This window comes from Diplotaxodon limnothrissa, linkage group LG1 (genome assembly GCF_057381915.1).
Source record: "Diplotaxodon limnothrissa isolate DT_005_m linkage group LG1, D_limnothrissa_male_GT1.1, whole genome shotgun sequence".
NCBI classification, from domain to species: Eukaryota; Metazoa; Chordata; class Actinopteri; order Cichliformes; family Cichlidae; genus Diplotaxodon; species Diplotaxodon limnothrissa.
In genome coordinates this window covers 23,899,283-24,040,790 of record NC_140596.1, presented here as the reverse complement: position 1 = coordinate 24,040,790, position 141,508 = coordinate 23,899,283, and the positions used below count along the sequence as shown (strand labels likewise).

Genomic DNA, 141,508 nt, shown 5'->3' with positions numbered 1-141,508 from the left:
TTTTGTGGCATGCTGTTGTTTTTCAAAAAACAACGAGAAGTTGCTTAAGATTCTGCGCAGAGTAAACTTCTCCCTGTTACTATTATCCTCGCTCTGCAAGCCTCTACTAAAACCCTCCCTCAGGAAAAAAAGTGTTCTCTAAACACATGTCTAAGCTTTATATATGATTTTCGGTCTACAATGACTTAGTATCAACTTATTATCCAAACTTCAAAGGCAATACACAGCTGAGTCATGACAACTGGTTGTACTCTGGGCAGGAAGGCGTGACAGTCCTGGCATTTGCATGGCATTTAATACCCATTAGGTCCATCATCCCTCCCCATTGTGTCAGAACCTGAGAAGGCACAGCTGCAGAGGACTCAGAGTATTTCAGTTCCTCTCTAAACCACACAGTATTTTAAAGAAGAACATACTGGTTCCCGTCAAGAAGTAGAGTGTAAGTAAAAACAAAAATAACGGTGTGATGTGAAAGACTTTAGGCACCAGTGATTTGCATGGAGCCTTAAATACTTTTGTCTGGCCTAACCTATCTCTCTAACTTGAGCTCAAGCAGGCCTGTGGTTACAGCAGTTGCCCAATGATTTCTTCTTTTTCGCCCCTTGCACTGATAGTTGATGTTGCGTCTTTAATATTGGGCCACAGTCTTGCGCAAAGATGCTTTATCATGTGCAAGGGCCAGAAATCAAACTGCCAACCCTGCAAACAGTGAACAAATCACTTTACCCTTACATAACATTACTTTAGAGTGTTTTTCTTTATTTTACTATCATTAGTAGCAGTTTTTCAAAGATAACTGTATTTTTTAGCCTGTTTCCTAAATGCTTTTACATGAGAGCAATCCATATGTCACCAGTGACATAATGCCTGGACTGTTGATATTATTTAATAATTTGTTTATTTTATGATTTAAAAATGTTAGCTGTATGACCTTTAACCTATGGTACATTGTTATCTGGATTATTACATTCAAAATGGCATATGTTTAAACATAAATACATACAAGCATGAATAAATGTCACAATATTTGACTACAGTACCTGAGTGAAAATATGTAGTTACTTTCCTCCACTCAATAGAGGCATCATCAACGCATTAAAAAAGGGGCTACCCATGGTAATTTGATCTCTATAGCACAATTAAAAGCAACAAGGTTGACTACAAAGCAATAGAGTTTTAAGACAGAGTTTAAAAGACTGTAGAGACTTTTCAGTATGAATATTGAGCGGAAGGTTGTTCCACAGTCTCGTGGCTGTAACTGCAAAAGCCGGATCCCCTCCGCGCTTAATTTGAGACCTCAGCTCTATTAAGAGATTCAGGCTAGATGACATCACTCCAGCACTAAAATATCTATTTGATGAATTCAGTCGAGGTGTCAGTAAAGCATGATAATTATCACGTATAAGAATATATGTAAAAACTGAATACAGACATGGATACTCTTTAATGGATTTTAATGATTCTGAAAAAAAGAGAAATCAGGAGGATAGATACTGGCATTTCAGCACAAAGACTGGTTTATATTTTAATCTTACAGTTGTTTTGATGGCTGACTCTATTATTTCCTGATAAAATCTGAAGGGAAGTGTCCAAGCAAGCACGTCTACCACGAATAAGGCTATCTATGATTAACAAATGACAGGAAAAAAAATCCTGCTCTATTATTGCCTTATCGAAAAACGTGCAGTGCAGTGAATATGGCAATGGTCAGTGAAGCCTAAAAGGATTCTGTTTCCCAGTTACCCACGACAACAGAGTACACAAACCAGCAGCTGAGTACACAACGCACTTCTAACTGACTGACTGACTTAGAAAATAGCTTTATTTTGCAGAACTGGTGTCACAAAGACCCATTCGTTCCCATGAAGATTAAATTTACAGAGTAAATTTGCCTTGAAACTGAGTTCCTGTTTGTTGTGACAAATAAGCAGGACGGGAACTACAGGAACAGGGCTGTGTTGGGAAGTCTGAATAAAGAGCTTGAATAAAAATGACTAGACGACAACAATAATGACTTTCTGTCAAGATGAACCCATATGAGTTCAGGACCTGCTAAAACTTTGAACTGAATTTTACGTGTGACACCTCTTTTCGTTTGGCCTCATGCCCCACAGTTCATCAGATGTGACATATAAACCTCCAAAATCTTGTCTCATCTTTAAAAGTTTGGTGTTTTTACAGAACTTGGGTAACAAATATTCAGTAAAGTGGCAGTTGAGAGCAGTGAATATTTTAACATGAATGATAGTCTACTTCTGCTGTAGATGCAGTTAAAAAAACTGAATTCAGTTTAAGAACTAATGCATATGATTGTATAAACTAAACAAAAATGTAAGTATGCATTTAAAAAAAATGTCCATGTTAATTCTACAGCTGTGACCTATGCTGGTGCTTTCAGGGGTGATGGAGTCAGACAGAGCACTCCCTGACACTGGTAGAGAGTAATGGTGTTTGACAGGGATATTAATATTTTAACAGCCATGGAGAAGAACTCCTTGCACTCTGCTGCAGATCAGATTAAAAAAAAAGTACTTTTTAACTCTCTGGATTTTTATTTCAGCTAAAAAAAGGTCAAAGCATTAAATGATTTTGCGCACACTTCAGCGAGCAGCTTAAGGGGTAGAACTTCTTTTTCTATTGTTCCTGCCCAGGACTGTCAGCATGCCAGACAAGTGAGCTGTTATAAGATCGTGAAGTGATTTACAGACGTGGAATTAGTATAAAAACAGTCAGACCACCAAAGAAAGGACTGTAAATTCATGTTTTCTTCTCTTAATCGTGAGCTTTCAAGGGAAAGTCCTGGCCATGGGAAGCTCCTTACATTTGTGGTACGATGAATGGTAGGTGTCAGTAATAAGGATAAATATCTTTGATGTCTCGTTTCAGGGGCAGTATGTTGGTACAGTGAGGCAGTTTGGTTTAAACCTCCTATCACCTGCAGTCTTTTAGAGCAGAGGTACCAAAGAGTTTGAGTTCTCTCCTGGTACCACGTCTTCACCTCCTACAGAATCAGAATCAGAATCAGAAAGGGGTTTATTGCCAAATGTTGAGCAGGTTTACAACATTAGGAAATTGCTGCGGTGCTTCAGTGCAAACATAGTGTCATAAATAGCACTTAAATAGACATGAAAAAATAAAAGTAGGGATAAGAATTAAAAGTGCTACGTGGAAAGATATGTGCATGAGATATACATGAGATATATACATGAGAATAAGAATTAAGAGTGCTACGTTGAAAGATATATACATGAGTGCAGGTGGTGATCAGTGCCAAACATGGAATGATGCAGTGACACAGCGTAGGGTCATGTGTTAGTGGCGGGTACAGTCATATGGTTATTGTTCATGTGTCCAACAGCAGAGGGGAAGAAACTGTTCTTATGGCGAGAGGTTCTGGTGCGAATGGACCGGAGCCTCCTGCCTGAGGGGAGCAGGTCAAACAGACTGTGTCCAGGGTAGAGATGGACCGATCCGATATTACGTATCGGTATCGGTCCGATACTGACCTAAATTACTGGATCGGATATCGGAGAAAAATAAAAAATGTAATCCGATCCATTAAATATCACGAAAGCACCTCACAAAACTTGCAACACGCCGTAACTCACCTCAGAACGTTAGCACGTCGGAGCAGTATGCATCACGTGATAGAGCGGCTGTGGCATGCGGGACCTGTCGGTGGTCTGGATAGCATTTGGAGCTTCGCTAGCAACCCGGCATTTCATCTCCGACAAAGTTATCCCGAGAGAAGTAAAGCAAGTGTGTAAGTCCATCTCTGAATGTTTGTAAAGCATTCCTGCGTTAAGCTTAACAAGCGACTGCCTCTCCTGCTGCTACTTCAATCATGAAACTGCTTAACGATCAGCTGATCGGCTTTTCTGTCGTGAGTCCGTGTCTCTAGTTTGCTTTTGGCCCACTTTGCACCAGAAAGAGGAAACCAGCGGCTGAACAACAGCAGCACGTTTAAGCTTGATAAGCTGTTGTTAGAATTTATTTAATATTACTTTCTACTCGAGGATCTTTTTCTACGTAGCTGACGCTGGTAACTGTGCAGGGGCGGATCTAGCAAAGTTTAGCCAGGGGGGCCGATAGGGCATTAACAGGGAAAAGGGGGCACAAAGACATACTTTTCTTTCTTATTCTCATTTAAAATGTCTAGCTTTTAATGAATAATTATCTGACACCCAAAGTTTTAATTTGATGTAAAATGAATAGAAGTCAATTACTGTATATAGTAACTATTAAGTCTAATATATATATACCCTAGTAAGCTATAGTACTTTTTCCTTTGGGAAGGTACCATCTGTGCAGTCTGCAATTTTGTTGAAGAAAGATGTTGAATCTATTTAATATTTCTTGAAAAATAATTGATTTCTGTGCATTTTTTGTCACACTGCATCAAATTAAGGTTGATTACGTCGATTAAGCATCATGAGGTGGAGCGTGAGGGGTGGTTCCCTATTTTTTATTTATTTATTTTTGTTGTTGCTGGGAGTTGGAACCCTATTAGTTAGGTTGCTTAATATTTATGCTAAGTACTCTTTAAAATACCAGAATAGGGAGGATGGTGTAAGTTTAAGTTTATTAGATTGATCAGTATTGCTGAACTATGAAATATTTTTTTTGCATACAGGTATAACAGAATAGCTTTAGTGTAGTTGTTGTTTTAAACTTGAGTATGAACTTATACAAAATGCAGCAAGATATTTAAAAAACAGTTTTGTTGATTAAAAAACACTATATCGGATTCATATCGGTATCGGCAGATATCCAAATTTATGATATCGGTATCGGTATCGGACATAAAAAAGTGGTATCGTGCCATCTCTAGTCCAGGGTGAGAAGGGTCAGCTGAGATCCGAGCTGCACGCCGCAATGTCCTGGAGGTGTACAGGTCCTGCAAAGATGGGAGTCTGCAGCCAATCACCTTCTCAGCAGAGCGCACAACACGCTGCAGTCTCTGTTTGTCCCTGATAGTGGCTCCAGCGTACCACACGGTGATGGAGGAGGTGAGGATGGACTCGATGATTGCAGTGTAGAACTGCATCATCGTCCGTGTTGGCAGGTTGAATTTCTTCAGCTGCCTCAGGAAGTACATCCTCTGCTGGGCTTTCTTGATGACGGAGGTGATGGTGGGCTCCCACTTCAGGTCCTGGGTGATGGTGGTACCCAGGAAGCGGAATGAGTCCACAGAGGTGATGGGGGTGTCAGTCAGGATGATGGGGGGGAGTGGGGCTGTGTGCTTCCTGAAGTCCACAATAATCTCCACTGTCTTCTGGGCATTCAGCACCAGGTTGTTGTGGCTGCACCAGGACACCAGACGTTCAACCTCCCTCCTGTAGGCAGACTCGTCCCCGTCCGAGATGAGTCCAATAACGGTGGTGTCATCTGCAAACTTGATTAGCTTGACAGACTGGTGGGTGGAGGTGCAGCAGTTGGTGTACAGGGAGAAGAGCAGAGGAGAAAGAACACAGCCCTGAGGGGAGCCGGTGCTGATGGTCCGGGAGTCCGAGACATTCTTTCCCAGCCTCACATGCTGCTTCCTGTCCGTCAGGAAGTCAGTGATCCACCGGCAGATGGGATCAGGCACATTCATCTGGGAAAGCTTGCCTCGGAGATGGTCTGGAAGGATGGTGTTGAAGGCAGAGCTGAAGTCCACAAACAGGATCCTGGCGTAGGTTCCTGGGGAGTCCAGATGCTGCAGGATGAAGTGTAGGGCCATGTTGATGGCGTCGTCTACAGACCTGTTGGCTCTGTATGCAAACTGCAGGGGGTCCAGGAGGGGGGCCGTGAGGGTCCTGAGATGGGAGAGAACTAGGCGCTCAAAAGACTTCATGACCACAGATGTCAGAGCCACGGGTCTGTAGTCATTTAGTCCAGTGATCCTAGGTTTCTTGGGGACAGGGATTATGGTGGAGGACTTGAAGCAGGCAGGCACATGACATGCCTGCAGTGAGGAGTTGAAAATGCCAGAAAACACTGGGGCCAGCTCGTTTGCACAGTGTCTGAGGGTGGCAGGAGACACACCGTCTGGGCCGGGAGCTTTCCGAGCATTCAGGTTCTTAAACTGCTTCCTCACATCTGCTTCATGAATATGAAGAGTTGTGGTGGGAGGAGGTGGTGTGAAATCCTCTTTTGTGTGGGGTGAGGAGGGGGGTGTTGTAGGTGAACGGTTTGAAGGTGGTGATGGCTCTATGGAGGGGGGAGAGGTGGGGGAATTAGTGTCCAAAGTGCCTCTATTGTTGGGGCCGTTGGAGGTGTGAAGGCTGCCTGATGGCTCGTCAAAACGGCAGTAGAAGTCGTTAAGGGTGTTGGCTAAGAGCAAGTCATCAGTGGAGTGGGGGGTTTTAGGCTTGTAGTTTGTGATATTCCTAAAACCTTTCCACACAGAGGCCGAGTCATTCTCTGAGATCTGCTGCTGCATCTTCTCAGAGTGCTGATGTTTAGCAACGTCCACTTCTTTAGTGAATCTGTACTTGGCCTCTCTGTAGCAGTCCCTGTCTCCGCTCCGATGAATGAAGCAAACTCCCGCGGAGAATAAAACGGTTTGCAGTGGATAAAAAGATATTCCAGAGAGGAAGAGCAGTGCTGAGCAATCACTGTCACATCTGTGCACCCAAAACATAAGAGTTAGTTTAGTTGTTGCTTTGATTTCAAACTGTTTAGACATCAAAGTGTTCAGCAGAAAAGGCCCCAAATGGATTTGTTAAATGAAAACGCATAGCTTGATGGGGAACTCAACAAAAAACAGAAGCAAACAGAGGGCTTAAAAACATGGGAGGATATAAGGGCAGTGTGGCAACACATGTATGTATTGGTATATTAGATGACAGGCTATCAAAATAAAACAGGAAGTAACAAACAAGGTAAAAAAAACATGGAGATTAGACTGACTTTTGCATCACTTCACGCTTCCTGGATGCCTCTATTGGAAATGTTGGAGAGAATATGATTTTTGACTGTCTTGGGTTGATTTATAAGTTTTTCTTTTCTTTTTTTTCCTGGTAAAATCCTGCTCTCCTCCTTTTTTAAGATAAAGTAACTAAAGAAAATCACCATAATTAGAAATGCATGGAGGAAGAAATGAGAAGAAGGAAGAGAATCACAGTATTTCATTTCTTGAGCAATTTTATAAAAGCCAGCAGCAGTTTCCATCGTGGAGGCTGGGGACTATGGCAAGCAGATGAAATGACTCACTTATATATTTGAGATGATAGTAATAAAGACCATCAGTCTCATTATGCCTGTCTCCTTGACCTAAACTTGTTTGTCTTTACAATACAATGAAAAAGATTCCAAGGTATAAAATCAATCATCTCTCCTCCACACTTTGATTTTTCCTTCTGTTTTATCTTTGCTATCACATTGAATCAACTAGACAGGCGGCTGTCGTCATATCACTGTTCAGGGCATTTGTTGTTGAGACAGTTCGTGATTTGTGGCAGAGTGAACACACCTGCCAGACAAAAATATCTTTGAAGTCTTGCTGCTCTAGGTGAAAGAAAAAAAATGTGGAGGCAACACTTAAAGTCCTCAAATTCTGAATTGGGTTATTTTCTTTTGATTTATTGTTAACTTTTGCTTTCACGCTGATGACTGCACATGATGAAATGTAGTCTCAACCTTTGAAGCTCTTAAGTCTCTTTTCAGAATGGGCAACAGGGAAACTTCACGTCTGCGCAGAGCAGTTCCTCATGAGGACACATTATTAATCTGACACCTGTATCAGCAATGATGTCTCACATCATTGTGTTTAAGGAAAGTAGACAAAATAAAATTCAGTTTTTGAAAGTCAGTAAAAGATGATACGGAGCATTCTGAATACAACATAATTTTTCTTTCATAAATTATGGCCCTTTTAGAAACATCAAGGAGGACAATAAAAGGTTATTGGTTTCACAAACAAATCTGACCCATGCTCATAATTTCTTTTTTTAAGAAGCTGAGATGGATCAGCAGGACTTGGTGGCTACATCCATATTTGCATAGTCACTGGTCCAAAGGTTGTGCACCCATTTGTCCTTTTACATCATTTCATAACTAGTTGATATTGGCAACATCTATTCACCACATAACCAGCCAAAAGTCTCAGACTGACAGCTTAGCTAAAAGGAAGCAGTTTTACCATTTTAGAGCTGTAATAGCAGCAGCATTCTCTTCCTTGACAGAACTCCTCACCAGTGTTGTGGAGTTGTGTTTCGCTTGCAAGTGTTAGTTCAAAATGTAAAATTGAGCCAAATGGGAACCTCCAAGGCTAAAAAATTATGCCAATGCCAATGTTTCTCAAATGGCCACTTGCAGCTCCAAAAGTAGGTCAGCCTTCTTTAAACTACCCACAGCCAGCTACAATATGCATGTGTATCAGTGGATGTATGGCCATTAATTAGAGTTACTGAGTAACTTGTGCTTTTGGAGGACTTAATATGATTAGCCTTCTAGTAGTATTGGTTATTGCCAAATACAAGAAATCCCATTTAAGAATAAGTTTATGCTTACATTTTGATGAGTGAAGGTCTAGAGTCTCTTTCTTAACACTAACTAGCCAATAACTGAGCACAACACTCATCCAAATATGGTCCCAAAATAAAGAGTCAGATAGCAGTAGGTAATATTAATGTCACATCTTTATTATACCGTCTTTGAGTAGAGCTCCATAGCAGCTGATGGATTTCTGTTATAACCTTGGCACAACATAACGTGAACACTTCCATAATTTGATAACTGAGCTGTTGTATTTTATTAGACCTCACATCATCAGAGCTTTCTTTGTTAATGTATTAAATGAATTATTAACAATTTTTTCAAATTTTACATCGCACATGTTGGACAAAGTGGTTAGCAAGATGAAACTCCTTTGTTTACGATGCTATATCACTGAAGCTTGTTTACTTGCTAATGGTCATTGTGTTTCCATATGAAGCAGCAATCATAACTGATCCCAGAGCAGTAAAAGCTGAGACACTGGCAGCTTGCTTTGTATACTGGTCTTTCCTTAGTTAACGGTGAAATACTAGTGCTTTATCCACAAGGAACATGTGCAAACCACCAGAAAAAAAATCTGCTAGCATTTTAGCTTTAGCTCGAGTCTTAACGGGAGATAAACACACTGGTTTGACAGAGAAAGGTGCCGTTTCCTATGAGCATGAAACAAGCGCAACTTTCAGCGAGTTGCAAGAAGGCAGTATGTAAATGATGGATACACATATTAATTGACAGTTGAGATGATGATGATGATGAGATAGCCTTTATTTGAGGAGCTTTATGACATCACTGTCCAAGATGAAAGGAGAGAGATTGCTTTTACTGTGGTACATTTTAATGTCTGTTCCTTCTTCTTCTTTTAAAAAAAAAAATTCAGTGTATTTTTCCCTCTCTTCACAGATTTAAATGATACAAAACAACAGGTGTTACTTCACAAGCACTTTAAAAAAAAAAACAAATCACAGATTAAACACCTCCTCAACACTTAAAGGACAGCCGAATTACTACTGCCTTTTGTACATCGCAGACATCGCTTCAAAGCGCACAGCAGTTGATGTGTCTGTATCTCCTCTCATAATGCTGTGGATCCAGGGCAAATACGAGGAAAGCTTCATATACACTGCATGCTTGTACCTAGTGCAGGATTTATCATAGGAAAGGATCCCTGCAGCATATATGTCCCCAGTTTCAGGATCTGTGACAGCCAGAGCGCCACCTGCATCCCCAAAACAGACATTCTCCTGATATTCTGTGGCAGCAGTGCAGATCATGTCATCATCTACAGTTGGCGTGAGTGCAAGACTTTCATATTCAGCCCTACACTCAGAGTGATTGGCCAGTGGGACTACGATGTGTTTGAGAAAGAGAGAAGGGGTGAGAAGGGGTCCCCAGCCCCATCCAGTGATAATTCCTGACCCACGCACGGCCTTGGCCAGGTCCTGGCCTCTCTCTGGTAATGGGATGGGGGTCACTTTATCATTTATAACGACAGGCTGCTTCAGCTGGATCAGAGCCAGGTCGTTGTTCCAGTCAGACTGATTCTGAAAGCCTGGATGGAGAACAACCTGCAGGAGGGAAATGCAAAAGTTTGTTCTTAAGTTTGATGTTGCATTTAGCTTTGTATTTTTTTTTCACTTTCAAGCAGTGCTTCCTAACACAGAATAAACGTGTAATGAAGTATGAAGTAAGAGCCATTAAAATGATGACAAATTTCCCGTTGATAATAAATTTTAAGGTCTAAAGACACGTAAGTATGCCAGATTTCAAAGAAGTTCATAAAAAGTGATATATTTTCACATGAATCATTTGGTCTCATTCAGTAGAATTCACATCACTCACCCTGAAGGTTTGAACAAATTTCTTTAAGCTCAGAAATGCTAGCAACTATGTGGTGTTAAAAAGCAATCCTTTCATGACTTAACTTTGACTTTAATGAAAAAGATATCCACATACTTGATTATTTTATAAACTTGTGGAACCTTAAAAACATGGTGTGTATAGAAATGACAGAACAAGAAAACAAAAGAAAAACAAACATATAGTAAAATAATATAATTCTTGACTCTACAACAGTTTCCTTTCCTCACCTTCTCAACAGCAACCTCATTGGAAGATTTAGCATCATCCTTTTTTGTAATTCCCAGGTACACTTTAGGGATGACAGGCTCCTGTCCCTGAATGTCCTCCCGACTCTTCCTAACAAAAAGGTTTCTTCCAGCCGTCAACACCCAGCGGTCAGAGATGAGAGCACCGCCTGCATAACCTCCATCCAGCATGCTCTCAGCAATGTAGACCATGGCCTGCCAGGGCACATGAGGAGCCAGTTTCCCACCAACCATTCGCCTGGAGCGGACAGATGCTGTCCTGGAGGCTGGGAAGTTAACGCAGACATTCTTATTTATAATCCTGTCGATCCTGTCAAATATTGTCTTGGCCTACAGTTCAAGTTTACACAACACAATTTAGTTCATCACAAAAAAGCTTCGCCATCCACATTTTACAAAAACTATTGACCTCTGGAGACCATTTATCCACATACTGGGACATTAGACGTTATACTCGACCGGCACCTCATACTTTAATTCTGCTCAGTAAAGTGTTTAAACTCATTATCAACCTCTTTAAAATACTTTGTGTTAAAAAAGGATACATTTTTTACCTGTGATGTCCGACTATAAGGCACTCTCAAAAATCGACAGTGCACCTTATAATCCCGTGTGCCTTATGTATGAATTCTGGTTGTGCTTACTGACCTCAAACCGATTTTATGTGGTACACGGCGCTCAGCAATCTGTCAAATGTTTTAGTACGACTTTGCTAAGCTACGAACCCGCAATGCTTGATGGACTGTTGGAGCATTACGGCTACCGTAGTCAGGAGCCTCCCGGAGTGATACGTACTGTGCTTCAACATAATATTACTGTATTGTGTGTGTATAAGGACCCCAAAATGGCACCTGTTAAGAGACATGCGTATTAAGCGGATTTTAAACTCAAGGCGTCACGCAGTACAACTTGGGAACAGAGCAGCTGCGAGAAAATTCAGCATTAATGAGTCAATGGTGCAGAAGTGGAGGAAGCAAGAAGAATGAGTTGAATAAAGTTAGACTTATCTGACTGCTTTATTTTTGCTTAATGCGCCTTATAATCCCGTGCACCTTATGATCTGAAAAATACGTATTTGACTTATTTATTTGGCACACTGCAGTTTCATGTTGCAAAGCACCTCTTTTTAACTTTTGTGGATATTATACATGGTTATGCTCAGGATATGTCCATATATTCCACTGCAAATGCCTTTTGGTTAAACTGTCAGCAAGGCATTTGCACTGTTACATTTTTATATAGCTTTAATGCACATAAAAAACTGCTGCTTGTTTAAGTGAAAATACATTGATGGAGGGTTTTTGCACTGTAAACTATTTTGTCTCGCATCAGTTACATCGTCAGTTATATCGTCATCGCAAATTTTCAAATATATCCATCCATTCAAATTGGTTGAAATTAAACATTTAAAGTAAACTACTGTGCTTTGCTGCAACTCTTAGCCCTACATAATTTGCACAAAAAACAACATTTATGCCCATAATGCTGACTTTAAGTAATGTGATCACATGTACATTTTCCATGTAATTTTGTCACATAAACACAATGTAAACCATTCAATTCAATGGCATCTGGTCAAATGCAAGTACAGAGTATAGATTTGTTGTCCTGTAGTATCTTTGTTTTCATTCATTTTATAGTATAAAGTGCTTTGAGATGACTTTTATTGTCATCTTAATTATTATCTTTTTTAATGAAGCACAAATTTTTTGGTATTCCCATAAATTCTAATTCATTTGTTGTTGTTGTTGTTGTTGTTTTAAAAAACAGCTTGCAATTTTTTCATTGCCTGAAACTGTCACAAATGTTATGTTTGACTCGCTCATCTTGTTTTGCTGCTTTCTAATTTGTTCTCTCTCTGTCTTAATGAGACCTCCTGCATAAACGGATATTTAGAACATGTTTGTTTTAGGCGTAGACCTTAAGGACACTTTGTCAGTTTGAGCATTTCTGCTTTGTTAACAGCACTTTTGCTCTTTCCCATTTTCCCTCAAGTAGAACTTAAACCTAATTAATAAAACATGACCTGCTTGATGTCAGGCTTGTCACGTTTTACTTTGTGCCCTTCAGTCATTAAAGAATATTGTTATCTCTTCCTGCTTTTTCAGCAGAGCTTTTCCATCTGAATACGACACTTTCTTGCTCTAAAAAGCCTTTTCAAAAACAACAGACTTTAAATAATGTATCATGGAGCAAAATATGGAATCTGTTCTCTGTGCTTTTCATCCACTAGTCTTTTGTGTGGCTGAGATAATCATGAAGACCGCTTTGACTAATGTATTGATAGCTCCGTACAGCACTGAAAGACTATCATCAATTTTCTTCTAATTTTACATCCTTCTGGCAGAATTAATATACCAAGAATGAGTTCCAATATTTTGTTCATTTATTGTATTAAGTACAGCACATAATGTATTACAAGAAATGAACAACTTATTATTTTAACACATCACAGCAACAATGAATGGATTTAGTATCTGTGCTACATTTCTTGTTTTCTTTGTCTCATTATGTTAATATTTTTAGTAAACAATAGCATCCTTTGTCTTATTAAAAATGTCTTTCATCACGTCTCCAGTGGGTTCAGTTATCTTTCACTAAAAACTGATTGTTTGGATTATTGTAAAGTTTTTATCAGCTGTTTGGGGAGAAGCAGGGAAGCAGAAGATTTCCCTTTCAAAGGCAGTAGCCTCAGAGCCAAATGAAGGGAAAAAAAGTCACCAGTCCTCAGATCCCTCAGGAAAGCACGTGTCATTTAATGCAGGAGTTATCTGTCTGAACAGCAGCTGCAGAGGAGGTTTCGTTATAACCCAAGGGTGTCAAAGTCATTTTAGTTCAAGGAATACATGAAGCCCAATTTCATCTCAAGTGGGTTTGACCACTAAACTCATATTTAATAACCTGATATTTATAAATTCTTCCCTTTTAGTTTAAAGAAGTATAAGAGCTTTATTGCAGTAATCAAATTGAATGGTATACCCATTTACAGAACTGATGAACAGCCTGCATTTAAAAAAAGCAACTTTGGCAGCTCTCACACCACACTGTGGTATGCAAATGTGTTAGGTTGCAAAAATAGACCAACAATATAGGAAAAAAGTCTAAAAACAACAAACAATTTTTTGCAGCTGTTACTGTAATTTGCAAGCCCCCCCAACTGGCATAATTTGGAGCCCTTTCACAGCCCACTTCTACGTTTGACACAGCTGGTGAAAACTGTTTTTTTCACAGCTTTGAACTTTGTGGGTGGTTGAAGTGAAAAAGCGGCTGCTGCTGCTGATACTGAAGGAAGTGCAGTGGTAAATGTCACAGTAATCTGAGAGTATGGCAGTAAGTCAAAATACGGTTTGTTCCACACTCATTTATCGGAACAAAGCTGGAATGGATTACCATAAAATTTCATGTACACAACAATATCACAGGGGTATTCCCTGTATATTGTCATTTTGTTTTAGTTACGTTTCCGAATTTACAAAATCAGTTCAGTTAGTTACAGTTAATTATTTTTAAAAGTCATGTTTATATGTAATTAACAAAAATGTCTTTTGACATATAGTTGTAGTTTTTAGTTTAGTTTTGGTTAAACTTTACTGAACTTTACTGAGACCCATATTTAAACTGCAAGCGTTTTGATTTTGATTTTTTTAACTTGTGGTTTTTAGAAGCGATGAAATGCTTCTCCAACTGAAAACGCAACATTGAGATAAGAGAATCAGCTTTCAGGGTAACTTGATGATGCTTGAATACTTTTAACTATCCTTGTTTGAATTATTTGACTTTATGCTGTTATTTCTTATTTCGAGGCCAACTGAGCCTACTATACTGGCTGACTGATCTTTAGCTGTGATAACCTCTGATTATTCTGCTGACATTCAAAACAAGTTACTACAATCTGCAAAATGAATGACTTCTTTTTGTAGTAAGTGCTAATTAATGTCAATTGTTAGAATGCTTACATGGATATTTACATCACTGGCTTACTTATAAAGCAAGATATGACATGATAAACATATCTGTTAAATATCAGCTGTCACGGTGAGCCAGTTAGCGTGCTGACGTCTCAGTTTGACTCAAAGCAGCATTGCTTTTTAAGGCTGCTTTTTAAATGCTTGGCTGGTCAAATACTATACCATGCAGAAACCTTTTTGTTACATGAAATATTGAAGTAAAAAGCTTATTTCGAATTAAGAGTATGTGTTACCTAACACAGAGGCTTTCATCCTTTCTTCAGCATGAGCCACATCTGCCAGGCAGGCCCACGCAGCCAGGACGACCACAGTCAGAGAAAACCTTCACACGACAACAAGAGAGAGAAATGATGAATAAAAATTAAATGCCTCTGCTTCTGTGGGTCGGTGGAGCTGGGAGCAGATAAAAAAATAGAATGAGAAACTGTAAGGAGTCAGTTATTTAATTACTGAGATCGATATATCAGCATTGGATTTACAGCATGTAGGAAATGATAGATGACGAATGGAAAACCTTTCATGGTAAAACAATGCTTTGATTTATGGATTGTAATTATTAAGAGATTTGATGAAAACCAAAAAATAATCCAACTTACGCCATTCTGTGGATCATATTCATCTTCTTCAACAATGCTAAGTCTCTTCTGTCGAGTGTGTTGTGCATTTTTCTGCTGGGAGTATTTATATCTGCTCAGAGGCAACACCTCTGCTCTGGAAATTTCTGTTTAGAACAAAAACATCGATTCCTGAAATCTAAAATAAATAATTGTGCAATCTGACTTTTATTCCTCTATTCAGACGCTCTCTAAAGACTAGAGTCAGGGTGCATACAATCTGGGGCATATCCATCTTTTGTTAATATATATGATATATTTTGTTGTATAATAAACTGAATTAAATTAAGTATAGAAATGCACAATGGCAAAATACCACAGCACAGTGGTAAAACGTGTTAATTTCTGCTGGTTTAGTCTATTTTTTTATTTTTTGTATTTTAACACTTTAGCTCAGCAGTGGATCTAACGAACTGCAGGTTTTGTAATTCTGTGTTTTTTAATTTTGCAAAGTATAACAGTTTGTACTTTGGTCATAGATTTACTTCATAGTTTACTAAAGATAAACAGTGCTGACGGATTCTGACACACTGCTATCACTTGTGGATGAGAAGTATTTTGCAACACTGTGTTCTGTTTATTTTGTTATTACACAAAACAAGGTTCAGATGAATGGGTTTGTCTGTAGGGAACAAAAACGCAGCATTTCATCAGATTCATGGAAGTAAATAGTTACCTTGTGCTGGAATAATTTAGATGTGTTTCATGGTGGGAAGTCCAGAATTGAGGCTTTGGGCATTTATTTAACAGAGGCTGTGTAGAGGTTACTCAGACGTGCGATTAAAACACGTCTGTGTTCACTACAATGTTCTTATTAGTGATTATAACTTTATTTCGCATTGGGAGTGGTCTAACCAAGGTTGAAACTATCAAGAGGAAGAATCATACAGCCTTAATGCCTAAAATGTTGCGATGCGGTGTAAAATGAAATCAGAGTTTTTCAGAAGTAAAGATGGGCAAAGGGCCCAATAAGATAAAAAGACTCTGAGAGAAATCTCTCTGCACAAGAGACAAGGCCGAAAATCGATACTGAACGCCTATGATCTCTGGGCCCTCAGGCAGCACGGCATTATAAATAGTCATGGTTCTGTCATGGAAATCATTGCATGTGCTCAGGAACACAGTTAACTATGCTAGCCACAGACGCAGGTTAAAGCTCTATGACACAAGGAATAAGACATATGTGAACATATGTTTTAATTGCCACGATCTTCACTGGGCCAAAGCGCATCCCTGCAGCATATATGTCCCCAGTTTCAGGATCTGTGACAGCCAGAGCGCCACCTGCATCCCCAAAACAGACATTCTCCTGATATTCTGTGGCAGCAGTGCAGATCATGTCATCATCTACAGTTGGCGTGAGTGCAAGACTTTCATATTCAGCCCTACACTCAGAGTGATTGGCCAGTGGGACTACGATGTGTTTGAGAAAGGGAGAAGGGGTGAGAAGGGGTCCCCAGCCCCATCCAGTGATAATTCCTGACCCACGCACGGCCTTGGCCAGGTCCTGGCCTCTCTCTGGTAATGGGATGGGGGTCACTTTATCATTTATAACGACAGGCTGCTTCAGCTGGATCAGAGCCAGGTCGTTGTTCCAGTCAGACTGATTCTGAAAGCCTGGATGGAGAACAACCTGCAGGAGGGAAATGCAAAAGTTTGTTCTTAAGTTTGATGTTGCATTTAGCTTTGTATTTTTTTTTCACTTTCAAGCAGTGCTTCCTAACACAGAATAAACGTGTAATGAAGTATGAAGTAAGAGCCATTAAAATGATGACAAATTTCCCGTTGATAATAAATTTTAAGGTCTAAAGACACGTAAGTATGCCAGATTTCAAAGAAGTTCATAAAAAGTGATATATTTTCACATGAATCATTTGGTCTCATTCAGTAGAATTCACATCACTCACCCTGAAGGTTTGAACAAATTTCTTTAAGCTCAGAAATGCTAGCAACTATGTGGTGTTAAAAAGCAATCCTTTCATGACTTAACTTTGACTTTAATGAAAAAGATATCCACATACTTGATTATTTTATAAACTTGTGGAACCTTAAAAACATGGTGTGTATAGAAATGACAGAACAAGAAAACAAAAGAAAAACAAACATATAGTAAAATAATATAATTCTTGACTCTACAACAGTTTCCTTTCCTCACCTTCTCAACAGCAACCTCATTGGAAGATTTAGCATCATCCTTTTTTCTAATTCCCAGGTACACTTTAGGGATGACAGGCTCCTGTCCCTGAATGTCCTCCCGACTCTTCCTAACAAAAAGGTTTCTTCCAGCCGTCAACACCCAGCGGTCAGAGATGAGAGCACCGCCTGCATATTTTGTTGTATAATAAACTGAATTAAATTAAGTATAGAAATGCACAATGGCAAAATACCATAGCACAGTGGTAAAACGTGTTAATTTCTGCTGGTTTAGTCTATTTTTTTATTTTTTGTATTTTAACACTTTAGCTCAGCAGTGGATCTAACGAACTGCAGGTTTTGTAATTCTGTGTTTTTTAATTTTGCAAAGTATAACAGTTTGTACTTTGGTCATAGATTTACTTCATAGTTTACTAAAGATAAACAGTGCTGACGGATTCTGACACACCGCTATCACTTGTGGATGAGAAGTATTTTGCAACACTGTGTTCTGTTTATTTTGTTATTACACAAAACAAGGTTCAGATGAATGGGTTTGTCTGTAGGGAACAAAAACGCAGCATTTCATCAGATTCATGGAAGTAAATAGTTACCTTGTGCTGGAATAATTTAGATGTGTTTCATGGTGGGAAGTCCAGAATTGAGGCTTTGGGCATTTATTTAACAGAGGCTGTGTAGAGGTTACTCAGACGTGCGATTAAAACACGTCTGTGTTCACTACAATGTTCTTATTAGTGATTATAACTTTATTTCGCATTGGGAGTGGTCTAACCAAGGTTGAAACTATCAAGAGGAAGAATCATACAGCCTTAATGCCTAAAATGTTGCGATGCGGTGTAAAATGAAATCAGAGTTTTTCAGAAGTAAAGATGGGCAAAGGGCCCAATAAGATAAAAAGACTCTGAGAGAAATCTCTCTGCACAAGAGACAAGGCCGAAAATCGATACTGAACGCCTATGATCTCTGGGCCCTCAGGCAGCACGGCATTATAAATAGTCATGGTTCTGTCATGGAAATCATTGCATGTGCTCAGGAACACAGTTAACTATGCTAGCCACAGACGCAGGTTAAAGCTCTATGACACAAGGAATAAGACATATGTGAACATATGTTTTAATTGCCACGATCTTCACTGGGCCAAAGCGCATCTAAAATGGACTGAATTGAAGTGGAAAAGTGTTCAGTGGTCAGATAAAACAAAATTCGTATTTATTTTTGGAAAACATGGAAGATGTGACCCTCTAAAGGGACTAACAGTGCTAGGTTCAAAAGCCTGCATCACTGATGGTATGGGGCTGTATTAGTTTGGAATTGGCAGTATTGGCACATGTGAAAAAGGCACCATCAGTATTGAAATGTATATACAGGTTTTACAGCAACATATGCTCTCACTATTTATTTTTAAGGGAAAGCATTGCATATTTCAGCAAGACAATGGTAAACCACATACTGCATCTATTACAACAGCATGACCTGCGTGCAGTCCAGACCTTTCACCAGCTGAAAACAATTTGGAGCATCATCAAACAAAAATATGGCAAAGAAGGCCCAGGACTAGAATCCTATATCAGACGAGGCTGTCCTCAATTTCCTGACATTTATGGGCTGCTGTTAAAAGAAGAGGGAATGCTGCACAGTGGTAAACAGGCCCGGTCCCAAGTTTTTTGAGACATGTCAATGACATCAAATTCAAATTAGACTCAATATTTTCCTTAAAATGACACTTTTTTAAAAAAAAAATGTTTGATATGTAAATAAAATATGAGATTTGCATTGGATTCCGCTTTTATTTACATGCCACACAGAATTAGTCTTGTATGTTATAGTGTTTGCAACACGTATTGAGGATTTTTGGACCACTGCGATAGATCATCAAAAGACCAACTGAGGGAACTGCTTATGGACAAATCGTATTCTTCCCTCCAGTAAAGTTCAGACTTGCAGAATCAATGCCAAACTGAAGGGAAGCTGTTTTGGCAGCTTGTGCTGGCCTGACACATTTTATTTTGTGTTCATTTTTTTATGAGTACTGACAGAAAATGTGTGGAGGCCATTATGCTCTCATTCTCAGTCATGCATTAAAAACTATCAGTAACTGACTAGATAGATTTAATATTCATGCTCTGTACTTAAAATATAGTCTAATTGGGTGTGAAGATTTGACTTCTAGGGAGCCCTGAGAAACATTTCCTAAGGGTAATCAGTTTAAGAACATAACTTGGTAGCAAAACCCTAAAACTCTAACACTAATGTCAGGGTAAGTCACTTTATGGCGGCGGTGCTAAGGAGATGACACTCAGGCGAGTGCACTTTTAATTGGGTCAGACACAGAGCTGTTCATTTAGGAAGCCCTTCTGTTCTCTGAAAGTCCACATTTCAACCTCATCACCGTGTCAGTGGGTGCAAACTACTCAGATCATGCAAATATTTTTCTGGGACAGAAAATGTCACAAATGTTTGTTCTTTACCCAGCTTTGTTAGCGGTATTGCTCTGGACGGCAAGGTTGAGTAAAGTTGCTATGAATCAATCCAGTATGTGGGAATGGCAGGAAAAATGTACACAGACAGAAGTTAAACCTGCATTCTTTATGATGACCAACAGAGGGCGACTCCTCTGATTGTGGAAACAAAGTAAAAAAGAAGGAAAGGAAGGGTTGACAAATCACTAACACATGTGTTGTCCCTGATCTTATAGGAACTTCATTCAGGTTAATACTGCATGTTTTATGTTGGATTATTCACAGTGTGACTCCCACCAGAGCTTGAGCCATTCAGTTTGTCTGCAGGCTTCACACAGCAATAGATACAGTATGTATAGCTGACAGTGCTGTACCATCAAAAGACCTGTCACTCAGGTTGGTAGGCCTCCAAATGTAATCAACCAGAACAGAAACCAGGCTATAGCTCCCTGACTATAACATGGGATATGTCCTATTTATTTGGCAGATTTACAAACCCCTTGAGGATTAAGTTACATAAAGCTGCTCAGCACGTACACTGTTGTTTATTCCTCAGGCCTCATCAACATTTCTTCAGCCGAATGCTTCAATTTCCATTTCAATCTCAGTGCATTTGCTGTTGAATGACTTCAGCCCGTCTCGTGGAGATTTTGTTAAGGCAAGAACAAATCAGTGCTGTGTACTTAAACCTGATGTTCAGTGTTTCCAATCATATTTGAAGGTAGGAGGTCTCACTTGAAAGCTGTAGTCTTTTCTCCCTGAGGAAAACAACAGAGGATGGATGTGACCCTCAAGCTAGACAAGCTTTGCACATGGGCCCAGACCACTAGGGGCAAACGATGGGTGCCATTGAAATGGAGCTAGAGATGATTTTCAGCAGCACAGGCACGTGAAAAGTTCAAAAGTGAAAGCATGTAAGAAAGCTACAATAAGCTTGAGGACAAAGAGTCTATGCAGATAATGAGGCGTGGACTGAAAGTGAGAATTCAACAGCAACAGAAGCTCTGAGACACAACAGCATGACAGATGTTCAGAGCACCGAGGACCAAAGAGAGAAGATGAGAGAGGGTGGGGGGAGACACATGAGAGGCCAAACATGGGAGGGAAACAAAAAGAGAAAGGGAGCAAAGTGCTGCTGTGGACTTTACCTTGAAGCTCTGGGAAAGACCGTGTGCATGTGATAAGCTGTAGAGAGGGGAAACAGTGAAGTAGTGGGGACTGGAGATTAAGCGCTCAATGCAAGGAGAGAGAGTGGGAGGAAGGAGAGGGGAGAGGCTGAATCACATGGACAGAGAGCCGGAGTGTGTGAGAGGCTTTGTGCTTAATGTGTGCTTCTCGGGAGAATGAATGATGAGGACTACAGCTCCACTTTCTTCTCCACTGGACGGTGTTTAACAGGAATTTATTTCCACTAAGTCAGCATCTAAATACTGGATTTTGTTCCTGCTCTCAACCTCTGTCTTGCCAAGTGCTCTGAGGAAATGCCGGTAAGATTGTCTCATTAGATTTCTTGTAAATTGTGTTTTGATTAAATGACAGCAGCTCTTTTATTTTGACACAATTTCTTGATAATATAAGGCTAAATCCCCACGCTGTATGCATTTAGCTCTGAATATTAACTCATAATTACTCACTTAACAGAATTAAATTGTAATGTGTAACATTCAGAAAAATACTATAATTATTTGAAGCATAAGACTTATATTTTCACTTTAAGTTTACCAAAATATTTATATTTTAAATAGTCCCATTGCATTTTTCTTTGCTGGTTGTTATTGGACACAAACATTGAGTAGTCTCTGCGGCCACACAGATACGTGTCTCGTTCAATTTCAATGATATTTTTCACAACAGTTGTTTTTAGTGTTTTTATTTTCTTCTGTTTTATTAAACAAGAAAATTTCTTCAGTTGGAAGCTTTTTAAGAAATCTTAATCAGTGTAAGCTAGCAGTGTCAGCCTAATCAAACCTTCAGTGCTTTGTATTGGGGAAAACGCTTCATACTAACCTGCTAATCTGTCAGGTGTATCATGCTTGGTGTCTGACCATTCAGGCATGCAGCAGCTGTTGGCTGAGTCCAGAGGTGGGTGTGATGTCTGTTAGCTGTGCATAATTTCGATAGGGACAGACAGGATGTAAAGACATATAAGGACAAGTCCAGAAACACATGCTCTGATGTAAAAAGTTCATCATCTTGTGGGTGAATGGGACTTTTCAAATGTATTTAGTTCATTATTAAATACCATTACTGGGAAACAAGGCAATAGCAATCCTTGAGAACCATGATATCACTGACAGAAACAGCTTTTAGAAATTGTAGTGTAATTTTAAAGAAACATAGGTTTTAATTTATAAATTATTGATTTCTATTTTTTTCTCCCGGGAAACAAACCTGAGAAGAAGGGTGTAAATGTAAAAGCGTAAACTGGACATTTGTCAAATGTTTGATATGTTTTTACAGTTAAATACCAGAATGTCAAGTCTGTGATGCACAGTTTCTTTTATTCAGTTTGTTTGGGATCATTTAAAAATCCTATTAAACTATTTTTGTTCTTCTTGTTGTTCTTGTACTCTCTAAGTATTCATTTGTTACCCTAAATGCACAGCAAAGACCACACACAGAAAAAGAAAAACCTAATTTAAGTGGTTTAAAAAGGGTTGAGGGACTTCCAGAGTATTTCCAGATGTTGCAGTCCATAAAAAAGGGGGGTACACCCTGAATGTCTTATATGATCTCTCCATATAGGGTATCTTTATATGTTAAAAAGGGGCTTTTTCAGTGTTCAGATCATCATTTTAAGTGTAATGTTAAGACATTTTAAGCAATGGAATAAAAAGAAGAAAAGCTAGAATGAGAAACTACTGAAGTGACAACAAACACTGCCAGAGATTTGTTTTTTCAGACAGAACAAGAGCAAAAATATTCCCAATGATGTCAAAAACACACGAACAAAGGCAAAAATGTGAACTCATTTAAAAAAAAATTCAATGCTTTATAAACTGCATACAACTATATAACTGAACTGCAGTGATTTGATCATTCAGACTCTAAAGTTAAATGAAAATAGTACAAGGATAATTGTTTTATTTTGTTTTTTGAACACTTGCTTTCATTTATTATGAAAGCAACATGTTTAAAAATGTTGGGACACGACCATGTTTACCACACGTTTCATCACCTCCTTGTTTTTCAATTTGGGAACTGAGGATACTGACTGCTGTAACTCTAGAGATAAACACCTTTCCTTTTATTAGTTGATATTTTAGTTACTAAACAATCCAGGGCTTCCTTTCTCACATTTTTTCATCATTTCATAATGTGCAATTTTAAGTTGGGGACGGCTCTGGACTGAAGGCAGACTCTTTGTGATGAGCCATGGTGCTGTAATACATGCAGAAGGCGATTTGGCATTGTGTGTGTGAAATTAGGAGTCCTTCCCTGAAAGATTTTGTAAAATGGCATCATGCATTACTCCAAAGTCTGCAACATCATTTAGCAATAATGGTGCCTACACAGATGAGCCCATGCACTGCAGAAGCTCAGACCATCCCAGGTGTGGATGGGAAATTAGATGCTTACAGCTTAAATAGATTAGTCTGAGGACAGCAGCTCATACTCTGGCAAAAGGATATGAGATGGATCTTTGTCAATTTTATAAATGAATCACTTTTTTTTTTTCATATTTTGACTGGAGAGACTGGCACTGGTTTCCTAGAATGGTCAGGAGGGTGGTCAGCTCAACCAGGTGAGCCACAGCAGTGCCTTCACCTGGTGTTCTTTAAATGCTCTTTAAATCCTTTGAACCCTAACCCTGTGATGTTCCTGTCCATCCAATTTTTGGACGTTGCTGGCATCATATTCAACAAAACTTCTGCGTTCAAACATTAGAAATGTTAGTCTTGTACTATTTTAAATAAAGTAAAACCTTTAATAAGGTTCTCACATTTTATAGTGTCCCCACTTCTTTTTTTATAACCCTGTTTTTGTGAACAGGGTTATAAAACAACCCTTTTTAAATGTGTGCCTGTATGTGTTTGCTGTACACAGTGAAACAAACACAGACAGAATGACAGGCCAAGATGTGAAGACAAAATTGTATTTCTGCTCATGTGCTGTGGCAGTCGGCCTCAGGCGACTCTGACCCACTTATTACTGCAGATGACCCCTGTGTGCGTTAGGCGACCTGGCTCGAGAGCCCTGACCGGGCCCCCACGGTCTTCCTACATTATCTGTCACTCAGAGACACAGCCCTGTCAAAGAAGGTTCACTGCATGCAAGAACAACAACCTAAATGCAGCTATTCCACCACAAAGGACTCCATATAGCACAGCATTGTTACTGGAGCTTCTTTCGGGTAGTTTTATCTGTGCATGTGTTTAGAAACCAATAATGAACACTTAATCGAATAAATAATTAGAAATGACTTATTAAGTCAGAGTTATTTAGTCAGAAAAAAGTTTTTCCAGAAAAAACTAAAGACGTTAGATGTAGCAAAAACTATCCAATTAATACTCACACATGCAAACGCAAACTTTTTTTTAATCTGTCGGAAATGTCAATAAATTAAAAAATTAGAGTGTCTGGCAATTATTTCATGGTTCAGGCTTTACAGGGTTCAGAGGCATCTTTATTTCCAAAATTATTTATTCTAATGGCCATCATCTTCACTGTTATTCCTCATATCGGTTTGCACTGTTGTCAACACTACATTCCTGTAGAAAAAGACCTGATAACAAGTCTTGTAAATGGCTGTTAACTCAACAATTTATTTCTTGAGTAAAAAAATAAATAAATAAAATCGGGGAAGATCTGAAGACCAAAAGAGGTGAGAAACAGGAGAATTTCACTCGAATACACACAAAGAACTGATACTGTAGCTTATATATTTACTACTTTCATACCTCAGAAACATGACGCACATTGAATTTTTTGAAAATATTTTTTTAAAACATACTACACAGTAGACAGCCCTGCAAAGTCTATATCAATTAAAGAAGTGTTGACAGAGACTGAGCATGACTAATCGTCATTATGTGAAGACTTATTTGTTATTTGCTATGTGCTAAAATGTGGACATGGCAGAGTGCCTATCAGCCACTGCAACTACTTTTGCAGTTAATATGATGTAATTAATGATAAGATTCATTAAAACTGGAGATGAAATAAACATATATCTATGTAACGAATCACAACCAACATAGTATTAGCAAAAGAAACAAACCAAAAGACAGTGACGCCGTTCTCATTCACAAAAACCTGAGAAAACTGTTCAAAATACAGTCACCTGCTCAACTGATCATTACAGTTTTTCTCAGTCGATTTGGCAGTTACTGAATTTTACATAGTACCTGAGTCAGCTGCAACAATCAAAACCCCATTCACATTTTTCAAAACTTGAATAGTTCACCACTCTTTAAAGTCTGAGTCATCAAAACCTTCCTGACTAAAGAGTTCTGCAAACAATGTAGAGTAAGAAATGTTCAGAAGCAAAAATGAAATGTGAAGGATTTTTTTATATAAAATGGAGAAAAGTAAAAACATACTCGTGAAATTGTGTGCATCAGAAAACAGACAAAGAAAATAGATCTGAGAACAAAGCACCAACTACTCTATGAAGTAGAGTCACACTACATACACTCAGCAACCACTTTATTAAGTATGCCTGCTCCACTGCTCAATAAAGTAATCCAAATATCTAATCAGCTTTTCACATCAGCAGCAGCTCCATGCATTTACGTATGTAGACATGAACAAGACAGCCTGCTAAAGTTTAAACCGAGCATCAGAATAGATGAAACATGGCCGAATGTGGCATGGTTGTTCGTGTTAAATGGGCTGTTCTGAGTATTTCCGACATTGTTGATGTACTGAAATACACAACCATCTCCAGGGTTTATGGGGAATCGTCTGAATCAGGTTGAGGTCAGAGGAGAATGGCTAGACTACTTTGAGTTTATAGGAAGGCAAGAATAACTCAAATGGTTGATTGTCTCAGACGGGCTGGTTTGTGTATTTCAGAAACGACTGATCTCCTGGGATTTTCTCTGCACACTTATCTCTAACAGAGAATGGTCTGAAAAAGAAAATATCGAGTTCTTTGAGTGAAAATGGCTTGTAGATGCCAGAGGTTAGAGGAGAATGACCAGACTGCTCCAAAATGATAGGAAGGCATCAGTAACTCAAATAACCACTTGTTGCAACCAAGGTATGCAGAAAGGCATCTCTGAATGCTTGATAGGTCAAATATTGAAGCAGATGACCTTCAGCAGCACACCGGCTGCCTTTCCTGTCTGCTGAAAACAGTAAACTAAGAGTAAAGTTTCCATGGGTCAACCAAAATTGGACAACAGAAGATAGAAAAATGTTGTCTGAGAAGTCTCAACTTCTGCTGCAAACCAGGTAGTAGGGTGAGAAGTGACAGGCTGGTATTGTAATGGTGTGGGGGTATTCTCTTGCCACTCTTTGGGCCCCTTGGTAACAACTAAGCATTATTGTATATTGAGCAACTGTGTGATGCTATCTTGTCAATATGAACCAAAATCACTGAGCAAGGTTTCCAGCACCTTGTTGAATCTGTGCCATGACAAGACAGGGAACAGAGGAACTTCAGGAACGATTCTAACTCCCCCCTAAAGACTGCTATAGATACCTGAATCATAAAGAAAAAGATTAATAAAACTCCTAACAGCATAGAAGAATACTTTATTAATATTATGGAAAAACATCTCCCAGCTAAGAAACATGTTTCTCATATTTACAAAAGGATTATAAAGGAGTCATGCCAAAACACAGGCTATATTAAGGAGAGATGGGAACTAGAATTAAATGTTATAATCACAGATAATATATGAGAAGAGTTGTGCAAAACCTGTCAAGAGGGAATAAGAAGTCAATTGTAGAGAGAATTTGATTGGAAATTTAAAATCAGACTTTTCAGTACACCTCTTGTTATCTCCTCAAACTATAAAGAACCTAATATAGAACTATGTTGGAGAAAATGTGGGGAAATAGCAGCAAAGTGCACCTAATAAAGTATCCAGTAAATCTGTGGTGGGTAACAGAAAAGGTGTACAAAGCCTCTCTCGATGGCGGCCATCTTTGAGCTGTAAACATCCACACCAATCCCATGCAGGAATCTGCACACTCTAATTATTACACTCTTACTCAGATTTAAGACACAGCAATGGAGGGCTTTTTATAAAAGGAAAGAAAAGCACATCAGTCGCACAAGACGACAAAAACAGCAGTCGTAACGCCCACAAACAAATGCGCAGGGTAACTGTTGATAGTTAAGCAGTTTAGATGTTGGATCTTTGGTCCAGAACTGATTTCTACTGAGACATAAAAAATAAATGACCTTTGTCTTGAGGACTTGAAATTTCAAGTTGTGAAAAAGCTCGTATGTAAATCATCATGCAGCCTATTTTGTTGTGTGTGTGTGTGCGTGCGTGCGTGCGTGCGTGCGTGCGTGCGTGTGTGTGTGTGTGTGTGTGCGGTCTTTGCTGTCAGCTGCTTGTCTCACTGTGCCTGAGGTCTTGCCACAGGGAAGGCTTCCACTTGTCATCTTCACTCAAGGTAAGGGCAAAAAGCCCCTTAATGAGGTTCATCTCCCATCCTCCCTTAAATAATTTTCCTTTTGTTTTACCACCAGCACCATCAGGAAATTTAAAGTAAAATAATTACTCTGACTTGAAAGCAGTTGTCTAATCCTGTTGATTTTAAGAGCATATAATTTAGACTAGAATCAGTTTTTTTAAACACCCCTATGACACTGTATCTTTCACAGACAAAAGAATGCACTCATAAAAAGACGAAACACAGTCAAAGGCTGAACTATGCTTGACGTCATAATTCCTCACCATTCGCTGCTACCCATTTTAAGAATTTTAGATTTTCAAGAGCTGCTTTCATAAATTGTAAAATGAAAACAGTCTTCTTTAAACACTCTCTTGGCCTTGTTCAGGCTGAGTTATCATTGTGCCTGCAGCTCAGTGTTACCGACACAGAGGGGGAGCAAATATCAAGCTTTAGAGAAAATCAAAAGGGCAGATGGATTTTCTCACAATCTGAATTTTGCTGAACTGAATAACAGATAACGATTCTTCGAAGCTCAGAATTGATTTTCAACATATCTGGCTAATAAAATGAATGCCTTTGGCCACTGCAGCACTGAAATGACAGGGATATTAAGTTTTTGGTCTGAGACTTATAAACTATAATCTAGTATAATCTGTAAAAGAGGAAAAATCTGTTTAAGAAAAGAACAAAACATAGAAATATTCTGGCCGCTGATAAAGTCATAAAAATACAGAAAAATAATTGTTTATAGCTTTAAATGTCATATTTTGTGTTAAATAAAACTAATTTACAAGGGTGGAAGCAATGAAATGAGATCTTTCTTTTGGCACGATACAGCATAGACTACAGAGCACTGTGAAAACGTCTCAAGTTTCTTTATACGTGGCTTGGAAAATGAGTTAGTACATTTTTAACAAGCTTGAAAATCAGTATTTATTCTACAACACTTCCCTGGGTAAGTGTTCTTGTAATTTCTTGAAGTAGTCTTCAGGAATAGTTCTCCAGGCTTCTTGAAGAACATTCAAAGCCCTTCCTTGGATGTTGGCTGCCTTGTTCTGTTTTGGTTCAATAATACTGAGGTCCAGGCTCTTAGGAGGCCAATCTGATCATCCTAAATGATGTGTTTTTCTGCCCAAGCATATTTTTCCTGCACTAGCAGTGTGTTTTTGATCGTAGTCAATCAGATGCTTTCCAGATAGTATTGCATGTTGGATACAAATCCAACAATACGTTCCATCAATTTTGACAAGATCTCCAACACCACTGCCTGAAGTGCAGCCTCAAACCGTGACAGAGCCTCCACTGTGTTTACAGATGGCTCACTGTAACACTCACAGTTTTACCTCTCTGAGCTCCTCTGCATATATTAATGACACTGTGAACAAAAGTTTAAAATTAACAAAGTGCATAAAGACACAATTTAAAATAGGTTCAGTTGTCTGTTTTGTGTAAACACAACACTGGTTCATCACTTGAGTAAGGTGCCTTTTTTATTTGAATGATCGATACTGTAGCTCAGTGTTAAGTGTGCAAAACAACAACAACAAAAAGCAGAAAAATGATAAAAGCATCCATCGACTGCTTATTTCTGCTCTAAAGTGTAATCTTATCATGGCAGGTCTGGGAGGACTGACTTCCTTTAAGGAGCTGCAGTTAATGACACTTCTCCATTGTCCTAATTTTAAAACCCTGGAAGTTGCCCCTTGGTTTTTGCTGTGAACCGCAGCTGAAAGAGACTTGACTCCAACTAAATGACAGTTTGGGTTTCACTGACGACAACTTTCCATTGTTAGCTTTCAGATGCACCACAGTGGGGCTTGTGAGACGGCGAGGATGTAAAATTCATTTTAACAGAACTCCACAGAGAGCCACAGCTGTGCATTTTCCTAAGCATGCTTGAGCAGCAGAGGGGTCTTTGGGAAACTCAGGAACATGATACCAAAAAACAAACATTACAGATATGCACTGGATGTGTCTGCTGTTATTTATGTGCAGCTAATTTGTAACAACAATAATGTTTTCATGGAGGCATATGGGGCCAACCAGATTATGTTTCTGTTAGGATAAAGACAAACAATGTTAATATTGAAGTATTCAACATACTTTTAAGCTTGTGTTGAGACACTGTCAGCACACATCAGACTGCACTCTAGTTTTATGGTAAATGGTAAATGGCCTGTATTTATATAGCGCTTTACTAGTCCCTAAGGACCCCCAAAGCGCTTTACATATCCAGTCATCCACCCATTCACGCACACATTCATACACTGGTGATGGCAAGCTACATTGTAGCCACAGCCACCCTGGGGCGCACTGACAGAGGCGAGGCTGCCGGACACTGGCGCCACCGGGCCCTCTGACCACCACCAGTAGGCAACGGGTGAAGTGTCTTGCCCAAGGACACAACGACCGAGACTGTCCAAGCCGGGGCTCGAACCGGCAACCTTCCGATTACAAGGCGACCTCCCAACTCTTGAGCCACGACCGCCCCACATGCAGTTTCAAGATTTATGCAGAAAGAGACTGAACAATACAACAATACCACCCTGACCGAGTTGGTATTGTTGCCCAAAATTAATCACAGACAGGAGTGTGCTCGCTCTTCACACTTTGGACTCACATGTCTATCCTTTGCATTCATATGACTGCTGCTGTGGCCAGGACGTATAAATGTAGAACATCGTTTGCTCTGAAAAAATGTCTCTAAACAATCCAAGCAGCAATTGCATTTCTCAGCACAACATAACCATGAAAACGAAAGATTCGTAATTGTCTTTTGAGGCAGGGTTGACATGAAAGAGATGAGCTCAGAGGAAGAAATATCAGAAGTGACGAGAGCTTGACAGGAAAGCCTTGCTTTGAAAGTACAAGAAGACAAATAAAGCTCTTTCTCTTTATTTTACAATGCGAAAAGGTGAGAAAACCACGAAAGCTCATTTGTACCTATGAGGAACAGCATGCCCCGTTGTTTCATAAGCATACGCAAACGATGGGTAAACATGAAAAGTAATCACATACTTAGGATTTCTAGTATTTTGAAAAGCAAATGAGATAAAGCAGCCAATACAGAACATAACAAATTAAAATTAAGGCGTTAGGAGTGATCCAAAATCTTTTTGTCACATGAAAAACAGAAATGTCATACAACCAAATGTCATTTTTTCGTTTCGAGATAACCAGGGATGGAAAACCTCCAATAATGAGAACACTGTTTATAATTTACTCAGATGATAAGTGTGAACACACCACTGACATCTAGACATTTGCAATCTGACAGGCCTTATCAACATTAGCAGGAAGTAAAAGTGTTTCCAGCAAGTAAACGATTGACCCACACATGCTGGAGACTGAATCAGAATCAGAATCAGAATCAGAAAGGGGTTTATTGCCAAATGTTGAGCAGGTTTACAACATTAGGAAATTGCTGCGGTGCTTCAGTGCAAACATAGTGTCATAAATAGCACTTAAATAGACATGAAAAAATAAAAGTAGGGATAAGAATTAAAAGTGCTACGTAGAAAGATATGTGCATGAGATATACATGAGATATATACATGAGAATAAGAATTAAGAGTGCTACGTTGAAAGATATATACATGAGTGCAGGTGGTGATCAGTGCCAAACATGGAATGATGCAGTGAACACAGCGTAGGGTCATGTGTTAGTGGCGGGAACAGTCATATGGTTATTGTTCATGTGTCCAACAGCAGAGGGGAAGAAACTGTTCTTATGGCGAGAGGTTCTGGTGCGAATGGACCGGAGCCTCCTGCCTGAGGGGAGCAGGTCAAACAGACTGTGTCCAGGGTGAGAAGGGTCAGCTGAGATCCGAGCTGCACGCCGCAATGTCCTGGAGGTGTACAGGTCCTGCAAAGATGGGAGTCTGCAGCCAATCACCTTCTCAGCAGAGCGCACAACACGCTGCAGTCTCTGTTTGTCCCTGATAGTGGCTCCAGCGTACCACACGGTGATGGAGGAGGTGAGGATGGACTCGATGATTGCAGTGTAGAACTGCATCATCGTCCGTGTTGGCAGGTTGAATTTCTTCAGCTGCCTCAGGAAGTACATCCTCTGCTGGGCTTTCTTGATGACGGAGGTGATGGTGGGCTCCCACTTCAGGTCCTGGGTGATGGTGGTACCCAGGAAGCGGAATGAGTCCACAGAGGTGATGGGGGTGTCAGTCAGGATGATGGGGGGGAGTGGGGCTGTGTGCTTCCTGAAGTCCACAATAATCTCCACTGTCTTCTGGGCATTCAGCACCAGGTTGTTGTGGCTGCACCAGGACACCAGACGTTCAACCACTTGTACCAAAGTCACTTGTACCAAAGGTGCATCTGTGTAATCTAATTTATTGTTTGTAAAATCTTACATCTCAGTAAGAGTCACTTAATTAAAACAAATAACAAAGTGACCAAAATTTCAAAATGATGAAATTTCTTATCAGCTTTATAAATATAAATGTATTTTTCTGTTCATAAAGCTACGTTCAGCTGATCCCTTATTCACGAAGGGTCACCACGTGTTTCGTTTAGCAGATATTTAGCGTGATATCGTTTCCGTGATATCATATAATTTTTTTTGTCTCCGCCCAGGATCAAACCCACTTCACTAAATTGCTAATAACAAGTAAAACGTCAGGTTGTTTTATATCTGGCCCTTGTTTCCAGACAAGCTTTGAGGGTCTTTCATATCTGATCTTAATTCAACCCTGAACCATGAGCCAGTCACAGAAAAAATACACAAGTGTTTCCCTTGCTTCTCAAGAACCTCTAATTCCCTGCTGATATTAGTGAAAGGACTTCAGCCACAGCTGTGATGTTTTGTTGACCATGTTTCTGCACACAAAGCAGCACAGCAAATGCAGGCTTTGATTTGGTTTTGCTCTGGTCTGAATATGTCCACTCCTGTTACCTTTTGTTTCGTCCTCTGTGCGTACCTTCCTGCTCTCTGGCCCAGTGAACAGCATAAATGATTGAAGGACTCGTGTATTTAGTTGTCAGCTGAGACAGACATTTGGTACTGAACTCAGAGTTTCAGCATGGGAACTGACAGCATCGAGGTGCTTCCAACAGTGTTAGGGCACAGAAACAGCACGTAGCTGGTACACACAAGTAATAAATTCAGTGCCAATACTCTCCAGCTGGAGAAAAAGAAGACTACCTATGATTTGTAAGGCTATTTTTTATTCAGCCTTTAGTGTAACATATCTGTACTGCAACATAAGCACAACCTCTCTACCCTACACATGTCATATACTACAGACTTTTAGCACTTCAAACCCTTTGAGTCAAGCATATTATTGGATTACATGCTTCAATTTATATTAAAAGCTATGTTTGTAAGAACTGTTTTAATGCCACTGTTTGAATGGCAGCAAAGATATAGAGTATACACACTTATGTCTTATGGTGGCTTTCAGAGGTTAAAATCAAACATCCCTAAATTTGCAGATGATACATATATATTAAAAGGTTTGCTACTGACTGCAGTAACCGATTCAAAGCTTTAAATGATGTGATTTTGAGTGCTGCAAAAGTGCTATTGTGTCTGGTATGAACGACCTAAAATTATCTGACATTTGTTAAAAAATAAAATTTCTATTGAAATCATGAGAAATAACAAATTTAATGCGATTTTTAACAACTGCATTTAGAAAATCTTTTTAGAAATAGAGAATTAGAAAAAAAAACATTGGTTCAATTCGGCCATCAAAAAGAGAAATACCATGACTGTTAACTGTTGGACATAATGTGCTTATTATGTGATATAAGGTTTTCAATGCTTACCTATTTTTTTCCCATTAGGAGAGTTTCCCAGTCCAGGACATGGTCTCCTGAGTGGTCCCGCCACCACTGCATCACAAGCCTTAAAACCAGTCTAACCTGGGACATGACTGCTCTGCTTCCCAACGTCAGTGTTCCTGGGAGTACGGCAGCTTTGCTGGTGACCACTGACTGTCCGTTTAACCTGACTGCAGCTGCTCAGGCAGGACTGGGGTCAGGCCATTCACTGGCCCCACTATGTACCGTGTGTTGCTGTGGGGTTCTCAATCGCACCTTGGCAGTGGCATTCATGGTCAGCCTAGCATTTGCCATCGTGGTTGGGAACGTGGTCACACTTACAGTGTTTGTGCAGACCAGACAGTCGAGAACACCACAGGGATACCTGAAAGGTAAATGTTGTGAACTGTGTGTTAAGACAACTTTTGTTGTAATTTTGTGCTATATAAATAACATTTATTGAATTGAATTAAAAAATAATAATTGAACTGCTTTATCACCACATCTTAACATGTACATCTAGAGTGTAAATCAAGTTTCATGGATTGATTCCAGTAGAGCCCGACCAACATCAGATATTTACCGATATTTGATATGAAATCTGATATCAGCTGATATATTTTTTTCTTTCAGGCACAGGAAACATAAACAGATTTACCTGACATTGGTCATGTGCAGTTATTTATAACTCCTTACTAATATAATATAACGATTCTGTTCATATTGCTACATTAAGTCATAGATCACTGGTTTACATTTCTTGTATCTGCTGGCTGTTGTGTTTGTGTGGTTCCAAACACATGCAGGAACGTTGTAGAGTGCCCTCTGGTGGACAAACTATGCAACCTTAATACTAACAACAAGATTATAAGAGTTTGTTCCACCTCTTCTTTCCTTTTGTATTTTAATTTATCCTCTGGTATATCACATAGATATTACTGGGCAATATATCGTCCCTCAACATTATATTGGTAGGGCTCTAATTTCAAGAAACGCAAAAAACAATTCCTTAGTAAAATTTAATTTCCTGTTTGTAAAATGCAGTAATATTAAAGAAGACTTTTTTTTTCAGTCTAGAGAGATATAAGAGAATCTTTAATTTTAAGCAATAAATATATTGTAAATTGTATTATATGTATAATGTATAAGTATTGCATTCCTTTCACAAGGTGGCAGTGACCAGAAGGGATTATAAAGTATTATAAATCAACTTCAAATTCAAATTCAAATTTTATTTGTCACGTACACAGTCGTACACAGTCATACACAGTACGATATGTAGTGAAATGCTTAGACAACTGCTCGTGACCTAAAAAAAAAAAAAAAAAAAGGCTATGAATAAGATAGGAAATAAATATGAAAAATTAAAAAGGGTAAATTTAACTAGGAAGGAATAAAATATAAATTAAGGTTAAAAATGAAATAACTGTACAACACAATTTAGAATGAAGGGTAAATTTAACTGGGAAAGAATAAGATAAAATATATAAATTAAAGTTGAAAATAAAATAACTGTACAACAAAATACACAATACACAGTATAGAACTATATAAGAATGTATGAAGAAATATAAATAAATAAATAAATAAATATATACACAATAACAGCAGCTGTACAAGTATTAACTGGAAATGAAGAATATAGTGACCAGTGTTGTGCAATCCACATTATGTCTTATATTAAATTAGTTTCATTCAGCACAACCGATTCATTTAAATTTATGGAAAACCTAAATCAGAAAGGTTGTTTTTTAAATTCTGCAAATAAAGCAGTTCTTGTGATTAATGGTAAAATGCTAAGTAAATGATAATAAGGAAAACTAAATACAGCTATCCAACATGACATCTTCCTCTTCTTTCTTCTCTGTGACAGTGTCTCTGGCCATAGCAGATATGATGGTCGGTGTCCTCGTGGTTCCTTTTTCCATCTACACTGAAATCTCTCTGATGGTAACCACCACGCCCCCTGTTTGGTATCAGGGTACTTCTACTTCCCCTGCCAACTCCTCTTCTCGTGGTGGACTAGTAAGCCCATGGCAGCCCTGCATGCTGATTGGTCCAGTGTTTGCTGGATGCACATTTGTTTCCATCAGCACCATTTTCCTAATGACTTTGGAGCGCAGTGTGGCCATCCTGTGGCCACTCCAAAAGGACGCCTTGGTGACCCGAAGACGAACTCTGTTCCTCATCCTGTTCTCCTGGGCTTCCAGCTTTCTGCTGGCTTTAGCGCCTCTCATCTTCAGCAGAAACTTCACTTTGGAGTACAATGAGTGCAGTCGCATGTGTAACTACACCCCACTCATGCTTGGAGGCCATCTCCCGCCTGATGCCAACATCTTGTTGTTATTCCCAGCGTTCGATTTCACACTGCTCGGTGGCACATTGGCTGTTAATATCGTGTCTTTCACTAGCATTCGGCGGTACTCCCAAAAACGCAAACTACTCTCAGAGGGGAGTCTGAGCGATGGAGGAGGAGGAGGTGGAGGATGCCCTCACAGGCCCTCTTTTTCAGACATCAAAGCAGCCAAAACAATTGGCATATTAACATTTGCCTTTACAGCATCCTTCACGCCCATTGCAGTGTTTGTGCTCGGGAACGTGGTGGGATACACCTGGTGTAATTTCTCCTTTTTTGCCTTCTGGATTCTGACAGGAAACAGTTGCTGTAATGTTATTATTTACAGCGTCAGGGACCACCGCTTCAGGAAGGGTGTGACCCTGCTGTTTCAACGAGATCAATCCCCCCCGCATGGCGAGAAGAACTAAGAGACGCGTAAATCTGTGTTGTGGCTGTGACCCAAAGTATGACTTGGAATAGTTTAAAAAGTAGAGAAAGGTGAAGAATGGGTTTATTCGCTTACTCTGTGAAAAGATTGTCATCCCTTTCCTGTTTTCAAAGAGAGGAAAAAAGGAACCCTGCCTATTTCAACTTGTGGTCCTTAATATGCCATCAATAATCTCTCTTGCTAAAGCATTATGTTAAAAACATATGAATTTCATCCATTAAAAAAGCAGCAACGTTATTCCATATTATGACCTATAAAGGCTGTGATTATTTTACATGTGCAATGCACTCTGGATTGATGATGGAAACGAGTTCGACTCATTACATCAGTCTCACAACCAAGTACATAATGTATGAACGCTACGAAATGTCTAAAGGAAACAAGAAAAGAGATATTAATCTACACAGTTTTCTCATCCATAGCAAGAGAAAGGGAAATGATCGGGCACATGCGGATGAAGACAACTTCCAAAAGACCCCGAGCTGTGTTCTTGACACTTCTGTACTAACACATTTGATTAATTTAGAGCTCACAAACACTTTTTGTTGTTGTTGGTGAGAAGCAGAAGCTAAGACCAAAAGCTGCACCTATAATTTGTCTCCCCAAAAATGCAGACAGCAAGTGAAAGTGAAAATAACTTTAAGATAGCCTGGGAACAGAAAGTATTAAATGTAAAGATGCTCTGCAGGCAGCAAAATATAACTTATGGCAGGTGCTGCCTTTGAAAGTGCACCAAAGTGTGTTTAAGAGTCTATAAACATAAAGTGTCTTGAGGAGAGATTGACTACATTGAAAAGGTGGATGGTAGGCTGAAATTACAGGTTAGGAAAGACATTTTATCATAACCTGATACACTCCCCTTTCACACCTCTCAAGTGGCTGCACAGAAAAGGATTTTGTCCCATGCTTGCTTCTTCAGCTCTGTGATCGTCTTCATTGTTGGGGTTTTTTAGTGAAGAGGAAACAGAAAGCAGGAAGAGAGAGTGGTGGAAGACACTCCACAAAGGGCCACGGTTCAAAGTCAAATCTGGTTAAATGCATTTAGCCTTTCAGCACATGGTTGCCTGCTCAACCTGGGAGAAGGTCATCCTCGTTTTTTGTTTTTTAATTCTGAGTTATGCCAACAGTCTTTTCATGTTCAGTTATGTCATTCTCAGATTTTAGTTGAATGGGATGTGCTATCTAGCCCAGCGGTTCCCAACCCCTGGGCCTCGGACCGGTACCGGTCCGTGAGTCGTTTGGTACCGGGCCGCGAGAGTTGAGGCTCAGGTGTGAAATGTATAGTTTTCAGGGTTTTTATCGGTTTTCAGCGTTATTTTGTTATCGTTTTTATCGTTTACTCGGTTTTCCTGGGTCTTTTCACGTGTGTTATGAATAAATCTTCTTTTTTTCGCTACCGGTACTAGTTTTATTTTGTTGTATTTATCTGCGACACCTTAAAGGCCGGTCCATGAAAATATTGTCGGGCATAAACCGGTCCGTGGCGCAAAAAGGGTTGGGGACCGCTGATCTAGCCTACCTGCACCATAAATAACAATGGTGGCCTATTATTTTTTTTATTAAAAAAAACTAAATATCTACATTACATCATGTTTAAGTTGTTGTGGTGTTGTGGGCATAATAAGTCATGTCTTTGTAGTCGCTTTTTTTTTACAGGTAGTAAACATATTTATTTCTGCTAAGATGTTGACCATTTTACCACTGACTTGCTTTTTAAATCAGCCTCAAGTGGTCATTTGAAGAACTGCAGTTTTTGGCATTAAGCATTACCTTCATTATTAAGCCCCATATGTTGTCTCTTGGACTGGGTTTATACAAACATGATCAAATCTGCCTATAAACACATAGAAAGTTTCCTTACCTTTCTTTTTTTTTTTTATGTGAGTTTCTGTGGTTCATGTCCAGGGTAAAAAATAAATCAACAAATAAACAGTTGCCAAGTAACCACTCTAGACGATTATTGGTGTCAACAAAGAAACAATTTAGTAACACCTTTGTGAGGTTTAGAGGTGCTGGTAGGCGGAGAGTTTTGTTTTTGTATCCAGTTTTTAGACCAAGCCATTTCCTGGTTTAAGCTAATTTGAGGTGTTTTCATCACCTAACACGTTTCCAAAAAAGCCGAGGCTCAAGAGTTCCCATAAGTCAAATGTAAATGCCATTCAAATGGAAACACATAAAACTTTAAATGAAAAAGTTCTGAAAAAGTTAAAAAACGCTTTCAGGTTTGTCCACATATTATGGATCGTGACTGAAAAGGTCATTAACTGCACAACAGCAAGTCCTTGCAGTGAGTCTACTGCCACAACAAATCCATATCCTCTCCCCGGGTGTCCTTGTTTCCTCTCTCCAAATCTAAACCTTGCTTTCAAAGGGCTTTAATGAGCCTTTCACAAATTTCAGAGAAAAAAGTATGTCAAGGAGCCACAACAGCCACAACTGCATAATGAGTAGTTTATTTGTAACTTTTTTTTAATCTTTTGTTTGTTTTTGTGTTGTTTTTTAATGACAGCAGTGTTTTTGTCACCTGTTAATTTATAATGGGGTTTGTTTGTAATTAGAAATCATGTTACAGCCTCCTCATAGGAAACAGTTAAGGTTACTTTTAAAATCCATTAATTCAGTTTATTTTGATAACAGTCTGCCTCAAGTATCAGAAATGCACTTTATCAGTTGCTATATGAGCCATTTCCATTGTGCCAGGTGTCGGACACAAATATTATTTTGGACAGATTTTTATTTTTAGCTTTGTATTTTGTCTGCATATTAAAGAATGATCTGTGTATTTATTAACCCTTGTGTGGTGTTTGTATTTTTGTTACTCAGCCAGTGTTCATGGGTCTGGTGGACCCGCTAGAGTTTTGGCTTTCCAAATTAACACTATCAAACAATTTTATGTTAAATTACTCAACAGATGTTTACTTCATCCCAATTACAAGACATATGAACAGCAAACATGGTTAATTTTTTCCCTTTACCTTTGTTAGATCACATTTATGAATTAATGTGCTTCTCGTTTTTCTTTTATATAAAATGTTATAAATAAATCAGTTATAATCAAGTGGAGTGAGTGGAAAGACACAACACATTTACACGTGAAAAAATAATTAATTGTTTAATTTTTCTTTTGAAAAAAACTGAACACGGGTCTCACAGACCCGAACACCATACAAGGGTTAAATCAGTACTGACTAAATGAATGGGACTCCAGCCACTTGAGATGTAGAATAAAAACATTATGATATATAGCGGACCCTCGGTCTATCTTTTCAGGGTATAACATACAATGTATAACATGAAATAATGTGTTTCTTGTGTACTTATTTTAATTCTGTATTGTACGAATTAATTATATTTATAAATAATGAGAATTTTGAAGTATAAAATGTCATTAATTTATTTCTTGACAGAATAGCTTAATTTGAGCTATTCTGTCACAACTGAGATCCCTTTGAATGCAGGGAGGAGGTTATTCTTGCCATTGCTGCTGTAAGCAGTTTACAGATTATTCTGTGAATCCATAAACAGCAACCCAACAGTTCGATTGACATAAGAGTGAAAACATTTTTTGTAACTTACCATGAAGTGATTGTTTGACATTTGGAAAGTACATTTATTAGCTCACTGGTCACCTTTACCACAGCAACGAAATTTAAAAGAAATTGGTATTCCACACACAAGTACCTTGGTTTTTAATGTCAAATATGCTGACATATGGTACATGGAAGTTTGTTTTTGGCAATATTAAGAAACATTTGATTGATGCTAATGTGTTTTAAATGGACACTCGCATTGTAATGGCTGATAGGCAAGTTAGATTTTAGAGGTAAGTCTGAAAACAAGTTCTAAAATACACTACATAATAAATCAGCCTCCCAAATCAGGGAACTGGAGGAATCTGTGGAGCTTGTGATTGCATATTTGGATAAAAGATTTAAAACTGCAAAAAAGACAAAAGGATAAGCCAATCATGTAGCTGGGAAAATATTAGAAAACGACGACGTAAGATAAAATAAGAATTTACCTGCCAGCAAATATAAAGCTCACAATTAATATGTTTTATTTATTTAACCCTTTCACGCATAGTGGTCGCTACAGTGAGCAGCTATTCAAAGACTGTTTTCTTGTATTTGTGTCAGTGTTGATGGTATACTTGCACATAGACCACTACGTTGGACACTGATGTGTCACTCCATACCCTGCCACCCTCTGGTCGTTTAATGTTACTATAGATGTATGCCGTGTTTCATTGTAAATATTGTTATTTAACCCTGTCATGGATGAATTATGACAACCTCAATCAGGATTTTTTCTTACGTATTTTTATTCATCTTTTCATGCCTAAAGATGAATAAAAACACTTAAAAAAAAGTCCTGATTGAGGTTGTCATAATTCATGCATGACAGGGTTAAACCATAAAAAATGAAATCAAAGACACTTTATTTTTATTTATTTACACCAAACACCATTAAACACCATAGACATGCAATTGTATATATTATAAAACATTTACAGTCGCACAAATTTTAAAAACTTGCCCAAAATTTGTACATAATTTTTAGGATGAGCTTTATTGGGGCTGGAAGGATTGTGTTACCTTTGGACAGACCAGTTTAGCAGTTTGCCCCGCCGTCCAGTGTTTGTGTTAAACCAAATTGCGGGATTTTTACCTTTCTCAGTTCTCAGTAAGAAGATTAATAATGTACTTACCAAACTGTCAAACTAACCATCCATCCAGCCATCCATCCATCCCTCTCGCCCTAAGACAGCTGGGATAGGCTCCAGCACCCCCCGCAACCCTGAAAAGGATAAGCGGAATGGATGGATGGATGCAAACTGTCAAACTACTCATTTAAATCATAGATCTCACAGAATGGATGAATGAATGAAAAACATTTTCCAGGAAAAACTATCATTATCTTCTAGTTTAAAAATTTGTCACAGCAAGGTTTCAAATCAAAAGCATTTCAATCATCTTGGGCTCAGTGTAAAGGTCAAATTGTCTACTACTACTGCACTACTGAGACTATAAACTTGTATGAGTAGTGCATAATTCCTCAGTGGTGACTGCGTCAGATTTGGTAACAATAAATGTGTTTGTGAACACATCATTTGTGACTTTAATAGGTTTCAGTGTGACAGTAATGCACTCAGTTTACTGCGATGATATTCACAACCTCCACAGTTACTCTTGAGTATTGAAGGGCTGTCACATTATGTAATGTGAAGAAGAAGGAGTGGCAGTGACGCTATGGGACACCTGGATACTTAGCATGGAGGACTCTTTGACTGTGTACAGGAGAGAAAGCAGAATTAGGTAGACCGAGTTCGCATCTTTACATCTAGAGAAGAGGATCCTAAAACCGAGTGACCTAAATTGTATTTTGCGTGTGTGTGCATTTGGGTAGATGGGGACAGAGTTTATATTTTACATTTACACGGTTAAAGCGCAATCTTGTAATGTGGGAAGACATTTGGGTGGAGACGGAAGTGTAGAGCAGTAGACTTCTATCAGTAGTGACATGATAGAAGTCTACTCCACCACCAGTCCCACCACAAGATAAATGAGCTGACATTTGGTTGCTCATGTAATTGAGTTCAACGATGAAAAACACAAAGCTGTCCGACAGATATCGGGAGAATGGGTAGAAACAATAAAGAGAGAGAACAAATCATGTACTCTGGAATGGCATCTAGCAGCCAGTAGCCTCATATGTCATTTATAATCAGTACAATAAATGAATCTGATCTGTATTTCTGCTGTGGACTCATTAATCAGTACATTGTACCCTCACAACAGTCCTGTGAATCATGTTCATTGTGCAGAGCACTGACTCACTGCATCATTCATGCATGCTTTCATACTTGCTGCAGGTGGATTAATGGTGGGTTTGTTATAGTTGTTGTTGTTGTTTTTTATATTTTGTGAGTCACACTTTTGCAAAGCACGAGGCATGTTTAAAGCTGCATCTGGCATTTTGAGACATATTTGAACTATTGCAGCTTGTCAAGTCAATCTTACAGACATAAATCAGTGCCGTGGAGTATTTGCCTTCATGATTTTTTTTTTTTTTTTGCATACTTCAGCTCATGAAACAAATGTTAATATTAGACAAAGATTACTTGAGTAAAAACAAAATTCCCTTTTTAAATGATGATTTCATTTAGTGAGATGAAAAAGCTATCCAAAGTAACTGCTCTCCCAACCTTGGCAGCAATGAGCCTTTCACATCGCTGTGGAGGAATTTTGCCCCATTCTTGATGGTAAATGGTAAATGGCCTGTATTTATATAGCGCTTTACTAGTCCCTAAGGACCCCAAAGCACTTTACATATCCAGTCATCCACACATTCACACACATTCTTCTGTGCAGCACTGTTTTAATTCAGCCACACTCGAGGATTTTTTCACGTTTAACTCATTCCCAGACAGAGTTTCTGGTAGACAGCAGAATTCATGATCCCATCAGTTACGGCAAGTCCACATCTTGAAGCGGCAAAGCAGCTGCAGACCATCATACTACCACCACTATGATTGACACATGACTGTTTGTGTGATGTTATTTTTATGAAATGCTGTTTTTAATTACATGTCTGATTTAATGGGACTCAAACCTTCTAAATTGTTTACATTGCTTCCCAAAACTCATAAAATTTCAGTGGGCTGGCCACTCCTGGGCAGGTTCCCCACAGTTCCAAGTTTTCACCTTTTGTGGACACAAGCTTTGTGTAGTCCAAAAGCCAGTCTGTAACCCTGTCCAGATTGATAGATGTCAGTGACTTCATTTGTCACCTGTTTCTTCAGATTGTGACATGTGTGAAGCAGAAGTGTGCAGGAGGAAAAAGTCACGTTTCATGTTTTGTTTTGTTTTTCTTTCTATTCACCTGTCGTTCAGAATCTTTGTAAGACAAGTAATCACATGATAGAACTGCAGTGTGAATTTATCTGGATCTGAATTTAGTACATTACTGTTATTTATAAGTCAACAAGGAGCGGGAGGCTGAGGGACGGTTATTTTTCAAACAGGGCTCGGTAGGTTTGGATAATTAAAATTTGTTTAATGATGTGAAATGTGTAAGTGTGACAAATATGCAAAAAAAAAAAAAAACCCATAAGAACTGGAGAAGAGGGGTAAATACTTTTTTTTACAGTACCATAAGTTTATATCATTTTAATTTTCAACAGCAATGAAAAGACTTGTTACCTGAATATGTTTTCTATTTCTTTTCTTCATATAGTAAAATCGTCCCTGACAAAAGATTTTATGCTATAACGTCTGCTGCTTACTTGTTCTTTTTCCACTGTCTTTGCTGGACCTTCACAGTCCTGAGTGTTTGTGTGTTCATGCAAATAAAAAGGAAACTAGATCTTTCAAAACATCATGCTAGTAGGCTTAAAAGTCCACATGATGTCTTTAACACACTGTACACAGTAATTATGCTTCTTAAAAAACAAATAAAAGTACATTGGTCTTATTTCTACTTGATTACTTACAAAAGACTATGGAAGCCCTTCAAGACTCACTAGCTTGATAATCACCACTCATGGATATGCACACTTAATGATTACACGGGAACAGGAGGAATAGGTTTAAAGGTGTTGTGTGTTATAACAAGGATACGTCAAGGAGAAAAACAAATTCAGTTCCTTATTTAAAAAAAAGCTATAGAGTGACAGTAAAGGCTAATTTGCAAGTAAAAGAAAAAAACATGAGGGAAATATTTGTTATTCAGAATCATTTAAATGTGTTCAAATGTCTGACGATAGTGTACTTGAGACATAATCCCCACCTTTGTTTTGATGGACTGAAGAAGTGAGAAACGAACTGCTTAAACACAGAAGAGACTTTAATCAACGGCTTGAAACAACAAAGTAGAGATTAAAGAAAATGTCCGTTTCCCCCGTGACTCTAAGGGCAGCACCAGGGCAACCTTCTTTTTTGTTTTAGACAAGCGCTGTATCTCTATAGTTACACTACAACGAAACCACACACAGACGTGCACAATAATACCGCCAGCGAGACATATTGTAAATGGTAGGTCAGAGATCTTTAGAGCCACAGCAAGGTTATATATTTTTGTTTGTCCCGTTTCTTTTATTTATTTATTTTTGCCCCCTCTCTCGTTTCAGTGTCCTAATGAATTTTTAATTGTCTCTCTAAGCTCTTAAGGCAAGAGATGTGTGTCAGAACCAATAAAGCACAGAGACCACCTGTGGCTGGTGTCTGTTTTTGGCTCAACAGAGGAAAGGGCAAAGGCAGAGATGGCTGAGAGGGGTGACATGGAAGGGGGGCGTGGGAGCGGTGCTTAATCCAGCAGGGGCAACAGCAAGCCACTGTCCACTCTGGGTTCACATGAATTAAACTAATCTGTAAGATGATACAAAACAACTGGGACTGCCCTCATCTCTGTATCCCTCTATGCTTTGCAGCAGTTAAAGTCATGTGAGAAAGTTTCCTGCAGCAAGGTGTTCAATGCACCACTGTCTGTCAGCGTGTCCCTGACCTGGTCTGTTAATATTCTGAAGACCTGACTGTACACTTATCATGGAGACTGCTATAGTGACGTTTGGGAGTTCAACTATTCACTCAGCTGCAGAGAGATAATTGGTCCTTATCCCGATCTGATTGCCTGCCATCTCTCATATGTAATTTACATACTCTGGAAAGTGAACAGCTTCCCTGTTTACTGGTTTATTGGTGATGTTTGTGAAGTGCTGCATACAGCTTGAAGGGAGAATTGGAAAAGTGTAAGGTTGGCATTATTAAAGTAATCATTCATGCAGGGTCAAAAAGAGCAAAATATCCTTTAAGAGCCCAAACAAAACCCCAGCGCCATCACCACCCATCCATGCTGCTCAGTCACACATCATGCTGATATGTCAGCTAGATTATTCATCCATAATCACAGCGTGGCCCCGGTGAGCTGACCTGCCAGCGCACGTATGCACAGACCTTTAGTCTTCCTGGACTCCCCGCTTATGTTGCCAGCTATAAATACACAAACCTGCACAGTTCATCCAGTCTCCTCAGTGAGCTCACTAGTGCACTTAACTTGAGTGTTCCTGTCACTGCAGCCTGACAACATCTGCTGCTCATGACGTGATCAGTTTTCAAGTGAAAAGTACACTATGAACTTCAAAAGTTTCATGCCTTTTAAATATTAATCATTGTTCGCATCTGCTTAAAAATAGAAATTTTATTAGTTACACTGCAATAAAACACTGCCGTTAGTTTCTCTATCTCTCACTTTGATTGATTCCAGTGCACCTAGTGTGCGTATTTACTGAATGGCAGTTATCTCTGATGCCTTTCAGCCAGCTTGTTTTATGCTGTCCTGGGCTAATGAGAACTGAAGTCCCATATGGCTATACAGCATGGCTGAGAGAGAGTGGCTGTTTACTTACTGTTTTGGAAGTGGGAGTTATGTAAACCAACTGTAGGACAAGATTAAAAATAGAAGCAGAAAAGTCACACAAGCTAGGAAAAATTGGAACAGGGTCATTTGCTCTTTTGCCTAATACTTTCAATATTCTGTGTGTATTGAACCAGTCATTAATAGGAAATGTAAACAAATTAACTCTATTTAGATTGCAGCAATATATGTACTGTATTGCAGCAGGATTATCTGAATTCACCTTTTGCAGCTATAACCATATCAAGGTTTAGGAGTGTGTTTCTGGGAATTTCTGACCATTCTTCCAGAAGCACATTCATGAGGTCAGTAATTTATGTTGAAAGAGAAGGTCTGGCTCACAATTTCTGCTCTAATTCCTCCCAAAGGTGTTCTGTTTGGTTGAGTTGGGGATCCCCAACTCAACCAAACAGCATACCAAAACATTTTCCAAAATGTTTTGGTATGCTGAAGCATTAAGAGTTTCAGTGTAACTAAGAGGCCGAGCCCAGCTCCTGGAAAACACCCCAACACCATAATCTCCCCTCCACCAAACACAGTCAGACAAGTTCTCCTGGCATCTACCAAGCCCTGGGAGCTTGAGGGTGCTGCGCAGTATCTTAGCTGTTCCTAGGACTGTGCTCTTCTGGACAGAGATCTCCGATGTTGTTCATGGGATCTGCTGAAGCCATTTGCCTAGCTTGGGAGTCACTGCACCTAGTGCTCCAATTACCACAGGGACCACTGTTGCCGGATTGCGGGGCAAGCTGTGTGTAAATTATTAAAGCACCCAGGATGCAGACATTATTGAAGTGAGGGAGCTTTATTAATGGAGGGTGAATATACAAAAAGGCGAGGGTGGCATAAACAGAACTCAGTAAAACCTAAACTGGGAAAAACTAAGCATGGAAAACAAACCAGAAACCTAGAGACACACACGTAGATACACGTAGATACACGTAGATACACGTAGATGCAGGGAGATGCAGGGAGATGCAGGGAGAGACAACGGAAGAAGATACGCAGATGAACCAGCAACCCACACAAGAAAACACAGGGCTTAAATACACACAGGGCAATCAGGGAATGGGAAACAGGAGGGAGGCACGGCTGGGAATAATTGGACATAATGAGAGAAGGGAAGTGAAACTAGAAACACTGATGAGAGACACAGACTTACAAAATAAAACAGGAACTCACACATGCAAAGACAGACTAAGAAATGCGGACATGGCACAGGAATACACAGGCAGAAAAGACTAAACACTAAACTGACGAAGAACAGAACCAAAACCCAAAGAAATAGAAAACCAGAACCAAAATACATCACAATAATAGAAAACACAAAACACTGGGTCAAAAGTCCCAGAATCATTACAATATACAGGGTGGGCCATTTATATGGAAACACCGTAATAACATGGGAATGGTTGGTGCTATTAAAGTTGTGGCACAGATAATATATATATATATATATATATATATATATATATATATATATATATATATATATATATATATATATATATATATATATATATAGATATATATATACACACACACACACATATATATACAGAGGGGGTGGCTGATATCCAGAAATCCTACCAGTGGCTGGACAAAGCTGGACTGAAAGACAGCACAGAGGCACTAATCATGGCAGCACAAGAACAAGCTCTGAGTACAAGATCCATAGAGGCTGGGGTCTATCACACCAGGCAAGACCCCAGGTGCAGGCTGTGTAAAGATGCCCCTGAAACAATCCAGCACATAACAGCAGGGTGCAAGATGCTAGCAGGCAGGGCATACATGGAACGCCATAAACAAGTGGCCGGCATAGTATAGAGAAACATCTGTACTAAATATGGCCTGGAAGTCCCAAGGTCAAAATGGGAGACGCCCCAAAGGGTGGTGGAGAATGACCGAGCTAAGATCCTGTGAGACTTCCACATACAGACGGACAAAATCGTGGTGGCTAACCAACCGGACATAGTGGTGGTAGACAAACAGAAGAAGACCGCCGTAGTGATCGATGTAGCGGTTCCCAATGACAGCATCATCAGAAAGAAGGAACACGAGAAGCTTGAGAAATACCAAGGGCTCAGAGAAGAGCTCGAGAGGATGTGGAGGGTGAAGGTAACGGTGGTCCCAGTGGTAATCAGAGCACTAGGTGCGGTGACTCCCAAGCTAGGCGAGTGGCTCCAGCAGATTCCAGGAACAACATCTGAGATCTCTGTCCAGAAGAGCGCAGTTCTAGGAACAGCTAAGATACTGTGCAGCACCCTGAAGCTCCCAGGCCTCTGGTAAAAGACCCGAGCTTAAAGGAGAGACCGCCCGCAGGGGCGAGTGGGGATTTTGTATATATATATATATATATGTATATATATATATATATATATATATGTATATATATATGTATATATATATATATATATATATATGTATATATATATATATATATATATATAGGCATATATTGGCATGATAACACTTTCAAGTCAAACTGCTGCTGATTGCAAGCTATTGTAAGGCATTTTCCAGGCTATAATATTTATATAAAAATACTAAACCTGTGTCAAAATAACTTTGGTAGTACAAAGCAAAGAGCACCCATATAACATACATTTCATGCAAATTAGATCATCTAACAGGGCTGTATCTCCCTCCTGCCTCTCTAGGGTTTTTTTTTTTTTTTTGTATGTATAGACACCCTCCCATCAGCTGTAATCGGTTTGGGCAGGGTGGTGTGTGATTTATAGCTCTCTCTGCCTCCACCACACCTGTGACTTCCTGTAGCCAGAGGCTTCACCAGCTTTCATAACAGCCATCTGCAGAAGGACACTTGTCTTTATTCTTCAGTCACGCTGCAGTGCGAACATGGAGCATTCAAGTTCAAAATGAACAAAGTTCTTAAAGTGCTCACGCCACCATCTTCCTTTTCCACCCTTCTTTTAATACATGTGTTTTGTATCCAATTACACTAAATTGGAATTCTTATCTCCATTACCTTGCAGATGTTCCTCAGCAGTGTCTGATTGTTCATTTATTTGGTATTTATATGCATTTTCTCCTGTGGCACACCATAAAAACAAAAAAAGTAAAAATCCTGGAAACAATCTTTCTACAAAGCTCTTGTTTGCATGAAATGCAATGATGTATGAAAGACGAGGAGGGTGTGGTAATGCTGGTGCCCACTGTGGACATCAAAAAAGATGTTTCCTATACCGAGAACTGCGTAATGAATAAATACTGCGGATAACATAGGTCAGAGACTTTTCCTGAATCAGACACCATCCTACAACATACTAATACTCATTTTTAATATTTATATTAAGATTAAAGGCACTCATTTCAATTCAGTCGGTGGATGTGGATAAAATCAGCAATGATTTTAACTCTACTTTTTCTCTAAAACATAAATGACTGGTACTATAAGTGCTAATTTGGTCTCTGTTCATTTGAAAGATATATATTCTAGAAAATACTCTTGTGACTGGGTTGACTACCAATGTAACAACACGCGCATGATTTAACAAGGTAATAAACTAGCCAAAAGATAATAAACAACTAATATCTATAAAATGTGTAAACCTTCAGTGAATCTTTCAGCAAATGTAACTTTGATAAGTCACGCTCAGCTTAAAAATATGTCAATACAAATATCCAACTGAGATTACATCACCAGCAGGATTTGAGAAGAACATGTTCCTTATTTGTTTGACCTGACACGCTCTCACCTGTCATTCGTCCTGCTTGTTAAGGAAAACAAACACCTCAGACAGCACGGCTGCAGGCTGCTTTACATCCACCTTACTTTCTATGGATAGCTTCACTAGACAGACAGACGGACGGACGGACGGACGGACGGACAGACAGACAGCTATTTAATATTAGTAGGTGCATGCTAGCTGCAACAAGTTTGCATCTGTTAGGTTAGCAGGTTTACTTAGTTATTAGAAAGTGCTCCCGAAGATTTGGGGAACATGTTGTAACAAATAATGGTATTTTTTCCTACATGCCGTTAAACAACTAAATGAAAATCGCAGTCAAGTGTAATGAGTTATTCTTGATGCTAGAAGTGCTCTCTTGCTCTTGCTTTCAGTTCTGTGTATCATTGAGATGTTGCACACCTTCACATGATGTTAACATACGGATTACACACACACACTGAACTGTATATGGTCAATGAGAACACAAACACTATGGTACCGTGTAGCTACATAAGAAGCGCCTTCGGGTGCAAATCCTATTTGGACTTAAAATGCATACATCAACATGTAGACTTGGAGGGGGGGGGGGGGGGGGGGTCCTCGCAGATGTGGCTTGGCTAAATCAGGATGCCTGAAAATCATCTGTGAAAAAGCTGTTTTCAAGCAACCTCAGTGGATTTCAGAGTGATCACATCATCTTTGTAACATTTGTGGATGGCCAGTGACCCAGAAGACACTGAATCCTTCAGTCCTTATATTTCCCCTCTCTGAGTCCCTCTAATTTAAACAGCGTTTCTTCTGCTTTGCCACATAACAATGAAATGCCTCACCTCCCCATTTACAGAATGTTATCTTTATGATTGCATCATTCTAAATGTACAAATAAATAAATGAATATAAATATTAATAATAATAAAATGTGTTCTGGTGACTTGGCCTGGCATTTACTGGACATAACATCACACTGCAACACCCCACAGTGGATCTTTGTACTATACACATTTAAAGCAGACCGGCTAAAGGAGCGGACGTGACCACACCAAGTGTCACGTCTGTCAGCTAAGAACAGGAAAATGAGGCTACAGTTCACACAGAATAGCAGTATGAGAATTTGGTGTAAACATCCCAAAAGTATGGATCCATCCACCCATATTAAGCAGTTCAGGCCAGTAGCGGTGTAATGATGTGGAGGATATTTTCTTGGCAAACTTTGAAACCTTGAATTTCACATTCTTCAAATGCCACAGCCCACCTGAGTATTGTTGTTGACCATGTTTATTCCTTTATGTGTATTCAACATTAGATGGCCACTTCCAGAAGGATAAAACACCATGTCACCAAGCTCAAATCACTTCAAACTGGTTTCTTTAACATGACTATGAGTTCACTTCACTCAAATGACCTCCAAAGTCACCAGATCTCAGTCCAATAAAGCAAATTTGGGATGTTATGCCATGGCAGACTTGTATCACTGATATGCCGCTAACAGATCTGCAGCAACTGTGTGATCCAGTCACACCAGTGTGGAACAAAATCTCTGAGGGAGCTTGTTGAATCTATGTAACGAAGCATTACAGCAGATCTGAGCAACTCTGAGCACACAGATGTTAATGACAATCAGCCCGATGTGTAGAAGTTGAATGTTTACTACACTTGAGACGTTTACCAAAACTTCACAATGATGCTGGAGAAATAGTGATAAAAGCCGGCACCATCATCTTTGGGGACCATTCCAACCTGTACAAAAGTTTCAAGCAACTCGTTTAACAGTTCATAAAACATTTTTTGTAATGACATTTTTTTCTCGTGTGACATTTAGCCATTTTACACACAGCTAGCTGCTTTTGGGTTTGATCAAATCATGTAAAACAGCCAATTTGTGAAAACTACTTTGTGCTCTGGAGCATTTTTCATAATTATCTGACATTTAGGCACTTCATTCAAAAACAATGATTTGCTTTCTACACCAGTGAAAAAAAGCTGCAACCCTGAAATTTCACAAAATTATAAACCTTGGAACTCTTCTTCCACGCTTCCTACCGCATTAGCAGAGCTTTAAACGTTTTTGCAGACAGATTTTAAGACTGAATGAGCGCTTTGTGCTAATTGACTGTTTTTTCATTCAGCAATTTTCTTTTTTCCCTCGCTGTCCTATTACAAGGACATGCCCTCCACGGAGAATAGTACGATCCATGCAGTATTGAGTAGAAGAAAAAAATGCTTCCGCTCTACATCCACATATTGGCCTTGTGTACAACACTATCTACAAAAGACAATATTTGGTTAATCCTTGCTGAAGATGATGTACCTGGCCTTTCCTATTAGTGTTCAGATTTTAAAAAACGCAGCACAAACACCATCTCAGGGACAGATAAGTGCTGCCTCCTGGCTACAATCAAAGTTATAAGAGTACATGTAAGTGGCCCTCAGTTTTAGTTTTGCTTGTCTGGAGGCTAGGATTCGCCTCTCCTGCCCCTCTAACACCACACATGGGATAAAACCCAGTCTGGACCTAGAGTAGCCTCAGGAAAGGAAGGAGGCGGCGCTTGGCAGCTCACAGCTGATCCTCACAGATTCTCTGGCTTCACTGGTTGTACCTAATGACCGCCGTCTATTCTGGGATTAACAGGCAGTACTGTGACGGGATAGAAAGGCGTCTCAAAGTGTCAATAAGTGAGAAATCCAATAATAACTATAAAAGCAGCAGCCGACACCAATGGGAGGCCATGATGCAACACCGCTAATAGAACAGAGAGGAGTGGGAGTCCAGCTGAGAGGAGCATGACTTAAGGGCTTCATGCGTTGCTGTCAATAACACAGAAAACTCAGAGTCCTTTCATGTCTGAAACTACTTCAATCACAAGAAACACTTCATGTATGGATCTATAATAGAACATATATGCACAGTTCCTCCTAGAGTGAACCTTTTATGTTGTTGCTGCACCTTCATTTTTTTCTACTCCACATGAATTATTCCATTATTAAGACCTTTATATCTCCACATTTATATAAAACATGCCAAAACAATTTATTAAGTCAGTTCCAATCCCCATCACTCACACACACACACACACACACACACACACACACACACACACACACACACACACACACACACACACACACACACACACACACACACACACACACACACACACACACACACACACACACACAGCAAAATGTAGTGATGTATTTAATCTACTTGAAGGCTAAAGGCAGGCTGTTAAAGGAAACTGAAAGATGTTTATTCTTTGAGGAGCATCACAGCACTGAAAACAGATTCTAAGATGACGTAAAACTTCATTTTTGTTAGCATGAGAAGTCAACACATTCAGCTTATTGAATCCTCTGGATAGTGATAAACATGGGCTTTCAGTAGTGGTTACCTTTCAGAACACAAGTTGGGTTTTGATCTTTGAAGTGAAAAAGGTACGTTTTACACACTGAATCAGAAATAAGTCTAGAATCTTTCTAATGCGTCACCTGCAAACGTTTCAAAGCACATATTCAGAATACACCAGAACAAAACAAGCGCTCTGAAAATTTATCAGCCCAGCAATTCCTGAATACTGGCCTTTGTGGCTCATTGGTTACTGAATATTTTAGTTTTGCACTTAGAAGTAAAATCACGACATTCTCTGAGCAGGGAAATGAATAACAAAACTATCCGTTTTACTTGGTGCATGTTGTCAGGTTCAGGGCATTCTTCTTTGTAACTTGAAGCTCCACCATGAAACAGTTCAAGTCCTTCAAGGATGCTCCTGTGATGTTTCAGAGCAAAATAAATGACTTGATGGTATCTGAGCCTTTAAAGTCTTTGATTTTATTTTCACACAATACCATTACAAATATGTTTCAAGGTCATATACTCTGCATCACAAACAATGATTTTCTTCACACTGAAGAAAAGTTTGCATCATTAAAAATCAGTTGTGGGGCTTGAAAGGTTTAGGCCTGCATGTGAGAAACACCAACTGCTGTTACACTGTAACAAAGTCTGAATGTCTGAAATCAAGGTACAGATCTCAGGTTCTTAATACTTACGACAACATAAAACACTGATCATTACTCACTTACTGGTTTTTACTGTGATTTCAGACCATAATGTGTACTCCACCCTGGAAATTAAGATGGACGGATAATAAATACTCCGGATTCACCCCAGTTCAGGAGCCACGGCTGGCTACGTTAGCAATCCCCCATCTCCCGATGTGGGCTCTGCTTAGGAGTCGACTCATCTGCTCTGCCTGTGATCAGCTCCAACTGCCTCGGACACACTGCTGAAACCCTGATCTCTGTGGAAGCAGACACAGCAGCGTAGGTTATAAGTATTTGTCCTGAGAAGCAAAAGGACCGGAATAAACTGATGGAAGCCTGTGCTCCAAATTTGTATCCCGTAATAACATAAGATTTTAGGCACAGCTGTTTCATGCCTTGCTGAGGTGTGCCAACAAAGGTACTGATAAAACTGAGGAGTGATACAGTCTGGTTAAATGGTTGCTGTATGCATGTACAAAAGTTCTTCTGAAAATGCAATGAAAGGGAAGTTTTTGGGGGCTGGTGATTGCTGCTGTCTCAGACTTTAAACAATCATATATAAATAAGGATCCTCCGACCTAGCAGCTAAATATCGGTATATCACATCAGCCTGGCTACATAGTAGAGTAGTTAGTGGGCAAAAAAAGATGTCATCTACTGGCTGCTGTATGTCTGTTATCATGTTAACACACCTTTACACTGGCTTTAAAAAAGGGGGGGGATGAAGAGGTTTTAAAACACACAGGGAGGAGTGAACGATAAAGTATCGCCAAACTCTTATTTCAACATGGATATTGGCTAAAGAGTTTAAACCTTTAGCAAAACTTATAGTATGAATACAATCTTCATTGGTGTTAATACAGAACACACAAGTTTGTGTTTCTTCATACTACAACCATTCCTGGAGCTTTAACATCTTCAGATTTTTTATTTTTCCTTCTATGTTCACCTTCAAACTAAGTGAAGTTGTACTTGAAGCCTCTATTCTGTTTCTACAAGCTTGCATATCAGCCCAGACAGTCACAATTCTTGTGTCCCTACACTAAAATTAAAATTTATAAACAGTAGGAACAACATCCAATAGTTCTAAGAAAAATGTGTCCTAAACAAGAACAACTCTTAAAATAAACTATTAAAAACACCAGAAAAATTCTTAAACCTTTCACTTGAGAACTCGGCCTTAATGGTTATTTTCATACTCACTTAAGAAGCTGTTCCAGTTCTCGCTTTATCTTTATCACTACAGGTGGACCCTGATAGGTCAAAGCAGTGTAGAGCTGAACCAATGATGCACCAGCACGGATCTTATCCATTGCATCCTGCCCACTAGCAACACCGCCAATCCCAATAATTGGTATTTTACCTACAATAATAACAACATACAGGAAATTTACTTTATATGCACAGTCGATACTGAGGGAGATGGACATAACTCCGTACCTTTGGTGAGGTTGTACATCTCTCTGACAGTTGTAGTAGAGAGGTCTCTGAGAGGTTCTCCACTCAGCCCTCCAACCTCAGACTTATTTGGGTCCTGAAGTGTCTCTGGCCTTGACACAGTGGTGTTAGACACCATTAAACCATCCACTCCCAGCTGGAAACACAGAGCATAAGCGGAGATAGAAAGTAGGTGTCACAGGTGGCGGCACCTACAGCAGCAGAACTGATGTATGTATGCGAGTGACCTCTGATGTGAAATACTCAGTGACAAAGAAAGAGACAAAGTGTGATTCGCTTTCTGTTCCGTCCTCAATGTCACATCTACTAAAGTGCAACTCCTCACCGCTCCAATGAGCACAAAAACCTACTGAAGTAGTGACAAGGTTACCCGAGCACAGAGGAGGAAGGGAGCCATGTGAAGCTTTACGCAGAGTTAAGGCTGTTTTTTTTTTTTAGTTTTTAGATAAAGCATGTTTTACTTTAGACATAACAATGATTCCCACCTCAGTGACGACATCAGCAATGTCTTGTTTGTCTTGGGCAGTTAGGTCAGGAGCAATCTTCACCAGGACGGGAGGTTTACGCTGTTCCTGCAGGGCATCACGTTCTTTCTGCACCTGAGCAGATAGTGCAAGTGATGAGGTAGAGAGACTAGTTAGAAAGATGGTTTACTGTGGCATAAGATCTAAAGCCTTGGAAATAGGAAGGGCTAAAAATACAGCCTATGGTTCAAGAACTGATGTACAGAAAAGAGACTTTGGAGCTACAGATTTTATTACATTGAATACCTAACATATACCCATCAAATCCACTTGAATGCCTTTCTAATTATTTTCAGTCAACCTAACGGGGAGTTTATAAAAATGCCTTTTTTTAAATTCCATTCTTACCCATCACTACCCAATCTGAACCAGTGAAGCCAATGAGTACTCAAATTGGTGCTGATGGGGCATGAAGCTTTTATCACAGATGTCGCAGTTCTGTGACATTCATTAACCCTGTCCTTGACTTATTTTCCCCTTTTGCTGCAAGGGAAAACAACATTTGCTTCTCACTGGAGGGGTGTGGGTGGAGGAGGGTAGTGGTGGGTGTGGGGGGGAAATACTACAGCTGGGGAAGCTGTAGAAGTTAAAGCAAAACCAACACGGGAGAAATACTATCGATTATACAAATATCAGCTGAACAAATCACTGTTGAAACCATTTTTCAGTACACAAAGGCAAAATTAGCACATGGCTACAGGTCAGATTCAAAGCATTGTGTTCAAGTTACAAAAAACTACAAACTGTTACGTCAAAAGAGCAGCACATATGACCTAGTGGCATCTAGCAGTGAGGTTGTGGATTATAACTTCAGCCTTGAATAGCATCCTCATCGTCACTTTTCAAGAGTGTAGTCTACAGGTTAGTAAAGATAGACAGGTTATGTTGAAGAATAGAGGTGATCATACCAAATTATCAACTTCAGGCTTGTTAGAACTGCTTCTTACAAATGTTATTGTCTTATAAACTGTATTACATGGCATGCGTCCATTAATCACTGCACCAATATGCCGGTGAGGATTTGTTTGTGCTTCTCAGTGTTTGCAATTCAATTATCACTTCTGTAGTCCTACTGTGTGCAGAAGCTGGCGAAGCTCAGCCTTGCCCTGTAGATCCCGGAGACCTGGTGTATTAGGGCTGCTAACGTTGACCACCAGGTAGTCGGCCAGCGGGCCCAGCACTTTCACGCCCTCCAGATAATCTGTCCCCGCATCCTGTGACAGCTTGTTCTTCCCCAGGTTGATGCCGAGGGGAAGGCCAGCTATAAACAAACATGCACACACACACAAACAGGAAAGTTCAGAAAACACAGACACAGGTTGCATCATCAGGCACATGACTCAACTGGGGCACAAGCTGCTGACGTGCTAAATGAGATTTAAGTAAGTATGCAGGCGTGATTAAAATACAAGATGAGGAAAGGTCAAGATCATTAAAAACATATTTAACCTTATACATAATTTAATGCTGACATCCCACATCTCAAGCCACCAAAAAAACAAAAGTATGTAAGATCTAAATGAAAGTGAACTATGTAATCTCTGGTGCCACATTTACAGTACTTCAGAGAATACAAAGAGAATCTGCTAACCTTTACTTCGCCCTTGCTGCGTTTCTTCTCTGGCCTTCAGCCTCGTGTGTACTTCTGCCAGACCACAGCTGTTGAATCCATATCTACACACAGAGGGGGTAAAAAAAACCCTGTTAAAACATTGGCTTAAACTCTATGCACGTACCAACAGACAAACTGAAGCTTAACCCTCTCAGGCCCAAATTAAGTTTTTTGTTGCTAATGCACAACCAAGTCCTGCAGTGGTACTTCTGAGTAAAAGAAACTCATAAAATATGTATGTGGGGTAATCAGGTTGTCAGTTCTTAACTGTTGCAAATCTGCAACGTCTGCCTGGAGAGGGTTAAAATCATGTCTGTCCACACACACACACACACACACACACACACACACACACACACACACACACACACACCCTGTTTAGTAAAGAATGTAATTAACTGACCAAATGTCACATACAGTCAAAAAACTATAGGTTTGTTATGGCACGTAATTTTGTACAAGACATGATAATGTGACAGTCAAGCTGACCTTTGACATTTCGACATCATATTAAACATCTTTGAAATCATGAGTGCATGAAATCTCTACCTATGTAAGAAAAACCTATAATCATCTCAGAAACATGTAATTTAATGCAAAAAAATCCAGTGATGAATTACTAATGCTTGTTTGTTGTATATGCTCAGACCTGCAAACATCCAGTGCAAGTATCAGTATAACTAATATCTGGCTTACTTTTTGACATCATTCTACCTTTCTAGTATTTTCTACAAGCAAACATCCTCTGCTTCCGGATTAGGCTGGCAAATGCACTAAAGCAGCGGTCCTCAACCCCTGGGCCTCGGACCGGTACCGGTCAGTGAGTCGTTTGGCACCGGGCCGCGAGAGTTGAGGCTCAGGTGTGAAATGCATGGTTTTCAGGGTTTTTATCGGTTTTCAGCATTATTTTGTTATCGTTTTTATTGTTAACTCGGTTTTCCTGGGTCTTTTCACATGTGTTATGAATAAATCTTCTTTTTTTCGGTACTGGTACTAGTTTTATTTTGTTGTATTTATCCGAGACACCTTAAAGGCCGGTCCGTGAAAATATTGTCGGGCATAAACTGGTCTGTGGCGCAAAAAAGGTTGGGGACCGCTGCACTAAAGGATATGAACAGCAGATGTGGCAAAAGTACAGACTTTCTTCGCTTAATTCATTCAGTGAATTAATGTAAGTATCCTCATTGTAAATGCAATTTAATCTCTGCTATGTAACCTAAATGTGAGCATGAGCACCACTGTGGCCCAGTCCAACACAGACCTTTAATTCACCAAATTACTGCAAAACACATCAAATACAGATCCAATATGTGATTCAAATTACACATAAGCTGTAAGTTGTCTGAAAAATAAATACTCAAGTACAGTACAGGTACCTGAAAATTCTACTTAAGTATTTGCACTTTGTTACTTCCCACCTCTGATGTCAGTGTGATGTGCATTTACATAAGAGTTCGACAGGTTACTTACAAGCCAGTGATATTATTTATATTGGCGCTGAGTGTCCTATACTTGCTGCTGTATCGTCCTGAATGACAGGTGTCACTACACAGACAAAACCTCAGCATCAGCACTAATGTAAGTCAAAAAAGCAGAGAAAAGATTTTCTCTTTCCTAGCTGTTGCATCATTGCCCTCTGAATAATTTGGGAAACTCACTGACATGACGGTAAAAACCAACATGAGCATACACTCGTGTCTTCGACATGGCTGTGGTGAGGTACACGACTGGCCAAAAACAGCATCAAAAACACAACACCTGTTGTCGTCATCATTGTCGTAAGCGCACGCCAAAAGTGACGTCACACACCAACACTGATGCTGCGGTTTTGGACAATTTACGACACCTACCATTCAGGAGAATACTGCCCACAACCTCAGTGGCAGTGTTGTCTGTGTTTAAACAGTTGCAAATGATCTCTCATATCGCTCATGAACGACATGTTGTCATTTTGAACAACAAAGGACATTTCTGTCACAAGATAAAAGCTGCAATCAGTGCTCGGCAAAGAGATTTAATATATTCTTTATTTATTAAGTCTCACTGAGATTTAAAATCTCTTTTTCAAGAGCAATCCAGCCAAAAGGGCATCAGGAATGACAACAAATAGAACTTAACAAACTTAACAGTTCTACAAAGATGTTCATCCAAAAAATTGTAAAACTCCTTCATAAATCCTGTCGATTACAGACTATTTACAACTAAAGATAAGGTTATTAGACATAAAACACACACAGAACCATGAGCCATCACTTTTTACTTTCAGCTAAGTATGTCAACCTAAAGACATAAAACAGGCCTTTTAAAGCACCAACTGTGGTGCAGCACTTCCAACCTCACCTGTTGATTATTGCATTATCTGCAGTGAGGCGAAACACGCGTGGCTTCGGGTTCCCCTCCTGAGGTTTGGGAGTAACTGTCCCCACCTCAACAAAGCCAAAGCCCAGTTTGTACAAGCCATCAACGGCTTCTCCGTGCTTGTCGAAGCCGGCCGCAATCCCAATCGGGTTTTTGAACTTTAACCCAAGGACGTTGACTTCCTGCAGACAAACAGAACAAACCCTTAGAGAAGTCCAGAAGCGCATGCAACCCACTGAGGAGACAGCCCTGTGACATGCTTACCAATGACGCAGGGTCCTGGTAACGGTTCAGAGGTACCAGACCCAAACCTATCATCTTCACTGCCAGCACATGGGCTGTCTCAGGCCCCACAATCCTCTGCAGCAGGGGCATTAGCTGGTTGGCATAGAAACGCTCATCTCCAGTCACAGTGAGGTAGGAAGCGAACAGGAGGCTACCTGAGCTGATGACCTTCACGGCTTCTTTTAACTTTTTCTGTTGAACGGTGATAAACATCATGTGACCAGACTGCTAAGAGTTCAATACGACTACTCACTCTGTTTACAATGACACAATCTGGGGTTGAATAAACAGACACAATACAAATAAAAGTATGTGTGGTATCAAACACATACCTCACTCATGTGTGTTTTAATACGAAAATGCATTTCAAATGGACAAAAAATAAAGTATTATTAGTAAAAAAAAAAAAAAAAAAAAAAATTAGTTTTACTTTTTGAGGTCAGGTTTGGTCCCTGTCAGTAGTAGATGCAAGATACGCATTAAAAAACTTAAACAGCAGACTTTGTTCAGCTTTCTTAGAGTAAATGCAAATAAACCCAATAACAACTCATTCATTGCATGCTTGTGTTTACGCAGTAAAACGAGAAGAGACGACCTGGAGTGTTTTACAGTAATATTACTTTCAGGCAGAGAAAACGAGCTAGCAAACAGGAGCACAAGTATCGCTGCGACGCTGAAACCCTGCCAGACAAACTCTGTTGTCCACGGTCTCTGACGTTACCTTCAATCCCGCCATAGACGCAGTTTTGCCTTCGCAATAAAGGGCATTGAATGTATTTCCTAACATGTTACACAAACCCACGCGGTGTTAACTTCCGGCACATCATCTCGCGATATTTCAATCATGGGCGGGCGGACAGTGACATTCTCAGATACCACGGGTGATTAAAGTTGACGTGCATTACACTACATTACGTGTGTATTAGATTTAATACAGGGTTTTTTTTGGTAATTATTTTTTTAATAGCCTCTATTTTTTATTCAGTCTAGTGTCAGTTGGTTTCCAGAGTGGATTTTCTCATTTCAGTTTAGTTTTTATTGTTGTGAAAAAGTTTAGTATTATTTTTTTAATCTTATTTAATTTTTATGCTTTATTATTGTATGGAGAGCATATGTTGGGGACAAGACTTAGGAAAAGCAGTACAATAAAAACACAGAATTTCTTGAAAGTAGTTCAAGTCTGTTGTACACAAAGTCTTAATAAACATGTTCATCTAAGCCTCATTAGGTGTACTGTAATAAAATTAATACCAGACTAACATGAAATAAAACTCAGGATATTTCCTCATTTTAATTTAATTTAATTTAATTTTAGTTTTCCAAATTCATCAAACTCTTTTGATTTTATATATTTTTTTCAAAAGTCAAATTTTTATTTTTATTTAATTAAGTAATTTTTTTAGTTTAGTATTAGTTAACTATAATGCCTTAGACAGGGAATAGGCAGGGAATTTAAGAAGAGAGACCTGATTAAGTATTAACCTCTTAACCCCTAGTGTATCATATTTGATACATACAGTTTTTGTCAGACTTCTACACCATCAGTGTGATTTTTTTTCCACTGAAAAAAACACAAAAAATTGCACAAAGTCCTCAGGAACTTCTAGAGATGTACACTGTTCAGGAAAGCATGTGGTAAAAAACTGCACAGTACATCACTTTACAGTAGCAGGGTTGTTAAGACAACACTCACCCACAACACAGCCTGTTCACACATTTGCCCTCAGGTAAACTGTACAGAAGGCTGAAATGAATGATTAAAAGACTCTCACTTCTATCCACAGGCCATCAGACTCCTGAATATGTCAGCACAACCCTCTCCCACCCCATCACTACTGTTCACTGCTACTGTAATTATTATATTCTGCTGTTGCTGGGACAGATATATTTCCAGACTAGCTCAAGGCATTTCTTTAAACTCATTTAATTTTTTTTGCATATTTATTACTTATAAGCATAAGTAATAAATTATTTAATAGTAATAAATAATAATAAATCATTAATTAATTAATCATTATCATAAGTAATAAATCATTTTCCTTTGTAAATTTCTTGGATCTTTATTGTTATTTTATTAGAATGCTATAATTGTTTTGTGTGAAGGGAGACTGACAAAATAAGAATTTCACTGTACATTGTAAACCATTGTGTTTATCTCCACTGTGCATATGAGAATGAAACTTCATAACTTCTGGTAACAACAGGGTAATACTGAACAACAGTAGACTACAGGGATCATAACAATGGACAGCTAAAGCAAAAAGAAGACAAAGAAAGAAAAGAAAATGCAAACGACTAATAAGAAGATGCTTCTCACAAAAAGTCAACACGAAGACAGGCAAGCGTTGATTCAAGAATTATTTTGGGGGAAAAATGTCATTGTAATGGAATAAAGTGTTTTTACTGTTAACTGCAAATCAAACAATGGAATTGTCCTTACTCTTAGAAGGTCAGCCTGACTGGCCTTTAATGACACCGAGTGATTCCTTCAGTTTGCATCTTGTTTGAGTGTCTCGGGTGATTTTCCTAATGTATTAAGAACATATGCAGGGTTTCTCTGGAGAAAGCTCTCTGATTTTCATGTGATGGATTGAAGTGACCTTGCTCAGTATCTGTTCCAGCCACAGTTCGAGCAGCACTAAGCGCTCGTGCTCTCCACAGAACAATAACAATGGATACGGTACTCCGGACAGCTGTCTTTGTGTGGATTTCAGCTGGATTTCTGTGTGTAGCTGAAAGAACCGAGAACTGTCCAGGAAACAACTTCACGGCAAACTGTGAATTTGTTTTCAGAAATGTATGTTTCGAGTTTGTTGGAGAACCGAAAACCTATTCCCAGGCTAGGAGCAGCTGTGAAAAGCAAGGAGGAGAGCTCCTGAAGGTGATGAACAACCCAACCAAAATCTTCTTGGACAACATAACTCAAGACTGGAACACCAACTTCAATCACACATGGTGGCTTGAAAAGACAGTTGGAGAGGATAACTGGAAATCCACCGATAGTAAGTAAAATACACAAACACAACATGCATTTTGGTGCCGTAATTTTATTTTCTGTTGCACAGGTTATTGTGCTTTTGTGGCCTGTTTGAATTGATCAATCACCAGTGCTTTGGGGTTTTTTGGTTTTTGGGGGGGTTTTTTGGAGGGGGGGGGGGGGTTGCTAATGGTTTAATCACAATAGTTTTGTTGGCAAGCAATAAGATACTGAATGTCGATTGTCAGTTTAGCCCACTCTGTGAGCAAGTAAGTCCTTCTCTCTCTCACTCAACTTCCCTGTCTGTCTTCACTGCTCCACTATCTAAAAAATCAAAATGCCATAAAAATAATCTTAAAAAAGAGACTGAATGTCTTGTTTGCTTTAAACAACCCTCAAATCTCTTCACTAACTGTGGCAGTGTCATCATGAGTCTCTCACTGAAATACTGCCATTTTCAAATCAACCAGGACCTGAAAGTAAGTTCAGGTCACTATATCGTTAAGAAGAAATAATTATACATTACAATAAATTGACATAAATGTAAGAGAGGTTGATGACGTTTGTGTGCTGAGAAAAGGCTGGGTTTCATTTGAATTTTTGTCATGTCACCAGCACCAATTGAATTTAAATATTTTTGAATATGTTCCCTTGGGTGTGTAAATGCTTTGTTTTGTTTTTGTTTTGTTTTGCTTTTTAAAGAAGATTCATGTCATAAAATAAGACAAACTTGCAGATCACAATAAATAAATTACCCAATAAGATTTCCAACACTATTTGCTTCCTGTGAGGGATTAGGTTAAGGTTTTTTTTTACTTTGCGTCTTTATGCGAGGCCTGCTTTGGAGGGTGAGACGAGTCAGGCTTGGTAGAGCCTGAATAAAGCTCGATGAGCTAACCGCAGGTCTTCTGCAGAGGGTTCGAGGATAGCCTGGTTGCATATTGTCCAGCTGTGGGAGAGCGCATATTCTCTTGTCTAGAAGTGAAAGTAGATGTAGACAAGGAATGAAGGTATAAGGAAATCTCTGTGAAATGAAATCCTTCAAAACTAAATGAACACCTGTGCTGATAACTCTTCTCCTTGATTATATATTTTATGCTTTACACCCATGTCTCCAGAATATGGAAATTTGTTTCCACATCTGTAACAAAGAAAACTTTTTGTGTTTCTCAAGCGTTGAGAAAACAGCTTGAAATTTCAAGTTATTAGGTCAAAATGTTTAGATAATAATACAAAATTTTAACTTATGGTGGCAGAAATAAGTTTCCGTACCTGAAGGATTATCTCTACGATGAGATGTTTGCCTCATAAGATTCCCACAACACTACCAGGATCAAAAAGGAAAATCTGCTCCATCCACCTGTGTTATGATCATTCAAATGTGTGTTTTTAATTACATAAAGCAAGAAATGAGAAGACTTTACACATGGCTTTATGTGGCTTCTGGGATCATCTGTTTACATTTTACCTATAGATTATTGATTTGTAAATAATTAACCGTGTATTGACAGTTGCAGCCCTGTTAGTTGTTGTCTCGTTGTTAAACCTTTGTCTCAAAAACTAACCTTTCCTAATGCCATTTCTTTTCAACAGAAAACACCTCATGCACATACATGAAGCTGAATCCTCTCCAGCTCGTAACGTCTGACTGTAAAAAGAAAAGAGGCTTCCTCTGCACCCACAGTACGTGAAGCTTTCTGATCCGAGCTTTAACCTAACCAGATTTGTTTTCATTCTTCATTTGTGCTCTTTCATTCATAACATAACTTTGTGTTTTAAAGGTTTACAGTCTCCCTCAAACACAAAGGTAAGACAAATAAATTTCACAGGCAGTAATAAGCCATGCAAGCCTCCAAGACTCAGCTTTCATATTGTCCACCTTGTTCATGTTTTCTTTGTAGTGTACCGAAATTTCCAGCCATGCAACCAAACTTCGTAAGTTAGAATGCACTTTATTTGTGTCTTCTTATTCAACACCCTAAATGACATAAATCTAGTGTTGTATCGCTTATTTTTTCCCTTTTCTTTTCTTTTTTTTACTGGACCTTGTTAAACATCACATACTCTTTGATTCCAGGGCACAAAAGGGGTCTACTTTCAGATTTAATTCCAAACCTTGACGATCCAACGATCCAAACAATCCTTAAAAAAGCTTTGGGTACCTTAAACATTAACGTATTTCTCAAGGTGAGACAAATCATTTTACATATCAACATTTTTTTTTATAAATTATGAGGAGCTTTGAATTACAATTTTTTTTTTTTTTATAAAAAAGCACCCCAGAGTTAAAAGCTGTCCCTTGTTTCTGAGACAGGATGCAGACAGAGTACTAAATACGATGGACGTGACACCAGGGGAACCGACAAATAGCAACAGGGTGGGTACCTTTATTTACGAAAGCAAGAACACTTTCATCATTACTGTTTTTAGTTTTGTACTGTTATTTTTTTTAATTGACATTTAGGAATCACTGTACCATACCATCAACTTTAGCAATTTGTTACTACATCCTCCTCCCTTTTTCTGTATTTAAACAACTAAAATATCGATACAAAAAGAATGAAAGAAGAAGAAAGAAAAGAAAGAAAAAAGAAAAAGAAGCAAAACAGAAAAATAAATAAAAAATACAAAGGAAAAAAAAGGCATGTAGGGAGTGTGTTTCTGTTTCCATTAATATAACTTATATTTCCTCTAGTCTTCAAAGGTAAATATCTTCCAAATGTCTCTTGTATTTCTGCATGTATTCCCTTCCAATAAGTTTTAATAACATGACAGTCCCAGAAAATATGATAGTGATTTGCATTTGTATTTCCACAATTTCTCCAGCAAGTGAGAGGGTTACCTTCATAGTGAGATTTTTGGTGAGGTGTAATAAAATATCTTATCAGGTTTTCCACCCAAATTCCCTCCAGCTCTGTGAGCTGCTACATTTCCATTGATATGCCCATATTGTCATCATTACTGTTTTATTCTCATGTTTTTATATTCATGCTGTGCTAAATTCTCCCTCCTTTTTCTTCCAAAAGGAAGCATTCGTGAGTAATTTGTTGAAAAGTGTTGAGTTACTGAACGTCTCATTTGCTTTGAACAACACCGAGACACTCAATCACATCCTCAACTGCAGCAGTGCCATCCTGAGTCTGTCACTGAAAAACTGCGATCTTAAAAACAACCCAAACCCTAAAGTAAGTTCACGTAACTACATCACCAGCAACATAAATGTCTCTGTTATTGTTTCAGCTCTCACACTGGAATGATGTTTTTTCTTCTCCAGGATTTGTTTGGAGATGTCTTTAAGATTTTTGCGAAAGTTGCTAACCTGCTATCAGGAGAGAACGAATTTGTCATGCAATACCCAATGGGCACCATTTATCAGAAAACGTGGGTATTTTGCTTTAAAATGTCACTTGCCTCTGCTTTAAAAACTTTTACATATAAAATTAATTTTCCCCTCCATCAGACAAAAACCTGCTGACATTGGCAATTCAGTGCTGGGTTCAGAAAAAGTTGGCAATTCCGCTAAGCTCCCTTCAAATTCAGTGCTTGGACCAGTGCTTAATAAGTACAACAACATCATCTCTCAGGTCTGAGTATGTGTGTGTGTTATCATCATTAGTGTTTTTATCTTTGCTGACATCCACAGCCTGTTTAACTGAGCATTTGTCACTATTAGATGACTACGTTCAATGAAAATCCCTATCCATCTGAAGACAACATAACAGGGAGTGTGTGCAGCCTTTCACTTAGTGATGGAACGCAGGACATTAAGGTGGCAAACCTGACAGAGATGGTGGAGGTACAGCCAACTTACTGCTTACTGTATGAGAACAGCTCAGTCGACATTATTCATTATACAGTGGACATTTTGACATTGCAGTGTCTTGCAGTTGTAGTAGAAAAAGACAGAAAAACAAAAATAAATACACAATTAGACAAAACATAATAAACATGCTGAGATGCTTACGCAGACAATGAAGCCACAAAACAAAACAAACAACATAAAAACGGTTCAAAATAATCACATACAAAGTCCAAAAATTCATAATGTTTAGTCATTTAACTTACATACTGTTTTTCAAGCCTTCATCCTCAGTGTACTCCAAGCATGCTGTCTTCCTGAACTCCTCTTTGCCAACACACCTGCCAATATCAAATTTCTCCGCACAGTCAACACACCCAACGCAATTACAAAAGTGACATCACAGCTATAGAAAAATTAAGAAAAAAAATCTAATCGCAAATCTTGTTTTATTGTCAGTTTTGAAAATATCAGTACCGGGAGGTATGAAAGTGCACAATAACCTACTGGAAGCACAAAGGCACAATTACTTAGATGAGATCAATTATATGCGTATGCATCAATAACATGACGTTAATAATTAACTGTTTAAACATCGTGATTAGTGTCAATTATCTTTACTAAAATAACATGATTTAAGGTCATAGTTTTACTTTTTTGTTTTATTTAATTTTTGAATAAGGAATACCAGCAGTTCCTTCATTTGCTAATTGTTTCAAATGTCAGTTGTCACAGGAGGTGACTTTTACATTCTTAGTGTAGCTACAGTTAGAAGAATGGAGGTGTAAGTACAGTAAAGCTTTCAGTGATGCCTGGTTTATAGTTTTAATCGTTTCTAATATGTAACTAGTAAATAACCGATTAAATATGAATCAAGATGGGTCGGTTAATACTAGGAAGCTTGCTTTAAAACAAAAACATCTGAATATTTAATTTTAAAACCCAGACTGAAATAAGATGTTTTTCTTCATGCCACAAATTCTTTCCTTCCTTTCACCAGATCTTTTTGGCTCGTCCAAATGCTGCAGCTCTGATCAACACTACTGTCGTGTTAGAGAAAAACTCAAAATCGGTGACTACACTCAATGTCTCAGACCCTAATGTGACGATCTTCTTCGGCGTGGAGCCCAATGTGAATGTGTCACTGGTTCTCCTCTTGTCTCATGGGTTGCCTCCTAATAACACAAACTACAGCAACAGAACTGTACTGAACCGCACAGGTAGCTGTCAGCAAAGTCAAATTAGGTCACTAGAATGGCCACACCTCGCTCTGGTATTATTTATATGTACTGATCATAGCAAAAACACTTATTTATGCAGTATATTTAAGTTTTGTTTTCGGGGGGTTTTGCTTTTTTGCTTTAGAGGGATTTCGCTGGATGATAACACCAGAGATGTTACAAAAGACTCCTGGGATTTGGTATATTGATACAAGAGTTTCTGATTCTGAATGGCAGCCAGACATGAACCTGAAGATCACCACTTTTACGAGCAAGTGCCTGTACTGGAACACAGACGCAAAGGAATGGAGCACTGAAGGCTGTATGGTATGTTTTCCCCTGGATAAAATCTGATCATTTGGCTCTGCATGCACTATAATATTCTAGCATAGGTGAGTACCAGTCAGTCATGTGTTGTGTTTTTCCTCAGGTGGGGAAAGAAAGCACTCCGCACCGAACGCAGTGTCTCTGTAATCACCTCACTATCTTTGGGAGCTCCTTCTTTGTGATGCCAAACTACGTCGACATATCCCGCACTGCAGAGCTGTTTGCCACTGTGAATCAGAACTATGTGGTGCTGGCCCTGCTGTGTGCATTTTTCGGACTCTACCTGATGACACTGCTGTGGGCCTGCTATGCTGACCGGAGGGCACGCACAAGGGTCAGCCTGTCTCCCGCCAGTTTTCATAAATCCAGCCTTTTTTTGCATGTATATTTTCATGTTATTTAACATCACAATGTTGTACGTTTTTGAACCATCAGAGAAAGATGACACTCTTGGAGGACAATCACCCAGCTGCACAGTACAGCTACCTGATTGGCATCCAAACTGGACGCCGCAGAAATGCTGGGACCAGTGCCAATGTAAGTCTTTTTTCCACTGACAGCAGAGATGGGCAGATCAATCAAAATATCATTTCAACTCAGTTTTATTTATATAGTGCCAAATCACAACAACAGTCATCTCAAGGCGCTTAGTATCAATAATACTAATACAAGTGCTGGTATTAGTATTATTGATACTATCACAATAGGATTGATACTTTGCTTGTATCCTCTAAGTTCAGTATGTAGTCCACTGAACTGTGTTAAATATTCTTTTAATGAAAAATATACCTCAAACATGCTCTATTAAAAATCTCTGAAGCCTTTCGTGTTGATGGTCACGTCTTTATTTGTAGCTGATGGCACAATATAGCTTTAGAGACACATCAACATTCCAGGTCGCAGTTTCAAAATACACAAAAAGCTGAGAAGCATTGCTTTGTTGCATTAACTAAGTTTTGTGAAAAGTACAAATCACAGTTTTTAGTGGTCATTAAAATGTGTTTAGAATTTGCAAATTGATGATGACTCATCTGATACATCATGACCCATTGCTTTCCCCTGCAAAGTGTCGATCTTCACAATACTGGCCCTGTATTTACACGGTATCAGATTGATACCAAAATTTGCAGTATCATGCAGTACTGACAATCACTACCTTACAGACAGGCAGTGGATTCAGTTCAGTTTATAGTGGGAATTTAGTTGATAAAGAACATTTACATTTAAAACAAGTCAATATATTTGTTAAAAAGAAAAAAAAAGTTCCATTTAGGCAAACAAGAAGCAAACACGGCCATCGGAAAAAGGACTATGTAAATATGGGCGCCTCCCTAAAGGATAGGCTCATTTAAATTTTACTACATGTAGAAGACTATAAACCACAATCACTGCGGATAAGAGATGATTACAGAAAACAAACCCGATTCAACGCTCAGACAGGCATCTTAGTGTTGTTTTCAGACAGGATGACATACCTGTCTTTAATGAATAAGACTATTTTACAGCCAACTCACAACTTCCCACTGACACTGGATTACTGGATAGGTTGACAGAGTCACTCACTATAACAACAATACTATGATAACTATAAATGAAGAAGTATGAAAGAAATTCCTAAGGACTACATGTCAAAGAATATTGTTAACTTGTGTTTTCCTAACATTATTTTGTCAAGCACTAATATTATATCTACAAGAAGAGGGAAGGTACTTAAATTAATGGAAGCCGGTTTGAAATTACATATGAAATCCCTCTAGAAACCTCGGTCACCGGTTATGTCAAGTCTTCACAGTTTGTTGCACAAGGCCAAAAATAGTGCGGTCCTTCAAGTACAGGGAGTGCAGAATTATTAGGCAAGTTGTATTTTTGAGGAATAATTTTATTATTGAACAACAACCATGTTCTCAATGAACCCAAAAAAACTCATTAATATCAAAGCTGAATGTTTTTGGAAGTAGTTTTTAGTTTGTTTTTAGTTTTAGCTATTTTAGGGGGATATCTGTGTGTGCAGGTGACTATTACTGTGCATAATTATTAGGCAAGTTGTATTTTTGAGGAATAATTTTATTATTGAACAACAACCATGTTCTCAATGAACCCAAAAAACTCATTAATATCAAAGCTGAATGTTTTTGGAAGTAGATTTTAGTTTGTTTTTTGTTTTAGCTATTTTAGGGGGATATCTGTGTGTGCAGGTGACTATTACTGTGCATAATTATTAGGCAACTTAACAAAAAACAAATATATACCCATTTCAATTATTTATTTTTACCAGTGAAACCAATATAACATCTCCACATTCACAAATATACATTTCTGACATTCAAAAACAAAACAAAAACAAATCAGCGACCAATATAGCCACCTTTCTTTGCAAGGACACTCAAAAGCCTGCCATCCATGGATTCTGTCAGTGTTTTGATCTGTTCACCATCAACATTGCGTGCAGCAGCAACCACAGCCTCCCAGACACTGTTCAGAGAGGTGTACTGTTTTCCCTCCTTGTAAATCTCACATTTGATGATGGACCACAGGTTCTCAATGGGGTTCAGATCAGGTGAACAAGGAGGCCATGTCATTAGTTTTTCTTCTTTTATACCCTTTCTTGCCAGCCACGCTGTGGAGTACTTGGACGCGTGTGATGGAGCATTGTCCTGCATGAAAATCATGTTTTTCTTGAAGGATGCAGACTTCTTCCTGTACCACTGCTTGAAGAAGGTGTCTTCCAGAAACTGGCAGTAGGACTGGGAGTTGAGCTTGACTCCATCCTCAACCCGAAAAGGCCCCACAAGCTCATCTTTGATGATACCAGCCCAAACCAGTACTCCACCTCCACCTTGCTGGCGTCTGAGTCGGACTGGAGCTCTCTGCCCTTTACCAATCCAGCCACGGGCCCATCCATCTGGCCCATCAAGACTCACTCTCATTTCATCAGTCCATAAAACCTTAGAAAAATCAGTCTTGAGATATTTCTTGGCCCAGTCTTGACGTTTCAGCTTGTGTGTCTTGTTCAGTGGTGGTCGTCTTTCAGCCTTTCTTACCTTGGCCATGTCTCTGAGTATTGCACACCTTGTGCTTTTGGGCACTCCAGTGATGTTGCAGCTCTGAAATATGGCCAAACTGGTGGCAAGTGGCATCTTGGCAACTGCACGCTTGACTTTTCTCAGTTCATGGGCAGTTATTTTGCGCCTTGGTTTTTCCACACGCTTCTTGCGACCCTGTTAACTATTTTGAATGAAACGCTTGATTGTTCGAGGACGTTGCCTAATAATTATGCACACCTGATATAGGGTGTTGATGTCATTAGACCACACCCCTTCTCATTACAGAGACGCACATCACCTAATATGCTTAATTGGTAGTAGGCTTTCGAGCCTATACAGCTTGCAGTAAGACAACATGCATGAAGAGGATGATGTGGACAAAATACTCATTTGCCTAATAATTCTGCACTCCCTGTATATACAGTCTGGGTCACTTCACCGGTACGCTGTGCTCTCCCGCAGGTCACAGTGAAGCTGATTGGCTCAGAAGCAGAGAGTAACGTACACACTCTCACAGACCCAGAGAAGCCAGTGTTTGAGAGAGGATCTGTTGATTATTTCGTGCTGACCACACCCTTCCCACTGGGTGAAGTGCAGACCATCAGGCTGCAGCACGACAACTCTGGAGGTCATCCATCGTGGTAAGGACATGAGCAGCAAAAAGTAGATCGTTTGGCGTTACGTCAGATCAGGATGAAGTGCTTTTCATCAGAAATGAGAATGTTTTCTCTCATACGTGTTGAAAAGTTGGCAACTATTTAAAGACTACTATACTACACAGACAGCTGTGTGTTTTTTTTTATACTTGGATTGATTTGGTATTATACAGGTAAGGGACTAGTCAAAAGGGACTAGTGCATTAAGGTGCTTAAAAATGCCTTTAAATACCTTCCTGATGGGTTTATTTATTCGTTTCAAGTCTCCTTTAATGCAATATAATGCTCATTTTGTTAACTGTGACTCTATTTAGAGTAAAATAGATGATAAAGCAAGGTATGATTTACAGTGTGGCTGAATATATAGATTTGGGTTCTACTAATGACGTCTGGTGAGTGTTTCTTTCACATGGTATGGCGAGTTAAATAACTGAATTCTTTTTTTTCTGTTTTGGTGCTCCTAGTTTGCAATGTTGCTTTTTATTTCCATGATTTTAATTCCTTAGGTAAATGTTAAATGTGTCATCTTTCATTTCTGTATATTTTTTCTTTAAAGGTACATAAACAAAATGACTGTACAGGACCTCCAAACGCGACACATGTGGCACTTCTTTTGTGAATGCTGGCTGAGTTCTGAGCGCGGAGACGGCATGACCAAAAAAACCTTCAATGCTGCAAAAGTCAACGAGGTTGCCAGCTTCAGGTTAGAGTCCCTTTACATTGCTGAAAATAAATTGCTCATCACATCGCTTAAATTAAGTGATTATTTATTCTCTGTCCTCTCTCAGGAACATTTTCCAGACCAGGACATCGACTGGTTTTAGAGACGAACACATCTGGGTGTCCATCGTGGATCCTCCCTCACGCAGCCCGTTCACACGTGCCCAGAGGGTTTCTTGCTGCATGTGCCTTCTGCTCTGTACCATGGCCATCAACATCGCCTTCTGGAACATCCCTGTGGATCCAAACTCAACAGTACTCTTTTCAATTGGTGATTACAAAGTCTTAGATTATTGTTTGATTACTGATTACATCTGTTTCTTAGCATCAAACAACAAAGTTTAATTCAGGAGGGGAACCTGCTCTTTGTGCTAATATTAGCAGTGTTTGGATAAGGATTACTGCTCACAAGCGATTGTATCTAGGAGCAAGGCTGCATGCCGAAGGTGAACATGACTGGTTCTTAATAATTACCTACAACACATTTGCATCCAGATGTGCACCAAACTCAGAACCTTACTAACTCCACCTGGCCAAACACTGTTAAAACTGGTGCTTTCTTAGCAGATCTACGTGTTATTGAGTTTTTACATTCTGCACTTGGATCTTCTGTTGATGTGACCTTTAGTCACACCTTTCTATTGTATGGATAGATATTCAATATTCAAACTGAAATAATGTAAAGTTGATTCCACGAGGTCAGAGAGCAAACAGTCGCACACAGCTTTCTGTTAAAATCAACTGAGAAAGAACCCTGCAGTAAAACATTGCATTACTGTTTGCAGCTGTTTATTTGGGTGTTATTAGCTGGAGCTGTATTAGTTGCTTCACATCATCATCACCGTGTCCTTTGTTGTGTCTGTCCAGGTTCAATAAAGATGACCTGGCAGGACCTCATGGTGGGCGTGCAGTCCGGTCTCCTCATGTTCCCAATCAACATCCTCATCATCACAATCTTTCGAAGCATCAAACCTCGCATAGTTCCAAAATCTAAAAAAGCTGACCCTGAGGAGAACGTGAAACCCCCCATACTCAACATACCGACTGTGCTGAGGGTGCGTTACATGTTTATATTTGTCAGATGACCCGTACTCATCACAGAACCTGCAAGCCTGAGATGTTTTTTGAATATAGTCCATGTCATAGTCCGTGTAGCTCTGGTTTCTCCTTTACTATTACATACTTATCTATGCAGTGAAACAGTGCACCGCTCATGTATAATTTAGTACTTGTTGTTCTTCCCTGCAACAGGATGTAGAGCAGATCATTTCTTTGGCGAGCAAGAGCCCAAGAAACAAGATGTTAGAGATGCACAGACTGGAGTCCGTTGTTGATCTCTTCTCGGCCTTGGACAGGTTGAATGAATTAATTCAGCACATGCAAGGTAGTTTTATTTCATTCACTTTAATCTCAGCAAAAGAAAGAAAAAAGAGACAGATAAAATGTTTATAATATACTCAAATTAACATGAATACACATAAGCAACATACTATTAGTGATCTTAAACTAATAAAAGAGTACATAAGATGCATAAGCTTATGAATACAGCAGTTTGTTGCTACTCTAACTGAGAAGAACCAATAAGACGGCTAGTGAACGCTTATTTCCTTGCTCTCACCCCATCAACAGTTATTTCAAACAATCTAAAAACTATCTCAAAGACCTATCTCAAAGAAACAACAGTGCTGAGAAACATGACGCTTGTATTTAAGGCTTATTTTCTTTTTTTTTTATGTTGTCAGGAAAAAAACATCAATACCATCAGACATGTCTTTTAAAGATTTCCATGTAGCACACTGCTAGGACCTATTTCTTTCTATTCAAATTGAGTTTTAGGCAAATAACTTCTCCTCTGTCTGATCAGGCCAAGCAGCAGCACTTTTCTGCCTTGTGTAGTGTGACAGTAGTGTTACCTTTCTTCTCAGAAAGAGGTAACTTCAAGAGAAATGTAACTACCTTCTTATGTATATGTTTGAATATAAATCTTTCTCAGGAGAGAGTGAGAGCGACCATCACTTGGTGTACTGCAGCAAGTTTCTCCTAGCTAGTCTCTGTCATCTCCTGATGTGCCTGGAGAAACTGGATTTCAGATACTTTGCGACTCTAGACCAGTACCAGCAGGCCCTCAACTACACCAACGCACTGGTTCACAAGACTGAGATGGTCTTCAGCAGCCACTTGGCCTACTGGTCAGTACTCCAACTGCCAGTGAGACAAAAATATTTGCAGAGCTATTTGTGCTATTATACTGAACTGGTACGTCATGCGTGTGTTTTTTCTGTCCATCTCGTCCCAACCCAGCCCACCTCCTGCGAAGAAGCCAAAGAAGAAGGCAACGACCATCCTGGGCTGTTGGCTGCCATGGTGGTTCGTGTTTGTAGGCTGGTTCCTGTTGCTGTCCATCAGCGGCATTTCAACTTTCTTCACCTTGTTGTATGGCTTTCAGTACGGCAAGGAGAAGTCCATCAAGTGGGTCATGTCTCTGGGCCTCTCCCTTTTCGAAAGCATCTTTATTCTGCAGCCTCTAAAGGTGGGTAAAATAAATCCTTTTTTTTTAAAGTCAATTTGCTTGGCTGATAATCTGAAGTGTTTCCTGCATGTCACACTCTGAGATGATGTATGTATTTGAAGATACTTGGGTTTCTACAGAATGTTATAGTTTGTTTCTGTTTTTGAAATTTCTGCAAACGTGTATGCAACACTATTCGTTTCTTGTGCGGTCTGCTTTTTCTCACAGGTGATAGGCGTTGCTGTGATTTTCGCCCTGCTGCTCAAACCTGTAGCTGTAGACGAGAGTGAAGAAGTTGAGCAAGTCCTGTTAGGTAAGAAAACTTGTTCTGTAGTCTCTGTGCAGCCAGAACAGGTCAGTGCAAAGCTTTAAGGATATACTGTGATGTGATGTTTTTGTTGAATAATTTTTTTATATTTACAAAAAAGTACCCATTTTTTCTCTTTTATAAATATTTTTATAATATTTTATAGATATTTACTATAGATATTAAAATTAAATAAACATTTTTTTCTTTGATAATAATCATTAGTAGTATTAGTAATAACAAGTCACTTTTGTTACTCTCTTTAATGACCTCTTTGTGCTACTTGTGACGTTTTTCTCAGCAGCGTATAATCAGTATCTTTTCTTTTTGGAGTACTTTTTTTAAAATAAAAAAAATTAGAAAGCCTTATTGTCACCGTACTAAAATATAATGATGTTAGGAGAGCTGCTATTGTTTAGTGCATTAAAGTTCTTAACATATTGTCCACTATAACACTATGCATCTGTGTATGTATCAGTCTTATACAACTGAATGTAAACAATTAGATTCATGAATATATATAAAAATTAGTAGATGCAACAAGGATGCATTTGTTGCAAAAAGCAAAATTGTGGTGGACTGATTTCATTTTACATGTTTGCACTGACTTAGAGTCCAAATGGCCTTGGCATTATGATTCCTGTGGCCTGTAGCTCCTGTCAGAGGACAATGGGTCAGATAGGTGGTCACCAGGCTGTCCTAAAATCAAAAAATATGAAGTTTTCATTAATTCACAGAAAATGAAACAGGTTGGATGAACCTATTTTGCGTGTACATGTAAAAATAATCATTCATATTTCAAATTAGAAGAATTTATTTACCAACATGCAAAGATTATATGGATTCATATTAACCTGAGATAGTGTCTAAATATTATTCAACACACAGGAAAGATTTACTGCAACCGTCTCATTCATATTTCACGAAGCAGACCAAGGAAGCCTTTTCCCCTTTTTTCAGCTTGGCTGCCGAGAGCTCTGATGTAATCATGCAGATCACACACACCCAAAATTTTGTTGACTGCAATAAAGGACTGACCCTTTTCTTTTCCTGTTACCTTTCTCTCGTGCATCTGTGTATCCATGTACCCTTTGCGGAGCTTAAGATAAGTGCTTTGAGTCTTACAGTTGTGTCTTCTCCATTTAACAGAGCAACAGGAAAAGTGCAGACAGTACAGCGGCAGGGACACAATGTGAGGTTACTGCATTTGACGACATGAGCTGACTCCTCTGACATGCACAGCTGCGACACATGCCCCCCCCCCCCCGCTTCTTAGGAAATCTTTTGCACTTATTGTAAGTTTTACTTTCTGGATATAGAGTTGCATTACACGTCATGGTGTTTTGTATGTGTACAGAGGTTCCAGTGCCTATGAGAATCTTTTTGAAGTTGTGAGTCATAATAATGGGCAATTAAATAACTGTTCTTGTATGTGAAATTCACCAGGATTACGTATGAGAAAAAGAGATTTTTTTTCCTTTTTAAAAAAACTGTTGATACATTCATTTAATGCTAGTGCAAAACACATATACAGATTCAGACATATGTAAACACGTTAAGAACTATTATCATCGAGTGTGAAAAAAGCTGTCTTTTATCCAATAAAGTAGTGATCCAGGAGAAATAGAAGAGAAATTTCAACAGAAAAAAACCTGCAAAGAATTATTTTTCAGTAACTTTAACACAGCTTTCTGTTTAAATGCTTCCCTATGATTCTAACGGTTAATAGCTGTAAATGAAGTTGTGTGAAATAGTGCGAAGGTGCTTTTATGTTGCTGCCCATCTGGGAGCTAATGATTAATTGATTACATTTTTCATTTTACTCCTGTCACTGTAATTGATTCTGAAAGTGTGTTTCATGCCTCTTTATCACTCTTGGCTGCATCTTTGAGATTCATTCAGTCCTCAGTTTAAAAGGCTTATGTAACAGATCTCATTCAAGTTTGTGCTTTTGGTTTGGGAATACAAGCTGTTCTTCAGACAGCTGATTGTCCTGTCTTAGATCTTCTGTGCTTAATCACAAATGATTTAAACTATTTATTCACTGGTGTCATACAGTAGTATTATATGTGTGAATTTCAATAAACAGCTCTCTGGTAAAATCTGCAGTTGCTTAGTTGATGTTTAATGTTTAAATGATTTATAAAATTGAACTCAGGTCAAAAAGAGATGTGCTGATCTGTGTATGCATCCCTAGTGAATCCCAGAGATGACCAGCAGCTTACATAACAATTAACAGTCATTGCATTAGTAAAATAATCAGTGCACAAAGACTATCACACCAGATTACCCTGGAAAGCGGAACCAAAAGGTGGTATTTGAGACCTTTGCATGATTACTGCTAAACCTCTTGCAAATTTTGTATGTATGATTTTATAAGTTCAATATAAAAAAAAGAAATTAACTACCTCCCAGCTTTAGTACTTCCCACACACGTTCATCCACATTTTCCCTGGCTGAGGCTCAGGAGGTGGAGCAGATTGTCCACTAAAGGTTGGGAGTTCAGTGGCTGGCTGCTCCAGTCTACATGCCAAAGTATCGTGGGCCAAAACATTGACCCCCAGGTTGCTTCTGATGCGTTCGTCAGAGTGTGAATTGTGAAGTGCTATATAAGAAGCAGTCCACTTACTATTTACAAACACACTCCCGCATTTAGTTTGTTGGGATCTACTCATCTCAACAGCATCCCAACCCTTGGAAACAGAACTCTCGAGTCTTTTTTGGACACCAGGGCCCTGTTTCAGGAAGCCGGTTTGGAAAACTCAGAGTGAAAAACGACACTCACGGTTGAGTAACCCCGAACTGTCCAACTCGGAATATTCCGTTTCAGAAAGGCTGATAACAATTAGTTCAGTCAACGCGGAGTTGCTTTAACCCCAAGTGAAGCGCGCGGACGAGGATACATAAAGCCCTGATAAGCGGAGCACAGATTAAGCGAGTCACCATGGAGACGGAGGGAAAGAAGGCGTGATCAATGTATTTCACAGCGCTTGAGGCCGAAATTCTGATGGCAGCATATGCCGATAACATGCAAATTCCGCGGAAAAAAGTAACACAGCCTCAGCTGCAAAAGCATGCATGGCAAAACATAGCCGACAGAGTCAATGCGTGAGTGTTAATTTAAACATTGATCGAGGGATTTCCACCCATTTAACACGTTATTTTATCATATGTTATTTTATTTGTTATTTTATACATTTTATTTTGTGATGTGATGTGAGCGCAGGTGCAACCCAACAGGCCCCAAACGTTCCTGGCAGCAAGTAAAAATGAAATATAAAAATATAGTCCAAACAGGTAAGGTGTAATTGTATTATGAGCCATAGTGCTTGGTCTGTTTGTCCCATGTAAATCAATTGCAGTTAGAGGCTACATTAATTTTCTTTCTGTAAGCACTTATTGAAATTATCTGAGCACATTACAAGTACATATTTGCTTACTCTGTATGCTCAAATGTGGCCCGTTATAGCCAACAGAAAAAAAGCGGAGGCCCGAAAAACAGGTGGGGGTCCTCCACCACCACCACTCACAGAGGCTGAGCAGTTGGCCCTCAGCCAAAACAGTGGGCGCCCTGTGGCTGAAGGCATCTCTGCGGGGACATCCTCTGAGGCAATAACCCCGCAAGACACAAGTGCCTACATAGGGGGTAAATTCAAAATAATACATGATGTGCATACATCCTTTCTTCACAGTCACCTTTGCAGTGCTACTCATTCATTTGATAAACTCTTTACCATAATGGATTATTTTGTAGTGAAGTTATTTTCCGACTGATTTTGCCTTCCCTCAGTCTTGGTTGTCTTTGAGAGCATAATGACAATGAAGTGTAAGGTGCTTGGTATGTTTGTTAATTGCCATTTGGTCCCTTGTAAGTTATAAGTGACCTGTATAAACCTCATATTCTATCAGTTGATGGTGGTGGTGTACTGCATCTGGTGCAGCCTCCTGTTGAGCCAGACCAACATGCAGTTGTGAGTAATACTCCACAGATTATATGAGTTTACAGTAGAACAGCAATGTTGTCTATTTCTTTACTACAGGAAAATAATGAAGAAACATTGACAGCTGTTACAGAGGAGGAAGCAACAGAGACACTTTATGAGGTTTACATCTTTTAATACTTTGTGTACAGGAAATACAGGCGACCAATAAAGCCAGTTGAACAAAAAATCTGTTTATTCTTCTTTCAACATGTTGAGGTGATGGGTCAAAAGAAATGATTGTGACATATGGTGTCTCTGACTGCTCTTCCATCTTGTATGTCCGTGGGAGGGTCAGGATGTTCATGGTTTGGATCACTGCTGATGTTTGGTTCAGAAGGACAGTGTTCTCCTCTAATTGTGGCAATGTTGTGAAGAATCACACATGCCACAATAATGTCACATGCCCTTTCTGGGGTGACCCTGAGTCTTTGCAGGCACTGGAACCGGGCCTTAAGCATTCCGATAGTCATTTCAATTCTGGCTCTTGTCCTGCAATTAGCCAGATTATATCGCTGCTGTGGGCCCGGTTCAGGGTCAGGGTAAGGGGTAAGCAAATAGGGTAAACATGGATACCCCCTATCACCAAGCAAGTAGCCAGTGAACTCTCCTAAGACAGAAGGGTACACTTCAGTTCAAATGTCCCTGAAGCAATTGGTCTTTATATATTTTAAAGTATTCTCAACTCACCATGTCCAAATTTTGTGCTCAATGTACATTCACGGAATATTTGTGAGTCATGGACAGAGCCTGGCCACTTGGCTTCCACATTTGTGATAATGTTGGCAGCATCACATATGATCTTCACAGTGCAGAGAACACAAATTAGCATCCATTACTATAATGAAATAATTTGTTAGTTTGACATGCTACAGGGAACTATGTACCTGTACATTAATGCTGTGGAAAGACTTCCTGTTCACATAGTCTCCTTCATTTACTGAAGGAGCAATGATTGGAATGTGAGTGCCATCTGTACAGCCAATCACGCCTGGGAACCCTGAAAATAAATGTGCAATTTAAGTAGTAGTCCAAGTATCACCACATCATACATTAAGTTTTGGTCATCCTGATACCTGCAATTTTGTGGCATCCCTCTTTGATGAATCTTGTGGGTCTATGACCGGGGAACACCACAGACGAGTACAGGAGACGTTTCAGTGCAACTGTAACATTCCTGACTGCCCGACAGACGGTAGCCTTGGAAACGTGCTCAGCGTCACCAATATTATACAGAAAGCTCCCGTTTGCAAGAAACCGAAGTGCAATACAAATAATATGCAATGAACTGAGAGCATGTCCGCGATGTGTCACATGCGTAATATATGGCCTGAGGATGTTATCCAAATAAATTATAGATTGTGCTGAGAAACGGTAACGTTCGCACAGAAAATCATCAGGAAATGATAAAATGTCCAAACGCGCTCTGATCACTCTCTCCCGGCGGAGAGCTCTGCGGAGAATTTGGGCTTCACGATCTACTGGCTCTTCAAGGAAGTGGCACGCCATGTCCGACACTTCCTACTGTCAGGTTTCCGACAAAGGGGCGGAGACAGTCAGGGTTAGTTGTAGTAAACCTGCTAGGGGGCAGGTTAGCTTCACGGAGTGTGTCGTCATAGTGACTCACTCAGGCTGCAGCTGAACTCGCTTTGTGAAACCGAAAACCCAGAGTTTTCGTTAACTCAGGGTATACTTACTCAGTTTTTCCACTAACCCGGCTTCCTGAAACAGGGCCCAGTTTAAAAAACAGTCGGCTCAATCACACAGAAAAACACAAATATTATCACAAGTGTGTAAAACGGTGTGACCACAGACTACAAGACTCAAGAAATTCATCTCATACCAATTCAAAACTACAGCAACCTCAAGGCATTTTATATTGTAAAGTAAAGATCCTACAATATTAGATAGAAAACCAACAACAAGCCTATAATTAGGACTAGGCAACAGTGGGGAGGAAGAACTCCCTTTCAACAGGAAGAAACATCCAGGATAACCAGGCTCAGGGAGGGAAAAGAGAAAAGGAAAAAAGGAGATGATAGGGAGACACAGATAAAACAAACTATGAAAGAGAAAACATGAGCTTTAGGAAAAAGTAAAATTTTAAGCCTAATCTCTCTCCCAAATCCAAACTGAGAGCTGGAGTGAGGCCTGATACCTGAAGGCTCTGCCTCTCATCCTACTTTTAGAAACTCAAAGAAAGAACAAAGAGGAGACTGTCCAAAGCCAAATGATCACTAAAACTTAACAGGATGAGTTTTCACATGATTGAGCCGCTCTTAACTCACACCTGTATTGATCACAAGTGTCAAACAGAAAATGAGTCAACTATGACTTGATGCAAGACTATGTTGCGATAACTGAAAGGATCCATTATGTAAAGAGGTTAGTTTCACATTAACTTAAATCACAGTATGTTTTACATAATTGAAAAAATTATTTCCCTTTCAGAGCTTTCCCTTAATATTAGCGACCTCTGCTGGTTACCATTGAGCATTACAGGTTGTTTTTAAAAAGAAAAACTGATGGAAAATTATGTGCAGACCTTACAAGCTTTCCAGTTCCAAATAGTCTTTTATTAAATTGTTATTGTAGTATACATTGTTTGGGGGGAGGGGAACTATTTTTTGCAACAAGACACTATTTTGTGTCTTAAAGTTTAACATGAAAGAACAATCGAACATAGAAAAGACAGTGAGCAGATCACAGTTCTGTAGGGTTAATTATCTCTCCGTTTTTTCCCAGCTCATGTAAAACTATTAATTAACTGCACGTATAACCCAGTGGGGAAGCTTTTCAAAGCGCTGAGTCATATTATTCAAGGCCACCGTCTATTTGCCATGCAAGCAGAGCCCGGTGTAGTCAGGTTACAGGAACAATAACAAAAACCTCTCACTACACTTATTACAATAATTAGAAACATCTACCTCTAATGCCTGTACAGATTTTTTTTAATCTATCAAGCAAATTAAAACTCAGAATCTGTGGAGTGTAACGCAAATAAGGTCAATTAGAAACTGAAAAACGCATTATGTGTCCAGTCTTGGTGGATAACAGATGCTTAATCCTAAAACAGACTGGCAAGGCCTCAGATGAGAGGTGAAAGGTAAGGCAAATGGAGTGGTGAACATACAGTACAAGACCCATGCACAAGATCACAATGGCACGAACTTTTTCCTCTGCTCTCAAACTTTACATCTAATCAAATCAGTTTGCTGGCTGGCTGCTTTTGCCTGCCAGGATTTTAATTGCAAATTTGTTTGTGCAGTCATAAAAAAAGTGCAGGTATTTTGTAAAACTGAAATTCAAAAGGGCAAAAAGAAAACTTTATTTGGAGATAGTGTATATAAAACAGATTTGTCAAATATTGAACAACTCCCGGTTGCCAAACTCCTTTTCCTATACAGTTAAATCATTCATGTACATAAGTCTACCTATATTGCTGTAAGTGTATTAAATTACAGATTTCCATACATGTTGTCATTTTACATCTGTGTCCCATCGCCCTCAAACGGAAAAGGTTTGAAACCATACTATTTTTCTGATACAAATACACCTTGAAGTTTGAGAACCTCGGTAATAATGAGTATTTAACAATCCCACAGTGAGAAAAACTGCGTAACACACTGAAAATATGGCTTCTATGTGTCCCGGTACAGCTGAGAAAAACCTCACTACTGTTGGAGCCTCACTTTGGAAACTAAATGGTGATTTTAATGCGTAAAAGCTTGTTCGCCACAGAGGTGGCGCAGCCCGCTATACCTGTCAAACTGGTCTGAGACGGGACTGAGCGACACAGTGGCAAAGATCACAGCGACAGTGTGTCCAAAGTAGAATAAAGGCATGTACTATAAATATCAATCAAACCCAAAACCTTCAGAAAAATCAACACTTAAGATCTAAATGTGAACATATTAATTACCACACAGACAAATGGAAAAGGTTAAACTTCAGTGCGATTTTAAATAAGGAGCGAGAAGGGGTGAATACCCGCATGATTGTTTAAGATTTTATCCAACGTGCCAAATAGAAGAAATTAAAACATGTGGCGCTAAAAAGTACTCTCTCTCATTAGCTGGTCACAGCTATATAAATGAGGTAATAGATTACATGTATGTTTAATATTTGTGTAAAATTACTTCACCAAGAAAGAGGGAGGAGAGCTACCCAAATCTGATTCAGAGCCTTGAACAATTCCTATTTCCTGTTCTGAGCTGTGTAGGTGACACAGGCCTGTTTATGTATATCAGGTTAAAGCATTTAGGTCTTCTTCTTCAGCTCCTCAAAGCGCCGCGTCAAATCATCAAAGTCAATGTCATCCGAGGTGGTGTTGCTTCTGCCCAAGGAGGATGTTGGGAGTGTGTCAGGAACAGATGGGAGTTCTGGAAGAGCGTTGTTGTCATAAATCTGAGCCGAAGGAGCGGGACCTGGAGAGTAACAGGCATTAATTATTTAGGAAAATGTTTGGCAGGTGAGCATTTTAAGGATAACTTAAGTCCTACCCTACTTTATTTTCCCACCTTGTTAAAATCTACTGCAAACAAGACAGATTAAAATAAATAAACAAACGAGGTCTGTTCCACAGACCTCCCCCACCTGTGAGCTGCACTCTGTAACCTTTGCTTTCATTAGTATGAGCCTCACCATCCTTCTGCAGCAAATACACATCAAAGCAGCAAATCTGCTTCCAACAAGCACACTGGCATGCTAATAATGCTCAATTTGCACAATAAATTACAAGATAATTTTGTCAAAGAGTTACGTATATATATGAAATGTTTTAAAAAATTATTTCATGTGGGTAGAGTTAAAAGATTTAAATGCTATTCAAGACTAACTGGCACAATGTGGGTTATAGTTATTTCAGTTGATTCGCTGACAATAAGAAAACAAACTATTCCCCTCTCATCATTTAAGTGCTGCTGATTGTTGACAGAACTCACCTACGCCCTGGGAAGGAACAGAAGGTTTTTCAGTTAGGTCGTCAATCTGAAACAAACAAATGTGTTCGTGATGAACTCATCCCCATATTTAAAAACAAAAACAAATATATACATATATTTGTTAGTATTAATAAGATTTTGATTAATACTTCATTTATAAAAGGCAGATGCAAAAACAAACCAAAAAACAAAAAAAGAAAAGAAAAATGGAAACCATCACCTTTAGTGTGCAACACTAAACATGATTTTTGGTAAAGGGCCTCAGTTATCGCTTCTTTCAGTCCCGCTAAGAAAAGCTGATCAGGTCATAGTTAGTAGGTTAAAGTTGGCCAATTTCAAGCTACCTACATCCGTGCAGATGAACCTGAATCTGGGCCTACTCTGAGAAATAATGTTAAAGTATGGAGGACAGGCAGAACTGTAAGCAAGCCGAATAAACAGTTCTTCCCTGAGTGGTTCCCTGCCCTGTCCGTCTTTGGAAACATGAAGGGGGCATGGATGGAGGGGAAGGGTTCAGTCGTACAGACTTACAGACTCGTATGTAGGGGGAGAAGTGGGCAACTGAGGTGGCTGCCCTCCTCCCATGGGGGGCTGGAAGCTGTTGTAGGTTCCAACGGGTGCATGAAACGGTTCCTGGGGGTAAGCAAAAAAAAAAAAAAAAAAAAGAAAAAAAAAAAGAAAAAAGTCAAACAAGTTTGAGGAAGGTAGTACATATTACACTACAAGGTCAAAAGTATTGGGCCATACCCCTTTTGTGAACATTTATGAATGAATGGGTCATTCACTGTCACTGAACAGGTACTGTAATACAATGTTACCAGGTTAACAAGTCAGGCTGTTAAATGAGTCACTAAGACTGCTGACTCAATAACTATAGAGTTCTAACATCTGGCATTAACATCAGCCCAAAAACTGCGTGCCAGGAGCTTCATGATATGGGTCTTGATTGATTCCAATAGGTGTAGGTAGCCCAGTACTTTTATCAATATAGTGTATAGTTCTCATACAGAGTAAATACAACAAACTAGAATCTATTTCATCCTGGTGATCTTACTGCCATTAAATTGTCCTCAAAACAACATGCTTCAAAAGTCAGAAGCAGCTGTGAAGGACTTTTCATACTGTTAAAATGTAACAAAATATACTTTTTTTTAGAACAAGTGCTGTAAATGCTCCATGCCATCTATGCCTTTCAGAAATGGATGAAAAGCTGAGGGGTCACTGCCAGTAGTAACAATTTGCTAATTTCTTTAGATGTTCTGAGAACCAAAAACAAAATTCCATCCAGATACACATGTAGCAATATCCTGAAAATGAGCATAACATTATCTGCATGTCATTACAAGGCAAAGTTAAAAAAAGTGTTTTTGTTTTAATATCAGTGAAATGTTCACGTTAAATCTGTAACAGAAAGTAAAAAGCAACACAATATTATTCAACTAAATCATCGTCTTTAAAAGGAAACTCTTACAGCTCCATTGGGAGGTGGATAGTTGAAAGCTGTTGGCATTGGCATAGCCATAGGCATGGGCATAGGCATATGGATTCCAGGAGCTAGAGGAGCTGTGAATCCTCCACCACCTCCTCCTCCAAACTTCCTGTCATTGTCGACATCAATCAGGTCTGCCTCCTCCCCAGTACACACCTCGGGCTATCCGGAGAAGTAGCGGATGGTAAATAAACAAACAGAGGGCAAAATTTCCAACTTTCACATTGAGTAACAACAGATTCTTTGCTGCTTACCCGGACCATGGCGTCAGGTTCATAGGGGACATTGTAGTTCTTTGCGATCTCTATCAAGTAGCGCTCGACCAAGATCTTGGGAGGAGCCTCAACACTCAGTTTGTGCATCAGCTGAAATCAGATATTTGATTAGATGTCGCTAAGAGCACACTAGACAAAAGGTTCATACATTCCTATACAAGCTTGTGGACAGTCACTGGGGAAAAAAAATTACCCTGTCGTTGACTGTGCCAATCTGGTTTGTCCTGCATAGCTTGCCGTACTCCTTGCTATATTTTGCACACAGCTGTTCAGACACCTGAAAGAAGATTTTAGAAACAAGATTGTCAATACTGACTTGAAAGGAATAGATGTAAATACCAAGTGTTTATTATCACTGGAGACAAATTTTTAGATAGAACTTACAATTTTTAGCTCAGACACCTCTGACTGCAGACGAGGAGCTGCCCAGATGAGAGTGGACACTGCTTCCTGTAAGCCTGGATCTAGTTCTCTAATAATGGATAAACAGCAACCGTGTTAACGAGGACGGACACTGAAGGTAAGGAATTTACAATGCTCAGTACTCACTTCATGGACTGAATGAGGCCAAAGCGAGTCAACAGCAGGTCACAGTAAAGCTCTAAGATCTCCATGGCTTCAACCAGATAGTCCTCTCTGATGATGTGCTCCACACGGATCCGTGCCCGCTCATCCTTACCTGATGACAGGTAATCTGCAATCTCTTTCCTGGCCTTCTGAGCAAGCTCAGCTTTATATTAAATTTGGCAATATGGGAAAAGGAAAAAAAAAAACATTAGAACTACTTTACAAATAAAGAGCCACTTCAGCTATTGGAGAGCAGCACAGTGACTCACTTTTCTTTTTCTCAAGGAGTTTGAGTCGGTTGATGACCAGTCGGAGATTGACTCTCAGCCTCTCTGATTTGAAACCTCCTCCCAGCATGATGACGGACAGCCTTTGGACAGGAGAGAGGAGAGGGGAAATAAGTGAAGACGACCTATGGAGCCCATCTAACTTACCATCTCTGATCCAGTGAGTCACTCAATCATGTGAGCATGACCAACCCATCGTAACACAATGACTCCGCACATTCACGCGAAACACAACACAAACACACACACGTAAACAAGGTCAGGAATAAACATAAGTTAGTTACCAACACAAAGTATTAAACTACCAACGACTCAAAACATTAGCTTTAGCTTGACGCCGAGAACAGGTAACAAGAAGGCCAACCATGCTACTTTAAACGATACCGTCTTATCGTGTCCAGTACCGTTTTATCCATTAACATTACAATCATTCATTTTTAAAAACCCGAGCCGGTGCTTGTGTGAACAAATCTGCTAGCTACAGCCTTTGCTTTGTTAGCAGTCTTCTGTTATCGTTTGTGCTAGCTACCGACCTAGCTCCGTCGTTTAACGTCAACAAAACCAAGTCAAATACACTGAAAGACTTTAAGAATTCAGATAGTTTCGAAATAGTTTAACAGGTTAAAAAAAAAAGCCAGAAGCTTACCTGTAAATACGAGTCGAGCGCACACACCAACTTATTTGAGTCTTGTTTCGTCGCTCACTTCACTTCCGTGATTATCTCCAGTGACGTCATGGGGAATAACCCAGGGGCGGGGTTGCTGTCCGAATCAAAGGAGCGTCAATCACAGGTGCAGGTGTGACCCAGTTGTCAGCCGATGACGTTACTTTTTCCTTTTTTTTTCTTTAAATATGGCCCTAATACTTCTTCTTATAGATAAATAAAACAGTTTGTATGCTATTTTAGAAATACCGCAGCTGTCCACAGTACAGGGTAAACCAATCAGTTTAAATGCTACCTAACACAGAAAACTCCAAAAGTTAATAGTTAACAGAGGTTAAGTTAGGTGGAGGCTAATTACAATGTTTGTTTGTTTTTTTCCTTTGCTTGAAATAATTTAATTGTGGGATAACCCAGTTGATAAAATTAGGGGGGGACAAAGGTGGGTTTGGGGACTAGGGGGTATGAATATATTATCAAGATGAAGCAGTCTGTTTCAAATCTGTGGTTTATCACAGCATAAATTAAATGAAATAAACCTCAAAATTAAGTATCCAAGTAAACATTGTACCATAGATTTAAATGAAATAAATAACTGGGAAGCCGAAACAACTACAAACATGTTAAAAATACACAGACTAATCTACAGACATGATTGGTTAATAATTAAAATGATCAATATACAGGGAGTGCAGAATTATTAGGCAAATGAGTATTTTGTGCTGGAAAGGAGAGTTCGTCCGTTAGTCGAACCTCGGATACAGGAGGAACAATGCGGTTTTCGTCCTGGTCGCGGAACACTGGACCAGCTCTTTATCCTCTCCAGGATACTTGAGGGTGCATGGGAGTTTGCCCAACCAGTCTACATGTGTTTTGTGGACTTGGAGAAGGCATTCGACCGTGTCCCTCGGGGTGTCCTGTGGGAGGTGTTGCGGGAATATGGGGTGTCTGGCCCATTGCTACGGGCCATTCGATCCCTATACAACCGTTGCAAGAGCTTGGTTCGCATTGCCGGCAATAAGTCGGACTCGTTCCCGGTGGGTGATGGGCTCCGCCAGGGCTGCCCTTTGTCTCCGGTTCTGTTCATAATTTTTATGGACAGGATTTCTAGGCGCAGCCAAGTGGCGGAGGGCTTTCGCTTTGGTGGCCTCAGAATCTCATCTCTGATTTTTGCAGATGATGTGGTTCTGTTGGCTTCATCGGGTGAGGGCCTCCAGCTCGCACTGGAACGGTTCGCAGCCGAGTGCGAAGCAGCGGGAATGAGGATCAGCACCTCCAAATCTGAGGCCATGGTTCTCAGCCGGAAAAGGGTGGAGTGCCCACTCCGGGTCGGGGATGAGTTCCTGCCCCAAGTGGAGGAGTTCAAGTATCTCGGGGTCTTGTTCGCGAGTGATGGGAGAAGGGAGCCGGAGATCGACAGACGGATTGGGGCTGCAGCTGCAGTAATGCGGACGCTGCACCGGTCCGTCGTGGTGAAGAGGGAGCTGAGTGTAAAAGCGAAGCTCTCAATTTACCGGTCGACCTACGTCCCTACCCTCACCTATGGCCACGAGCTGTGGGTAGTGACCGAAAGAACGAGATCGCGGATACAAGCGGCAGAAATGAGCTTCCTCCGAAGGGTGGCTGGCCTCTCCCTTAGAGATAGGGTGAGAAGTTCGGCCATCCGGGAGGGGCTCAGAGTAGAGCAGCTGCTGCTCCACATCGAAAGGAGCCAGCTGAGGTGGTTCGGGGATCTGACAAGGATGCCCCCTGGGCGCCTCCTGGGTGAGGTGTTCCAGGCATGTCCCACCGGGAGGAGGCCCCGGGGCAGACCCAGGACACGCTGGAGAGATTATATCTCTCGGCTGGCCTGGGAACGCCTTGGTGTTCCCCCGGATAAGCTGGAGGAGGTGGCTGGGGAGAGGGAGGTCTGGGCCTCTTTGCTTAGGCTGCTGCCCTCGCGACCCGGCCCCGGACAAAGCGGATGAGGATGGATGAGTATTTTGTCCACATCATCCTCTTCATGCATGTTGTCTTACCCCAAGCTGTATAGACTCGAAAGCCTACTACCAATTAAGCATATTAGGTGATGTGCATCTCTGTAATGAGAAGGGGTGTGGTCTAATGACATCAACACCCTATATCAGGTTTGCATAATTATTAGGTAACGTCCTTTCCTTTGGCAAAATGGGTCAAAAGAAGGACTTGACAGGCTCAGAAAAGTCAAAAATAGTGAGATATCTTGCAGAGGGATGCAGCAGTCTCAAAATTGCAAAGCTTCTGAAGCGTGATCATCGAACAATCAAGTGTTTCATTCAAAATAGTCAACAGGGTCGCAAGAAGCGTGTGGAAAAACCAAGGCGCCAAATAACTGCCCATGAACCGAGAAAAGTCAAGCATGCAGCTGCCAAGATGCCACTTGCCACCAGTTTGGCCATATTTCAGAGCTGCAACATCACTGGAGTGCCCAAAAGCACAAGGTGTGCAATACTCAGAGACATGGCCAAGGTAAGAAAGGCTGAAAGACGACCACCACTGAACAAGACACACAAGCTGAAACCAAGACTGGGCCAAGAAATATCTCAAGACTGGTTTTTCTAAGGTTTTATGGACTGATGAAATGAGAGTGAGTCTTGATGGGCCAGATGGATGGGCCCGTGGCTGGATTGGTAAAGGGCAGAGAGCTCCAGTCCGACTCAGACGCCAGCAAGGTGGAGGTGGAGTACTGGTTTGGGCTGGTATCATCAAAGATGAGCTTGTGGGGCCTTTTCGGGTTGAGGATGGAGCCAAGCTCAACTCCCAGTCCTACTGCCAGTTTCTGGAAGACACCTTCTTCAAGCAGTGGTACAGGAAGAAGTCTGCATCCTTCAAGAAAAACATGATTTTCATGCAGGACAATGCTCCATCACACGCGTCCAAGTACTCCACAGCGTGGCTGGCAAGAAAGGGTATAAAAGAAGAGAAACTAATGACATGGCCACCTTGTTCACCTGATCTGAGCCCCATTGAGAACCTGTGGTCCATCATCAAATGTGAGATTTACAAGGAGGGAAAACAGTACACCTCTCTGAACAGTGTCTGGGAGGCTGTGGTTGCTGCTGCACGCAATGTTGATGGTGAACAGATCAAAACACTGACAGAATCCATGGATGGCAGGCTTTTGAGTGTCCTTGCAAAGAAAGGTGGCTATATTGGTCGCTGATTTTTGTTTTTGAATGTCAGAAATGTATATTTGTGAATGTGGAGATGTTATATTGGTGTCACTGGTAAAAATAAATAATTGAAATGGGTATATATTTGTTTTTTGTTAAGTTGCCTAATAATTATGCACAGTAATAGTCACCTGCACACACAGATATCCCCCTAAAATAGCTAAAACTAAAAACAAACTAAAAACTACTTCCAAAAACATTCAGCTTTGATATTAATGAGTTTTTTGGGTTCATTGAGAACATGGTTGTTGTTCAATAATAACATTATTCCTCAAAAATACAACTTGCCTAATAATTCTGCACTCCCTGTACTTGAATTCCACTTTTGAAATAAAATAAAATGAAGAGCTGCTTTTCACTGTGAAATTGATCGTTTCCAGTCTGGGAAATTACATGTCTTTGATCTATAAATACAGTCTTTACAAAAAGATATCAATTAATATGCATTAGTGAGAGAAGTACCTACTTTATTCAAGGTTTAGAGGCTATTTTATATTATTTGCATAGTTCCCACACTACAGAGTGAGTACAATACCCAGTTGTTGTCTGCCCAGAATGATTCAGAGGATCACTAGCTTACATTTTATAAGAGTGTAAAGAGATAAGACTCCCTTAGAAAATGGCTTAATATTCAGAGGACCGTCTAAAGCCATGTGGTGGAGTCTCTATTCATACAGAGGGATATGGGAAATGAGCAAAAACCAAACAGAGCACCAGCACATCTGTAATCCTGATTATTTTTAATCAAAATGTTACAAGAATTTCAGACATAACATTTATTTTGCATTTTCATAAAAATATATACAATAAATCATTGCTAATCCCTAACAAACCATCACAGCTATTATAACTTGAGTTTGCTAACAGAAACCTCTTTGTTTTTCTTCTTCTTCTTTGAAGGCTGGTCCTTTGCGCTTTTGATCTGACTTTTGACCTGGTCCTGCAGCTGAGAAAAGAACGCTTGAGAGGACCGCAGAGCCTTGTCCTTCCCCTCGTCCTGAAACAGGAACACTTGGTTAGTCAAGTCACCTCAGGAACATCTGCAGCATAAAGTAGGAATTTGTGTAATGTTTACAACAAAAGCCTTCCTTAAAGGTGTGGTGTGTCTGAGAAGTGGAAAAGGCTGACTAATTGTTTGCTAAAAATAGATTACCCAGTCTGTGATGGCACTACATAGTTAAAACATGAGTTAATCCATAGAGCACAACCTGCTGAAGTTCAAACTGTGCATCAGAATGAGGAACACCGGTGACTTTGAACGTGACACAGTCGTTGACTCTGAGAATATTCTGAAGCTGCTGATCTACTGGGATTTTCCCCAAACAATGTCTAGTATTACAGAGAATGGTCCGAATAAGATCAAAATATCCAGTCAGCAGTAGTTCCATGTGTGAAAATGGCATGTTGATGTAAGAGGATAACGAACTGGTAGGAAGGCAACAGTAACTCACAGAACTGCTCGCTACCACTAAAGCCCCGTTTCCACTGGTAGCTACTCAGATCGACTCGCAACAGTTCGCCACAGTTTAAGTGTGACGTCGTCAGACTACATGCCACCGATTGGCCTGTCAGGGGGTCACTCCATGAGTCATTAGATTATCTCATTCATGAAAATCAAAACTGCCATTTTTTAAACCCAGCTAGGAGGGAAATGGCTACAAATAATGCCGGTGCCTCCCGAGTCTGACGGAAAGCCATAGACCGAGTAGCAGGTATATTCTTGCCTCAACATCCACCTTTGTTGTAGGGTTCACGTCTCAAACTAATCACGGGATGCTTGGCCATGTTGCTATGACAATGACCACACACATTAGGTGGTACTCTATTGTATTGGAAAACCAGTCGATCCCAATCAAGTCGTGGCGAACAGTGGCAAGTCGATCCATGTAGATACTAATGGAAAAAGGGGCTTAAGGTATGCAGAAGAGCATCTCTGAACGCACAACTCGTTGAACTTTGAAGCAGCAGAAGATCACACTGGGTGCTGCTCCGGTACGGACATGAAACTGAGGCTGCAGTTTTCAGAGGCTCAAGAAAATTGAACCACAGAACATTGTAAAAATGTTGTCTCGTCTGATGAGTCTTGATTTCTGCTGCATCACACAGATGGTTGCGTGGCTGGTTATAAACAACATGAAACAGGGCTGTAGAGTGTGACCAATTTGGTCGCAAATGTGACCTAATTTCTCAATGGTGTGACTAAAAAAAACATCCTAGGTCGCACCGGTGCGACCAGGCGTTCGAGTTACTAAAAAAAAAAAAAAAAAGTCTCCACATCTCTGAAAGTCTCTGTGTGGCCAACAGCAGACAACATTGAGCCCAAATCATGGTCTAAACCAATCTGAGGTAGTCAAGGGTAGAACCTCTCAGATGATGTCAGCGAAGCACCTTAAGCACAATAACTTTTTCAGTACCGTATTTTTCTGACTAGAAGGCACACTTAAAATCCTTTAATTTCCTTTGTTTAAAAAAAAAAAAAAAAAAAAGCATCACATTGGTGTTTAGTGATATTTAGACTTAGTTGTATCATATGAATAATGATTACTTTCTCCTGTGTGCATCTTTAAAGCACTTCCAAACATTTATAACGTTGATCTGACAGAACTCTGAGCAGGTTGATGACGACTTCCTACCGAGAGCAGCAGAGTGAAGCGAGATCAGGCACTCACCTTGAGTATCGTCGCTTTGCCTCCTTTTGTGACTTTCTTGAGGGTTTCTGTCACTTGAGCCTTCGATGGCTTTTTGTTCTCCTCTGTTTTATTGGCCTCTTTAAGTTTCTGTTTCTTTTCCTTCTCTTTGATCTTCAATCGCTTAACCTTCTTTTTGTTGCGCCTCTCACGTTTCTTGTCTGTTGATGTCTTCTCTGTCGCTCCCAGCAAATCTCCCGCTTTGTTCTTCTCCTTTGGTTGGAGGAGAGGATTGTTAGACAAAATCCTCATATGAAAATAATGGACTTCTGTACATGGATTGAAGACTAACCTTGATTTCTTCTGGTGCGAGTAGCGTAGCATCACTAGTGCTGACAGGAGCCACCTCCTCCATTGTAATGGATGGCAAATTAGACACCACTTTGACCTCAGGAACGGGCTATGGACAAAAGCAAACATGAATACAAAATGAATCAGAAACCTTTTACCTTTCACAGTACAGCACTGTGTAAATATACATTCAGTTTATCCAACGATAATTACAGCTTAAATTAAAGACTACAATCACGTTGGGACAGGTTTTTAAAGAACCATGCACCTGAGAAACTGCAGAGTATCTAGTTTTAGTCACTGCTAGCAGGAAAAACTCACCGGCTTAGGTGTGAAGTGGAAGTTGGAAAGAGCATCTAACTTTAGGAAGAGTGTGTCCATAAGCTTCTGAATTTCTACATGGGCTGGGTTCTCCTCCTCCTCCGTTTTTTGCTGAAATTACAAAAGATGATAATAATAATACAATGAATATTTGAGGAAATGCTTCATATGTGTCAAAGTTCTAATGAAAACAAGAAAAAAAGTCAAACCTGATTCTGCTTGAGATATTCTTGCTCATAGATTTCTGCTAAACTCTGCTTGCTCTTCTCATGGTCCAACGTGAGCCTCTTCTTGTACTCAAACACCTCCTCCTTAGGCTTCTCTTTGCGAACCACGTCATCGAAAGCCTTCCAGAAACACAAGTATAAGTAACTAGGTTATTCATTATAATAATATAAAAAATGAATAATAATAATAAAAAAATACTGGTTACTGTTACTAACTTGGTCTTTAATTCTCTGTTTGATGATGTCTTCCAGCTGTAGTGTAGTTTCTTCTGTGATTGCAGGGGCTGAAAAAACAAATGAGAAATTTTACTCTATGATTTGACATAATAAGGCTGCTATTAATTATTCAAACTAAAGCATGCACAAACAGAGTGGGAGTTTGGGAGGTGCTGGGTGGTCACTAACCCGTCCTGGACGTCTGCTCAAACGCCACGTCTTCCTCCAGCATGCTGTTTTCAGGACGGGTCTGTGCAGTTACTTCTCCGGACAGCTGCCAGGGTTTCTCTGCTAAAGCTGCTTTCTCTAGCTCTTCAATCTTCTGGGACATCTGCAGGTTACAGCAAATGCAGGATTGCACAGTCACCAACAGTGAACTAAAAATCAGCCCTGTTGGGTCAATGTTGGGTACCCATGATCTGTGCTCCTTCAGGTACAGGTGAGACATTCAATCGAAGGAGGCAGGTAAGGAGTTAAACTAATCTCCACTCTGAAGCAACTACCAACAAGAGTGAAGGACGCCGTTCACTAATGTGATACGTTGGGAAATTTACACTATAGGATCACCTATAGTGCAAGAATCTGAAATTTATGATTTCAAAACAAATAAACAAACAAACAAAAAGTGGTATTAGCACTCCGGCAGATTTAAAGAGTGTACTCACACAAAGCAATCAGTATCGTGCCTGAACCCCCAAATTCTAGTTCATTCGTCAAGTGTGATCGCTGCTCCCCACTGTTTAGTTCAACTCAGGCCTGATACAGATGGATGCAACTACTACATCATCATTCACTGGTTTCTGAACTCCTGATACCTCGAAATGAGAGTTTTCACCCTTGCCATCTCGGTGTTTTAAAACCAGATGAGATGAGGGGTGGATCTGACTGTGAAACCACAAGTAAATCGCCTAATAAGCTGTCAATCACAAGCCAATGAGCATAACCTGGATAATTCTCCTTTCTGACAAACACAATGACCAAAATTAATCAGCAAAGTGTTTACAGAGGTTCATTTACTTGTAGACTTGAATAGGATTTTAAGTCTTTCTGCAACCACAACTATGCCACCTGGGGGCCATTCAAAAGAATGCAAGTTTAATGGGGCCTTTTAAATACATCTATAACACATGTGAGAGGACACATGCATCCTAGAATTATGAACTGTGCTCTACAAGAGCACTTTTAAGAGTTTTACGTGCATGAAAGAGCAAGCACGATACAAGACAACCACACTTAGTGTGAGCACACCCTCAGTCCTCTTGTGATTTAACACTTTATTTTGCTTTTTATTATTCTGGAGGGCTTACAGCTGCATCCTCTTAAGTCAAACAGGGATAAATTGGAATCAAATTAAAAAACTTGCTCCAACTTGCTGTGTTGGATATGTTAATCAAACCAGAGACATCTAAAACCTCGTTTCAGTTGCATTTCATTTACCTTTTCTTGCCGTTTCTCAAACGATGATTTTGCTTCAGACTTGGCTGAGCCTTTGGCTTTTCCTCCCAAAATGTCCTCCACATCCTCTCCCTCGCTGTCTTCATCATCCGAGAGATTAAAGGTCACTTTCTTATGAGACGACCTAGACTGACCCCTCTCCTCTTCCCTGCCAAAGTGCAGACACGAACATGGTGAAATTGACTTCTCCCACACATAACTGCACGTTTTATAATTTTTGATTGCACTTACTCATCATCACCCTCCTCTTCGCCATCATAGTCGTCATCTATTACTTCTTCACCTTCCTCCTGGCTTTCATCCACGCTGTCATCCTCTCCATCTGACGGGTCGTCTGTTTTAGCGGGTTCGCTGTCCACGGCGTCAAAGAAGTCCTTGTACTTGAGATTCCTGGAGCTCTTCACCTGTCGGTATAAAGAACAATCAACATATTTGCTGTAGTTTGAACTATTGGGAGGCAAAAAAAATGAGTGGAAAATGTGTGATAAGTTACATACAGTATTTTTCTTTTGCTTTTTGGTGGAAATGATTTGCTCTAGGTCAAGATCATCATCCTCATCTGAGGGCAGATCCTGAAAATAGTCTACGTCATCTTCATCCTCCTTTCCCTCGCGCTTGTCCATATCATCCAAAAATGCCTCCATCTCTGACAGTTTAAAGAACTTATCATCAACCTCAGAGGGCACCACTTTTGCTTTGGATGCCTTCCTTCCTGTATCCTTCTTCTGTTTCTCTTTTTTCTCCAGAGCATCCACATCAAAATCCAAATCAGAGTCATCCTCTGTGTTATCGTCTTCCTCCACAGCCATTTTCTTTGTCCGTCTCGGTGGTTCCAATTCTTGTTCCTCCTCCTCTTCTTCTTCATCGTCATCATTATCTGCTGATGCTCCTTCTTCTTCTTGACCACTCTCTTCCTGCTCCTCTTCCTCCAGCACAGTTAACGTCTCATCTGCTAAAGCTTCGTCTATGGTGTTTTTAAAGTGTTTCAGTACGGCTTTGTTCTGCAGCTCTAGCTCCTGCCAAATCTGTTCTTCATCAAAATTTTCCACAACCAGCTGAGCTAGCGGGCTTCCTGTATAATGTCCAGGTTCCTGAGCTTTGTGGAGGTCATACAGAGTCTTAGTGATGGAGGTAAAGTCTGTTGCCACTTCATCTTGAAGGCTGCAAAGATGAAAAGACACAGAATTAGTCGGGTATGTCTTATGATGCGATATTGGGGGGGAAATTTGTTGTTGTTGTTTTTATTAAATAACTGAATTGGATGAAAGTCTGTGGTTTATTTGTTAATGTGTTGGTACAAAAACAAAACCACTACATTTCATCCATACATCTTCTACCGCTTATCTGGGTTCAGGTCGCAGGGGCAGCAGTCTAATCAGAGAAGACTTCCCTCACCACCTCTTGCAGCTTATCCAGATGGGTCCAATCACATCCGTGACCTCGTTCTTTCGGTCACTGCCCAGAGCTCGTGACCATAAGTGAGGGCAGGAATGTAAATCGATCGGTAATCCAAACTTCATTTTTAGGCTCAGCTCTCTCTTCACCACAACAAACCGACAGACTATCCGCATCACTGCTGATGCCGCTTCAATCCATCTGCCAGTCTCCTCCTCCCCTCATTCATGCTTAAACTCTTCCACTTGGGGCAGCAACTTGCCCCATGGGACTGTTTCATCCTTCAAATTATTGATTTAGTTGCCATGGGATGATGTGGCCTGTGGTTTTGGGCTGGCTCTAAGATCACTACTATACCACATACAGTCTAGAAGTGCACGTTTTGCCACTTTTCAGCAATTTTCTTCTCTTGTTTCAGTAGCTCAGAATGAAGTGAAAATTTGATACAGAAAATCATATTTTTATGACTGCAGCAGTAGCATTCGACATAAATTACTACAGTTGCCACTCCAAAAAGCAATGAAATGCCACAATTTGGGATTGATTAACAATTTTCCTGTATTACGCCGACTTTTGGGCTCCTCAAGAAAAAGCTGTGCTCTGTGTGTGTGTGTGTGTGTGTGTGTGTGTGAGTGAGAGATCCAGGCCTCCCACACCAAAACAGCATTGTGCTTATTTGTTAAACTGCTTAAGCAGCTCCAGCACCAAGAGCTCAGGCCTTTTTTGACTACTGGGCTTTGAGATGTGCCGTCTATGGCAAACCTGTGGAATCAGTCCTGTTCTGTTGGGAAAAACTTCCCTGTCTGATTGTGGAAATTCAGTAGGGCTTCTCCACCACTTTATTCATACAAGTTGTCTCCCGTTTGGTGAGGGGTCTTAACCCCCATTTGAAATACGGTAACACAGACTTGTGTGCACAAATGCATATACCGTACTAGATATTTACTTCATTCAAGACATTTGAAGTTTTACATTTTCTAACAGGTGTGGACTTTCTGAGTCTAAATCAGGATTGACAAACATGATATGCAATGAATAAACATCTGGTGTGTCACAGCAGTTGGTAGTCTAACACACGTCAGTTATTACAAGCACATCATCTTTGTTTTCTTTTCTTTATTTTTTTTTACGTAGCTCTACAGACAGCTTACAGCAATGACCTAACTTTTATTTTATGAGCATAAATGTTACTGCAGTTGGATACGCTCATACCATGAAGATCTGTTTAAAGGTGTAGCAATCCCCAAATGCGTGAGCCAGCTGATTTTAGGAACATAAAGCGACTAAATGTTTCTACATGAAGCAAAAAGGAGAAACTCGCCTAATCATTTATATCTTACCAAAACCTCGACGTATAAACGTGTTGTCAGGTAAATGTGTTAATGCTGTGCTAACGCTACAGTTAGCTTCAGCTAGCTGGAGCGAATTTATAAAAATATTTAACAGCTTCTTCAAAAGATTTAAAAAAAATTACTCAACGCAAACAACAAACACTTACCCGAGGAAGTTTTCTGGCTGTGCTGTGTTGGCATTTATTTTCTTTACACACTCTTCCAGAACACCGAGCACATCTCCACTAGCCATGATTGTCCCCACATGTGTGGCTGTCTGTGTCGCACGTAAACAGGCTCACCGAGAAACCGCTCTGTACCTGCCACTTGGTTCCGGGGAACGAACATGGCGTCCGCCGTGCTGAAGGTTGCAGGTCTGTGTCAACAATTATTCAGCTTCGAAATTTTCGCTATTAAGTTCACTGTTCTGCAAACGATAAACGATGATACTAAGCTTCGTTATAGTGAGCTGTAATTTTTTTCGGAAGCTCAAACGAGCCCGCAAAGTTGACGAACATAAACAATGTTTACGTTACATCATGAACCAGAAGCACTCAAAAAGCGCAAACCTCCGCCAAGGCAGCTCACTCTGTATACAGTATTTACTTTTAAGGGAGTAGTATTGTATTTTCTCTATATTCAGTTATTTTCTTTGTTCTTTTCAAATATACTTTAGGAAGTTTGTAGTGCAGCAAAAAGGCTTTTGTTATTTGCCGCCTTGAAACCCATTTGAATATAGTTGGCATAATTTTGAGTATCATTTTTTATGTGGATATAGTACATGTGTAGCATTTATTTCAGTGGTTCCTAAAATGTTTAGCAATACATGTCAGGTGAAAAAAGTCTTTGATCAAACTAGTTTTTACTTTTGTTTTCCAATAAAATAGCTCCACATAGCGTTGTTATCACCTCTCAATCAATTCAGTCTATCAGGCTATCAATTGATCAATCAATTGACCTTGAAGGTGACACATTTGAAATCTTTACAATCTGCTTTCTCCATGTTTACAATACACAGGACAATCATAAGAATTATGGTTTCTAAGTTACAAAGCTTTTTGTGAATTTGTGACCAATAAATCATTACGCTGACCTTGGTGGATGTAAGCCAAGTTAACATGACCCCACGCTACACCCCTACAAAGTTTTATCATTCACTTCAAGCTGTTGCGTTTACAGACAGAGATGCTTGGCCAAGGTACCTATTAACTTCCTAACTACTAACTTAAGCCAAAGCCATACCATGAAGTAACTTCACACTGGAGCATTTTATTCCAAGATTTTTGTATGGCAAGGAGATGTGTGTAAAATTATATGGGTACTGTTATTTACTCTCTGAAACACAGGGTTGACCTAATAACCTAATTATATGTATATGTTCAGTACATAAACAGCAGGTTTCCCAGACAGGGATTAAGCCTTGTCTGAGACTAGGAGAAGAATTCAAAGATGACCTCCAATGAAGGCAAAAACAAGATTATGGCCTGGGAAACAAAAGATTGCTCTTATAGTAATAAAACAAAGATTATTGATATGTTCTCCTGATACTTCAGCTTTAAAATAAAAAACTAAGTATCATCAGTAAAAAACTATGTCTTCATAAGGAGACGGTAGGTTTATTTTACAACATAACTCAATAAAGTCATTTGAAAGTATGAAACACTTTATTGAGTTGAATGAATGGTAAGGTGCAGAAAAGCCAAAATGAGGGTATTATTTTATGCTCAGTATGAGCACTTTACTTTAAAAAGTCGTCTTTAAGGAATTGCCCTGTCGATTGGTCGTAGGAGGAAGGGAAGCCTAATCATTTTAATTTGAAAAGTCTTTCTTTCACAAATTAGTGTTATTCATGTTTACATTAAGTCAGCAAGCATCAAACAGAACACCAAACGGTAAAGATTGGTCTATTTATTATTTATATGATCTAAAACCAACAGTCAGTCACACAAAGGAGAACAGATTTGGGAGTGCAGGAAGCATAGGATTTAAATATCATTAATGTAACTCGGGACTTGGTCCAGAATATACAGCATACATCAAAGCTACTCGAGTAGAAACAACAAACACAGCTGATCTCTTTGTATTTTAATTTCATATTTAGCGGCGGGTGTTTCCAGATGCTCTCGCGTCGCGCTCTGGAGGGCACATTCAACAACGGTGCCCCTCCATCAGGGTGTTCCCGCGTCTCTGTGGAAGCTGGGCAGGCTTAACCACATCGCCATCGCTGTCCCCGACATGGAGAAGGCCACGGCGCTGTATCGGGACGTGCTGGGGGCCACGGTGAGTGAGAAGGTGCCCCTGCCCGATCATGGTGTCTACACTGTGTTCGTGGAGCTCGGCAACACCAAGCTGGAGCTGCTCCATCCTCTCGGAGAGAAGAGCCCCATCTCGGGCTTCTTGTTGAAAAACAAGTCAGGAGGAATGCATCACATTTGTATCGAGGTGAGACGGCGATGACAGGGGAGAGCTTTTATTACATTTTTGCATGGCTCTGCTTCATTTATCTGTTCACGTGACCCCAAATTCACGAGACTGAATTCAGAATTTGTTCATTTTCGTACTTCCTCTTGTCTACGTCTACTGTGACGTGTATATAATGAATGAGTGTACTGGTTTAAAGCATTAGTTGCACTAGTGTTTTATGAGACAATCCTTGCCTTCTGGTTCATATTCATTTTCCTTTTGCTCTGAGGATGTGCTGCAGCAAAATCTTTCTCTCGTGTTTTATGAGGATTGTGAGTCAGAATGGCCCAAAGAAAACATGCTTTCCTTCAGACTGTGACATGGTATTTATAAGAAACTGTTGTGTTGCATTTGTTGTGTTGTGAACCGGTGTAGTAGTATGGCTATTTGGTACATATAAATACATATGATATGACCTGGGATGACCACACGATTATCTTTGCTTGTGTTTTTATTTTAAGATCTACTCTGAATTTACAAATACCCATCATAAGGTAATAATTTAAAAGACGGAAACTAACAAATTAATCTAAAAATGAACATCTTCAAACACTAAAAACTGAAAAATAATTGTCATCACTGACCATGAGAATGGCCTAATGTAATATTATGAATTTACTAAATTACATAAAGTAAAATAACTTTTTTTTAAAAAAAGCAGTTCAGCTTTTGCAGAAATCATAATTACTACGTGTATCGAAGCTTAAAAAGTATTTAGGAATAATTATCTAGGGCCTGTGTGAGTGTAGTAGAGTTTGTTGTTAGTGTTATGTGTTCATGTCAGACAACAAATGTCAGTGTTGTTGTTGGTCCTATAAATCCAGTAACAGCTTGTCCCAAATTATGTGACTCAGCACGGGGGGCCTGTGCGTTAGTTTGCAGTGTTATGAGAGTTGACACTCAGTTGTGATCATTTTTAACCCTAATGATAACAAGTGAATTGAACAATAATGTTTTGTTCCCCCTATGACTGCAGGTAGACGACATTAGCGCTGTGATAGCCGACCTAAAAACCAAGAACATCAGAATGCTTTCGGCGGAGCCGCGGATAGGTGCTCACGGCAAACCGGTCATGTTTCTCCATCCTAAAGACTGTGACGGTGTGCTGGTGGAGCTTGAAGAAGCGTGAAACATCACATCCTGCTGTTGACTGAGAGTTTTCCAGGCAGTTTGATGATCAGAGTGATAGCGGGGATTGTTCCTTATAGCACTTCTGCTTTTGGAAAAACAGTTCTTCTTTGTATGGAATAAAGTTTTATGTGGTACATTAACATGTGATGTATTAGTATGCGGTGTGTTGTTCTAACAGCTTCCCCTAAAGTGTTTGTGATAGAAATTTGATATTTCCCATATCTGCTAATTTGTGACATACAGTAAATGGTGGCTTTCTTAGATACAGCACTGGGTTGGACTTCCTCTTGGGTTCAGAGCATGAATTCAACAAGGTGCTGGAATCATTCGTCACAGATTTTGGTCCATATTGACATGATAGCATTTTTTGTCAGCTCATCCACAACGTCAATCTCTCATTCCACCACATCCAAAAGGTGCTCTGTTGGACTGAGATCTGGATGGTGACTCTGGAGGCCATTTGAGTACAGTCAGCTCACTGTCATGTTCAAGAAAACAATTTGCGATAATTTGAGCTTCGCGACATGTAAGATATCCTGCTGTAAGCAGCCATCAGACGATGGCACACTGGTGTTTAAAAGATGCTCAATTGGTAAAAAGAGTCCCAATAAAATCTCTCCATCACTGTTACAAAACCAGCAGTCTGAACAACTAATACTGACCCTACCATCTAAATACTGAAGCAGAAATTGAAAGGCAATGTTTTTCCAGTTTTGGTGAGCCTGTGAATTGCAGCCTTAGCACTCTGGTCATTCTTCTTTGAACTCTTGCATTAGGACTTTTTTCACCCACAGAAAATTCTTAAAGCATTCATAGTTAAAGGATTTGTTGTAATGTAAATATCCAGACTTTACTTAACTTCACTAGTAGACAGAAGTGCATTTACAAAGTATGTAAGAGGAAAACGCTAAGATAAAATTAGCACCTAAATAAATAGAGAACACAGACTATCAATATCAACGTCTATGAAGACAATTATGCTTTTAAAGAAAAGAGAGCTTGAGAGAAAATTGAGTAGATCAACTCCTGAAAATCTCAGACCACCACATCTAACACCAACAACCATATTATGTTTAAAGTCACTGACGCTCAGTTTGAACCTCAGGTCATTTTGACGATGTCTACATAAGTTGCTGCCACGTGATTGGCTGGTAAGATTTACAGTAGGAAGCAGCTGAACAGGTTTTCCTGATAAATTGCACAATGGGTGCATATAAAGTAGGATAGCTTCAGGTGGGAGTAAGTTTGATTTTCTCACTAACATGAATTCACTTTTGCATTTTGACTGACATGGTTTAAATTGGACTACTCTGATGCATTGATTACTGTTTAATCCCTTTAAATTTTGAACTAGTTCTGAATAAAATATGTTGATAATATATTTTTAAATGCAAATCAAGCCAGGCAGCACGGTGGCACGGTGGTTAGCACTGTTGCCGCACAGCAAGAAGGTCCTGAGTTCAATTCCACCATCAGGCCGGGATCTTTCTGTGTGGAGTTTACATGTTCTCCCCGTGTTTGCGTGGGTTCTCTCCGGGTACTCCGGCTTCCTCCCACCGTCCAAAGACATGCAGCTTGTGGGGATAGGTTAATTGATTAATCCAAATTGTCACTAGGTGTGAATGTGTGAGTGTGAATGGTTGTCTGTCCCTGTGTGTTAGCCCTGCGACAGACTGGCGACCTGTCCAGGGTGTACCCTGCCTCTCGCCCTATGACAGCTGGGATAGGCTCCAGCGCCCCCCGCGACCCTGAAAAGGATAAGCGGAAGCGAATGGATGGATGCAAATCAAGCCATAAAAAAATAAATCTTAAGTTTGTTTTAGGTGAAGCCCAAATACGTTCATTTCATTTAGGCTAATTAACACATTTCCCTGGCATACATTATCCTGCATTTAGTAACTTGCAGTTTTTTTCCATTATGGCGGCTTGTAAGGCATTCTTCCGCCTTGCTGACACCTTTACTCTTGCCACCAACGCTGTTGTTAGTCTTGCTGGCTGTAACTCACCACTGGAGGGAGTCACAATTAATACCAGAGCGCACAGTCTGTATCCTTGGAAGAAAACATGTATGCGACTGCAAAACAGAGGGAACTGCTGATGACGCAGATAGACTCTCGGACATTTCATCTTGATTTCCTGTACAAGCTTTGCTCAAGCTGGAAATCCCCAGATTAGTTTCGTAAACTTTGAGGGAAAAAAATAAAATACTGAGGGAGCTTGAGAACGTAAATTTGAAAAACTTGGACAACAAACTGCCAATTAGTATAACATCAAGGTGCTTATTTGGGATTTCTGGTGGGTACGTTTCAGGAGAATTGAGGCTCTCTGAAAACGGTTTACGTTCAGCTAAACTGACTATTTTGCTTGTTTATGCTAAAACAAGAATTGCTGCCAGACTTTAAACTACCAGTTGCTGAAAAATTTAAACGGACCTGACATTTGTGCCATTTAGCTCCAACGTGTGTGAATTTTTTATCTGAAGGCAATCAGCTGCAGTTTATTTTCTCTGGAGAAGGAACTGAAACAGATTGATGTTTGGTGTAGGCAGGTTTTTTTGCACTTTTACCATCACAGAAACATGAAAGACAAAAAACTGTTCAGAATCCAGAGGGTTGGTTTATTTGGTCTGAGTAACACCTCCAGGCTTTAAAATACAGCAAATATGTAGCAATGACGAGCATTTCTAATTGTAGAGAGACATGCAAGATATAGGGAGGGTTTGAACAAACTCACAGGGGCTTCTAATAATAACATGAGTAATAACTTTAAAGGTCTAACCAGCAACATGCAGATGGCTTTTCATTTTGAAGCAAGATACAAATACACATAAGCTGTAGTAAATGTGGTGTGAGAGATTTAGCTGCTCTCTTTGCCAAGAGTGTGTTTGTCAAACAGGTACTCCGCCATGCCATTCTGGGGAGCGCCCATGCGGCGCAGATTAGTCACCCAGTCAGCCAGCTCTTTGATGGACTTCACCTGCTCATCCAGGTAGTGATTCTCAATGAAGTCGCACATCTGAAAGAGACAGTTTGGTTTAATAAGACGACACCAAAACAAAAACCAAACAAAAAAACCAAGAAAGGAGAGACATCTCCTGCATTATACGTACACTTTAAAAATAAATGTCATACAGGCCACATCAGAGTCACCTATGTTTTTATATTACACAAAAAATAAAATGGATTTCCAGATTTGCAGGTGTACAACCAATCAGCATGCCTTACGTGTGTTCACAATTTAATTTTGGTGTTCCTTCTCACTGCACTTTGCTGTGTAACATACACATCATATTTTAGTACTCACATGTGGGTCATTGTGTTCAGAGCAGAGTTTGTGCAAATCCAGCAGTGACTGGTTCACGCTCTTCTCGAGCTGCAGGGCACATTCAAGAGCCTCGACACCGCTGCCCCACTCATCCCTGTCTGGCTTCTGCAATTAAAGCATCATAAAAAAACAAAACCCAAAAACAAGTGAGACATTTATTAATGAAAGATAAACGTTCACCAACCTGACCTAAAAAACAAGCTTCCTGAATATGTAAAGCAGATTTGCGGTTTAACGTTTCACTCGAGTTCTGGCGGTCATGTTTGCATGCCCGAAAGCGATAAGAGACTCTGCACGCCCACGCCCTTGGTATCTCTCTGTCCCTATGTGAAGCTTAAGATAGCCCAGAACAATCTCACACTCAGCCAGAAGTTAACATAAGTTACAGTCCATTTGTTTTCACAAATCTCATACCTTGACGTCTTGGAGGAAGATCCTTCCACCCCTCTGGTTCTGCAGTTTCATTAGCTTCTCAGCGTGCTCACGCTCCTCATGCGACTGATGATGGAAAAACTTGGCAAAGTTGTGCAATGCCTGGTCATCACGATCAAAGTAGTAGGACTGTAAGGAAGAAAGTTTGTAAACTTTAGGTAAGGTTTTTAAAATCTACCTGCCAAAACCATTACAAACAAAAAGGACTTGTCATACAGAGGACAGAAACCATAGTTGCCTGCCTGTTCTTTATACATACTCAAAGGAACTTCAACTTTTTTTAATTCAATACCTAAACATTAATATCCCCTCAGTTTAAAAACCTCCCTTATATTTGACTAATCCTGTTTAAAAAGCAGCTTGCTCTGATAGTGGGTTATTTATTTATCCATTTTAAATGGCAGTAGGCTGCTTCAACACCTCCGAAACCACTTCCCCTGCCTTTTTCTCAGCTCAATGGCTGTACCTGGACTGAAACCAAGCACAGCACTTATACCACATAGCAGCCTAGTTAAAAGGAATTAAAATCACTTCTTGATTATAAATAAAATCTACTCACACTTCCCTTTTCTCTGAGCACGATTACCCAAATGTCACCAGATGTTACAGACTGGTACTTTCCACTGAGCTGTCCTTCAATAACCCTTTTTAATCTGACCGTGCACCATGGATTGCTCTTACCATAGACAAGTAGACGTAGGAGGCATACAGCTCCAGGTTGATCTGCCTGTTGACTGCAGCCTCGCAGTCCTGGTGGAAGTTCTGTCTGACCTGGGAACTCATGGTTCTGAAACATAAAAATCACAATTATATCAGTAACTAATTGCAAAGGTGATTAGAGTAGGACGAGTTCAAGAGCAGTGAAAAGGTTCTGATTAATTAATTTTTTTATTTTTATTTTTTAAATAGGCTCCTTTTACTGTGTTTAAATACATTTCTGGGGTTTGGCCCACGAACCTCAGACAATAGCTCGACTTATAAGTGTCACACCTCATAACAGCTGCGTAATACTGATTGTGTTGCTCAGTATTTTTGATGTTTGACGAACGTTATTCTTTCATCAAACAGTATCACTGGGCTAGGCCATGTACGTTACGTAAGGCAAAAATCAGGGGAAAAAAAGTTTCATGAAAACATTTGCTAAACTTTGCACTCTTTACCATTAAAACAGGCCTTAACAATTACATAAGTCACAACGTAAAGTATGAATCTGGTTAAAGCTCGACTTGTTTAAATAAAGTAAATATTTATTTAGTACGATGTGTTTGAAGGAAGCCACACATGGCGCTGAAAACACTGCGCAAAGCTTGGGCAGCCAAATGCGTACAGGCCCACACTGACTGCGACCTGAAGCGGATAAATCGAACCAGTATTATCAAACTACAAAGCCAATGGCAGCCTGGAATCTATAATCAAACATAACGATAAGAAAAGAAAACATAGGGAACGTTTCCTTACCAAATTTCAGTGGCAGGTCTTGTTGAGAGGAGGTCGAAGCAGTGCGTTGTTAGCAAAACAAAGAGTTAGCTTCCGAGCTAGGTGGTTTTCAAGGCTGACTAAGCTAGCTAATGTTTCAAGTTTAAATTCACTCGATGTATCGGAGCGACTGGTCCCGTGCTGTGCTGTATAAAGACAGTTGAAAGGTTGCCGTTCAAGCACTGTTGAAGCAGGTAACCTTCACTGTCCGATAACGAGAGACACGACTGAATGTTTCGACTCAGGCGCCTGTAGTTTAGCACTTAGTGACGTCACCTGGCGGGGGTGTGGGAGGGGCCAAGAGGCAGAACATCAGAGCACGTACCCCAGTGTTAGTGAGCCTATTTGACTTTATTTTGTTTAATTTCAAAACATCCTTTTCATCATTTTCATTCACATGTGAACAAAGTCAACTTAGAAGTGATAATACTAACTAGTTCATACGTCTTTGGTCCTGTTTGTGGTTTGTAACAAGATCTGCTGACTCACCTTTGATCACGTGGAATGATTCATCTATTTTTTTATTTTTTTTTTTACTATGTCATTAAAACATTCCAGAAAATTGGAGGTTAAGAAACAGTCTCATGATCACTTACCAGAACATGACTAACAAGTTCATTATGACACCCTGCACAGGAGTTGCCTTGGTAAAAATCCATAGCGTAGGCTTGTTGTGTCATTACCAAGGCAAGGTTTCCCTACTTGCACATACTAAGTATTGTATTTGTTGGAGCATTGTGTGTAGTTTTCCTCACTTAGATGCCAACAAACTGGGATCTAGAGTACACTCACAATTTCTAGTACAAGTTTGGACCAGCTAAACTCTTCATCGCCTAGATTTAACAAGGTGCTATAAACACTCCTCAGAGATTTTGGTTCATATTGATGTGACAGCATCACACACTCGCTCCATGATGTACATTTCCTGACCCACCACACCCCAAAGGTGCTCTACTGGATTGAGATCTAGTGTCCATGGAGATCATTTGTGTAGTGAACTTATTGTCATCTTCAAAAAAACAGTTTGGGATGATTCAAGCTTTGTGATATGGCACATTATTCTGCTGGAAGTAGCTATCCACAAATAAGTGCATTGTAGTCACAAATGGATGGACATGGTCAATAACAGTACTCAGGTGGGCTGTGGTGTTTAAATAATGCCCAGTTGATATTAAGGGGCTCAAAGCATGGTGAAAAATATCCCCACATCTTTTCACCACTACCGCTAGTCTGAACCACTGATCCAAGACAGTATGGATCAGTATTTTCATCTTGTTTACACCAAATTCTGATCAGGATTCTGAATGTGGGAGCAGAAATTTAGACTCATGAGATCAACATTTATCCAGTCTTTTGTTGTACAATTTTGGTGAGTTTGTGTGAATTGTAGCCTCCGTTTCCCATTCTTTGCAGACAAGAGTAGCACACAGTGTGGTCGTCCGCTGTGTAACTGCTTCAGGTTTTGTGTATCCAGTGTTATGCTCTTCTGCACACCTTTGTTGTAATGAGTGGTTATTTCGGTAACTGTTGTTTTCCAGAGTTTGAAGCAAGTCTGGCAATTCTCCTCTGACATCAACAAGGCTTTTCATCCAGAGAAACTGCATAATTTCTCTTTTTCATACTCCGTAAACCCTAGAAATGTTTGTGTGGGAAAATCCCAATAGATCAGCAGTTTCTGAAACACTCAGACCAGCCTATCTGACACCAGCAACCACGTTCAGAGTCACTTGAATCATCTTTCTTCCCCCATTGTGATGATAGCTTGGTTTGAACTGGTTTGAACTAGCAAGTCATTGTGACCATCCTTAAAAACCTACTTGCACTGAGCCGCTGCGGTGTGATTGGCTGATTTTAGGTATTTACATTATCAAGCTGTTGAACAGGTGCACCCAACAAATTGTCCACTGAGTGTATGTTTGCTTGGAACCCATTTCTAAAGTTTGGAGGTTGTTTGAATTTTTTTTTAATGTATCTAACTTGAAAAGTAAACACGGACAAGGTGTTTCGGTTAAAATTTTGGCACAGATCATAAAAAAGAACAAATGTGCTGTAATTGTTTTTAAATCAAAATGTTAAAGCTTTTTACAAGGAAGCAAATATTTCAGCATTTGATCTTTAGTTTTCAGTAGGAACGAATCCATATTTGAGCCAAATCTTTCTAGGGAGCTATCTGTCTCTTTTAAACAAGAGCCAAATATAGAGCAATGTCCTAATATGTGGGACAAGGGTTCAAGGTATAAAAATGCTGTTAAGCTCCACGTGAAGCAGGACACCTTGTCACCCTAGATACTTGGAAGAGGCATTCAGTAGAACTCCCAGTCAATAAAAACAACATGTGATGTTTGGTCCCATATAATGAGAGAAAATCGCTGATACTGGACGCCTGCGCGGTTTATACTGTGGTGAATAATTTACATTCTGGGTGTTGACCTTTACACGCTGATAATATATGCTTTCAGGAGAGTGTTTGTTTTAATTTTATTATTGCTTATTACACCTGAGCTGTTTTGTAAAACCGTTTGTTCCCTGCTAAAATCTAATGAATTAACCATAAAAGTATCATTTCTAGACCAACGTTCGAATTTTACATACATGTAGTTTTACGTTTTACTCACATCAAGCACTGCAAAACAGTCTTCTTACTTGTTAAATATGTATTTTATAAAACATTAAGATGTATGCGAATAGATATTTACTAATGTGTAAAGTTGTCATAGCGACAGGCTGCCGACACTCAATCGGCGAAGCGTTTATCGTTTACACAACTGTCTTATTTACCTTTACGCTATGCAATTGAAGCAGCAGCATCCTTTCTTTTCCTCAAAACTAATACTTCTTTTTTTGCAACTTTGCTTTTTCCCCTCTGAGGCTCACTGCTGCTGACGCACAGAGGACTACGTGCAGCTTCAGCCGTGCCGGCAGCAGTTCGCCGTCACGTGACACTTTGTCCCTAGCTGTTAATAATTCAAGTGTTAGCCTCACAGGTGTCAAGTGTGGATATCTGCGTCTAAGCTCGTGGATAATTCAAACCGCTGAACAAAAGCCCAAAAATGAAGGATTTGGTGTCGTCTGCTTTAGCGCTCAAAGGCTCCACAGCGCCATCTACTGAACACTGGGCTCAATCTCATCAGCCAGAGCCTTTTCAGTTTTTTTTTCTCCATTAAACTGAATAAGATCACATACCCGAACAAAGAATAGGCCCGATCAGGTCAAATTACACAACCCCCCCACACACAAGTTTTAAAGTAAAGAGAAAAGCTGCATAAGAGGGATTTTGTAAAAACTTTATTGATCAGTTCAAGGAGTTTAATCGAAAAGGCCGAATCCCATGTCGTCATCGGACTCCTCAGACTCTTCCTTCTTCTCCTCTTTCTTCTCCTCAGCTGAAAAACAAAAAGCACTTGACATCACGTCCTGCTGTCATCACCATGACACAGCAACCTGCTCACGTGGTTGCCTAATATAACGGTTGTTTTAAAATATATTTAAATGCAACTGATTTTTATTTTGGAATTTCCCAGTTTTTGTTGAGCGTTTCTTACACGCTGCTGTATTAATATAAAAACAAAAAAAGCCTCTTTTCTAAAACCATTCAACTTAAAACCGTAGAATAAATTTAAATGCCTGCACTGTATTTACCCAGTATAGTGCGGATTTTGTGTAGATTAACTTGTGTAGATGCATCTTTCATGTCAACAGATCATTATTTGGCTCCATGTAGTCGTACAAGCATACAAGGTGAAGGCAAAATCACAAAGTGGCAAATATGATTGATGGTGCCAAACAAGGTGCTAAGCTGCAATGCTCACCTGCAGCAGGAGCTGCGGCTCCGCCCGAGCCAGCAGCTGCAGAGCTGGCAACGGCTACGGCACCACCTGCTGGCATGCTGGCCAGCTTACCGTAACCTGAGGAGACACGAGTTGGCAGACATGAAGCACAAGTGATAACATCGACACTCAGCAGTCAGAAACAAGACAGAGGTCAGAAACGGTCCGTTATCATTACATGTGGTCTGACTTTACACATCTGATTAAATACAACTTTTTTCTTATCTTATATTCAAATCGATTCACTTTGTCCAGTGAGATATCATGCCCTGCGGGTTTATAGAAACTATGGCAAGAAAACTCATTATCACAGCAAATGCACCATGACACACTCAGGAAATATTTTATTTCAGCCCACAAATAGGGTGCAAGATCAGCTATCACGAAGACCCAAATAAGAAAATCAAATATTGATGTTTTGCAACTTGCACTCACACCATCCCAACTAGAGCTGGGCGATAGAACGATAACGATATGTATCGCGATATAACTTTGACTCGATAGAGAAATTAAGCTATCGCGATAGACCTCGCCGCTCTTGTCCTCTTAAAAAAAAAAAAAAAAAAAAAAAAAAAAAAGGTCAGCCGATCCAAATTCAGTAGCGCAGAGCTGAACCAATCACAGCCGCAGCGTCACGTCGCGTGACTTGTTACGTACAGCACAAGTACCAAGCCGCACGTGTGTTTGTTTGGGAAGCAGTCAGCGGGTAATGGAGCCAGCGCATAATGGAGGAAATGAGTGTGCCGACTAGAAAAATCAACCGAGCGTGACCGAAGAGAAAACAGATGATGGTTCCAATGCCGGAGAGATTGTCGAACGGAAGAGCCATAGAAGGTCCGTAGTGTGAAGGTATTTCGGCTATTTCAAGTCTGACAAAAAACAGAGTAGCGTGCACTGTAAATTGTGCCGAAAGCAAGTCTGGAAATACAATAAACTGGTGCATGCGTCACACTGTGCGCCACGTTATTGTTTCGGTGAAATGAATTTCTACAATACTGTTAATTCTACTCTCTGCAGTGTTTAAATGCTTACATATACACACAGTTACTGTCCCTCCACACATACGACTCGGTTCTGCTTCTATGCCCCAGCTTTGTTTACTTTTTCCCACCGAGGCTTCTAGACTTCTGATTGGCCAACATTTCGGCACGGTTAGGAATCTAGCGCCACCTGCTGCTTTGGCATGTTCATAGCAGCGTTTTCCTTCATTTCTGCCTTTATGTGTGGACGGGATTATTTTTTAAAACGAAAACGGAAAATCTCCGTTTTCAAAAATACCCGTGTACGTGTGGACGTAGCCTCAGTCTCTGACTGGAAGCGCTAATTCGTCATTCGGCTTTTGTCAGACTAAAGTAACTGTTAAAACTGTTTGAAAAGCTCAGCTATACAACAAGGAGAGATTGAGAATTTCCTTTTAGTTCTCAGTTTATTTGATATTGACAAAAGTTAGTCAGTTTTGTCTGTTCTTCTGTAAAACAAACTAAGATTTATTTTTAGAATTAATACTTTGTTTCTAAGTGGAATTGACAATTTAGTCTGTTTCGTTTGTTCTATTTTGAAACTTAAACGCTTTAGTGGCTGCCTTTTGTGTAGTTTGCAATATTTGCCTTTATTTATCTGAAAAAGTCTCATGTTCCTTAAGTACATCTACCCTGTTGAACTTATTATGGGAAATAAATATTTAAAAACAAGCTGCTGATTATTTCACATTTTACTTGTGAGCAACGGCACATTTAAATCTTACAAATATAGTTATTTGGCTTATATCGTGATAGATATCGTTATCGCCTGAAATGAAAAAAACATATCGTGATATGAAAAAATCTCATATCGCCCAGCTCTAATCCCAACTGTATTTTAGGATTGTTTTTGCATTACAAGTATCACTTGCTGCATGCACCAGTAGCACTGATATTAACCCTTTAACACTGTGCCACTTTTCTGCCCATCTGCAGTACTCTACATTATGACGTTTATATTTCATTCTGTTGTTCTTCGCTGTATCTTTTTTAGTAGTAGTTTAGTAATGAGTTCTTGTTTTAGTCTTTTAAACTTGCTACTGGGTTTCTGTTTTTTACTCCTATTGCACTGAGTGTGTAAGATGACTAATAAAAATTAATTAAGAAGTATAATTTGTGCATACAATAAGTAATTTGTCTATACACAATACCCTTATGAACCATTTTCAATGAACAAATTCTCCAGTATAACTGTGGTCCATACACAGTGTGCCATCCTCCATTACGGAGGAATCCAGCATTGAGAGCTTAGTTCACTCATATTTTTAATAACTCTTTTTTTTTTTTACCCTTAAATCTGTTTTCCCTGTGCGTCAAATGAGTTTATCACTAGTCACAGTATCCAACATCATAAACTAGTTCAGACCCCTGCAGGGAGTCCATGTCAGTATTAAAATACTGCCTGAAGCCATTTAATTCTAAACTTTCAGACCTAACAACATTTCAGCCAAACAAAATTGTAAACCAAAATTAATCATGGTCTCACACACACATAAATGAAACTGTGGGAAACTCACCTGTGGTAATAACGTCATTCACGTTCTTGCCCTTCAGCTCACTGATAACCTGTTGAGAGAGAAAGATAGACGCAATTATAAACATAACCTAAAGGTAGGAACCAGCTGCCGGGAAAAACTGAAGCCACAACAGTAATAAAACACAAACAGGAGCAGGTGGCTGTGTACCTTGTCGAGGCGTGTGTCATCGGTTTCAATGCCAACGCTCTCCAGGATCTTCTTGATGTCCTTGGCATCAGGGTTTTCATTGCCACCGAGGGCAGCCAGCAGGTAAGCAGCAACGTAACGCATCCTGAAACACCAAGTTTACTGGAAACATTAGTAACCATGCGGGATGTTTTTATGGACACAGGAAAATGAGTTATGTCTAAAGTTCAGACAATCTGTTTTTGCATTAACAAAAGTGGAAACACAACAACTCATACAACATGTTAATTTTTCTTCATTATCAGCATATGCTAAATTTTTATATAAAAATCAAAGCCTGGAGAAAGTTATGGTATGCCTCAAAAGCTCAATCTCTGATTTTTATGTGAAAATGTTACAGTTTATAAGAAATATATGGCTTCACCACAGCAGGGGAATATTAAATGCTGTCCTTGTTAGTGCATCATTTAACAAAAAAACCCCAAACAAACAAAAAACATCAAAAGACGTAGGGTCGACCCCTTTAGGGGTCCGTTTTTTCCTGGGTTTAGACAGCTACAGGACTGTGATCCCAACACATTTCTGAGTTATTACGGCGATTTTCAGTAAAACAGAAGTTCGCTGCTTTACTTTACAGCCGATACCCATCGTCCACTCATCTAAAAACTACATATTTTCGAATATTGAATATGCTTCTACTAAAATACTGTTTTCTCTACCTCTATAAATCCTCAAAAATGCGACAATGTGGGAAAACACGGCATAATTTTAACACCCATGCGGCTCTCCGCTACCATTAGCCAACCTAGCGTAAGCTCCGGGAGCCAAAGAAAGGAATTAATGTTGGCTAAACGCTCTTTAATATTCTTAAAATGCCTGGGCTGAAAGTGTACATGCTTATCTGGGTGGCTCAGTTATTTTCTCAGTGTTTAATACGTTATTTACGTTTTAAAACCAAACTTACTTGAGCTAGATAGGAGAGCGCGTGTTCACTCTGAGGTTAGCAGGGACAGAAAGGAAGTTACGTCACCGGAAAAAAGCAAAGTAGCCTTTCTTCTTCGTAAAAGCATTAAAAGTAAGCAGGAACCGAGGCGAGGCCTGCTGCTCAGGAGTGTGTTTGCAACCTCGGTGTAAAAACTTTACCTAACGCGAAATATCACACAAAAAATACATTCTTCTTCTTCTTCTTCTTCTTCTTGGATTGGATTTGATCTTGGATTCACCGTGGATTGAATATCTGCCTTAATTTCACTTTATGTCTTGCATCCTCCTCTGGTATACCAATCCTCTCCATGTCCTCCATCTCTCACTCTATGAATCAGTTTTGTGGTCTTACTCTTTTGCTCCTAACTGGCATCTCCATATTCAACATCCTTTGTCTCTCTAACTTTGCTTTCAAACCGTTCAAACTAAGCTGTCCCTCTGATGTACTCATATCCTGTATAAAAGATTTGGAGCTTGTAACTACATGCTTTATTGATATGAAGCGCTGGATGAAATGTCACTTTTACAATAATCAAGGTTACTTTAATGTCGCTGTGTAAAAAAAAAAAGTGACACTACACTTCCTTGAAAATTAATTTCTCAGGAGTTCTCAGGAAACAGTCTATGTTGTACTTTTTGTGACGAGGCAGTGTGTGTTGTGTGTCTGTGTGAGGCCCCTGAAACTTGACACTCTCTCCAACCCTTTTCCATATATGTGTTGTGAACAAATATGGAAAAAAAGACAGAAATCAGGAAGAGGGCAAATACTTTTTCACAGCACTGTATACATAAGGGCGTCTAGAGAGTCTCCGGTTTCAGGGACCTCACATGGACACACAACACGCACCGCCTCATTAAATAAGCATAACATAGACTGTTTCCTGAGAACAGCACTGTATGTTCAGTGGTAAGTGGCCATTCTGACTTCTCCTGAAATCAATTATCAGCTCTCTGGTCCTGTTGGTATTTAGAACCAACTTGTTTTTAGCACATCAGCCTGTCATCTTCTGAACCTCTGCAGGCAGAGTCATCTCCTCCACTGATCAGCCCCGCCATGGCATTGTCTGTGGACTCAGTGTTGGGTTTTGTGTTACAACGCAGTGTGCAGTCATATGCATACAGAGTATGTAGAGTAAAGAGAAGGGCTCCAGCCGCAACCTTGCGAGGCTCCTGTACTGAGTATGTGAGTGGTTTGGCTGTGGACACTTGGAGGCCTAGAGTGGACATCCTGTGGACATTTTTCTTTGATTATAAATTATTATATATGAAACTTGACCAACTGTGAATAAATGTAAAAGTTTACAAGTTGTGGGCCGAGTTTCTTTGGAACTAACTTCCAGTGAGCCAGGGTTACAATATGGACAAATCAATGTCGCAAAACACAGCTGTTTTTTGTTAACATAGTGCCTAATATAATGCATAATAGTAATCAATTGCTAATTAACTAATAATACAGTATTAGAGACGTTTGTAAAGCCTAATCATAACCCTGTTAGATAGTGAGGAACTAAACAAGAAGAAAAGCAGTAAAGACATTTATGTAGATGTATTATTTTAATCTTGTGATTTTTCAAGATGGGTGGGAACGAACCTCTGAGATTTATTTCAGCATAGTGCAACATTAAATTATAGTTCGCTTGTTTTTTAATTTGCACTCTGTCCAGTTAAACAGGAAAAGTAAATAAAATCTTAAATGATCCACAAAGGTTACTGGGAATCCATATTTGTATCTCATCCAGGAGACTTTTATCAGCCTTCTTCTGGTGCTGTTTGCAGAAGTCCATCCCCACCTCATTATTTGGGTCAATACTCATGTATAAGATAAGATAATAATCAGATAATATCTATAAATCATCTGCATCTTTTTGCACATGAAGCTTTGTGCTTTCGTGACTCTGCAGCAGCTCTCCTCTAACCATTTCAGTGTGTGTTACACTGTATATGAACATGAATCAGCTTCTTCCTCCTTGTCTGCTGCTACTGCTCACTTGGCTCCTGGTCCGGTTTGGCTTCCTGCCTCTTCTTCTGTCCCCGCTGCTGCTGCGTTTGGTCCTGGGTGTGATTGATTTCAGTTGCCAGAAGAGACGAAGTGAACCATCCACACATGAGAGCCTGCGACGGATGGCGTCAATGCCATGAGAAGGCAGCAGCTGTGCTGTGCTCTCAAGCTGTAGTGTGAACAACCAGCTCTAATGAATCGCTGTCACGTGCGCTGCTTGGTTCCAGGAGAACAGGCCCGAGCTCTTGTTACAGACCTCCTTCCTCTCAGACATATACAGTCTGGATGGGGTGCAAAGACTACTTAATACTGACAAGAGCAGCAAACTTGCAGGAGTTACCTGAGAGGGATACTTGTCAGATAGGCAGACTGTTGTCTTAAACGATCTTGGATGTATAACATTTAGTGAGTAAGCATTTATTTCTGGATTTCATCATTCATGGCGATTTGTACCTCAAAGCTACCTGTGCACAGTCTTCATGTTGATGTTAATGCCAGAGGTTTGGAGCGCTGCAGTTTCTAAGTCTGCAGAGTGTTGGTGGCTTAGGTGCTTTTTACTACAAGCCCCAATAGAACCTTTTAATGTTTACTTTTAAAATTTCAAAGATTAAGAAGTGTGGCCCAATACCTTTGTCTGTATAGTGTATTATTAGCCTTGATATTTGTGAATGTTAACAATTTATCTTTGCATTGAAAAAACCTTAGGAAATACTTGTTTTATGGATTTGTACTTTATCTTTCCTTTTTTGTGGAAGGAGCCAACAGAAAATATCTCTGGATATCAATGAGTGTCAGCTCCTCCGCCCTCTGGAGCAATCAGCCCACAGAGATGACTCATATTGAATATGTTTCGAATATAAAGGAAAACGATGGACACAAAAGAACTGCTGACCTTCACGCAGTCATGTCATTCGTTCCTTTACTTTGTTCCCCTCTGTTATCCTATGCATTTCGCTCTACCCCTGATGGCCGTGTCTCTCTTTGTGTGATTGTGTGACGTCAGAAATTAATTTCAACCTGCCACATAGTATGTCTATATGTTTGTGGCATAGAGCCATAGTTGGTTATATTAGAGAAGTCAAAATAGCTGCTGTGAAAAAGGCTTATGAATCACATTCACACGAAAGCCGTTTATTCAGACAACGAATTTCCAGTTTCTATGCTACTTGATTTTTCTATATGCATCTAATGATTAATACAGTTTTAAATGGAATTCTGAACTTACTCATGATTGTCATGGTTGTGATTTTATTTTTATGTTCTACTTTCACATCCATTTGGGTATTTCCATAATGCTCCGACCACGTTTCCTTACCTTTTAGTTTTGGTGATGATCTGGAAGTATGTGAAAGCAAATATTTGACCATTTCCTCTATGCCATAACAAGTAGTGCTACATGTTTCAAAAAATAATTAAACATCCTGGAGTGAAAGAAAAGAGAGAAATAACAACAACTATGCAATAAAAAAAACATAAATATTGCCAGGGTCCATAAAGATCACCAGGCCTATATTTGTTTTGTTGAGCTGGGAAATCACAGCTGCTTCCTCCACTGATAGTTCAGTTCTCCACACTGACTCATGCTGGTTGATTAGTGTCTCTTCTTTTTAGCTGATAGAAAGGCCAGTGCTTTTCTATTTACAGTTTTTTTGCTTATGCAATGGACATTTTTCCATCTAGTGAACAAGTAAGCAGACGAGGTTTAATTTCCAAATTAAAAATACCTCAAATACTTAGTTTTATCAACTAAAAATGCTTAATGAGACCAGTGTAACTGCATTAGTTCAGTTGAGTTTGAAAACCTAGGGGCCATCCGAAGCAACGGACAGGGCCTCTTTTCCACAGTGTGTTTTTTGTCCTGTCTTCCTCCCCTCACCCTCCACTGGAGACTGTAGATGGCCGTCCTTATGTTAGCCTGGTTCTGCCGGAGGTTTCTTATTGTTAAAAGGGAGTTTTTCCTTCCCACTGTCACCAAAGTGCCTGCTCATAGGGGGGTTATGATTACTGTGGTTTTCTCTCTAGCTATCATTGTAGAATCTTTACTTTACAGCGCCTCAAGGCAACTGTTGTTGGGATTTGGTGCTATATAAATAAAATTTAATTAAATTGATTTTAATCGCACAAGAGATGTGAAGAGGAGAGTGCAGGCAGGGTGTAGAAAAGGGGTGAGTGTGAGAGAAGGACAGCAGAAAAAGTGAAAGTTTATAAGATGAGACCTGCTGTGATGTATGGTTTGGTTTGGAGATGGTGGCACTGACAATAAAACAGCAGGGTAAGCTGGAGGTGGCAGAGTTAAAAAGACGGGAGTGACCATAATGGAAAGGATAAGAAATGACAGAGGATGTTTAAGATGGAGCTACCAGGAAAGGAGGATTGTTCATGGATGCAGTGAAGAAGGACACACAGTTGACTGGAGGATGTTTGATAGGGTGAGATGGAGGCGGACCCCTGAAGAGAGCAACGGAAAGAAGATGATGTTATTTTTGCTTCATTATTTTTGTACTATTTTGCATGCAGGGTTAGCAGAACACAAGCAGCTAAAACCTGCTGAGACTGCACCTCTTCTGACAGCAGGAACCATCAGTTCATCTTCCAGAGTTTTCCTTATTCCCTGTGTCTTTGCTCTTAGAAAGTATCCGCATTGCAGAAATCATTTGCAGATGAGATGAACAGATTTCTACGTGGAGCTTGCACATTCTCTTTGTGCCTTCCAGCTCCAAAGACATGCATGTTAGGTTAACTGATGACTAAATTGGCCCAAAGTTTAAATGGGAGTGTGAATGGCTGTCTTTCTCTCTCTGCTAGGCCTGCAATAGACTAGCAACTGGCTCCAGCACCCTCAACAGCACTTTCAAATTTGCCTTGTGAATTCCCTGAAGGGTCCATGTTACCATTTCTGATCACATGACCCACCTTTTTCATGCTGCGCTGCTGCCATACTACTCTTTTCTTTATAGATTTACCTTTTTGACACCTACCTTGTACCACAAGAGTGACAGAGATGTGTCTTTCTTTCTAAAAATGAATGTAACGTGTAACAGATAGTGGAAAAACACGTTTAAAAGTCATAAACTTAAGCACGGTTTATTGAGCCTCCTGTCCAACTATTATGTTCTACATCACAACATTTTACATTCCACATCAATGTAACACAGTAAATTAGATAAACAGACTAGAGAACATAAAATAACACAACACTATCTACAGGCAATCATAAATAAGCAACGACTAAAACAGTATCAACATTTTAAGTTTGGTCTCGGTCCTAGAAAGAAAGGAGAGATCAGTGCAGAGCTCAGAAAAGAGGAGCTGATCTGTGACAGTTAATCTGTCCCACATCTGCCCCGCTTTTCAGAGACGCTGCGCTGATATGGCCCTGGTACACAGTCAAAATGGAAGTACCAATCATTCCTGGTATCTGATTTTTTTTTAGGAAAATCACTTATAAAAATTGAGAAAAATATCAAAAAAAGAAAACCATTATAAAAAAATACTCTATTGACCAATACACAATGAAAACGGGTAGAAAGTTGAAGGTTTACCTCACCAAAGGTTTGTAACTAAAATCAGACTATAGTCAGTGACATTCAGTGGAGAGTGTGCAATATCAATACCAAGTCTCATTACATTTTTTTCCTGATTTACTATACATGTTTGTATGTGCGTGAGAAGTGAATCTAGCTAGCTAATGTTAGTTAAAACACAATCAAGGGACAAACTATACATCATATTAAGTCTTTTATGTACACCCCGACTGCTGTGCTAAATGTTCTGCCTCCAAACAAAAGCATAATCAATGTAGTTTAAATAAACTGTTACGTGAAACTATTCAGGAACGCTTATTTAAATCCCACTATTTAGCATTTTAGTGTGTACAGCAGTGTACAAGTAACCAACAAAACCACACTATACTGTAGTTGTAAGGACACGTAAGAACATTTCTAATGTTTTTAAATATTTTTATTCTATTGCCTGTCACAATTTGAGAATACATCACATTGATGACAACTTTTAGTTTACAACTACATTATAGCCTGTTAACTACTGCTTATGAATGTTTAATAGAGAGCCATCTCCCAAAGTTTTGCCAATTGCCTTCTTTGACTCCTTCATGGTAATCAGTATGTTACATCAAAAAAACAAACAAAAAACCTCCCAAAATTTGTAAACATCTCATAGGATCATCCAACTACATGCAACTCTTCTCAAAATCCTGCTGAATGTCATATTTCATTAGACATTCGTCTACACAGCCTTATTGTTGTAAGTTTAATAACATTCTGGAGGAAAATGACAACTATTTTGCACCAATAAAGGTTTTTTTTTAAAGACCTTGCATAGATAATTGATGTGCATTCCATATTTGCAGCGCGTTTTACTTGAGACTTTGACCTTCAACTCAGCTGTCTTCATAAAGATAAATGGATTACAGGGGATTCACCCACCAAATTTTACCTGTACTCGTCATGTGTCGTCATTTCTTGTGATATTTAAAGCATTATTTAAGTACCATACGATCAGATGAGAGTCGATGACCCCTTTCACTGACTTACAAAAACCTGCTAATCAAAGCAACAGCTGAGCAAGTTGATGTGAGGGAAACGTGCAGAGACATTCAAATCATCAACACTAGCACGCCACTTTCAACTAATAAAAGGTACTGCTTTTTAACCAGTGATTCATTTCAACGGATTTAATCTACAGTAATCTTTTTACGAGTCTTTTAAAACTTAAAGGATCGATTACCAAAAGCTCAGAAGCCGGATTTTAGATTTTATCCTCCCAAAAACAGTACCGATGGACCTCTGAACATCCCATTTATGATTTGTTAGTAACTTGGGGAACATCAGAGTACGCCAGGAGACGGTGGATAAAGTAATAAAAGAAACAGATGGAAATACAAACAGCTGTGGAGCAGCTAACCAGGCAAACGGAAACTCAAAGTGACCTCATTTCAGATGACATGGTCACAAGAACCAGACAGCACACATCTATCGTGCCCGCACACGCCAATCAGCGGCATGCTCATAAGACTCCCTCTCGATAAAACGGTTCGCTTCTGAAGAACAGTTTGGCATCGGATGGTTAATCTACACCGATAGGAATCACTACCGTTACGTTACTACCTTCCTGTCTCAATAATGCCAGGTGTTGATCCTGAGACTGGACAATAGTATGGCTTAGTCAGCAAAAGCCTGGTTTCCATAATTCTGTACACATATTATTAGAACTACCCTGCAAACAAAAAACCTCTAGGAATAAATCTTTGAAGTTAAATCTGTCCTGTAGACATTTTGCCAAAAAAGGTGGATGATTAGACATCTAGTGAGTTGATTTTTTTAATTTAAACAATACATTTTATTTTTAAGAGAAAACCAAGACTTGTGGACTTGTTTGACTGAGATGCTGAATGAAGATTTCCCTATGATGACTATCAACACAGTAGCTAAACATGCAGCCACTTCATAACTATAAAATGTGGAACATGAATAAGTGTAACTGTGGCAGCCTACACATTAAAATATACAGTAGACAATTAAGACTGTTTTGTGATTTGCCTGCTTAACAATTCACATCAGAACAAACTTGATTGTTTGGCAGTATTTGGTAATAAAGTGTTTCTCATTTTTATGATATGCATTTTGTATATTATATATGAGTACATTTGTGCCCAACCCACCTAAAAAAGAAAAAAGAAAAAAACTTATTTGCGCAAAGATGAATGGAAAATGAATTGGTAATAACATGCAGGCAAGACCAAGTTTGAAATTATTGCTGTAAATTATTGAAATATGGGCTTTACTAACATTTTATTAACATTTTACAAGCATCAAAAAATGGTTTTTTTAAAAGTAGCTGTCGATAGATCTTACCCAAGCACCTGTATCGTCTTTTGTTCTTTAACATGAATGCGATATGTGAATAAAAAAACGTCAGGTTAAGCGAATGTTTGATTTACGACTCCCTTGCTAGATGTTAAGTTACAAAATGTAATAAAAAAAACTGATGAAAGATTACAAATAGATATATGTCACTGCAGCACATTTACAGCATAATACACCAAACACTGTAGAGGTTATATACAGTATGTGTACTAACATTTCATTCATTGAACAAGTGATCAAAACTCACATGCTGCATTAATGTGACTGAAGTTTTGGTCACACGGGCTTAGAGGCTGGTTGGCAACCCCTTGGTGTCCTCTGGTTGCTAGGGGGAAAACGTGTATTCCTTGACTAGTTGGTGATTGCTTGCAAGCAGGGGGAAATGAGCTCCGAAGAGGGCGCTGCACCAAAAATCTCAGACACTCGCCAATTACTCGCTGAGCGATAGTGAAACTTGAGGGAGTGCAAGTTTGGAGAACTTTCACCTTCAAAGTAAAAGTTGTGTCTTACTATTGCTGTCAACATGTTTTAAAAGGCGCAAATGGATCAGCTTCTGGTTTGTGTCACAGTTTTTGAAATTTCACTCAGTGAACAGTTGGCGAGTATTTGGAGCTAAGTTGGTATTATCCATGCAAACTGTAAGTAACCACAGCAATAAGCTAGCAACCAAACCTCTTTGTTAATCATTTCACGTAGTCGCTGGCAGCAACTACTTGCCAGCCGGTTGGGGAGCACACTTATTTTCCCTGGCAACCAGAGGTTTCCAGGGATTTGCTAACAAGCCTCTGAGCCTTTGTGACTGAGGCTGTAGCAGTCGATTTCACAGATAGCCAGCAATCTCCAGCAAACAATCTCCAATCGGCTGGATAATATACATTTTTCCCTAATGATCGGTGGTTGCCAGGGGGTCACAGCTTGGTTTCTAGGCTTGCATGACCAGGGCCTTACAGAGACTGTAGGCATCTGACTAGCTGAATTTTACAAATGCCTAATTTTATCTTATTCTGATGGTCACTGGATAACTGACTTCTTATCAAGTTCTGTCACTGGCAGAGTAAAAATGTGACACAGTACATTCCTCATTTATGTCAAAACAAAATAACTGACTTTCATCTCATGTCATACTGACTCCAGAGTTTCGAGGGTTTATTTTTTTTTGATAAATGTGCGAGTCTTTGTGGTGTCAGCTATTTAGTTCACAAGTTGCTGAGACCCCATTACATCACTTACTGGAGCTTTTTATAGCGTGGCATGATGTTAAAGTCTTGCAGGGTAAGCCTAGAGAACGCTCAAACATAATCCAGCACTTTTGCTACTTTTTGTAGGGTAGCCATAATACCAATCTAACAACTTATCACTTTTTAACTAATTTAGACTGTCGTCAGCACCTCTAAAGCTACGGTCTCTGAGAAAACAGGTGAAAAGCATGAATTAATTCCTGCCACAATAGTTTAATTTCCAGAAATTTAAACGGCTAAAGAAAGAAGAGAAACGAAAAAACAGTACATAAGATAAATGTGTTTGCCCTGAGGCACTTGGTAGTGGCTCTGATAAATCACTGAAAAACACTACCTTTTCAGTCAAAGCAGTTGTATAGTTTGTCTCAGAAGTTGCATTCAAATTGTCAATTCAAAAATAATGCACATGGTGTGACACACACTGACAATCGTGATCTTCCTAGTGTTCGTCTAGAGTTGTAGTGTCTAGTACAATACACGATGCTGAATATCAAAATGCTAAAGAAAAGGGCAGAAGCGCAATATACAGTATGTATGAGCTAAAACTAAACATGAGCGTGTTCTTTTTTTGTTCTTTTTTCAGGGGCGGGGAGATGAGAAAGGGATCAGAACAGATGGCCAGAAGGCTAAAGAAGGAGAGACACGGGAGCTGGGCATCAACATGGGAAAATCCTACTTGGGAAAGTTGTTCTGTTGCCGGCGCTTCGCCGACCTCATTTTCTCAAAGCGTGACTCCATTTCCTCTAGGACTTTGGGGGTGTACCTTACTACCAGCTTCACTGTGCCCTGAGCTGCTTTGAGGAGTTCCACAGCTTTCTCATGGTGCTCTCCTTCCACACTCTGAAGGCAAAAGAAACAGAAATTGAGTTTACGATTTCACCAGGAACAGATAAAAGTCCATGATCTCTACAGATTAACCTACTGGGTCCAATTATTAAACACAAGAGCAACGAGGTATGTGGCCACTTTTGGAGTAAACAAGAGTTTTATATGTACTGGAGTGAATGTAGTTCCAACATAAGCTCTAGCAGCTGTTCACATAAAACAGCCTGCAATTTGGAAATTTTAATGAGGGAACAAGCTGAGCAATAAACAAAGTCAACTGGATGATTGCTATTGGCTGAACTTTGAGATTTACACTTCCAGACAATAGCATGGCACGTTTACATTCAGTGTTCCATCAGTACTCACTGTGTCCATCTTTAAGCCATAATAAACATGTTGAACACATTAAGATTTCCAGAGCTTTACAAGAGGAACCTGACACCTTCATTATTTACATCAATGTACTATTACTACCATCATCATTATTATTATTATTAGTATTATTTCTAAACGTACACAATTGACAGCTTCCTGTCACTGACATAAGGAAATGCTTTTCCATTGCGGCAAGAAGACACCAAAGACTCCACAGGGTTTCTGAGGTTTTTTTCTGACAGCTCACTGGTAATATGGATTACTGAAGAAGGTTTAGCTGGTAAATGGCCATCATTGTCAGACTCTATGGCTAACAATGAACCAACATGATGATGATAGTCTGAAAATAAAAAAGCACAGGTGAGCAAAGGGGATTTTATTGATTTTTTTGGTTTTCTTTGTTGATCCAAATTCCACTGATTGAATCCTGTCAGTCCCTATGATGGACAAACTGTTGCCAACAACTCCAAGCTACAAGCTGATATCTTCTTATAGCACTCCCCTGTTTATTAGGCTTTAATAAGCTTAATTTTAAGGCACTACTAGAAGAGTTTAACGAGCGGGAGAGTTGTTGACCTGCCTTACAAGTTCTCATTAATAAATTATGGTGTAACAAGTTAATAAACAACGATTTTACAAGTAGATGGGACCCAGATTTTTGCACGGTGATTGCAGTTCCTTTTTTTTAAAATCCTGAAACAAAATCTAGCTGTGCATTCGTTTTTTTTGAAGAATGTATTATTTCTAATATCTGTCTGTTTAAAAAATAAAATAAAATCTGAAATAGAGAATTTGCTCAGGCTCAGTCTAAAATGTAAACCATGCTGTGAATTACACACACACACCACTCCATTCACTGAGAGAAGCTGGTCCCCTCTTTTCAGGCCTCCATGTCGGTCAGCGATGCCTCCTGGGATGATCCGTGAGATGTAAATTGGTGAGTTTTGCTCCTTTCCGCCCATTATATTGAAACCCAACCCTTCTTCTGTCTTGGGCAGTTCCACAACTCGTGGATGTGAGTGTCCCTCACTTGCTGCAAAAGCTGCCACTGTAGCCTACAAATAGGAAAGTGGTGTTTAGATATCTCGTCTGTATGTACTGCAGTCAAAGCACAAAATTACCCATTTTAAGAAATTAAATGTCTGAAATTAAGATTACAAAAAGACCAAATCTTGTATTCAGACAGTAACTGACAACTGTCTACCTTTGCTGTGGCATTGGCCCTGACCTCGGGGCTGCTGTTGATGTCCACCGTTTCATACACATGCTCATAGACCTGAGGAGATATTAGTGGACAGTATTTCAACCGGCGAACACAAAGAATTCAAACCAAACCAAAGGGTTAATCTTCTATAACCCATAAAAGCTGTGGGCAGCCAGCATATTTCTACTACTGTCACAAACACTTTTGGACACAGTATACTTTAAAAATTTGAATAAATCTGGGGGAAAAAAGAAATGGCTGTGCAATTTAAGTATTTTGCAATATTTTACATTTTATTTCACACTATGGCTGACGTACATCTGTAAACAGTGTCGGTTGTCAGTCCACTATTTACAGCATTCGATCACATCAATTTCGAGGAGGCTGCAAAACTTTGTAAAAGGGGACTTATATGATGTGAAAATGTTTATCAAAGGGAAATGTGATTGTTCAGACTCTCTAGCTTAATGTTATCTGGTATACACTAGCTTTTGTTCTTATAGCCGTCTGGCTATCAGCTGTCCCAAAGTGGCAGTACACTTTTAGTTATTTAGTTAGTTATATTATCGGGAACGAATAAGTATGTTTATGCATGTTTTATTATGTTAGAGTCTCAATTTCAGTTGCGGGGATGAGGCGTGAGGTGAGGAAAACGAGAATGAGTTGGAGGTTAGGGAGCAGAGAGGAGGGGTGGATGTGCCAGATGAAGAAGAGGAGGACAAAGAAGTAATGATAAAGAGATGTTGAAAACATAAATGTACAAATCTTAAATGGTCATATATAGCTGGACATTAAATTTAAACTAACTTTTTTACCAGACTTCCACTCTTTTTCTTAATTCTGGAGTATTCTATTGGGAATCCTATTGGGATGCAGAGGGTTAAACTCCAAACTGTGAACTAATGTCTCTTAATTAAGTGTTTGATAAGTGAATGATACAAGACGAAAGAGACTCACTTCTCTGACAGCATTACAGAATTCACTCTGTAGGACCCTCTGCAGTGCCTGCAGCTTCTGGGGAGGCACTTCCCCTGTCCTCTGGAGTTTATCAAGCAATTCAATAGCACGGTTGATATCTGTCAACAAGAACATGTACATAACCATTACTGAGGCCTGTAAATGTAGATTTTAGCATTGGCAGTGAGAGTTTCCCACATCAGTGTCAGAGCACATTTACTTGCACTACATTTGTTCTGATTATAGATATGCTCCGGACAAGCTTGACTCCCACGGTCACCAGAACATACTACAATTAGTACAAATCGCTATAATGCAATAATAAAGCAACTCTCAGAGTAACATGAAGTAAATTCAAGGCACCAGGCATCACGTTTTTGTTTTGTTTATTTTTTTTTTGTGAATGTACAGCTTACGTTAATAGCAATGAATTCATAAGCATTTGTAATTTTATTAAATATTTCTAATCGTGAAGGTTTACGTGTGTATTTGTGTAACCCGTAAGTTTAAACTATCACACAAATCTGGGCTTCCTCTGCACATTTCAGCAACACACACCCAGAACTTGTTATTTACAGACAGGTCACAAAAATGAATATAATGATACAACCAGCGTAACTGTAAAATCTTCTTTCTTTTATGGTAAGATACAGTGAACAAACCAGCCAGATTGACTAATCACTGTCTGTTGTCATTAATATTAGCTAGGTGGCTAATGTACTAAGTACAAAAATGTAGCCGTAATAGCTGTGGCTGCTTTAGCTGGGTGACTATATATACATAATCATACAAGAATTAACCGCAAGATGTCTATTCTATCGTTATCCCACCATAAAACAGAGTACACAGACAAAAAAATAAACCGCTTGCTTTAATGAGCTAATGCTAGCTAGGCTAGGTTTATGTCGCCCGCATATCACAACAAATATTTTTAAGCTAAAGCTAGCTAGCTAATTAACTTCACCTCTTTCCAATCGCACGGGCTCCCCAAGCGATGCCATTATTGAACTAGGAGGATGTTTGGCGTTAGGGAGATAGTTAGCTAAAAGGAAAAATACTGAAAACTAAATTTGGTAATCCTGGCTGGCGTTATGTGCGCTTAACTGAGACGATAAATCAGATTAGCCAAGTTAGCCGGCTAGGCTAGCTGCCAGTGTCGTGATGCATTCAGGGAAACCTCGTAAAACTGTGAACTCGGAATGTTCAGTCACATTCTAAAGTCACTGCGTGTGTATTTGTTACCCTATCCTTTTACTAGACGACTACTCGTGTAAAACTATGATATATCATACATACATAAGACACATAGCTTTACCAATATTCCACCTCGCTTTAGTGTACAAATGTCCTTTCTTTAATTCGTCCAAACGTACACCTTAGATAGCAGCTTCAAATGTTGTATATTAGTAATGCCATATTTAGTTTTAAGCACAGAGGTTTGATTTTATTATGTTTACTGCTGATGCTGACAATGAGAGTAGGGATATTTTTGTGCCATGCATATAGCCCACTGAAGGTCTCGTTGGCTAGAATCCAAACCTAGATTCCATATCACCATTTACCAACCTGAGGGGCGGAGAACTCTCCATTTAACAGCTTCTCTCAGCCTCCACAGACATAGCTCAAAGGACGATTACATTAATATGTACTGTCATAACAAGGGCCAGCCAGAGGAAACTTTATTTGGCTTTTTGTTGACGTCTGATATGAGCGCTCTCTCTGCCACCCCCTACTGGTGAGCTGCATCACATTTTGAGCCTCCATAAATGCAGAAAACTGCAGCTGCACTGCTTCTCTGTATCCTGAAAGTTTCGAGCATGATTCACTCCTGACCACACCCCAGTGGGCGATGAACGCAAATCTTTTGACAGGTGATGAAAAATACCTAACGTGACATCACAAATGTGGGCGTGGCATAAAGCAGACACACGGAAAGACTTGGTGAGCAGCAGCTTTTGTTCTTTTCTTAACACAGTAGACCCATTGTTTTCCTAAAATATTTTTTCTTCTTGTTTTTATTTCCTCAGCAACAGCAAAGTAATACCACATTATACTGTAGGATTCACTCATATGCCTGATTTATGGTCACACCGAAAAACACCATGGGCTTCACCCTGCCTCCCTTTATGCACTCTTTTATTAAATGTTGAATTGGCAGATTACTTTTTTGATCTTTGTAAAAAATAATAGCCTAAGGCTCATGCTCATGATAAACAAAACACATCCTTATCATCTTATCTAAAATGTTGAATGGCTGATTCATTGTCCTATGCTGAGGACGGGATAGTGTCATTCAGGTGGATTTTTCTGGAAGACCAGATCATTTATGATATTGTTCGTCTTCCCACTGTTTGTGTTGCAGAAGCCTCTGTATCTTTTTTTTAATTTATGATATTAACTCACAGCATCATCATCAGCCTTCTGTGAAGGGTCCAAGCAGGGCAGTGAAGAAGCTGGCCCATCCTTCCTTCAACATCTTCAGATCTGGCTGTCTTCGCACTTACCTTCAGGCTGATGGAGGCGTGGTAAAATGAGGTGATTGTGTTCATTCATAAGGGATCGCTGGTGTTTTGAAGAAATTTTGTATATTCATTTTCTTGTTGTTGTTTTTAATCTTTTTGCAGTATGTTCTAGAAATGTTTCATGTAACGAAGATGAGACGCTGAACATATTTTATTGTATTCCCACTAAAACCTTAAGCTATGGAATCCAGACTTGGCAGGCATGCATTGCAATGAGTTATTAGCTGCCTGAGGGAGAAAGTTGATTCTTTTAACCCAGGTGCCAAACCAGTTATGGAGATCGGCTTCTCCTTCTGATCGCAGTGACTTTAGAGCTAGAAAAAATCAGTGGTGATTGTCCTATTGTGGAGGAGTTAAAGCTGGGATTACAGCACACTAATAACAAAACACTGGGTGTACGTTTTTAATGTACACAAATGTATGGGTGGTTGAATCCATCACTGTCAAGCTCAGGCAGTGTACCCACTTGTACTAGTCTGCACTTGAACGTGTAGGCGCTTTTCTTGTGTTAATAGGGTCTCGTAATTGTGCGACATCACACATGCCGCTGGAGCAAAAGCTCTGAACACCTGTGTATGAACACTAAAGATCCAAAGCACATAAATGTGTTTTGAAAAAATGTGCTGGTGGAGAGCAGGAAGCGGTTTAGGGGCACCTCCTCTCTCCTTCTCCAGTTTCTTTTCCTTCCTGAAGTAGCTGAATGACACCAGGAGCTGCTTTCTGTACTCTAACACTCGTTATCTTTCAGTGACCCAAAGCAAGGTCTCGTTTTCTTCTCTTAAAACATCACTTCTTGTTGCTCAGGATTTGAATTTCTGCTCTTTCATGCTTCAGACGTGTGGCGGTTTGTGCGCATGCATGTGTGCATATGTGCCTCCTCCCTCCTTGCCTGCAGACTGTCCGTATAATAAAGTTTACTCTGCCTAAAAATGCACCGTTGAAACTTTATCGACATTGATTTTGTTTTTCAGTTGCCTATAGTCATTTTTATTTCTTCAAATATTTCAGTTTAATATTGCAAACAACTTCACAACATACAAAATGAATAATATTAACCCAGAAACATGTCAATGAATAAATTTTATATATATATATATATTTATATAATTTTTTATATATATATCTTGTCCTCTGGTGGGGATAAAAAAATAAACAGCAAAGCTTTGACAACAGCACCTTGACATAGTATGTAATTCCAACATTACCTTGAGAAGTTTAGAACAGTAAACAGATAAATTACTTGAGAGGAAATTGTTTTCTGCTGAATATGTAAACGGAATGTTTTTTTTAATAATTTTTTTTGGTCAGCATCATATCCTTTTTTTTCTGTAAGTGGAGAATTTATCGATTTACAATTGAAGCAGCATGCAAGCTTTTGAAGATGGAACTGTCCTCGCGCTCTCTCTGTCTCCCTCTTTGTCGCTCATTTCTTGCCTGTTAATTTTTTTTCCTTCCTTTTCTAATTCTTGGCAACGTAAACAAATCACAATGTCTTGAGGAATGTGATATAGTAATTTAAACTGGGCGCAAATGACTGATCAGATTTTTTTTAATTGTTTACAAGGTCATGAATATGTTCAATAAATAGACTGTAGTATCACTTTTACTGTATAAACTTCATCTTTTTTTACATGCAGTCCATAAAATTTTCATTTGACGGAATAATTTACCCTGTTATGTATATATACAAATAGATATTTTCTCTTTATTCTCTTTTTTAAACTCTTCAATAAAATCTATACATTTTATACACTATCTCCCTCTTTTAATGGTCAATGTGCATACACATGAAGTGTCTATCCTTATAAACCGCCAGCCAATCTTCTTTTTGCTATCCATGGTAAGCGCTCGCACGTAGGACTGGGTTGTCCTGCATTGGGAATTATAATGCCGCTTGTCTATTCCTCTGCAGCCCTCCTTTGTGTACCCCATGGGGTTGCATTTGGTCTCATAAAAGTATTGCTTCAGTTGGCCATTGGGGACAGGGACCTTTTCCATGACGGTAACTTGCTGCCCGGACATGTCTATTGCAGTCTTTTTATCCACAGCTGTCACCCACTGGCTAATACTGTCACACACACTGAGCTCTCCACGTCGTGAGGGATCGGAGTGTCGCCGCACCCTCATGGACATATTAGCGGCATCCAGATAGTTTTTGTATTCCTCCAGGAGAAAGAGCAACGGTGGCTCCAAAGGCACTTGGTTGCTGATCATCACCCGTGAGTTGTACAGATCGACATCCTTGGCCTCCGTGGTGACCACAGAGGATGGGCCACCACCTCCCTGGCTCTTATCGGCCCCCTGTCCCAGCTGCGCCGCCTCGCCCTCCACCTCCAGCAACTCCTCTATCACTTGCTCAAACGTGTCTGTGAGCGAGGGCAGTTCCCCACGCTGGCCTGGGCCTCCACCGCTCTGGGGAGTCCCGTGGCCTCTTTCGGCCGTTGCAGCAGCGCCCAAGTAGCCTTCCGTCCGATGGCCCCGCATGCCCGGGGCATCTCTCAGGGGCGCAGCTCTCATGCAACTGAAGTATGAAATAACCATAGTAAGGAACAGGATGGTCATCACTCTTCTAACCTGGTGGAACTGGAGGGACGGGAGAGAGACACAGAAAGAAAACAAGAGGAGAGAGGAGGGTTGGGGGAGGGCGAGAGAACGAGATGGTCAGTCAAAGAGCATCTTCAACAAAGTTAGCTTATTTTTGATCCATAATGCACCATGTAAGCCTCTCCTCCTATTTCCACCCTCCACTCTTTGTTTTGCAAGCCAAAAAACTGGAGCCAGTAGCTTCGGAATAATCATAACATGTTTTTATTAAACTGATATTGGCACTGTGTCATCGGTGTTTTCAAATTGTTTGCAAACTGTAATCATTCTGTTCCTATGTGAGGTCTGGCTTAGATCTCTATTTGTTGGCAGCAATGCACAAAAGCTGTGCTGAGCATCAAAGCGGCTGCTTATTACAAAAGATAAGATTACACAAATAGATGTGGAAACATCCTAACAGCTTTTTGACTGGTCTGTTAAAAGTCCAATCATGGCTTTCTGTTGGAATAATTGGCTCTTTTTCTTTCTTTCTTTTTATTTGGCTGTACTAAAAGCTCACAGGTGCCCCCTGCTTTTGGGTAAGGAAATTGAGGATTTTCATTCTTGCACTTCATCCTGTAGTTGTTGAATTCTTGTGGATGGATTTATGCCCGCCCCCCCAACCCGCGTTACGAATACGCGACCGTGACGTTACCGTACAAACAAATCACCGGTATTAACACTTCGGGAACCTCCGGTGTGGACAGCACTACCTAACAGAGTCAGTGTGTTTGTGTCAGCGCTGGCAAACACTGATGCTCCAGTATTACTTTATTAAAAAGAGAAAACAAAAAAAAAAACTGGTCAGTACTACACCTTGTAGTCATGAATGGGAACTATGGGTTTGTTGAGGGACACTGTTTGTTTTCGGCAGGTGGAAGGCGAGAGCACTGCGGGATGAATTAACAGGAAATTGAATGACAGAATGATTTGACATCCTGCCGTGCAAAGCACTGCTATCGAGGCTCTGGAGAACAACTCAAAGCACACGCAAAACCAAACTGAAACACTGTACATATATATTGTAAAATTACCTGAGCATGTGTGCGTCCCTTACCTCTGAGAAGCTCTAAGATTCACAGCAAATCAATGAATCCAAAGGACATAGATCTTAAAACACCCATAATTTTAAAAAAAAAATCTAGATCTTGCTAACCACAGGGGCTAATTTAAAAATAGCCCGGCCGAGGCTTTGACTGCACTCTGCATGTCCAAGCCTGACACAGGAAAACACGGCGAGAGCGAGCCCCTGCTCCAGCCTCCACTCACAGAATGGACACAAGGACCTTTACAGTATAAGGAGGAGCAAAACCCCACCTTAAAAGCATTCGTTTCATTCTTAATTGGTATCTGGGGCTGTGGCTGCAATTAACCGACACCACGGTGACTGCCATAGAGATATCTCGTCTAAAAATAGACGTGCTGGGAGTCTCACAGTCTCTATTCAGAATATCACATCCTTCTTCTTAATGAGCCACTCATTCCCTGAGCTCAGTGACGTGCTCCTCCGGAGTGTGTGAGTGTGCGTGTTAGAGGGAGGGCATGGGGAGGGGCTGGCTTGTATGTGTTTTGCAGTGAGGTGGTGATGGTGGTGCTGGTGGTGGGGTGGGTATTTTTCCTCTTACCAACTACAATGGGGACAAAGCCAAGAATAAAGAGCTAATTGTCAACTCGGATATTGTTAACAAAATTCCATTTATGGCTCATTAACCCTTCAGTTTTGTGAAGGTTGTGGTTAATGATATCTGAAATGATATCTGAAATGATATCTGCGAGGCTTCCCAGCACTGAGAATCGTGTAGGTTTTTACGGGATCGAGGCCAGTCACGAGCTTTATGTGTAGGATGCATTTAGGCTGATATTATTATCAGCATCGCGCTCAAATGGTTCCACTTCCACAAGAGGGAAATGAAGGCAGAGGGCTGATTACTGTTAGGCGTCAAACTTCATGCTGGAAATGGTGCAGACGAAGAGTGCTGCATCTTCCGTAACAGACCACAGGGGTAATATTGCAGTAGCAGGGGGTGGAGAGAGTGCCAGCGTCATTTCGCAGCATAACAACCACAGATGACGTCTCTTCCAGGTCTCCATAGGGGAGAGAATGGAGAGAAGGGGTGGGGTGGAGGAGAGGTTGCTGGGGGTAATGCCACTCAACAGTGTGCAATTGCAGAGCCATTCCCCCGTGTATCGTCACACCGGGAACAACAGATGATTTTATTTCTATCTCGCTGATTTCCTGTTTCCATCAGTACAATCAATATGGCTTATGCTCTCAATCAACATCCTGTTAAAATGCGATAAAGCCAATGAATCATTTAATTGCTGTGGGACCGGCGGAGGATCTCTGGCTTATATCTGTGAGAGGCTAAATGTGACAACATCCAGTGTCTGAAGATTTTATGTGGATTTCACAGTTAATAAAAAAGCAGCCCGAGCATTAACAGGATGAGCAATGAATAATAAAGCAAGGGATGGATTACATATGGAAGAATAAGACCCCCCCCACACACACACACACACACACTCCTTTGGAGCTTCTAGTTCTCAGCTTTGTGGCAACTTGTGCTTGAGAAAGGTGCAGTTTCCTCTGAGCTGACTGTTTAAAGAATGCACAGCCATCTAAACATGACATGCTGAGAACTGAGCTAATAACATGAACGAGGGAAAATAAAGCCCACAATAACTGCTGCTCAAACATGCCTTTATTCATGACAGCACGCCTAGAGCGTGAAACACCCCGAACAATAGCAGCAGGTGAGTGTATGGACTCTGTCTTCTGTTTAGCTCCAGATGACCACCTGTTCATCTGCTTTGAGAGCACGGCTGTATGGCAGGGATATGTAACTTACCCTTGCAGTTATTCTTTGTGCCAGGTGGGGATTAAAGTGATAAATGCCTCCTCTGACAGACGCTGAAAAGTTTCCCTAAAGCATGAAAGGACTAGCGTGGCTAGTGTTATTACACACTACAGTAACGTTCCCAGCCTCCATGCACATGTCTGCACACTTTATGGGTTCATCTTTACTAACGGCAGGCGTGATATCTTATAAACCACTGCATGGGGAAAAAAAAACACATCAAGAGAGGAGATCTGAAGTGTGGTTACCACATTTGAATGGAAATGTGCGACCCCATGGCAACATTTGTTCTCTGCCTCTGTCTCTGCTCCCTCGTAGGCACCCATCTTTGTTAAATTCCTCAAGAATACGGTTTACCTGGCAACATGTTTTATCACGCTCAATAAGTATAACACACAAAGCCAAATGTTCCGTTTGAGAGCAGGAAAAGTACAGCAAATATTATCAAAATGGCTACCATAGGACCCCTTGTGCACTACAATGCAGCACTTAAAGAAAAAAAAACAAACAGGCATTTAGACTTAATTGTGTTGTCTGCAGTAATGGCTGACACATGTGGAAGCTTGCTAACTGAGATCTGTTTTCAATCTGATGCAGCATCAGAGCACGTTTTACTAATACATGAGCATCACTGAGGATTATACCTGGCCGCCAGGCCAACCCCAGCCACTGCCACAGAAAGCCCAGCATTCAAATACCTGCTGAGTGATTTATGCTACCCAAAAGAGCTGTTAACTCCCTCCCACACTGCGTGCAGCAGTGGGCACTTTAGAGGATACAACAGCAACATACAGCATGGTGAAATCCTTACTGATGTGCTTAGGTTCTTGTAAGCTTAGCGAAGAAATCCTCATTTTAACCCATGAATGACCAACAGACCTGCGGCTGCACACTGACAGCGCTGCTGTGCCCAGCTTTGTACACTAGATGGCATATGAGACCGTCAAATAGTCTGAGCTCGTTTTCTTCCACCCTTTCTCCACCTTTCTCTCCTGTTTTTCCTTCCTCCCCATGATAGATAGATAGATAGATAGATAGATAGATAGATAGATAGATAGATAGATAGATAGATAGATAGATAGATAGATAGATAGATAGATAGATAGATAGATAGGACAGACATTGTCTTTTCCAGGGCATAGTCATACAAGACATCTATAAAGTTAAGTTGGATGTTGTTTAGTTACAAGAATGGTTCATCAAAAAAAAAAATTCGTCATTAAACCATCTATTAATCTGAGATTACTTCTTGAACCACATATTTTAACATCGCAAATGAGCCAGTTTCCTCCCACTTTGTTTGAATCCATAATTATTGTGAGGTTTTGGGTTTTTTCAACACGAGCACACACCGCCAAAAAACAAAACAAAAAACCCAACAGTGTGTGTTGGCCGACCGAGCTAGGCGTTTAGGTCTCGGGTTTCCTATAAAGTCTTAATGAGTTCATCAAAGTTTTTTCCCTCCAACAAAACAACAATACAACAAAAACTGTCTGGAGTGTTTCTGTCTCTTTTCTCACAGAGGAGGAGGTGGAGAAGGAGGAGGGTCCAAGCTTGGACGAACAAATGCAGACAAACAGCCGGAGGAGAGAGTTTATTGAGCAATTTATGTGCGTAAAGTTTCCTTAAAAACAGCCACACAGATGCACACTGGACGGCTTCCACTTTGCTAGCTATGGAGAAATGCCTACCTATATGTACCACTGGCTGCTCCAATAATGTAACCACAGACCTTTTCCCCCCCTTCTTCTTCTTCTTCTTCTTCTTCTTCTTCTCGAGATTACATCTGCTGAGCTCGTGCTCCCCACTGGAAACCCAATCAACATAATAACTCCGTTTTTTATTAATGAACACGAGGATAAGGTTACACATATCCCCTCTCGGGCTGCTGCGCTGTCTGTTCGCAGGATAACCGGGCTTGATCGAGCTACTTTTAGACCCCCCCCCCCTCCCCCGCCCTACCCAGTCCACCCCCCCCCCCCTAAACACCACACACACACACACACACACACACACACACACACACACACACACACACACACACCAGCTGTCTTTTCCACTAGCAGCATCAAACACGGCGAAAGTGCTTAAAACAAGTTATCAGAAAGAAGCAGACACATACCTTTTAGTGCCCAGTCGTAAAACAGACCATTCAACAGGACGGTAGTGTCATCTGGGATGTTTTGGACAACTCCCCGAGTAATTTACTTAAGCGGTATTTCTGACCCCCCTTCCCCCCCAAAAAAACACTCCTCTCTCCCGACAAGCTTCAGGATATCTCTTCAGCTTTGGAGCAAATAGATTAAATTATTGATAGTGGAAATTGCATGGCTGAGGTAATGCACTCCCATGGCTGCACGGCTCCTTTGGAGATCGCCTGAAACTGAAGTTGTCGCATGCCGAGACGCCGCCGCCGCAGCACCACCACGGAGATGAGAGACCTCTGGAGCTGAAATGAGGAGCCTCTTTGCAACTACAGTAACTTTACTACAGAATGACGCTGCAACATGTGACCTGCCGCTGGCTGACTGCCTGGTCGCATCCAAACTCCTGTTTAAAAAGCCCCGAGGCGGAACTATTAATGCGCGTTCAGTGTGCATTATGTATTATTATTGTTTATCTGCATAAGCCGTAGCCTGCAAAGGAAGCCTCCTTCTTCCGTATTTTTTTTGTACTCAGCCTAAAAGAGGTGGCATTTTTTTTAGAAGGTTTTGCGTAACAGCGCGTCTCCACCAAGTCGTGATACACTGCGTGCCATTTACAGATGGCCTATTTGTGTAAAATTAGACATCGGAAAAATTAAAAATAAGCATTTTCTGTTACGGGTCTCGAAATAGTGTCGAGACTGGGTAAGTTATATCAAAGAAAGCTTAAGTATTTGTGTGAAGGAGCCATTTGCGTGCCCCTTTCACATCATTTAATCCATCTTGTGTTAGTATCCCTGATATAACATATGAAGAACCCTCTCATTTTCTTATATAAACTAGATTTTGATTGTAATTCTGATGCTATATACACAGAATAAACCCAAATCCAGTATAGGATTATCATCTTATAATTTAGCTGCTGTAAAATGGCAGTGTTGGATGCTAACAGGCACAGGAGGGAGGTAAAGATGAGAACTTATTGAAAGCAGTTCTCCTCCTTGCTTTTAAAGTGAGCCATCTCTACAACAGATGGATGGCTCCCCTGCAAGGTGCTCTGCAGTGTAGTAACCAGCTTTCATGGGTTATTATTCCCAAAATGTTAACCTAAGCAAACCACATCATATTTACAGGGAAATCTTGGACTGCGAGGCTGATTTTGATATTGTTTCTCCCCTTGGTTCACTTTCTTTAATGAGGCAGAATTCAAGTGAAGATGTCAGCCGAGGCACAACCTTTCAATGGGTGATGAACGTTTGGAAATTCCACCTCTGATGAATACGAGAGCGAGCATAATGGAGAAACAGAAGCTCATTATCCTTGTGACTTGGCCTCGGTCCAGTGCAAAGATTTATTGTGATGTGTTGGCTATATTGCCATAATGATTCTTCCCTGCACAAGCTTATGAACTGGAGAGCTCATGTTTGGCATGTAGCTGTATGGGAGTGGATGCTCACACCTGCTTAATGAGTCACTCCCACCTCCAACACCCAGGGAAATGCCAAGATAGATATAGCCCTCCCCGAAGGCTCACAGGAGGTGAGGGCAAACTCTAGATGACAAAGAGTTGCATCAGCAATCACTGAGCGACATGACTCCAAAGAGGATAAAAAAAATGCACACTGCACAAGGGGGCTGTTCCAAACAAGTAATTCATAAATACATCACCTGGCATCTCATTAGAGGAGCAAAAAACAACAACATGGTCTCTCTCATTTCTGCAAATACAGCACAACTGAAGGTGGTTTATCAAGAGAAGTTGTATGGCTTGCACGTGTTTGAGGCTGGATTTCTGAATGAAATCCACACAATGCCTAATATCTGCAAGGAAATAAGGGGTAGTGGGGAGTATTAGAAGCCCTTTGACTCCTCCAGTTGAGGACCAGACTGAAGCATGACATTGTTGACCTAATACAAGTCACCCATGAGGTCGATTTGAAAACCACTAAACCATCATTGGATCTTGTTGAGGTTTGAGATCTCTGAAGATGAAATCTTCTTTTGATGTCGTATGGCAACTTTTCATATGCTTTAGTGATCAGAATGACAGTCGAACACATGTAATTTGAAGTAGCAGTTGGGTAGTTCTCTCCTTATATCTTCCCAGCTCACGACCCTTTTTGCTGTTTGGGCTGCAGGAAGAAGAAGAAGAAGAAGAAGAAGAAGAAGAAGAAGAAGAAGAAGAAACAACCACAAGACCTGACAACACGACCCACTTGTATAACCTTTCAAAGCTTCTCTCGCCAAATGCAACACGAATGCTGACAGGTCCACACTGCCGAAAGCTTCACTTAACAAGTAGAATTATGCCTCCTTGCATGAGAGAAGGGGACCATGTAACACAGGCGAAATGACTTTTGCGAAATGTCATTTTCACCGGGGAAAAAGCAAGGCGATGAGGGTATTTTGATCAAAGGGAAATTGCATTGCTCCTCAAGGAGGCAACTGAGAAAACATTTCTTTGGATGGAGGTTGTGTGACGTCAAAGGAGACGAGGAGTGAGCTGAGTGAAAACTCTAAATTGATAAAGTCAGTGCAGGGCCTTTTTTGAAAAAGAAATAATCAGATGCTGGTGTGAGGAGTTAATGTCATCCCTCCTGTGATGACAATAACCTTTAATGTGATCATGAAGCAGACAGCAGACTGGGTTTCTAAGGATCATATATGGCCTATAGACTCCTCCTTCCCACACCCTCATTCAGCTGATACATTATTTCTATAGTGGCAGACTGCAAGTCACTCCATAGCCTGTGAAGCCTCTGTCTGTTTTCTTGCCTTCTGCCCCCCCAACACCACACTCCCCCATCACTAATGTTTGCTTCACTGCTTATAATAAAATATTTTCTATTTTAAAAAAGAAAGCAGAATTTAAAAAAATGCTAAGCAAGAGAGGATGCACAAAATTAAAACCCTGCCTTGATTTGCTATAGAGCGATTTCCTGCCACCATATGGAAGCAAAAACGCAATTTTCAGAATAAAGGCCTGAAATTAGATACTTTAAATCAACCTTACGGGCCAAAGCCGGCTCACTTTCCGTCTAACTGGCACTCAGGAAACAGCATTAAAAAAAGCTGTTTTGATGGCTTCTGGAAGCTGTCTGAAATCACTGATGTGCTGCATGTTCACATACTGCTGGGAGACACACGTGAATGGTTTGCCGGAATCGTCGAGCATTTCCTGTCACGCCGCGTCATGCATCCTTGTTGTCCCGCAGTGGTCCGTCATATAAGATGTCTTTACAGTAAGAATATTCCAACTATGTATTAATAACTCATCGTGGGCTTCATCGCTGCGAAACCACAGTCACGCTGCTGAATGACGAATAACTGGTAATTAAATGTTCGGAATAAAGGTTCAAGGCTTCGCCTCCTGCCAGAACTTGTTTAAACAAGCCTCTTAATTGGATGAAGGTGCCAGTGATGAAGATGACGATGATGTGGTGACTAAAGCAGGAGCAGCAGCGGGGACAGCGACGGTGGCGGCGGGCGATGTAGCCTACATTTTCATAATGATTAAGATGATTAATTTTCAATCTAAATATATCGTGACGTCCGCCTCTCTGCGGAACCCAGATTTTCGAGATCTATACACCCCCTGCCCCCAATAAAAGAAAAATAATAATCAATAGCCTATTTATAATTTATATCAGACATCAAGCGATTGCATTTCATGAATGAAAGCGGGGGGTGGAAAAAAATCCGAAATCCGAGTTTTACTGGGGGACAAACGTCGCCCATGTCTATATAGGGAAAATGGCATTTAAATCCGGATTTTTCCACAAAGTGCAGAATTAATGGCGTCGGGGTAAAACAAGAAAGAAAAAGAAAAAAAAGGATATAAAAACCGACACACAAAGACCAACAATTACATGATGGAGAAAAAAATAGTAGCTGCACGAGACAATCTAACACGTTAATAATGCTATCTTTATTTCCACCCAGGGCGTTTCTTTTTCTTTTTTCCCCGTTTAATTTAAAAAAGGCCCATCCGAAAGAATTTCATCGGATTTTTTTTTGCAAAGAAACCTACCATCAGGTTTGTTTTTGACGCCCACCCCAACTCTGCAGAGCTGAGAGTGCAGAGAGAGAGGGGAGATTCTCGGTAAAGATAACACACGCGGAGACGCACGCACACAGGCGCGAGCGCACGCAGGCGCACGCCCGCACACAAACACGCGCAGCCCCATTTATGGACTGATCCGCTGACGTACATTGCAGAAAAGTGCTATAAAAAAACCTTCATACATACAAAGTGTGTCGTGCCACCCCACAGACCCCTCCTAACCCGCCTCCGCTCATCCCTCCTCCTCCACCCAACACGCCCACGCCCACACCATCTAATCCCACGTCTCGATGGAAAAAAAAAACAAAACATAAATAAATTAGAAAATAAAAATAAAGCCACGGCCAGAAAATAGAAAT

The 141,508-nt window shown here is 39.9% G+C and overlaps 12 protein-coding genes across 13 annotated transcripts; 3 read left to right on the top strand and 9 right to left on the bottom strand.

Moving 5' to 3' along the window:
- Positions 1–8,626: 8,626 nt before the first annotated feature.
- LOC146639810 (haptoglobin-like) lies at positions 8,627–15,234 on the bottom strand. Its single transcript, XM_085344838.1, has 4 exons — positions 15,151–15,234; positions 14,788–14,876; positions 10,569–10,852; positions 8,627–10,046 (listed from the first exon to the last, which is right to left on the bottom strand). The coding sequence occupies exons 1-4, from the start codon at positions 15,216–15,218 to the stop codon at positions 9,486–9,488; spliced, it is 1,002 nt and encodes a 333-aa protein (XP_085200964.1). The 5' UTR covers positions 15,219–15,234; the 3' UTR covers positions 8,627–9,485.
- Positions 15,235–16,318: 1,084 nt separating this feature from the next.
- On the bottom strand, positions 16,319–27,388 carry LOC146639809 (haptoglobin-like). The gene is made up of 3 exons (XM_085358555.1): positions 27,304–27,388; positions 17,324–17,514; positions 16,319–16,801 (listed from the first exon to the last, which is right to left on the bottom strand). Exons 1-3 carry the CDS (start codon positions 27,386–27,388, stop codon positions 16,319–16,321), a joined length of 759 nt encoding a protein of 252 aa, XP_085214681.1.
- A 5,858-nt stretch (positions 27,389–33,246) lies between these two features.
- On the top strand, positions 33,247–35,903 carry LOC146639808 (trace amine-associated receptor 13c). The gene is made up of 2 exons (XM_085355489.1): positions 33,247–33,529; positions 35,011–35,903. The coding sequence occupies exons 1-2, from the start codon at positions 33,247–33,249 to the stop codon at positions 35,901–35,903; spliced, it is 1,176 nt and encodes a 391-aa protein (XP_085211615.1).
- Positions 35,904–52,679: 16,776 nt separating this feature from the next.
- Positions 52,680–60,088, bottom strand: dhodh (dihydroorotate dehydrogenase). The gene is made up of 9 exons (XM_085355477.1): positions 60,023–60,088; positions 59,281–59,493; positions 58,999–59,198; positions 56,638–56,720; positions 56,120–56,307; positions 55,008–55,121; positions 54,505–54,658; positions 54,268–54,427; positions 52,680–53,321 (listed from the first exon to the last, which is right to left on the bottom strand). Exons 1-9 carry the CDS (start codon positions 60,086–60,088, stop codon positions 53,261–53,263), a joined length of 1,239 nt encoding a protein of 412 aa, XP_085211603.1. The 3' UTR covers positions 52,680–53,260.
- Positions 60,089–61,972: 1,884 nt separating this feature from the next.
- pkd1l3 (polycystic kidney disease 1-like 3) lies at positions 61,973–76,056 on the top strand. The gene is made up of 23 exons (XM_085355466.1): positions 61,973–62,303; positions 63,872–63,961; positions 64,060–64,085; positions 64,180–64,213; positions 64,356–64,465; positions 64,593–64,655; positions 65,305–65,463; positions 65,553–65,659; positions 65,739–65,862; positions 65,952–66,074; positions 67,078–67,297; positions 67,443–67,624; positions 67,728–67,958; positions 68,060–68,161; positions 71,131–71,309; positions 71,881–72,027; positions 72,113–72,315; positions 72,912–73,099; positions 73,296–73,428; positions 74,038–74,233; positions 74,346–74,574; positions 74,782–74,866; positions 76,010–76,056. Exons 1-23 carry the CDS (start codon positions 61,973–61,975, stop codon positions 76,054–76,056), a joined length of 3,309 nt encoding a protein of 1,102 aa, XP_085211592.1.
- Positions 76,057–81,401: 5,345 nt separating this feature from the next.
- Positions 81,402–87,122, bottom strand: ist1 (IST1 factor associated with ESCRT-III). Its single transcript, XM_085355454.1, has 10 exons — positions 87,048–87,122; positions 86,384–86,484; positions 86,097–86,277; positions 85,932–86,019; positions 85,741–85,824; positions 85,527–85,637; positions 85,255–85,434; positions 84,315–84,416; positions 83,784–83,829; positions 81,402–83,267 (listed from the first exon to the last, which is right to left on the bottom strand). The coding sequence occupies exons 2-10, from the start codon at positions 86,469–86,471 to the stop codon at positions 83,101–83,103; spliced, it is 1,047 nt and encodes a 348-aa protein (XP_085211580.1). The 5' UTR covers positions 86,472–86,484; positions 87,048–87,122; the 3' UTR covers positions 81,402–83,100.
- A 3,954-nt stretch (positions 87,123–91,076) lies between these two features.
- mphosph10 (M-phase phosphoprotein 10 (U3 small nucleolar ribonucleoprotein)) lies at positions 91,077–98,469 on the bottom strand. Its single transcript, XM_085355435.1, has 11 exons — positions 98,344–98,469; positions 95,948–96,611; positions 95,682–95,854; positions 95,433–95,598; positions 94,185–94,326; positions 93,996–94,063; positions 93,762–93,899; positions 93,553–93,663; positions 93,233–93,340; positions 92,923–93,153; positions 91,077–91,250 (listed from the first exon to the last, which is right to left on the bottom strand). The coding sequence occupies exons 1-11, from the start codon at positions 98,427–98,429 to the stop codon at positions 91,098–91,100; spliced, it is 2,040 nt and encodes a 679-aa protein (XP_085211561.1). The 5' UTR covers positions 98,430–98,469; the 3' UTR covers positions 91,077–91,097.
- Positions 98,470–98,516: 47 nt separating this feature from the next.
- Positions 98,517–102,461, top strand: mcee (methylmalonyl CoA epimerase). The gene is made up of 3 exons (XM_085355444.1): positions 98,517–98,550; positions 100,278–100,618; positions 101,616–102,461. The coding sequence occupies exons 1-3, from the start codon at positions 98,523–98,525 to the stop codon at positions 101,766–101,768; spliced, it is 522 nt and encodes a 173-aa protein (XP_085211570.1). The 5' UTR covers positions 98,517–98,522; the 3' UTR covers positions 101,769–102,461.
- A 1,910-nt stretch (positions 102,462–104,371) lies between these two features.
- On the bottom strand, positions 104,372–107,273 carry LOC146639802 (ferritin, heavy subunit). The gene is made up of 5 exons (XM_085355427.1): positions 106,985–107,273; positions 106,208–106,313; positions 105,509–105,655; positions 105,074–105,199; positions 104,372–104,785 (listed from the first exon to the last, which is right to left on the bottom strand). Exons 2-5 carry the CDS (start codon positions 106,307–106,309, stop codon positions 104,627–104,629), a joined length of 534 nt encoding a protein of 177 aa, XP_085211553.1. The 5' UTR covers positions 106,310–106,313; positions 106,985–107,273; the 3' UTR covers positions 104,372–104,626.
- Positions 107,274–110,270: 2,997 nt separating this feature from the next.
- Positions 110,271–114,530, bottom strand: rplp2b (ribosomal protein, large P2b). Its single transcript, XM_085355418.1, has 5 exons — positions 114,477–114,530; positions 113,534–113,657; positions 113,366–113,414; positions 110,812–110,907; positions 110,271–110,385 (listed from the first exon to the last, which is right to left on the bottom strand). The coding sequence occupies exons 2-5, from the start codon at positions 113,654–113,656 to the stop codon at positions 110,309–110,311; spliced, it is 345 nt and encodes a 114-aa protein (XP_085211544.1). The 5' UTR covers position 113,657; positions 114,477–114,530; the 3' UTR covers positions 110,271–110,308.
- A 5,051-nt stretch (positions 114,531–119,581) lies between these two features.
- lin7c (lin-7 homolog C (C. elegans)) lies at positions 119,582–128,117 on the bottom strand. Its single transcript, XM_085344723.1, has 5 exons — positions 127,944–128,117; positions 126,980–127,098; positions 126,023–126,094; positions 125,664–125,873; positions 119,582–124,458 (listed from the first exon to the last, which is right to left on the bottom strand). Exons 1-5 carry the CDS (start codon positions 127,978–127,980, stop codon positions 124,291–124,293), a joined length of 606 nt encoding a protein of 201 aa, XP_085200849.1. The 5' UTR covers positions 127,981–128,117; the 3' UTR covers positions 119,582–124,290.
- Positions 128,118–131,253: 3,136 nt separating this feature from the next.
- Positions 131,254–141,299, bottom strand: bdnf (brain-derived neurotrophic factor). 2 transcript variants are annotated; one of them, XM_085355408.1, is made up of 2 exons: positions 141,117–141,299; positions 131,254–132,084 (listed from the first exon to the last, which is right to left on the bottom strand). In XM_085355408.1, exons 1-2 carry the CDS (start codon positions 141,297–141,299, stop codon positions 131,254–131,256), a joined length of 1,014 nt encoding a protein of 337 aa, XP_085211534.1. The 2 variants fall into 2 exon arrangements, with proteins under 2 accessions (XP_085211534.1, XP_085211539.1); XM_085355413.1 differs by lacking the exon at positions 141,117–141,299 and having other exon boundaries at positions 131,254–131,748; positions 131,800–132,063.
- Between the last annotated feature and the right edge of the window lie 209 nt (positions 141,300–141,508).

What these genes read in the sequence shown, in the direction of transcription:
- LOC146639810 (XM_085344838.1), bottom strand. Translation starts at nt 15,218, where the DNA reads ATGCACAACACACTCGACAGAAGAGACTTAGCATTGTTGAAGAAGATG. An exon ending in AATATGATCCACAGAATGGC is followed by an intron (nt 14,877 to 15,150) that starts GTAAGTTGGATT and finishes TGTCGTGTGAAG; the next exon opens with GTTTTCTCTGACTGTGGTCG. An exon ending in ATGAGGTTGCTGTTGAGAAG is followed by an intron (nt 10,047 to 10,568) that starts GTGAGGAAAGGA and finishes TCCCTCCTGCAG; the next exon opens with GTTGTTCTCCATCCAGGCTT.
- LOC146639809 (XM_085358555.1), bottom strand. Translation starts at nt 27,388, where the DNA reads ATGAACCTCATTAAGGGGCTTTTTGCCCTTACCTTGAGTGAAGATGAC. An exon ending in GTGGCAAGACCTCAGGCACA is followed by an intron (nt 17,515 to 27,303) that starts GTGAGACAAGCA and finishes AATTTAATTCAG; the next exon opens with TTTATTATACAACAAAATAT. An exon ending in ATGAGGTTGCTGTTGAGAAG is followed by an intron (nt 16,802 to 17,323) that starts GTGAGGAAAGGA and finishes TCCCTCCTGCAG; the next exon opens with GTTGTTCTCCATCCAGGCTT.
- LOC146639808 (XM_085355489.1), top strand. Translation starts at nt 33,247, where the DNA reads ATGACTGCTCTGCTTCCCAACGTCAGTGTTCCTGGGAGTACGGCAGCT. An exon ending in ACCACAGGGATACCTGAAAG is followed by an intron (nt 33,530 to 35,010) that starts GTAAATGTTGTG and finishes TCTCTGTGACAG; the next exon opens with TGTCTCTGGCCATAGCAGAT.
- dhodh (XM_085355477.1), bottom strand. Translation starts at nt 60,088, where the DNA reads ATGTTAGGAAATACATTCAATGCCCTTTATTGCGAAGGCAAAACTGCG. An exon ending in GCAGCAAGGGCGAAGTAAAG is followed by an intron (nt 56,308 to 56,637) that starts GTTAGCAGATTC and finishes GTTTGTTTATAG; the next exon opens with CTGGCCTTCCCCTCGGCATC. An exon ending in GAACTGGAACAGCTTCTTAA is followed by an intron (nt 53,322 to 54,267) that starts GTGAGTATGAAA and finishes CTGCTTCCACAG; the next exon opens with AGATCAGGGTTTCAGCAGTG.
- pkd1l3 (XM_085355466.1), top strand. Translation starts at nt 61,973, where the DNA reads ATGGATACGGTACTCCGGACAGCTGTCTTTGTGTGGATTTCAGCTGGA. An exon ending in TCTGGAGGTCATCCATCGTG is followed by an intron (nt 71,310 to 71,880) that starts GTAAGGACATGA and finishes TTTTCTTTAAAG; the next exon opens with GTACATAAACAAAATGACTG. An exon ending in ATTAATTCAGCACATGCAAG is followed by an intron (nt 73,429 to 74,037) that starts GTAGTTTTATTT and finishes AATCTTTCTCAG; the next exon opens with GAGAGAGTGAGAGCGACCAT.
- ist1 (XM_085355454.1), bottom strand. Translation starts at nt 86,471, where the DNA reads ATGCTGGGAGGAGGTTTCAAATCAGAGAGGCTGAGAGTCAATCTCCGA. An exon ending in TTGGCACAGTCAACGACAGG is followed by an intron (nt 85,638 to 85,740) that starts GTAATTTTTTTT and finishes ATCTGATTTCAG; the next exon opens with CTGATGCACAAACTGAGTGT. An exon ending in CTCCCCCTACATACGAGTCT is followed by an intron (nt 83,830 to 84,314) that starts GTAAGTCTGTAC and finishes TGTTTGTTTCAG; the next exon opens with ATTGACGACCTAACTGAAAA.
- mphosph10 (XM_085355435.1), bottom strand. Translation starts at nt 98,429, where the DNA reads ATGGCTAGTGGAGATGTGCTCGGTGTTCTGGAAGAGTGTGTAAAGAAA. An exon ending in AACAGAGAATTAAAGACCAA is followed by an intron (nt 93,900 to 93,995) that starts GTTAGTAACAGT and finishes TGTTTCTGGAAG; the next exon opens with GCTTTCGATGACGTGGTTCG. An exon ending in AATATCTCAAGCAGAATCAG is followed by an intron (nt 93,664 to 93,761) that starts GTTTGACTTTTT and finishes TTGTAATTTCAG; the next exon opens with CAAAAAACGGAGGAGGAGGA.
- mcee (XM_085355444.1), top strand. Translation starts at nt 98,523, where the DNA reads ATGGCGTCCGCCGTGCTGAAGGTTGCAG. An exon ending in CGCCGTGCTGAAGGTTGCAG is followed by an intron (nt 98,551 to 100,277) that starts GTCTGTGTCAAC and finishes TTTCATATTTAG; the next exon opens with CGGCGGGTGTTTCCAGATGC. An exon ending in TGCATCACATTTGTATCGAG is followed by an intron (nt 100,619 to 101,615) that starts GTGAGACGGCGA and finishes CTATGACTGCAG; the next exon opens with GTAGACGACATTAGCGCTGT.
- LOC146639802 (XM_085355427.1), bottom strand. Translation starts at nt 106,309, where the DNA reads ATGAGTTCCCAGGTCAGACAGAACTTCCACCAGGACTGCGAGGCTGCA. An exon ending in TCTTCCTCCAAGACGTCAAG is followed by an intron (nt 105,200 to 105,508) that starts GTATGAGATTTG and finishes CTTTAATTGCAG; the next exon opens with AAGCCAGACAGGGATGAGTG. An exon ending in CTGAACACAATGACCCACAT is followed by an intron (nt 104,786 to 105,073) that starts GTGAGTACTAAA and finishes TGTCTCTTTCAG; the next exon opens with ATGTGCGACTTCATTGAGAA.
- rplp2b (XM_085355418.1), bottom strand. Translation starts at nt 113,656, where the DNA reads ATGCGTTACGTTGCTGCTTACCTGCTGGCTGCCCTCGGTGGCAATGAA. An exon ending in ATGACACACGCCTCGACAAG is followed by an intron (nt 113,415 to 113,533) that starts GTACACAGCCAC and finishes CTCTCTCAACAG; the next exon opens with GTTATCAGTGAGCTGAAGGG. An exon ending in AGCCGCAGCTCCTGCTGCAG is followed by an intron (nt 110,386 to 110,811) that starts GTGAGCATTGCA and finishes TTTGTTTTTCAG; the next exon opens with CTGAGGAGAAGAAAGAGGAG.
- lin7c (XM_085344723.1), bottom strand. Translation starts at nt 127,980, where the DNA reads ATGGCATCGCTTGGGGAGCCCGTGCGATTGGAAAGAG. An exon ending in GCCCGTGCGATTGGAAAGAG is followed by an intron (nt 127,099 to 127,943) that starts GTGAAGTTAATT and finishes TCTTGTTGACAG; the next exon opens with ATATCAACCGTGCTATTGAA. An exon ending in GGGCCAATGCCACAGCAAAG is followed by an intron (nt 125,874 to 126,022) that starts GTAGACAGTTGT and finishes TCCTATTTGTAG; the next exon opens with GCTACAGTGGCAGCTTTTGC.
- bdnf (XM_085355408.1), bottom strand. Translation starts at nt 141,299, where the DNA reads ATGTACGTCAGCGGATCAGTCCATAAATGGGGCTGCGCGTGTTTGTGT. An exon ending in CGTCAAAAACAAACCTGATG is followed by an intron (nt 132,085 to 141,116) that starts GTAGGTTTCTTT and finishes CCGTCCCTCCAG; the next exon opens with TTCCACCAGGTTAGAAGAGT.